The sequence below is a fragment of the Musca autumnalis genome, unplaced genomic scaffold (assembly GCF_047663935.1).
Source record: "Musca autumnalis isolate F117 unplaced genomic scaffold, ASM4766393v1 scaffold_4, whole genome shotgun sequence".
NCBI classification, from domain to species: domain Eukaryota; kingdom Metazoa; phylum Arthropoda; class Insecta; order Diptera; family Muscidae; genus Musca; species Musca autumnalis.
This window is the reverse complement of record NW_027411977.1, coordinates 80,632,250-80,776,428: the sequence shown is the minus strand read 5'-3', so window position 1 is coordinate 80,776,428 and position 144,179 is coordinate 80,632,250. Positions and strand designations below refer to the sequence as shown.

Below are 144,179 nucleotides of genomic sequence, written 5' to 3'. Positions count from 1 at the left end.
TACATATTTTAAGAATTTTAAAATACACTATTTTGTTCTTAGAATATGATTGTTCTAACAATATTTTTTCTCTGCGTGTATGACACCTATATTTTCACTTGACTATAGCCGTAGACCTCTAATGTATTTTCACTTACAATATAAGCAACCAATGGCTTATCCAAACTACGGAATTTAAGTTGAAAGTACTAAAAATACGCAATTTGGGCTGGTCCAATGTGGGTTTTTTATATTCCAAATATATATGCACCAAAAATATTTCAAAGGCATTATGAATAGAACGCACAACATCTTCTGTATGAATTCACAACGAAAAACCATAAATATGATATTTACAGTATCCAATCACAACGACAATCTGTATGAAAATTGGGAAATATGGCCCTAAAACATATATATCAAAAACAAGTGCTGCTAAGAATGTTATATGCTATGGTTACAGATTTCTTTTATTCAGAGGCCCATAATGAAATTTCATTTGGAACATTTTTCTTTAACAATATTCCCAAAAATAGAGGATTTTGCTGGATTTTTATCCAGTATGGAATTATGTAAAACTAACAGTCCAAAATTAAAACATATAATTTCATCCTAATATATATAAACTAGCAAAATGCCCGCTACTTCGTATGCGGAAAAGGAATAATATACAAATAAACAATATTTAATATGGTGAACACTGAAAATTTTTATGTACTAATACCTATTTCAATTGATATTTAATTTCATTTAAGTACTGTTCGTACACGTTTTGTTCGAATTTCAAAAACAAGACCTCTACACCTCAACAGCGGCCTACATTTGTTGAAACGATACGTTTAATTTTTTGATTTCAGTACATTATTTAGAAACCGAATTCGTGTTAACCATTGTGCAAGAAAGAGGGTGATACAATAATACCAACTGATGTCTTCATTTTCTGTCAAAACATATTTTTAATCAAAAATAAATAACAAATACTTCTCTTCTTTAAAGAATATATGTGTAATTTAAGCTTCCCGAAGAATATTTTATCATTTTCTTCTACCTTTTGTGGAATTTCGAGCAAAAGTTTTGACAGTTAATGAATACTACGGCGTGAATTCGCATCACATTCTTATATTCGCCTTGGAGTGAACATAGAAACAATAGTACACTATTAAGTAAAATTATTATAATCCAGAACCTTAGCTCAAATTGTACAGTCTTAGCTCTACTTGTTCACTCAATGCCAAAGGTATTACATGATCCAATCTCAACAGTGATCCTTATAACAAATGTCATTTTTCGATTCACTCAATATATGCTTCAATATTTAGTATTATTTAATACTTCTAGTACACTTATTGTACGACCACCTCTAACAATGAACCTGACAAATAAATAACAAATCAGAATTCCACTTCTATTCCTTAGCCCAATACTAAATTTATTGCAATTTTGTACTTTTCACACACTAATTATATAATTCCACCTTCATAGCTACATTTCGTATTTCTCAATAAATCAGCCAGCCTCAGCCTTAATTCAGAATTTGTATGCATTTCAAAAAATCCTTATCTAAACAACAACACAAACCCTCATACAACAATTCGAAATTCCACCTATATCCCTTCATGCAACACCAAATTGGTACCAAATGTAGTACTTATTATATTTATAAGTTTCAAAAATCACTTCCTTAAATCCAAAACTATATCCCATCCGCGATTTAGTATTCTTCGTATACATAAGTACGAGTTTCCAAAACATCTCCTCTATCTCCACTCTAAAAGCCAACTGCTATACTAATACCGAATTTCACAATTTCAGCTCTATCCCTTTACACAATAACAATTTGAGCCAAATTCTGTGACAGCGGCAATACTACCAAATTTCCGAATTCCACCTCTATTCATAATAGCATTAATACTTTTAGTATGAAAGTACGAATTTCAATAACTATCTCCAACAATAATTCCGAATTTCAAGATTCCACCTCTATCAAATATAAATTGTACCAAATTTAGTACTATTAAGTACGAATTTCCAAAACTATCTCAATCCTACAATCCATAATAATCTTAATTATACATTTCAGGATTCCATTATTATTTTCCGTACCGTAACTAACTCAATCCTACATTCCAACAGCAATGTTAATTCCAAATTTCAGGATTCCAGCTCTAGTCGTTCCCCCAAATCCAAATTGTACCAAATTTATTACAATTTTGTACTTTTCGTAACCATAAGTACGAACTTCCAAGACTATCTCAGTTATAAACTTCAAGAGTAATCTAAATTCTAAATTTCATGATTCTAGCTCTCTCCTTTCACACAAAACCAAATCCAGTACCATTTAGTAATTTTCGTACCCATAAGAACAAATTTCCAAAACCACCTCAAACCTACACTCCAACAGCAATCTTAGTTTCCAATATCAGGATTCCAGCGCTATCCTTTCACCTATCTCCACATTGTACCAAATTTAGTACTTTTCGTACCCGTAAGTACGAATTTCCGAAACTACTTCAATCCTACACTCCATAAGTAATCTTAATTCTAAATTTTAGGATTCCAGCTCTATCCGTCCACCTAAATTTAAATTGTACCAAATTTAGTATCATTTAGTATCTTCCGTACCCACAAGCACCAGTTTCCAAAACTACCTCAATCATACACTGCAAAGGTAATCTTAATTCCAAATTTCACGATTCCAGCTCTATATCGACACATCCAAACAATAGTATGCTAAGTCGACTTAGCATGTTTTCAAGTTATTTACATTTTTATATGTAACGGACAATCCGAACAGAAGTTATAAACAAATATTTACTTAGCATAGCACTGAAGGTCAAAGAAATTTCCAAACTTTGAGAGCTTCTCCTGCAAAACTCACTTTTTAGACTTAGCATACTATTATTTGGAGGTGTCGATATCTTCTTCTAGTAGGGGTATTCCAACGGCAAAGCTGTCAATGGAAGACGAAAATATTAAATATTACTTTTACATTGCACGATGGGGCCGATGACAGGTTTTTGAGGCAAAAAATCACAGGGGCAAGCTAGACCTTCAAAATTTCGTGCAGATGTTTGTAATCGGCCTAGAAACTAATCTGCCAAATTTGGTTGATATCGGTTCATATATAGATATAGCTCTCATATATACATATGTTGGCCCGATTTCGAATATTTGATGGAACAAACACGAAAATTCTGTCCAATTATGATGGTATTTGGAATATGTGGCGGAATTCGGACTGGAAATAAGTTTGCCAAGTTATTTTGAAATCGGTTTAGATTTGGATATAGCTCCCTTATATATTTTCGCCCGATTTGAGGTATTTCGTGCACCAAACACGCAATTTCTGTCCAATTTCGAAGAAATTTGAAACGTGTGACAGGATTTGGTCTAGAAATATGTTTGCTAAATTATATTGAAATCGGTTCAGATTTGGATATCGCTCCCATATATATTTTCACCCGATTTTAGGTATTTGGTGCAACAAACACGCAAATTCTGACCAATTTCGATGAAATTTAAAATGTGTGACGAAATTGCGTCTAGAAAAAAAGTATGCCAAATTATATCGAAATCTGTTCAGATTTGGATATAGTTCCCATATATATTTTCACCCGATTTTAGGTATTTCGTGCAGCAATCACGCTATATATGTCCAATTGTGATGAAATTTAAAGTGTGTGACAGAATTTGGTCTAGAAAACATTATTGAGACATCATATTGAAATCGGTTCAGATTTGGATGTATCGTTCATAAATTTTCTCTGTCGAAGTTAATTGTTTTCTCAATTTAGTTGGTTGATACCGAACTTCCTCGAGAACATAGATTAAATATTTTTCTTTTGACATATTGGACGAAACAGAGGCGACATGAATCAAGGGTTTGGTATTGTTGCCGTGTTCATAGCAGTCTTCCGAAGCAAGTTTTCTTCCTTCACTATAATCCACATTAGGGCGCCCTCTCTTCTTTTTATCATTACCTTGTTCTAGCGTAAATACTGTGTCGCTAGCTAACCATAAGCTTTCAAATTGTAATACACGACTTTTTGACGTCCAATTTTTTATACATTTTTGGTTAAGGCGTGCACAAATATTATAAATTTGCTTTTTAACTTCCGTCATGAAGTTGTCTTTGACACCTCGATTAAATTTTGCAGAAATCCATTCTATAAGGTGTTTAGGTTTTCGCTGATTTTCCAACCAAAAATTAAAAATATCCAAATTTTTAAGTTTTACGAAATCTGGAAGTTGATAATTTTTTTATTCGCAAGTATACGCAAAAATTCTTTTCAAAATCTGTTAGCCGACATTGTCATCTTTCACCAGATACATATTTTTACGAGAATGCACCCTGAAGCCGAAAGTTCTACTCCAAAGAACACATGGACGATACCACAGACTACATCAAAAACCATCACTTACTGACACAACAAGTTAATGACCACATCTAATATTACATTTACACTTTTAATAATAATCTTAATTTACATACCATTACCCGTATTTTCCATTTTTTAAAAAATAGATAATATCAACAGATCAGGTTTTGACGCCAAAATACTTAAATTGTTTAATTACGACTGAAAGTCAGAAATAAACGGAATCATAATTATGACATCTTTGACATCTTGGCATGTCGCCGTGGGTCGTTGCCAGATTGTAATTTTTTGGTTTTGGAGGTTTGAAAGTATTAAGAATATAATTCCGGTATTATTTGATTTCAATCGCTGACTTGAAAAAATGACTTTTTGCCTCAAAAACCTGCCATTGGCCCCATCGTGCATTGGTGTAAAGTAGGTTAGGAAGGTGGTCATACAAGGGAGATACTACAATAGTCGGTATGCATCCAATTCTTCTATTTTTTGCAATCACGCTACAGGTCGAAATTTTGATCGGATGGTCACGAAATTTTGGTTGCTTATGAGGGTCCCAGATAGAAAGGAGCATATTATGTTTGGTGGTAGTTGGATTATATTCCCTAAAAGAAATATTTATGCACAGGGGTAGTGGTGTAGGATATCACATGGTCGGCCGATTATAGCCTTTGCTCACTTGTTTTTTATTTGAGTTATCGGCAAAAATCGGTTAAATTATAAAGTATAATTATGAATGAAATGTTTTAATTTAAGTTGACAGTACTGTTAAAATCGATAGGACTTAACGTCTTCTACACTTCGGTCGCTAACTTACCAAAAATTTTAATTAATTATGAGAATTATAAGCATTTCATTCTACTGATTTTTTTTTTGGGAAATCAAAAAATGAGTTACAGAATTCCACTACCACGCACGATGGGGCCAATGGCAGGTTTTTGAGGCAAAAATTAATTTTTTCAAGTCAGTGATTGAAATCAAATAATAACGGAATTATCTTCTTAACACTTTCAAACCTCCAAAACCAAAAAATTACAATCTGGCAACGGCCCCTGGCGACGTGCCAAGATGCCAAATATGTCATAATTTTCATTCCGTTTATTTCAGTCATTCAGTCGTAATTAAACAATTTAAGTATTTTGGCGCCAAAAGCTGATCTGTTGATATTATATTTTTCTTTTTTTTTAAATGGAAAATACAGGTAATGGTATGTAAATTAAGATTATTATAAAAAATGTAAATGTAATATTAGATGTGGTCAATAATTTGTTTTGTCAGTAGGTGATGTTTTTTGATGTAGTCTGTGGTATCGTCCATGTATTCTTTGGAGTAGAACTTTCGGTATCGGGGTGTATTCTCGTAAAAATATGTATCTGGTGAAAGGTGACAATGCCGGCTAACAGATTTTGAAAATAAATTTTGAACAGCATTTGCGTGTTTGTTGCACCAAATACCTCAAATCGGGCGAAAATATATATGGGAGCTATATCCAAATCTGAACCGATTTCAATATAATTTGGCAAACATATTTCTAGACCGAATCCTGTCACACGTTTCAAATTTCATCGAAATTGGGCAGAAATTGCGTGTTTGTTGCACCAAATACCTCAAATCGGGCGAAAATATATATGGGAGTTATATCCACATCTGAACCGATTTCAAAATAATTTAGCAAACTTATTTCCAGTCCGAATTCCGCCACATATTCCAAATATCGTCATAATTGGACAGACTTTTCGTGTTGGGTCCATCAATTACTCGAAATCGGGCGAACATATATATCAGATCTATCTCTATATATGAACCGATTATAAACATCTGCACGAAATTTTGAAGGTCTAGCTTGCCCCTGTGATTTTTTGCCTCAAAAACCTGTCGTCGGCCCCATCGTGCCACGGTGGTTTTGCTTCTAAACTGTTTACTTAGACCAGAGTAGAACTGTTAGCAAATATTCTTTTTCTTTTCTTCAAAACTGATTACGGTGCTCTTGAACCAACTTTAAATGGAGGATGCTTACACCTGGGAAGTTTTTGCGGGTTCATAGATTAGACAAATCAAAAACAAAAAAATCTCCGGATTTTTAGCGTTTTTAGGGTTTTCACGATTTTGCTGAGAAACCACAAGCCTTATCAAAATGAAATGAAAAAAATGTTGCAGCAGTGAAAATTCTCTACTCTCTCTTTATGATATTTTCGTATGTTTTACCATTTTTTAGATATAGAAGTTCAAATCCGAAACGGATCCGAATGTTTGTACATTACATTGTTACATTAACCTACGTATGTATTATCGGACCGCAGCCAATTGTCTTAAACATAAAAAATAAATGTTGTGGAAAGGTATGGTTCAGCGGTAGTGATGTGCCTAGGGTAGTGGTCGTCCGGTTAATCGATTCACAGATAATCGAGTTTTGGTCTACCTATCTACGCTCTTGCGGGCAGCAGAGTGTGTTACTACTACGATGCAGGAAGCGTGGAGTTATCTCTCACATTATACTATAATGTCTGTAATGATTATAGAATTTTGGCTATTAATAATTATAGGAACTGACAGTGCGGCCTTCTGCAACCCTTATGATAATACCAAAATATGTATATCACTCCGATCTAATATTTTATACCTTCATGAACATCTTTTATTTTTGTTTATTTTTTTTTTCAAATGTACAAGCGAATATATAATGTGTTTTATATGTATTTATGCAATAGCTTAAGGTGCGCTCGTGTAACATCACGATGACATTTACGGTTACAATGCTGTAGACATAACACCAATATCATCATCAACAAGAACAACAACAACAGCAAGTACGACTAAACTATTTGCTATGACAATGACAACCTAAACGACAATATTAACATCAGCAACATTATGCACAACAACAACAACAATGACTGAAGCAACAACAACAAACAACCAAATGCATTTGAAACTGCAACAACTGTAGCGAATTTTAATCTGGAGTAAAATGTGTTTAAGATGCAGCTGCCACTTTGTCACTTGTCTTTCGGTACTGCCAGTGATCGCACGACGTCTGGCATTGGGTGCTTCAGAGTGGTGCCATTGATGATGTTTTGAACCACCACAATAATGGTTTCTGCCGCTGCCGTGGCTGATGTATGATGACAATGCCTTTGTGTGATGGTGCATTTCTAGATGTTCAGCTAATGTCGCGCTATTGGCTATTTTGTTGTGTTCAGTTAGTTGATTTGTTGTGTTTTCTAGAAAATTGGTAGATTGGCAGAGCTATGGTAAGTGGATTTTAATGAATTATAGCCAGAAATGCGTGTTTGGAATCTCAAGTGACACTTGTTTTTCGTTGTCATTTCCAAAGCAACATTACACGATCGGACTGGAGGACTGTTTATGATGATGACGAAGACGTTGAAAGGCGGGGAGACATGAGCAATGTTACCAGGAAAAACTTAATAACAAACGGATGTTTTGAATGGAGATATAAACAGGTGGACATATGGACAGACAATTGGTAAACGACTAGCGAGAGAGAGAGGCTTGACAACATGTAAGCGATTGTAGCTAATTCCATTTACAAGTACAATACAACTTCGGACACTCCACCAATCTCCAAATTGTCGGAAAGTTTCGTTTAGTGATTGAACATAAATAATGCGTAGAATAAAAAAAACACCGCAAAACAACAACTCAAGTTTACATAATTACTTTATTTACTACTTAAATATCCGTTCTCTTTTTTACGGAGATTGTTGTTCCATTTCAAAGTGGATACAGCATGTTACCGATGATATTTGTCAAAATTATTCGTTAGTAACAAAAATTATTCAGACATTACTGAAAACTTATAGTAAACAGGAGTTTATTAAGAGGAATGAAAATAATAATAATTTCAAATTATGTGGTAGCATTACTTAGGAGGTAATCTCCAGAACGTTTGTTAAAAAAGCCTAAACTAAGATTTGATTTTCAAACGCTCCGAGTTAGTGTTTAATCCTCAAATTTAGGAAACCATGATTTGAAAAATCCCTCGTAACTTGGTCATGTCATCGAGGTCGACAAAAAGGACTTCCAGCTTTGCGTATACCACCAAGAGGATAGGGGTACGTAAAATCGATTTCAGTTAATCGATTACTAACCGTAAAATTTCCAAAAGTCGAAGTCGACTATTGACTTAGCGAAAACCGGATAATCGCTTATTCTTAGTCGACTATCGGAAGACGGCGTCAACTATTATTCGTAGTCAACCATTAGTCGTAGTCTATTATTATTCGTAGTTCGCTATTAATCGTGGTTGACTTTTAGTCGTAGTTGACTATTGGGTGTGCTAAAACCCCGTAATCGACGGTATGCATCACGGATCGCATCAAGGAAAATGGTCGGTTATATTCGATTATAATCGGTTTTCGGCGGTTAACGATTAATCGAAGGTCGACTTTGAGAACACTCTCAAACAATCGACTAACCGAAAATCGAGTTTTAAGTTTTTCACGAAAACCGAATAATCGAAAAACCGATTATTGCAAATTAACTGCGCATCCCTACAAGAGGGTTGCTCTTATACCTGGTGAGTTCGTCATTACCAACTCTCATCACATGAAGTATCCAGATTAATCTTTGCACACACAGTTGATGGATGCGATTCTATTTGATATATTGCACGTACATTGGGGCAAAAAAGACAAAGTTTTTATTTTTGAAACGGATAATTTTTTTCCAATTGATCAAAAAACCTTATATATGAAATTTTATGGCGATCGGTTAACGTTAACCCGTGCTACTAGAGGGATCTTTGTTTCCATTGTAGTTTGTGTGGGGCTAAAGGCGCATTTTCACGAAAATTCTCTAAAATCTGCATTTATGGTCCAATCGATGAAAACAGTTCATTGTTGTGGCAAAAAATTTTAAAAAATCGGATTAGATTTCGGTATCGCTATATAGGGTCCAAAATACCTAAAATCGGCCGATCCGATTTTCAAAATTTTTTGTAGGATTCTTTGTTTAGCCACAGCAATTTTCTAGTAAAATTTTTCCATCGATTGTACCATAAAAGGGGATTTTAAAGAATTTTCGTTAAAATGCGCCTCTGACCCCATACAAATTACTATGTGTACGGGTTAATGTTCACCGATTGCCACAAAATTTCATATATAAGGTTTTTGGATCGAATGGAGACAATTTAAGTGGTAGGCGTTTAAAAAAACTCAGTTTTTTGGCCCTAACTTACATATAAGAAACTTGATCTCATCGCTATTTAGTGCCAGATCAGTTTTCGCGTATTTTTTCTCGGCTTGGTTAAACTTCTTTTGTTCGTTCAGTCGATTTGGGAACCTTATCATTTCGCAGGAATACCAAACGCATGCATGGCTTGAAACAAATTTAATTTTATTAGTCTGTATAAGACAGCCTTTTAGACTAAAAATATGTGGAATGGGTCTTCTCTAGGATTTGGGGTACAGCGAAGATTTGGTTTATGGGGAACCTGCCATTGGTATGGCCGCTTGTTTTGTTTATCATAAAGTTTAGTCGTTCACGCAACACCCTCAACAGCACCGATAAGCAGGAGACTTGTGCAGCGGGCACAGCTGTTGTTCTAATCATATCGCTGATGCACACTCATACCAGGTATGTCTCCACCGGATTTCAACACTTTTAGCCGCTGAATAACTGTCATATACGCATTTAATATCTATCGGCATTTGCTAAGAGACATCTTCCTCGGTGCCTATATTTTCTACCAGAAGCTTGTTCTCTTCAGATTCTCAGTATCAGTTACCAGATTCCCTTCAGCATCATTTCAGGAGAATATCCCTTCAATATGGATACCAGCCCGGAGTTCACCCTCCTATAACTTCATTCTGACTCCTGTACATTTCGTGTTTGACCCCCTCACATTGTTCTTCTTCATTTCATACCCTCCATCGTAGTATTGATGGTACATTAAGTTTGGTTTTAGTTTGTCGCACATCGCAATACTAATTTGAGACCATATAAAGCATATATGATAAGGGTAAAATTATGAGTCGATCTAACCTTATCCGTCAGTCACTCTAGCATCCGAAATAATTGAGATAGAACGATGTATATTTGCACCCGAGTGTATATTTTTTCAATTTGCAAGTGAAGTTCAAATATGGGCTATATCATTGTGTTATATCCCCCACACGGTGAGCCTTAACTAATTTTAAATGGAAGGTGCTTACACCTCGAAAGTTTTTGCTGATTCTGAAACTACAATGCTCATAGATGAGAAATATCATGAAACAAAAAAAAAAATCGCCGGAGGGATTTTAAAATAAATCGCGATTTAAGTTCACATTTTTAGGGGTTCTTTAGGTTTTCACGATTTTGCTTGGAAACCGCGAGTCCTATGTAAATGGGCCTAAAGAAGATTTTGTAGCTGTGAAGGTTTTACCGTTTTTGAGATAAAGAAGTTCAAATTGAGACAATGCACTGACTGTATCGCCTCCTTATAAAACAACTAGCTGAACCCGGTGCGCTTCGCTACCCCGACCAAGATAAAATATAATGGAATGCTATACTTATATTGAAACTAGCTGAACCCGGTGCGCTTCGCTACCCCGACCAAGATAAAATATAATGGAATGCTATACTTATATTGAAATTATTCTTTAAAATACTTTAATACATAAATATAGCAGATTTGAAGGCTTTCTCTACACATTCAGTGACGCGTATCGAGCTTATGTTATGGTATTTTTGTATGGTGCAGGTTGTAAGACTCCTGCAAAATCCTTTCCTATTATAACTACACCTAGGTGGGTGACATTTGGAAATGTCATATCGTCACCATAAATGTCCCCTTTAAAGAAGAGAATTAAATTAGGAATAACGTTAAAATTGAGAACGTTTTTCCAAGGGCATATATCAAGCTGTTGTGACACCTTAAATTACTATTAGGGTAACTCCCACCTGCATTGACAATTTTTAATCCAATAATAATAATAATGAGCATAAGGACATGTCTTTAGTAAATATAGGTAACTGTTTCCCCTTCGCCAATCCCACCTAAGAAGCCTCTCATATACATATATGATATTTTATAATATTAGCCTTGGTTTTCTCCAACTAAAAGTACACGCATACTATAATGATGACTTCTACTGACTGCAAAGACACTTCCTTAAATAATGAATCAGAGGTTCAATATTTTATTATTATTCCTTATCTCTATTATTCCTTATATCTATTTTGTAACAAAAGGATGACCTGAAATCTGAACGGTTTTCAAAATATTTTCTCGAACATTTTTTAGTCCAAATTCTGCACACAATTTAGAAATCTCGACCGATTTAAATATAATTAATATAGTCCTAAATCCTTCACACTTAAAAACTTCGTTGAATTTGGACATTCGTAGCGTGTTGGTGCATCAAATACCTCAAATCGGTCAACATTTTATATGTGAGCTACATCCAAATCTGGACTGATTTCGATATATTTTGGCACATTTATTTGTAGGCAAAATTCTGTAACAAATTCCAAAATGTTTTGCAATCGGGCATATATTGCATGTTTGGTGCGTCAAATAGATTAAAAAATGTCATATTATATTCAATAAAATATAGATTTTTTAAGAACAAATGTTTGCCGTAATGGCGGATTGAAATAAATTACTACTTTTTTAAACGGCTATGTGGTATTTTCGATATTTGTAAAAACGATTTTATCGGTCGTTGTTTTAAAATAGACTACATAGAACAATACCATATTTTCGGTATTTTGAAGGTTCGGATATTAGATGTATACCATTATGTTGTAGAAAATTGTTGGTACAGACCCATAGTGTCCGTAAAACAATACCTACATATTTTCGATATTTTGTTGGTGTTAGGTACATTGTACAATAAAAGCGTGTGCAATTTGTATCTTGGTCTTCGGTCGAGGAACAAACATTTATCCATTTGAAAAAAAAAATTAAAAAAAATTGTTTGACGCTACATGAACGATTTTTGGTACATGGATTGAGGAAAAATGCCCATTCTCAAATCTGTTCGAGATACTAATTTGCACGCAAAAGTTATGGCGGTTACAATTCTGATTATAAGAAAAAATTTTATAAAAACGCTATTCATTATATCGAGAAACATTGTTAATTTATGGCTTCCTACATACGATATGTTTACTAAGGTCCCATAACTTTAGTGAAAAAGTTGTAAGCTTTCGCGGAAATAATTCAAAACAATTGGTAGTTTGCAACTTGTTTTAATAAAATTCAAGCTGTTTATGCATCAGAAAAATATATAAAAATATGTACGTTATCTAAACTTTACGAAGATTCAAATGAAAATGAAAACTATACAAATCCGTTAAGTGGTTTGCATATTATACCAAAAACAAAAAATATATCGTGGAAATTTATACAATTTTTGTAAGAGAATATCAACAATAAACAAAACAAACAAATATTTATTAAAATTTATTTTGTGATTTAGTTGAAGAAAATATAGTAAAAATAGGTCGGAGTTATTCTTCTATTTTAGTAAAATTTCACGCAAAAAATCAAATTTTTTTATTATATTCACGCTAACATCTAACGGAAGATCGAGTTCAAATGGATTTTGGATTCCTTTAAATGCGTTATAATCTTGAAATAAAACTCTATTGGGTAATGTTAATTTTGAAATGCGTGTGAATCGCGAAACCCTCAAAATAGCTTGATGCGCATGTGGTTTTAACACCGAATTCTTCTCTTTTAATTTGTACACATTTGCCCGGATTTACTTTGGCCGCTAAGATGTAGCATCGCCTGCAGCGTAGTGTGCAAAAAACGGTATAACGCTTATAATTTGCACAAAGTGCATACACTTTTTGTGCGCATCCGATGTCACTATCATCCAAAACCACTTACGCACATTTTTCGGTTTTTGCAGTTGCTGTTTTCGCCGTTCTAGTGGATGTATTTTCACGATTTATGATTTATATGATCCGGACCGTCAAAAAACTAAAATATCCCAGCACAATCGAACGGATATTGTAAATACTGACCCTAAAAATAGCTGTTTTCGAAAAAATGTGGCACTAAATTTTGGCCTTTGGCAGTGTATTACTCTGTCTGGGCTACATGGCCAATATACATACATATCAAATTATGCGTAAGGGGGATGCAGTGGAAATTTTGAAATGTGATACATTAGAAGTGTAATCTTCATTTTTATTCTTCTACTTTTACTTTGGACAGATATCCGTTATTTAAACGGTTTAACCGTCCATCGAATAACAACGTAAAAAAAAACTCGTTTGTTCAACGCGTTTTTACCATTTACGTGTTTTTATTCATTTACGCGGTCATAGCTTCCGCGAAAATTAACTTTTTAGCCAAATTTTTGAGCGTTGATTAAAAACACTTCGTTTGTTGCAATTATAACAGTGCAAACCTTGGCTTCATCAATGTTAAATTTTTTTGACTTTTCGTCATATACACTTTTCGCTAAAAATTTTAAATGGTGGAAATAAGCAAGTCGACAACAAAAGCCTCCAACAAAATGTGAGGAAACAATTAACTTTCTTCAAAATATATTTTTGCAAATTTTAGCGGAATTTTCGCGCTAAAGCATTGAAAAAGGTGGAAATAAGCAAGTCGGCAACAAAAGCCTGCAACGAAATATGAGGAAACAATTAACTTTCTTCAAAACATATTTTTGCAAATTTTAGCGGATTTTTCGCCCTAAAAAATTTAAAAAATGTGGAAATAAGCAATTCGACAGCAAAAGCCTCCAACGAAATGTGAGCAAACAATTAACTTTCTTCAAAATATATTTTTGCAATTTTTCACGGATTCTTCGCGATATCTCAAAAATAATAACGTCAGATCCTTCCTTGGATAAATACGAACATTTTACGACAAACCCGAAACAAATCGGTTGTAAATTGATCGAGTTTTTGATTCACGTACGAACGTCATTTGAGTTTTATATAATAGATGTCATTACTGCAATTTCCCAAAATAAATTTATATATCTCGAAAATGGTACAACCTAGGAAAAAATTAATTATCCAATCTTGTAGAGAATTTTCACAGCTTCAAAATTTTCTTTAGTCCCATTTTGATATGAGTTGCGGTTTTCAAGCAAAATCTTGAAGACTTAAGATAAAAACCGAAAAACTTTGAAGTGAACCTCTATATCTGAAAAATGGTAAAACCAACGAAAAGCCCTAAAGCTCAGTCTTGTAGAGAATTTTCGCAGCTACAACATTTTCTTTAGACTCATTTCGATACGACTTGCGGTTTCCAAGCGAAATCGTGAAAACCTAAAAAAACCCTAAAATTGAGAATTTTGATCGCGATTTATTTAAAAATCCCTCCGGCGATTTTGTCTCTGTTTTTATTTTTCTCATCTATGAACATTGCTGTTTCAGAATCCGCAAAAACATCCCATGTGTAAGCCGTTTTCATTAAAAGTTAGATAAGGGACACTGTGCATGATATTGTTTTATAAGGGGGCGATACAGTCAGTGCATTGTCCCAATTTGAACTTCCATATCTTAAAAACGGTAAAATATACGAACATATCATAAAGGCCAATCTTGTAGAGAATTTTCTCTGCAACAACAGTTGCTTTAGTGCCATTTACATAGAACTCACGGTTTCCAAGCAAAATCGTGAAAACCTAAAGAACCCCTTAAAATGTGAACTTAAATCGCGATTTATTTTAAAATCCCTCCGGCGATTTCTCATCTATGATATTTCTCATCTATGAGCATTGTAGTTTCAGAATCAGCAAAAACTTCCGAGGTGTAAGCACCTTCCATTTAAAATTAGTTAAGGCTCACCGTGCCCATATAACGGTACATCTCGATTTTCAGTATTTTGAAGATTTTAGCTATAATTGTTGACCAAACTAACTGTAATGTGATATTTTAGCTTCTTAGTGGTTACAACATTTATGCACCAAAACGTGTCAATATAGGTCCATATTTAGGTATATGTCCCATATAGGTACCGTTATATGGGACGTATACCTAAATATGGACCTATATTGACACGTTTTGGTGGATATATGTTGAGATTTTCGGTATTTTGAGGATTTGCCTACATGTTTCGACAGAACTACCTGTTAGTTGACATTTGAGGTTCGCAGTGGTCACAAAACTTCTTCATAAAAAAATGTCACTATATGCCTATGTTTTTCGGTATGTCCCTATATAACGGAACCTCCCGAATTGTAATTGTAAGAAAACTCGCTTTAATTTGAAAGTTGGTCACAAAACTTTCCATGGTTTAGTATAGCCCCCGTGTAACGGTACCTCCTGCTTTTAGGTATTTTGAGGATTTTAGCAATATTTTTAACCGAAATAGCTGTAATTTGACATTTTAGATTCTCAATGGTCACGAACCTTCTTCACCAAAATTGTTATACGCCCCACAATAATATGGAGGTTAATATATAATATAATTAATAGTTATAATTAGGTATAAAACTTTCCACATGAAATTTTGTCGGTAGAGGTCCATGTCTTCATATAGCCCCAATAGATCGGTACCTCCCGATTTTCGGTATTTTGTGGGTTGTGGCCCCAATATCCCGCCAAAATGGCTGAAATTTTGTATTAAGTCTTCCTTGGGGGTAAACAACTTTGTACCTATATATATAGTATATAGTCTTCGTTGGGGGTGTAAAGATGTCCGCCTGAAATTTGTTGGTATAGGTCCACGTCTTCATATAGGCCCCATTGAACGGTACTTCCCGATTTTCGGTATTTTAAATGATTTAGCTAAAATTTGGTAATTAGTCTTCGTTGGGGAATAAAAATTTGCACCTGAAATTTGTCGGTATCATTGTGTGTTGCCAGAGGATACAAAAGCTCGATTCAGAAACTTGTAGATATTGGTAAATGGTTTAAAAAGAACAAACGTTGGGCTCTTTTAAAGGGAGTATAAGCATTTAAGATATTCTGCTTCTGCAAGGAGCAGGGTCAGGCAAACTTAACGCCATTCTTACTTGTTCCATTTTAGTTCAGAATATGGGTGGAAAAGTTTGGCACGGCTGAACTTAAAGAATTTCTTAAATTCTCTTTCGAGTTAAACAGTTATGCCCTAAGAGGCATATTGAACATGTACGAATGTATCAGTCAGTTGTGCTGCCTCAGCCACTGACAAAAAAAAATAACAAACAACCAAACAAAAGACAATAATTATGCCATATACATACATACATATCTAAATCTGTACGTTCCCTGCAATCAAAAACTATTGCGGAAGTGACTTAGGCGTGTCGCAAAGGGCGATGCAAACAGTCGCGTCGATAGTCGCGGAAGTCACCCTGAAGTGATCTCCGTTGTGTAGAAAGTCACTCCAGCGACACATCGCCATAGTTCTTGGAATTAAAAAAATATATATTTTTATCCCCTCAGCATTTATGCTAACGAGGGTATATACACATTAGCCTGGGGCGATTTGAAAACCTTCCCAGCAAAATGTTCGATGACAAATCATGTGTTTAATCACGGGTGACATGTCATAGGTGAATCACCAATGACATTTACAAGGGAGTGACACACACTTTCACCAATTCATTGTCATAGCATTTTGCACCAGTTCATTGCCATAGCATCTTGCACCAGTTCATCATCATAGCATCTTGCACCAGTTCATTGTCATGGCTTCTTGCACCAATGCTTTGGATCCGGATTTTCGCCAATCAAAAATAAAATTTGCAATAAAATTATGTAATTTGTTGAATTAATAAGAATACAATGCACAGATGATTTGTATCGCCAGATTTTTTTTTCTTTATTTTTCATGTAATTTTCAAAATTATATATTATATTAATCTGCAATATCATATTTATATCTTCCGATGGCTGCAAGATATTTCTTTCAACTTGGGGGGCTCCGTTTTTCCAATATTCGATAAATTATGTGCCAATCTCTGAACCAAGCTCATCATTTGGGAAATCTAGTATAAATTTTTATTCTGTTATGTTATTTCAAAAGAAAAAACTTATCCTGTAATATGGTCTCTTTTATACTTATTTTACCGATCTTGTACTTTGCTTCTCTAACTTTGGATGCCATGTTTTGTGATATCATATTGAACTTGATCTTTCCATTGGAGTTTTGTTCTTCCCTCGGGTGGCGTAACGTCAAATGGCTCGTATTAATATACCGGTGGCATCTTTATCCATCCTGTTGATATGGCCCAGCCAACCCAATAATTGCAGCTCGATATGTTTTACCATATCGGTGTTGGTCAACTGGTGGAGCTCGTGGTTTACAGACCGGGACTTTTGCATACTTCTTTTTAATATCCACAAAACGAATAGGTTTCCAAACACAAAATATATTATTCTTTCGTTTTATATCAATTTACATTGTATTTTTAATTAAAGTATATAAATTTTGCCACTATCGATCACTTTCATCTGACTTTTATTTTCATTTTAACAATTTCTGTTGCAAGTATACAATTATTCGGGTACATGAATATTTGATAATTTATTGTGCGGGTACTTATCAATTTATTTAAACTCATGATAATATTATGACAAAGATTGGATCTTTCACCACTTGAATTTCGCTCATGAAAATTCGATGAAAAAGATCGGATCTTTCACGACTTCAATTGCACTCATGAAAATTCGATGAAAAAAATCGGATCTTTCACGACTTCAATTGCACTCATGAAAATTCGATGAAAAAGATCGGATCTTTCACGACTCCTTTCGCACTCATGCAAAAGAACCAGTGAAATCATGATTTCACATGGAATCACTTCCATTTAATTTTGCTGGGTTAATGGGCCCTTCGCGTTTCTTATTCCTGGGATTGAACTGAGCAAAAAAGTCCACTAGACCATAGGTCTACGGTGAAAATCGAGTCTCCCGATTTTGACTTCAAGTTTTTTATCCACGTTTTTTGGACATTTTGGCATATAACAGCCAAACCATTGATATTTTCGATCGAACACAAGGACAACAATTGTAGCAAAGACAGTAATTAAAAACTCTCTAATACATTGCAAAAGCATTAAAACGCTCCTTCAGGCAGTTTTGGCATTGAGAAGGTGCAAACTTTTCGAAAAATGTCGATAAATGGCACTGTGCTACAAAAGTTGACCTGAAAAATATTCAAGCGTTCTGATGCAAAATTATATCGTGCTGGGCACAAAAAAACTATAACTGAATTTCTCATAATTTTCAAAAATATAATGTTTTTTGTTTTGTTTAATATTTATTTTGAAAATCGTGAGAAATTCAGTTTTAGTTTTTTTGTGGGGGTTTTCAGACTTAAACTACTATAAAGTAGCCATTTCTTAACCGATTAAAAAAAATTATAACTTGTTCGAAAGATATTATTCACCCCTTTAAAGGGAAGAAGGATTAATAGAAATCCGTTGTGAAAAAAGAATATATCACCAATATTTTTGAAAATTTAACATAGCTGAAGCCAAGGTTTACCCTTTTAGAACACGCGACTTGTGATTGTATATTATACAAATTAAATGTTTATGGATAAAATGAAATGTTTTTGGACGTGGCAAAAAATATTGGCCTCAAAAGTTAATTTGCGTGGAAGCTGTGGCTATATTTATGTTAGAAAATGGGTTGAAGCCAACGTGTCTTTTTTTGTTTTCTCTCGATTTGTGAGTAAACCACACTTCTCACGATTTTCCTGTCAAAGTAAAAGTAGAAGCCAACTAAATAAGGATAATCTCACTAATGTATAACTTTTCAAAATTTCATCAGCGTCTACCAATAAATGACGCTGACATTTTGAAGCCAAATTTACAGTGTTTTTTGACATTTTCTTCTAGTCGCGTTCCGCAAACAGATTTTTCAAAAAGGCTTTAATAGGATTATAGTACTTGCGATTCTGAGCTTTTTGATACGTATATCGTGAATGTAGCCTCCACAGCTTCACAGAAATATGTATCGAAATGACGAAATTTTGTGTGAATATTTTTCTAAAAATCATATTATTCGGGCCTAATTTTTACAATTGTCATTCGATTTCATCGTACTTGATTGCACATTTTAGTTTTTTACGTTCCGGATCTAATAAATCATTCTCCGTGAAAATCCATCCACTAAAACGCGAGTTACAAGAAAATCCAAAGTAGAAAAATCAACTAAAATTGTTTTTGGAAATATCGCGTATTTTATCGCGTTTTCTGCGGTTCGTTTCCACTGCAATGAAACAACTAATACAGCATCTTTGTTTTAGCGGAAACAGAGATTTGAAAACTTCACTGATAAGGGAGCTACATTCATTTTATCCCAATAAATAGTGTGTGATGCTACATCCACGGTTCTTCGTTGACCGCCTTGAAATAGATATATATCGATGTAGATTTTTATGGTGGACACTGAAATCGGATGCGGACAAAAAGCATACGCACTCCGCGCAATTTAGCGACGTTATATAGGTTTTTAGGCACTAATATGCAGCCGATGCTACATCTTAGCCACCAAATTAAATTTCGAAAACTATATTCAAATTAAAAGATACGGTATTACTGTACATGAAAATCACATGCGGACAAACTGATTTTGATAATTACACGATTTACACGTATTTAAAAATGCATATAAATAAAAATGGGTTATTTGACCTCTATTTCCATTTCAGAAGCTTTGACATATATCCCCATCAACCCAATTAGCTTCCCTAATGGGAAAGCTTTAATATGAATGTAAATAAAGCAAAATCCGTCTATTTTGTTGGGAGATTTAAGCAAAATGAAGGAAGTATTCCTATAAATTTTTACAATATTTTCTACTACATAAAGCATGTGAAAAATATTTTTTTAAACAAAAAATTATTTTTTTGACCGAAATATGTGCTTATTTTGGCTGTAACATCCAAACTATAACACCAATCTGTATGATTGTAGTCTAATTTGATTTGCCGTGAAGTTTGGATCCACAACAATTTTTTTGTAATTTTATGACCACTAAATGGGCCTTAATTTTGAAAAAAGTAAACTTATATTCAATAATTTATCAATCTTTTGTACATTCCGCGAATTCTGTGTAACATTTTGCAGGTATTATGCAATCTACTCGCTGAAGTAACTTCGAGAGAACTTTTTTGTAACAATTGTGCTCATGAAAATAATTAGCGTTTTTATAATATTTTCTTTCTTAAAAAGCGAAATAAAAGCGCCATAACTTTTGTCCGCAACAACCAAAAATTGGCTCGCGACCAGATTCGTACTCGGAATTTTTTTCTTAACCTACATATCAAAAATCGTTGATGTAGCGCGAAAAAAATTTATCCTTTTTTTCTGAAATGGAATATGAAATAATTGACAATATTCCTGATATATCCGTTTAAATTTGAAAATGTAAGAAACCCAGATTTTCAAATATGGACTATTAGTCCGGTCAAAATAGACATGCGTATAAGGGGGAAATAGCAAAAATTCCCACAAAGCTGAATTTTGGTGGAGAGCTAGGGTTGGCCATTAGAAGCAACGTCCTAAAAGTCCCCATCCATCCCATGTGTGCAAACCAAGTTATTCGGGGTCAAAGGTCATTTTTGGAGGCATTATTCAGTTTTTTTAATTTTTCTCAAAAACGGTAATACTTAGCAAAAGCCCGCTAAAGTAAAAGTTGTAGATTCAATAATTGTCTACAAGATTGGTCCTTATGATTCTTAAAAAAGACTTACCATTTTCGAGATATCTCGATCTAAAGGTCAAATAAAAAATTAGCCGCGTAAGTACATTATGAGGCGAACCGGTTAAAGTAACGACACTATGTGTTAGATACTTCCGTAAGCTTTCAAACGATATCCACTTTGCAGTAATCGGTTCAGTAGAACCGGGTCTAACCCGGTTTTTAAATTTGGCCTTTCGGGTCTAATAACCGGCGAACCGGATCCGCGACCGTTGAAAATTATACATTTCCGTAATCAGCGCAACAAACCCTACCTTCGGACAAAACTTGAAAAAAATCGGAGAGTTTTCGTTGGGGTCGTTCCCGTTGGGCTTCGATTATACATGTGGGTTAAATGGGCTATTTTTGCATAAAATGACTCTAACATTGAATAACTCTACTAAACAGACTCCGATTTTGTTGGAATTTTTTTCAGAAGGTAGCTATAATTTCGCTCTTCAAGAAAATATATATATTTTTGGGGGACAGACCCGATTACTTCGCTTATTTTAGCCGGTTCGTCTGGATATGTGCATATTTCCCTTATAAGTGCATAAAAATCATGTGTTTTTTAGAACAGCTATATCTCAAGAATGGTTCCTTCTAAGAAAAAAATTGTAAGGGTCAAACTTGTAGATAATTTTTCTGTCTACAATATTTACTTTAGTCACTTCTTGATTAGATCAACCGTTTTCAAAAAATAAATCCGAAAACATAAAAACCCTTAAATTTTGACCTTTGACCCCGAATAATTTTTTTTGCACACATGGTATCGATGGGGACTTTTAGGACGTTGCTTCTAATGGCAAACCCTAGCTCTCCACCAAAATTCAGCTTTGTGGGAATTTTTGCTATTTCAATGTCTATTTTGACTGGACTATATATTTGTCCACTCCTACGGGTACCTTCCACACAAAATTTTGGATAAATTCACTTTAAGACCTGCTCTCGACTCACTTTAATTTCCCTGAAGCAACTTGCATTCGCTGCCTCAATTACGGCAGTAAAATTATTTTTCAGGGGCAAGTCTTCTTGAGAAAACAGTCCGAAAATTGTAAAAAACCAGTATGGCAACATATGTAGTGGCTGGAGGGGTCGAACCGAATAATGCGTTCGTCCATACTTTGGATATTGTAATATTTCTTCGAATATTAGATGAAATTCGAAGGTGATGTACGCTCTTTATAAGAAATTATTCTTTGGAAATTCCGCCTACATTAATTTTGTCATTTTAAAAATGTGATGTTTTGTTGCCTGACTTGGGAAGCGAACCCGGACCTTCAGAGTGCAAAGCGAGTATGCTTGCCACTGAACCACCGTCTCATATAATCATCAGATAGCAAAATGTTCTAAATTTGTTCAAATGTGTTGAATCATTAAATAAATGTAAACAATTGCCTTGGAAGTCACTCCGAAGTGTCGTCATAAGCGATACAACGTAATCACAATAAGTCTATTGAAATTGTTTGTGGAATTCACCAACGATATTCCTTGGCGTGTCTCCGGAGTTACTTCCTAGGCGAGGGAGTGAGAAACTCACTTCCAAATGTTGGCATGGTACCGTAATGTGGGGCTATACCAAACATTTTTAGTAACCAAACTTCTTCATAAAGAACGCGAAATATTAAATTACGTTAAACTAAGTTTGGAAGAAATTGTTTAATATATTTTAGAGTTATTTTGCCCAATAGCCATTTTAGCATGTGCCGGAAAAAATTTTAACATTGTAAGTGAATCCGCTAGAACAACCTACAAAAAGAAGAATCAAAACAGTGTAGCCCATATTCCAACCTGGTACATGACTGGAAGAAATAATACGATGTGAAAAGGCTGCAACAATTAGAAACTCCCTACGAGAATTATCTTGCGGATTTTCCATGCTCTATCCGGCTATGTGGTGGTATTTTTGATATTTGCAAAAAATGCAGAAAAGTTTTTAATTTCTTCTGAAAATATTCTTCTCCATTTCTCCCGATATTTTTCCTCTGTACTTTGTGTAGCTACTGTCTTCAGGGATCCTCTGTACGTTCATCTCTTCATCTTCTGAATAGTTTTAGAATGCGATTTTTGGTACCCAAATATAGATTTTGTGACAGTTGAAGGGAGTGGGCCGCTGTCTCCCAGTAAGTGGTAAGTTGAGCGGAGAGCGTGTGGTAAATTAGTTCTTGGTGTGCTGTGGAATTCCTCTACGGAAGGTATTTACTTTGGAACATCGAGAAAAGTACGAAGGGAGGCTTGAGTGCTCGATATTTCTGGAATAATAATTCATTGGCTACGCAGCAGTTTTTACTGTTAGGAGCTGCAGAAAGCGACAGTAAATGTTCTGCGGAATATTCAGTTTAATAGGCCTAGACGCTCAGGGAGCTACATATGTGGCGATGTGGGCATGCAAGCATTTTGCAACGTATAAGTGACTGTAGCCAGTTTCACAGACTCTGAACTGTGATAAAGCGGACATGATAAACTGGATATCGTTCCCTAACGGAATGAATAGATGGAAGGCAGAGTACTGTGGGCTCTGTGAAGACGAAGGTACATGCTGTTTGGTGCCAATTGATTTCAAATCTCCCTTTTTTTGTAACCCCCCCAAAAGTTAAAAATAATTAACTTTAATTCCGCTTATGGGCTGCTTACTACGTAGCTGACTAACCTATTACATCGGTACATTTATTTTTATGTCTTAAAATTTTGAAAGGTCCTCATAAACGCAACTACCTATGAAATATAGCAACTAAACAATTATATTCCTATTATTTTACTCCGCTGCTGACAACATTCCACTATGACTAACAATGACAATCGATCGTGCCGTAACATCCAAACAAAAATCTCCAATGATTGTCGGATTGCATGTAACAATCAGTTCTGAGGAGCAGTGACTGTTACCATAATGAAATAAACAATTCAAAGACATTCGATTTGATTGATTGTCTACAATTTGGACAGCCATTGCGGCATTTAATATGCACAGTCACCGACTCATATTAAAACCTCTCGCTGGGAGTAAGTGTGGACAAAGACATTTAGCTATTGCACAGTATCATTGATGGTGAAATGAGGAAAATAGTTATCAATTTCTGTTAAGGTAAATGTAGCCTAGTTTTGGGTCTCTTACTGTGAAATTGTTATGTTCAAACGATCAGAAGGTACATTTGATAGCTTCGAATTAGGTACCTTTGATATCCTAATTACAAGATGACGGATACTTAAGGACAATATTATATCCGGAAGAGAATCAATTGATGACAATATTAATTATTTATGTCAATTAAATTGAAGAGTTTAGCTGAATTTTTTGACCGAACTGGCGGAATTTGACTTTTAAAGTTCCATGTGGTTACAACACTTCTCCACCAAAAATTGTATATATAAATCCATGTTTTGTTATACGCCTAATATAACCGTATCTAGGAACAAAAATCCTTACTAAATAATGAATTTTTATAGAACTGTTTGGTAGTACTTACAAAACCCCCTACTAACCCATTATTTTAACAAGGGCATGTCGCACTGAATTACTAGTTATTCTTTGACCTCTGGAAGTTGAAAAATAAGTTATTAGCCAAGGCCTATAGAAGGTAGGCCATAACAACTTTTGACAACAAACATAATAGATTTTATATTATTGTGATTTGCGTTTCTTTGTATTTTAAATCACAATAATGTTTTTGACAACAAACATAACAATCAGGTGGGCTTAGTGTGTCCAACTGTATAAACTGTGCCATTAGCCAAAAAAATATTTTTATTTTTAGAACAGTTGAGGTGAAATATGTTTTTAGTTTTCAATTTCAACACACTTCATATTTTTGTTTCCCTCCTTGTTGGATTTGAACACTCAAACTTCTGCTTTGTAGCCGGACACAATACACAATATGCCACGCGTACGATGATTAAGGATTGTTTAAACGCTTACATGTGCTTACATGTACACCAACTATTCTTTGTGTTGTTTACAAAAAGTTCCCGGCCGACGATGAGCGTTGAACACACAATCCTAATAATTGTAGTCGGAAACACACGCTCTGTACCACCGTAATCATAACCTAATCATAAGGGGTAATATAATTAGTTATTTTTATTTAGATTACTTTGTAATGGGTAACATAATGACTAACGGATCCGAATTTTTGTTGGTGGGTAATTTTTGCAACATTGATCGAACTAGATGAAATTTGACATTTGAGATTCCCAATGGTGACAAAACTACTCCGCCAAAAAATTTCAATATAGGTGAATGCTTTAAGGTAGCGCCCATATAAAGGTACCGCTCTATTGAAGACATTTCCAGAATCACTTTTCTGACCTAATTTAGCTATTTGAGGTATTCGTAGTCGAAAAACTTGTTCACCTAAAGTTGTTCAGAAATGAATCCTTAAAGCTGAAATCGAGAGTAATCCTAAAGTCATTGTATGGGACGATGATGTACTTGTTCTGGAATATATGTTTAAACATTTTGTGGACCTAGAATATGTTTCCTATATAACGGTTCCGTCCCATTTCAGGCGTTTATCTAAATTTTCTAGTGGTCAGGACAGTTCCTCACCACAAATTATCAATCCCGCGATGACCGGTTTTATGTACCGGATTGACTCGAGGAAATACCAACTCAGCCGGAGGCTGTTACCACAGTAACTATATGCTCGTGCTCGTCTTTATTTTTATTTTGATAGCAGTATGTCCATAGACCAATAAAAGTGTAGACAGAGAAATTTTAGTGTTCTTGTTTTTTGTAGGTGTCGCCCAAACGGAAACTACGCAGACATCTCACTCAATTGCACAATGTTTTGGGGTAAATTGCCAAAATTTGTTGAATATTTTTATATGAGAATGTAGATCTGACCAAATAATACCCAAATATTGTCTTTTACCATATAAAATAGTTTAAAAATTTATAGTTATTGCCATTTTAAAAATTGAGTGCATAGCTGACTGACTCAATTCACACTCAGTAAGAGAATTGAGGTAAGAAGATTTCTCTGTCTATACTTTTATTAGTCTATGGTATGTCCCGCAATGTCTGCCCCGGATTGGTACGTGCCGGAATTAAAGTACCCCCAGACCATATTTTTGCTACGTTTGTCACCTTCTCTTCGACGATAGGTCGGTGAGATCCAACGTGTTCCGTGAATGGGTACATTTCACGAACTGTCCAGGCCTGACCTTCCTGACGGTGTATAGCGATAGGGATTATGTTGCTTCGTGCTGCGCCAACTTGATCCCCAGTGAGTGTTCGTCGATGTCATCGGATTATGAAACTCCCCCGCAATATCCCCAACAGCAGTACCAGACGTAGTCTTTAACACCGTGTATTGCTGTTCCAGTTCCTGACAATGTGACGTTTCTTCAGTTTACCTACATTTTATGAGCCAACGAAGTATATTGAGCAGGAGACGAAGCGGAACAACACATGCAGTCTTAAGAGCTGTGTTGGATACAACGTTTTTCGCTTGAAAGGTACGAGAAGTGGGGTGGTGGACTCGCAATTCTAATGCACCAGTCTATTCAGTACAGATTTATCTCGCTTAAGCTCGACTATCGTGAGTATATTGGGATAGCGGTAAAGTGTGAAACCGCCGAGATAGAACAGCTAAATGTGTCTATCCCGCTTCCTAACATCTGCCCACTGTTGGAAGGTGATAACCGGCTGGTCCAGGAGATTTCAATGCACATCATGAGTTATGGCATTCAACGCGGACGCACCCACCAGGTTTAGAGGAGACTGCCGTAGTTCGTCTGACATGTCCATCATGTCACCTCGTCCGACGAATGACGTGACTTGGTAAACCGTCTTATCACTTGAGTCGGACCATCTCCCTATCATCATCTACATTAATAGACCTGCCGTCTTCATAATCTCTGAGCGGCGTACTTTCCTTAACCATGGGAAAGCCAATTGGCAAGGATTCAGAAAATTCACCTAGCAACGCTTCAGAGAACTGCCAAATCCTTCTTATGTTTGGGTAGCTGAGAGGAATTTCAGAGACATCATCAGCGCTGGTGGAATACCTGAAATAAGACATAATTTCTCAGCAGAGGCGACGAGAATAGGGAATGAGCGTGATGAACTTCACAGTAAGAATCCTAGCCCCACCAGAGTCAGAGACTTGATAATGGAAGTCTATAGGTTAGTCGGTGAACGCAAAAAAATTGGCGTTATCGATCCCTGGTATAAAGGATGATCGGACATCTGTCATATTTAACGGCCTGGTTATGACAGATACGAAGAGGTGTGCGGGTTACATTTGCCGGAAATTTATCGATCACCCCAATAACAACCGGGCGAAGAGAAGTGTTTAACGTCGTTTTCGATCTCTTCCAGCCGAGAAGGAACCACCGCACTTTACAATAGGTGATGTTGTAGATATTATCCGAGGCGCAAAATCATCCAAAATGCTTGAACCTGACGGATTTTTAATAGTGATTCTAAAACAGGTGGATGACGCAGGAATCAAGTATTTGAGCAAGGTCCTGAACCTATAGTTAGCCATCCTAATAGTTCCCGAAGCCTGTCAAATGGGCAGGGTGGTCCCGTTACTGAAACCTGACAATGTGAATCGTACAGGCCGATCTCACCTCTGTCACCAATAGGAAAGATACGTGAGGTGTTACTCCTCCCCAGAACGTGTTATCCAGTTGCGGATCATCAAAACGGATTCCGGAAGCAGCGTAGTAGCACACAACAGCACTGCATGCCACTTCCACATATATTAGCCGAGGTTTCAACCAGAACAGACGGTGCCATATAACAGTGATGGTATTTTATTGGATTTGACAATAACTTTTGATACGATCAGCCATGCTAAGCTGTTTGAGGATGTCGAGAATATTACCCTCCGCCTTATTATTTTTATACCCTCCACCATAGTATGGAGGGTATATTAAGTTTGTTTTTTCGTTTGTAACGCATTGAAATAATCATTTGCGACCCTATAAAGTATATATATATATTCTTGATCAGCGTAAACTTCTGAGTCGATCTATGCGTATCCGTCCGTCCGTCCGTCTGTGGTAATCACTCTAGCATCCACAAAAATGGAGATAGGACGCTGAAATTTTGGAAAGATGCGTCTTTTGTTTGCAGGCAGGTCAAGTTCGATGATGCGCTATATCGGTCCACGTTTTGGTATAGCCCCAATATAACGGTACCTCTCGATTATCTGTATTTTTTATCTACAATTTTTAACCGAACTAGCTGTAATTTGACATTTACGGTTCTCAGTGGTCATGAAACTTTTCCAACAAAAGTCGTCGACATACATAGGTCCATGTTTTGGTACAGCCCCCATATAACGGTACCTACAGATTTTGAGTATTTCGAGAATTTTAGCTACAATTTTTAACCAAACTAGCTGTAATTTAACATTTAAGGTTCTCAGTGGTCATGAAACTTCTGCACCAAAAATCGTCAACATAGGTCTATGTTTTGTTATAGCCCCCATATAACGGTACCTCCCGATTTTCGATATTTTGAGAATTTTAGCTAAAATTTTTAACCTATCTAGCTGTAATTTGACAGTGGTCACAAAACATCTCCTGGAACAATTATCAACATAGGTCCACACTTTGATTTATCCCGATATAAGGTTGCCAGCCGAGTGAAGGCATTTCTATATGCATTTTTACTTTATTTATTTATCAGTGGTCACAGAATATTTAAGCTTCAAATTGTGGACAGGATAGAAAATAATTATTCCATTTTAGTCCAGAATGTTTTATGGTGGAGGGTATAAAAAGTTCGGCCCGGCCGAACTTAACACTTTTTTACTTGTTGTGTGGTCGCCAGTCATATGTAGTTTTCAAAAACAAGGAACTGTTTAGCCTCTACCTTTCTGAAATTCCACATACAACACGAGAGGTCAATTTGCATCGCCATTATGGTTTTCAAACGTAAGTGATACTCAATGGAAAAATTGCAAACCTGCCAGAATGTAGTCCTGAGATCAGCAACAGGGTGTCTCCTCATGTCTTCAGTGGATCATTCATATGAGGAGTCTTAGATCTTGCCACTGCTTCGGAACAACAGAATGTTGTTGATGCCTTATTTCAGTGGTATTTATACCGTACACCAATATATGGAGAGGGTATTATAAGTTGGATTTGGTCAAAAAGTTTGTAACACATCGAAATAACCAATTATATATACCAAACTAAATGTCTTGACAAGCTGAGTGGGTCTGGCTATGTGTATGTACCACTCCGTCTGTCCATTAAAACTTTGTAATCACACTAAATGTCGATGGGATCGTTTGTTGGGGGCCTGATGGGGAGGAAGCCTATTGATTTTGGTGATGGTCGGATTATATTTATGGGTCGGAATAGGCAAAGAACTTCTGTGGGGAAAAAGTTAAGGTTTTATTCTAATGCGAATGAATAACTTCTATTAAGTGTATTCCAAATGCAAAATGAAAGTGCAAAACTTCACAGTAGGTGGTTAAAAAACGGATATATCACAGCTTTGGCTGGTGGCCTTCCAAAACCAAAGCCTGACAATAAAAGTATTAAATCTCACCTCTACAATGATGCAATGTAGGTTGGCGTAGGGGGTCAAGCAACGTAGATATTGCAATAGTCCTTAAAATCGATGTTTTTCATACTAACAAAAGTCTTTTTATTATCTCATTTGAGATCATATTTTATTAAAAAACATAAAAAGATTTCATTCTAAAAATATATATTTTATATATATTTATATACCATCCACCATAATATGGAGGGTATAATTAAATTTGTCATTTCGTTTGTAACACATCGAAATATTCATCGGAGAACCTATAAAGTATATATGTTCTTGATCAGGGTAATACTCTAAGTCGATATCCGTCAGTCCGCCCGTCTGTTGAAATCAAGATACAGTTCGCAAGTTTTAAGATAGAACTTTGTAATTTGGTATAGAAGTTTCTATTACTCCTAGGATGTTTGGTATTAGTTATGTTCCTTTAATAGCCTGAGGTTGCCATTTTTACCATCTCTTACCATTTTTAACCTGCAAAACGTTCCTTAAATCCAAAAAATGGTAAAACTGCAAGATATTTTAAAGAGAGAAAGAGAGAGAGTGGAACTAAAATGGCGTTCTCTTCTAGCACAGGCTATAAGAAAAATTTCCCTGGGTAAAAAATGGTAGAACTGATTTCGACATTTGTTCGACGATTATGTGGCATTGATGAAAAACCAATTAACAAAAACAAAATTAAAAACTATGAAATTAAAAAGAAATTTGATTTTTTTGTTTCTTTTTGAAATTTTTACCAGATCTACAATTTTTCCGCTCCTTTACTTTTGTGTTAAAACTGGTCCTGAGTGAGCAATTTTGACAGTTCTATCTTTTACCAATTTTACTATTTAAAAATTAAAGGAACAAAGCTATTGCAAATGGGCTATAACTGTCCACGTTTTGATATAGCCTCCATAGAACGGTACCACCCGATTTTTGGCATTTTGAAGGTTTTAGCCTCATTATCACAGCGAAATGGTTGAAATTTGGTATTTAGTCTCCGTTGGGGGCACAAAACTGTGACGTCAATATCCCACCGAAATTACAGAAATTTGTTATTTAATCTTCCATGGGGTTATAGAATATTCCAGAAGAGAATATTCTAGTGTCCGGATTACCGCGTTGTCCTGATTAACGAGTGTCCGGATTATCGAGACTATACTGTATAATAATATTCAAAGTAGTGTATATAAGACTGGGTAACCAACGGATAGAAATAACAAGTTTAAATAAGATATAAATAGGAATAACAAGTAAGGTATGTATATCACCAATATTTTTGAAAATTTAACATAGCTGAAGCCAAGGTTTACCCTCTTAGAATACGCGACTTGTGGTTCTATATTATACAAATTAAATATTTTTGGATAAAATGAAATGTTGTTGGACGTGGCAAAAAATATTGGCCTTAAAAGATAATTTGCGTATATTTATGTTAAAAAATGGGTTGAAGCCAACATGTCTTTTTTTGTTTTCTCTCGATTTGTGAGTAAACCACACTTCTCTCCAATTTCCTGTCACAGTAAAAGTAGAAGCAAACTAAATAAGGATCATCTCACTAATGTATTACTTTTCAAAATTTGAACTGCTTCTACCATTAAATGATGCTGACATTTTGAAGCCAGATTTACAGTGTTTTTTGAAATTTTCTTCTAATTTCATTCCGCAAACAGGTGTTTAAAAAAATCATATATAGGATTGTAGTACTTGCGATTCTGAGTTATTTGATACGTATATTGTGAATGTAGACTGCACAGCTTCATAGAAATCTACATCCAAATGCGGAAATTTTGTGCGAACATTTTTCTAAAAATCATATTTTTCGGGCCTACTTTTTACAATTGTCATTCGATTTCCTCGTACTTGATTGTACATTTTAGTTTTTTACGTTCCGGATCTAATAAATCATTTCCCGTGAAAATCCATCCACTAAAACGCTAGTTACAAGAAAGTTCAAAGTAGAAAAATCACCTAAAATTGTTTTTGGAAATATCGCGTATTTTATCGCGTTTTCTGCGGTTCGTTTCCACTGCAATGAAACAACTAATACAGCATCTTCGTTTTAGCGGAAACAGAGATTTGAAAACTTCACTGATAAGGGAGCTACATTCATTTTATCCCAAAAAATAGTGTGTGATGCTACATCCACGGTTCTTAATTGATCGCCTTGAAATAGCTATATATGGATGTAGATTTTCATGGTGGACATTGAAATCGGATGCGGACAAAAATTGTATGCACTTTGCGCAAATTAGCGATATTTTATAGGTATTTTAATGCTAAGATGCAGCTGATGCTACATCTTAGCCTCCAAATTAAATTTCGAAAAATATATACAAATGAACAGATATGGTCTTGCTGTACATGAAAATCACATGCGGACAAAATAATTTTGATAATTACGCGATTTACACGTATTTTAAAATGCATATAAATAAAAATGGGTTATTTGACCTCTATTTCCATTTCAGAAGCTTTGACATATATCCTCATCAACCCAATTAGCTTCCCTAATGGGAAAGCTTTAGTATGAATGTCAATAAAGCGAAATCCGTCTATTTTGTTGGGAGATTTAAGCAAACTTTAAGGAAGTATTCCTATAAATTTTTACAATATTTTGTACTACATAATGCATGTGAAAAAAATATTTTTTCAAAAAAAAAAAATAATTTTTTGTCCAAAATATGTGCTTATTTTGGCTGTAACATCCAAACTATAACACCAATCTGTATGATTGCAGTCTCATTTGATTCGCCGTAAAGTTTTGATCCACAAAAAATTTTTATGTAATTTTATGGCCACTAAATGGGCATTAATTTGAAAAAAAGTAGACTTATATTCTATAATTTATCAATTTTATGTACATTCCGCGACTTCTGTGTAACATTTTGCAGGTATTATGCAATCTACTCGCTGAAATCACTTCGAGAGAACTTTTTTGTAACAATTGTGCTCATTAAAATAATTAGCGTTTTTATAATATTTTCTTTCTTAAAAAGCGAAGTAAAAGCGCCATAACTTTGGTCCGCAACAACCAAAAATTGGCTCGCGACCAGATTCGTACTGGGAATCTTTTTCTTAACCTACATATAAACAAGTAAAAAAGTATCAGTCGGCTTTGCCGACAGAGATATACCCTCAGCCTGAATATATTGAAACTTTTTTTCCAAAAAACGTATGTATTTAGGTGGTTTTAAAAATTTTGGGCGTTTGAACCGACAAAAATGTTGATTATGATTAAAGATCAAACGTTTTGCGGAGGGGATACAAAAAGGAATGGATCGACATTGACCATTATGGAAGTGGATCTCCAGCCACTACATATGGTGCCATAGGGGGTTTTTACACCCTTCGGGCTGTTTGCTCAAGAAGTATGGACTTGCCCCTGAAACAACTTTTACCATCGCAATTGAGGCAGCGAATGCAAGTTGCTTCAACAAAAATTAAAGTGAGTCGAAAGCAGGTCCTAAAGTGAACATGTATCCGACATTTTGTGTGGGAGGTACCGGATGGAGTGGACAAATATAGTCCATGTTTGAACCTGCTCTATATCTGGTAGATATATTAGAATGTGTAAAGTATGGTCCAATTCGGCCACTCTCTTCAAGAGTTATCGTACGCACAATTTTTCCGAACATTTTTGAACTTTTGTGGGGGAGGTACCTGAAGGAGTGGACCGATATGGCTTATCTTCGAACTTAAACTATGTTTGGACAAAATATTACTAAGGCCAAACTTTATACCGAAGCGGCAGACCCGTTCGAGAGTTATTTTGCCCTCCAACCTCCTCACACGGTGTCATAGGGGTTTTTTGCAACTTTCAGGCTATTTTCTCAGGAAGTATGGACTTGCCCCTGATGAAACTTATACCGTCGTATGGAGGGCAGTGAATACAAGTAGCTAAAGCAAAAATCAAAGCGATTCGAGAGATGGTCCTAAACTGAACTTTTCCAAATTTTTGTGTGGGAGGTACCCGACGGAGTGGACTGATTGAGTCCATATTAAAACCTGATCTAAGTCTGATACACGCTCCACGATGGGCAAAGTAAAGACCAAATCGGTTACTCCCTTCAAGAGTTATCGTGCGCACAAATTTTCCGAACATTTCCGAACTTTTGTGGGGGAGGTACCGGAAGGAGTGGACCGATATAGCTCATCTTCGAACTTAAACTAAGTTTGGGCAAAATATTACGAAAGCCAAAATTTGAACCGAATCGGTTCATCCGTTCGAGAGTTATCGTGCGCTCCAGCCAGCCAGACAGACAGACGGACGGACATTGCTCAATCGACTCCAAATTGTCTGAAACACATTTCGTCCAAACATACTTGGGGTCTAAAACCATTATTTCGATGAGGCACATTTTGCCCGTATGAAAGTGTATATACCCTCGTTAGCATAAATGCTGAGGGTATAAAAATCGTTGATGTAGCGCGAAAAAAATTTATCCTTTTTTTCTGAAATGAAATATGAAATAATTGGCAATATTCCTGATATATTGCACAAACTACTACACCTCCCTTTTCTCTACTGGGATGTTTGTGGAACATTATATAAATTATATATTTTTAAACAATATTCGACAATTGGAAAATTCACATTGATTAGCCCCTCCTGCTACATCTTCAAATTGTCTTTGAATATCAGGTTCCTTTTTGGAATAACCTAAAATAAATAAATAAACAAATATATATACAATTCAATTTGCTATATCTCTGATATTTGATATTTCGGAAAATTGTGAGTTTATTAAAGATCTATCGTCCAAAAATTGTACATTTGTACCTCACATATGCTTGATAATGCACGTAGTTTTGTGCTTTTCAGGGGATTTCGAAAATAGTTCATTGTGGATACATATTGTCATATCAAAAATATATTTTATACCGGAAGAAATAACTAATAATGAATAGAAATTCAAATAATTTGCATGCAAACAAATTTATAAATCCCAAAATTATTCATATTCAATTACACACCAAAGAAGACAGTATAAGTCAGCTGCGCTAATGGTGATATACCCCCCAACCAAAAAAAGAAACAAACACAATAATTATGCCGTATAAAAATATATTGATTTTGTAGCACGAGTTTGCTTCAAAATACGTGGAATCTGTAGGTATCGTAATGTGGGGCTATACCAAATCAATTTTAGCAAGCTAACTTCTGACTTTTGAAAAAGTTTAACAATTATTTTTCAGATTTGTAATTTTATTTGGAGCCGGCAGGAACTTTTGGACCATTATCTCAGGAAGTACGGACCTACCCCGGAAAAATTGTACCGTTGCAATAGGGACCGTGAAAAGAACCTTCTTCAAAAAAAAAAACAAGTAAGCAAAGGCTATAGTCGGACGGGGTCGACCATGTGATACCCTACACCACAACCTCTAGGAATTAGCTATGTGCAACCACTTTGCGCGCTGAATGTGTCGGGTTCGATTACCAAGCCTGGCCACATCAATTTTTCAACAATGGCCCTTAGTAATGTTGGCGATATTTCCTGAGTATTTCAGCCATGAAAAACTTCTCTACAAGTGGCAACTTAGGACACGCCTTTCGGATTCGGCGATAAAAACTACGTTACATATCAATGACATAACATGAATCCATTGATATAAGATAAGCCTCACTTTGTGGAACAATTATATAAATTATAGATATTATACAGTAGTTATTTTTCCATATGTAGGCTACCTTGCCGGTATATGCCATGTAGGAATTAAAATATGGACCAACAAGTAAAAAAGTATCAGTCGGCTTTGCCGACAGAGATAAACCCTCAGCCTGTGTTATTTTATGTTTTTTTTCCAAAAAACAAACTTATGTATTTAGAAGGGTTTTCAAAATGTTGGGCGTATGAATCGACAAAAATATGGATAGGATTAAAGCTCAAAAATTTGCGGGGATAGCGATAGATATGTTTTTTACCATACTAGCCTACGAAAAATATAATATCGCTGTAACCGGGCCACAAGGAAAGCCTTCGGTAATAATGTCCAAAGGATCCTCGAACAGACCCTTAACCACACAAAATGTGGACAGATAGGGCCCAAATTTGAACATAAACTAATTTTCGACAACATTTAGAGATCCAAAGTGTGGACCAAATCGGTTGCTACGTATATGAAATATCGCGCGTACCATTTAGCGAATATTTTCGAACTTCTGTGGGTGAGGTACCGGAAGGAGTGAACCTATAAGCACCATCTTCGAACTTCATCTAATATTCGAAAAAATATTACGAAATCCAAAGTGTGGACGAGTTCTCCAGCCATTACATACGGTGCCATAGGGTTTTTTACAACTTTCGGGCTGTTTTCTCAAGAAGTATGGACTTGCCCCTGAAAAACGTTTACTGTCGTAATTGATGCAGCGAATGCAGATTGCTTCAACAAAAATCAAAGTGATTCGAGAGCAGGTCTTAAAGTGAATTTATCCAAAATTTTGTGTGGGAGGTACCCGAAGGAGTGGATCGATAGAGTCCATATTGATACCTGACCTATACCTGGTAGATACAATAGGATGTGTAAATTATGGACCAAATCGGTCACTCCCATCAAGAGTTATCGTGCGCACAATTTTTCCGAACATTTTTGAACGTTTGTGGGGGAGGTACCTGAAGAAGTGGACCGATATGGCTTATCATCGAACTTACACTAAGGTTGCAAAAAATATTACGAAGGCGTAATTTTGGACCGAACCGGCAGATTCGTTCTAGAGTTATATTGCGCTCCAACCACTACACACGGTGTTATAGGCGTTGTTTGCACCTTTCAGGCTATTTTCTTAGGAAGTTTGGACTTGCCCCTGATGAAACATGTACCGTCGTATGGGGGGCAGTGCATACAAGTTGCTACAACAAAACTCAAAGCGATTCTGAACTTTTCCGAAATTTTGTGTGGGAGGTACCCGAAGAAGTGGACCGATTGAGTCCACTTTTGGAACCTCATCTAAGTCTGTTAGAAATTTCACGATGTGCTAATTAGGGACCAAATCGGTTACTCCCTTCAAGAGTTATCATGCGCACAAATTTTCCGAACATTTTCGAACTTTTGTGGGGGAAGTACCTGGAGGAGTGGACCGATATGGCTCATCTTTGAACTTAAACTAAGTTTAGACAAAATATTATGAAAGTCAAATTTTGGACAAAATCGGCTCATCCGTTCGACAGTTATCGTGCGCACCAGCCAGCCAGACAGACGGACAGACAGACGGACGGACATTGCTAAATCGACTCCAAATTGTCTGAAACACATTTCGTCCGAACATACTTGGGGTCTAAAACCATTATTTCGATGAGGCACATTTTGCCCGTATGAAAGTGTATGTACCCTCGTAAGCATAAATGCTGAGGGTATAAAAAACTGTTCTTCGTTATAGAGAAGTTCGACTGTATTCCATTTATGGGCCACTAGAGTAAAACTTTAAGGACATAAGTCTGTTCTAAACAGATGGGTGTACCATGTCTGTCCAGTCCAGTTGATGCTTTTTTAAATTTTATTTCTATTTTAACACTGTGCAACTCCGTGCGGAATGTTTCATGTCAAAACATAGTTGTTTGAATAGAATTTGAAAAATTATTTAAGCAATGTTGTGAATTTTATCATTGTTTCGGCCAATCGTTCGTTGTGCCTTTTATTGTCGGTGTCATTTGTAACTGTGGCTGGCCTATATGGCCGCAGACCACAGGTACGACGACGGCCTGTTGACTGTTGCATTATCACCGCCTCGATTCACAACTAAATGTGTGACGACATTTTGAGTTGTTTGTGCTGTTGTTATTTTGACACAATATTTCTTTTATGGTACTATCCGTGCATATTAAGTCCACTTGGCTTTGTGCCAAGATGGAGATTAAAAGTCGTTATCTCTAAGTTTGTATTGTTGCGTGACTTTTTGCGGACTGAAATTACGTTTATGTATTGTTGCCAAAAGCATTTAAGTCTCTTTTATGTATGATGACTCTTTTTTGCTGAGGACAAAATTCACTTTTTGCATTAGATGTGTGATAAATGTTTTAGCTCAAAATTAAATATATGAATACTATGTAGGTAAGTTATTTGTTATTTATTTGTTCAGATGTTATTGATAAATCTTTGTAACATTTTGCGGAAGATTTTTTGAATAGTTTTTTGTTAATATGGCGAGAAATTGTAGTAAAAACTTAGTATGAGTCATGAACTATATCACGAGCACTATAAACACGAGGGTTATGACTTTTTTACAACCTCGTATCCTTACATCATATTTGATGGGTTTTACCTAAGATTAGATAACATCTTAATTATAAGGTGATTTGATAAAAAAAGCCCACGCACAAAGCATTTGAAAATTTTTCTATATGAGCTTTTTGGGAACTGAGCTTTGGAGCCACACGACATTACCAAAATGGCATACCCCTTCGTTTCTCAGTAAATTTATCATAATATCATTACGAATACATGTATCATTTTATATAATATATAAGTTTATTTCATATATCATATCAGTACCCCTCGTATCACAATCTCTCAGGAATGGTGACTCCTATTGAAAAGTCATACTGATCATTCTTGTAGACAATTTTTAAGTCTACAACATTTACTTTATTCGATTTCTTATAAGTCTTACCGTTTTTGAGAAAAATTCAAAAAATTTCCTTTAACCTGAAAAACTTCGTTTGCACACACGGGATTAATGGGAAGTTTTAGGACGTTATTTCTAGTGGCAAACTCTTGCTTGGCCTACCTTGTAATGATTGTACCATGCCTTACACCTATGTCTATTTTTGACTGGACTACTTGTGAAGGGTATAGAAACTTACACCAAAAATTGCATCTTTAAATAAAGTTTATTAATCTCTAAATAAGATTTGAACATTATGTTTTCATTCACTTATGCACTTAAGCTCGTCGTATTATATCTCCTCCAAAAGTAAAATATGCCAACAGATCCTTTTTCTCAAAAAATGTTACGTTAACGTCGAACGTAGATGATGGCATATAAGTGGGAAAATTTGTATCGGATAACATTATATTGGTCACATTATACATAAAATTCTACAGAAGAAAAAAACGAAGAAAATACAAATTAAACTATCATTAATAATAAAACATTAAAATAGAATCTACTCACCCCTTTTATGGGACATTTCAAAGGAAGATTACTTCTTTCCATCATGCTATCCACAAACTTCATAACCATTGGTACTCTTCTCACTTGTCCCAAAATTTGACACACTTTAAACTTAACATCAACAAGTTTAATATTTTTAACACCTCTGGTGGGCTTGAATTCCATTTGTATAAAAACATCTGTGTTATTGGACATTGCTCGACTTAACTCAAACATAATTCTAAGGTTATATAGACTGTCATTTAATTTATGCGTACTGCAATTGTAACGTTTGACAAGAGGTGGCAGGAAATTACAGGTTAGATTACGCATTTCCAATTTAAAAGGACGACGATCACCACCAGCCTGTGTGAGAAAAAAATAATTTAACCAACGATTTGTTTGTTTTATTTTAGACATACCATTAGTAACTTAAATGAATTTAAGGTAATTAGAAAGAAAATAATGTTATTAAACAACATTTCTAGAGCGTGTATTTTTAGTAAGTGATTGCGTGAAGCCCTCAACATTTATTATAATGGCTAAATATTAATAGCCATTATTACGAATATTGGTATTTCAGGTAATTAAAATTGTTTATATTAATTGATATTTTATACGCAACAGTTGTTTTCAACCATGAAAAAATGAGACATTGATCGATCATGGAAATCGTTTTTATTTACAATTAATGTCCCAGTCAAATAGACATTGAAATAGCAAAAAATCCCACAAAGGTGGAGAGTCAGGCTTGGGTATTTATGTTTTTATACCATCCACCATAGTATGGAGCATGATACAATAAGAAGGTAGCATTTTCAGCCCAGTTGATGGTAACATAATGTGTCAATTGCATTGAATTTATGTCAAATTTTGACATCTTATGTTACCAAAAACGGCAGTTGCTGCTACCTTCTTATTGTATCATGGTATGGAGGGTATATTAAGTTTGTTTTCGTTTGTAACTCATTTGTGACCCTATAAAGTATATATAATTCTCATCAGGGAATAAAATTCTGAGTTAATCTATGCATGTCCGTCCGTCCGAGCGTCTGCGGTAATCCGTCCTTCTGTGGTAATCTGTCCGTCTGTGGTAATCCGTCCGTATGTGGTAATCACTCTAGCATTCATAAACATGGAAATAGGAAACTGAAATTTTGGGAAGATGCGTCTTTTGCTTGCATATAGGTGAAGTTCGATGATGGGCTATATCGGTATAGGTTTTGGTATAGCCCCATATAACGGTACCGCCCGATTTCAGGTATTTTGACGTTTTTAGTCACAATTTAAAACCAAACTAGCTATAATTTGACATTTAGGATTCCTAGTGATCAAGAAACTTACATTCCAAAAATTATGGGCATAGATCCATGTTTTGGTATAGCCCCCATACAACGGTACCTCCCGATTTTCAGTACTTTGAGGATTTTAGCTACAATTTTTAACCGAACTGACCACAAAACTTTTCCACCAAAAATAGTGAACATAGGTAAATGTTTTGGTGCCTCCCAGTTTTCGTTATTTTGAGAATTTTAGCTACAAGTTTTAACTGAATTAGCTGTAATTTACATTTGGGGTTCTCAGTGGTCGCGAAACTTCTCCACTAAAAATCGTCAACACAGGTCCTTGTTTTGATATACCCCATATAACGGTACCTACCGATTTTCGGTAGTTTAAGGATTTTGGCTACAATTTTTAACCGAACTAGCTGTAATATGACATTTGAGGGTCTGAGTGGCCTCGAAACTTTTTCTCCAAAAATAGTGAACAAAGGTAAATGTTTTGGTATAGCCCCCGATATTCGGTAGTGTGAGGATTTTAGCTAACATTCGAGGTTCTCTGTGGTCACAAAATATCTCCACCAAAAATCGAACTCGCAGTAATTTGATATTTGAAGTTTTCAGTGGTAACGAAACTTCTTCACTAACAAGTAAAAAAGTATCAGTCGGCTTTGCCGACAGAGATATACCCTTAGCCTATATGAATCGAAACTTTCGTCTACGTACAGAATTTTGTGGCTTTTATTTTGGACATTTGAAATTTCCGACAAAAATGTGGATTAGGATTAAAGTTCAAAATGTTGCGGAGGAGGTACTTGAAGGAATGGACCGACGTAGTCCATTATGGAAGTTGATCTTATTTTGGGGGTCATATCTTTTCGATTGATACAGCGTCACTATGGGTGCCACAGTGGTGCAATGGTATGCACACCCGCCTTGCATGCTGAAGGTCGTGGGTTCGATTCCCCGGACAGTCAATATCAAAATTTTCAACGGTGGCAAAATACCCCTGAGTAATGTTGGCGACATTTCCCGGGTATTTCAGCCATGTAAAACTTTTCTACAAAGTGGTGTCTTAAGATACGCCGTTCGGACTCGGCTATCTGCAGTAGGTACCATATCATTGAGCTAATATGAATCGGGGTGCACTCATTGATATGAGATAAGTCTCCCTTGTTCCGTATGGGATGTTTGTAGAACAATTATAGTCACTTTAGTGGGTCATAGTATAACTTTTGGATCAGTATGCCAGGAAGCATGGACTTGTCCACGGAAAACATAATCTCGCTCGGGACCACAACGAACAGCATTTCCCAAGGATCTTCGAACAAACCCTAATATGCACTTAGACATTAATGTTGAACTTTTGTGGGGGAGGTACCCTAAGGAGAGGACCGATATGGACCATTTTAAAAGTTGAACTAAATTTTGACAAAATATAAAGCGACCAAAAGTTTGGACCAAATTGGTTGCCCCGTTAAAGATATATCGTGCATACCATTTTAGTGACATTTCTTAAATATTGAAGGAAATACCGTTATTGTCCATTTTCGAACTGAAACTAATAACGAAGACCAAATTTTGGACTAAATCGGTTGATCAGTTCGAGAGTTATCTTGCGCTCCAACCACTAGACACGGTGTCATAGGATGTTTTGCTCCTTTTAAGCTATTTTCTCAAGAAGTATGGGTTTGCCTCTGAAGAATCTCTTGCCGACGTAAAGTTGCTTCAACAGAAATCAAAGTGATTCGAGAGCAGGCCTTAAAGTGAATTTATCCGAAATTTTGTGTGGGAGGTAGCCGAAGGAGTGGACAAATATAGTTCATATTCAAACCTGCTATTAGGATATGTAAAGTATGGACCAAGAGTTATCATGCGCACAAATTTTCCGAACATTTTCGAACTTTTGTCCAAGCCTTCATATAGCTCCCATTGAACAATAGCTCCTTATATTCGGTATTTCCAAAGTTGTGGCCTCAATGTTCTTCCGAAATGGCTGAAATTTGCTACTTAGTCTTCGTTTGGAGTATAGAACTTTATTTCAGAATTTTGTTGGTATAGGTCCCCATTCCGGTAGTACGCGTCACTTTAAGATATTTTGAATGTATTAGTCCCATTTGACCACAGAATTGGTTGTTACTTTGTATTTTGTGTTTCCAGAGGCTACGAAACATTTCTACTATAAAATATTTATATAGGTCCACGTTTTGATATAGCCCCCATAGAACAGTAGCACCCGATTTTCGGTATTTTCAAGGTTTTAGCTTCATTATCACACCGAATTGGCTGAAATTTGATACTTAGTCTTCGTTGGGGGTATACAACTTTCCGCCAGAAATTTGTCGGTATAGGTCCCCACCTTCATATAGCCCTCATAGAACGATACCTCCCAATTTTCGGTATTTTGAATTTTGTGGCATCAATAATCCACCGAAATTGTTGAAATTTGGCATTTGGGGTATACAATTTTCTATCCGATATTTGTAGGTATAGGTCCACTCCTTCATATAGCCCCCATAGCACAATACCTCCCGGTTTTCGGTATTTTGAAGGTTGTGGCCTCAATATTCCTCTGAAATGGCTGAAATTTGGGACTTAGTCTTCGTTGGTGGTATAAAACTTCCCCCATAATTTTGTTGTTATAGGTCCACGCCTTCGTATAGCCCCCAAAGAATTGATTCTTCCGATTTTCGGTCTTATTGGGGATATAAAACCTTCCATATGAAACTTGTCTGTATAAGTCCTCGCCTTCATACAGCCCCCATAGAACGGTACATCCGGATTTCCGGTATTTTGAAGTTTGTAGCATCATTATTCCACCGAAATTGTTGAAATTTGGTATTTTGTCTTCATTTGGGGTATAAAACTTTTTATACGATATTTGTCGGTATAGGTTCACGCCTTCATATAGCCCCCATAGCACAATTCCTCCCGATTTTCGGTATTTTGGAGATTGTGGTCTCAATATTTCTCCGAAATGGCTGAAATTTGGTACTTCGTCTTCGTTGCGGGTATTCAACTTTACCCTCTAAATTTGTCGGTTTATAGCCCCATACGAAACTTTCCACTTGTTAGGTATAGGTCCACGCCTTCATATTGCCCTTATAGAACGGTACATCCCGATTTTCGGTATTTTCAAGGTTTGTGACAATAACCTTCAAAATACCGAAAAATCAGTCACTGAAATTCGTCGGTATAGGTCCACGTTTCGATATTGGCTCTATAGAACGGTACCTTACGATTTTCGTAATTCTGAGGGTTATAACGTAAATATCCCACCGAAATGACTGAAAATTGTTATTTAATCGTCCATGGGGTTTTAAATATTCCAGAAGAGAATTATCAGTAAAGGTCCACGTCTTCCTACATCTATACTTATAAAAGGGTTCAGTAATGATGACTCACTGAATGACTGACTGACTTGGGTGATGGTCACTCTTGGTCCTGAAATTTGGAATTACTATTACTGTTGGAGTGTAGGTTTGAGATATGGAGGTAGTTTTCGAAATTCGTACATATGGGTACGAAAGATACTAAATAGTACCAAATAAAGTACAACTTGGATTTGGGGGAACGGATGGAGCTGGAATCCTGAAATTTAGAACTAGGATTACTGTAGGAGTGGACATTCGTAATTTTGGGCACGAAAAGTACTAAATGGTACCAAATTTGGTACAATATGAATTTAAGTCATCGGATAGAGCTGGAATAGTGAAATTTGTAATTAAGATTACTCTTGGAGTGTGGGATTAGGATACTTTTGGAAATTCGTACTTATGGCAACGAAAAGAACTTAATTCGTACTTGTGGGTACAAAAAGTACTGAGTGATACTAAATTTGGTACAATAGGGATTTGGGTGAACGGATCGAGCTGGAAACCTGAAATTTGGAATTTAGATTACAGTTGGAGTGTAGAATTGGGGAAGTTTCGGAAATTCGTGCTTATGTGTATGAAAACTACTAAATGGTACTAAATTTGGTACAATGGGGATTTGGGTGAACGAAAAGAGCTGGAATCTTCAATTTTGGAGTTAAGATAACTGTTGGAGTGTAAGATTGCGATAAGTTTGGAAATTCGTACTTATGGGTGGTAAAAGTACGAACAGGAAGAGTTGGAATTCTGAAATTTGGAACTAAGATTACTGTTGGAGAGTAGAATTGAGGTGGGTTTGGAAATTCGTGTTTATGTGTACGAAACGTACTAAATGGTACTAAATTTGGTACAATTCTGATTTCGGAAAATGGATGAAATTTGGAATAAAGATTGGAGTTGTAGGATTGAGGTAGTTTTGGAAATTCATACTTATGGGTGCTAAAAGTACTAAACGGTACTAAATTTGGTACAGTTGAGATTTGGGTTAACATATAGAGCTGGAATCCTGAAATTTGATATTACAATTACTGTTGGAGAATAGGCATGAAGAATGGTAGTTTTGGAAATTCGTGCTTATGGGAACAAAGATTAGAAAATGGTACTAAATTTGGTACAATTTGGATTTGGAAGAACGGATTGAGCTGGAATCCTGAAATTTGGTATTAAGATTACTATTGGAATGGAGGATTGAGGTAGGTTTCGGAATTTGTACTTATGTGTACGAGCAGGTATTGCATTTAGTACAATTTGGGTTTGGGTGAACGGATAAAGCTTGATTCCTCAAATTTGGACTGAGGGTGAGGTAAGGGTTTTTATAAACTATGAGTGTACGAAAAGTACTAAATGGTACCAAATTTAGTACAATTTGGATTTGGGTGAACGGATAGATCTGGAATCCTTAAATTTGGAATTGATATTACTATGACTAAAGTAGTTTAGGAAATTCGTAATTAGAGTATTGGTGCAATAGAGATTTAGGTAAACGGATAGAGCTGGTATCCTGAGATTTCTGTTGGAGTGTAGGATTGAGGTAGTTTTGGAAATTCGTACTTATGGGAACGAAAAGTTCTAAATGTTACTAAATTTGGTACAATGGGGATTTGGGTGAACGGATATATGTAGCTGGAATCCTGAAATTTGGAATTAAGATTACTTTTGAAGTGTAGGATTGAGGTAGTGTGGGAAATTCGTACTTATTGATACGGAAAGCACTAAATGGTATTAAATTTGGCACAACTTGGATATGGGTGTATGAATCGAGTGGAATCCTGAAGTTTTGAATTAAGATTACTGTATGGTTGTAGGCTTGAGGTAGTTTTGGAAATTCGTACTTATGGGTACGAAAATTACTAAATAGTACTAAATTTGTTACAATTTGGATTTGGATGAACGGATAGAGCTGGAATCCTGAAATTTGGAATTAAGAATATTGTTGGACTGTAGAATTGATGTAGTTTTGGAAATTCGTACTTATGGGTACGGAAAACACTAAATGGTACTAAATTGTGTACAACTAGGATTTGGGTGAACGAATAGAGTTGGAATACTGAAGTTTTGAATTATGGTTACTGTTGGAGTGTGGGATTGCGGACGTTTTGTAAATTCGTACTTATGGGTATGAACAGTACTGAATTTGGTACAATTTGGATTTGAGTGAAAAGATAGAGCTGGGCTCCTGAAATTCGGAATTAAGTTTACTGTTGAAGTGTATGACTGAGGGAGTTGTGGAAATGCATACTTTGGTACAATTTGGATTTTGGTAAACGGATAGAGTTGGAATTAAGATTACCGTTGGAGTGTAGGATTGAGGAAGTTTTGGAAATTCGTACTTATAGGTAAGAGAAGTTCTAAATGGTAGTAATATGGTACAATATGGATTTAGGTGAACCGATAGCGGTAGAATCCTGAAATTTGAAATTATGATTATTGTAGGCCTGTTGAATGGAGGAAAGTTCTAAATTGTTCTAAATTTTATACAATTTGGATTTGGTTTAACGGATAGGGCTGGAGTCCTGAAATTCGGAAATAAGATTACAGTTAAAGTGAAGGATTGAGGTAGTTTTCGAAAATCTTACATATGGGTACGAAGAATACGAAATGGTACTAAGTTTGGTACAATTTGGAATTTAGGGTGAGTATTGGTGTGCAACGTTGGTCTCGCTGTTAATTTGTAAGGGTGATATACGACTGATGTTTTTGAAAATCGAACTAAACGGGTACAAACAGTACTAAAATAAAAATAAATATTGATTGAAACTGGTATTAGTGCAACAAAATTTTCAGTGTTCGCCATTTCCATATTATATATTGTTTATTTGTGTTTTATATCCTTTTCGCATACGAAGTAGCGGGCACTTTGCTAGTTCCCCATAGAAGCATACCTCTTGATTTTTGATAAGTTTTACTAACATTATCTTACCGAAATATCAGAAGATTGGTATTTGGTCTTCTTTGAGTCTAAAAACTTTCCGTCAGAACTTTGTTGGTATAGATCGAAGTTTTGATATAGGCCCATAATAACGGTACCTCCGGAATATCTTACTTAACTTAGCGGCTTTCTTACTTGTTTTCATTTGAGTTGTACTGACGAGCATCTCAGCTTTGGTTGGATGCGTTGCAACAATTAAGATATTGTGAACTCTAAAATGTTCCCAATTGCGTTACTAGAATTGGTGAAATGCTTGTGATGTTGAAAAATACGCTGGGATATCCCAATTTTAAATTTATAAAATTTTATTTCTCTATATTTATATATTCCGCGGGGAAAGCTTGATAATGAAATTAAACCATCTGAGCTTTTACATTAATGACAAATACCTCTGCATCTATTTGGTGTATTACAGACATGTAAAATGCTAATCAAGAAGGCCAGCAAAGCTTTCAATCAGTACCAAGTAGATGTCGAGAGTAGTCAAATATAAAAGTCATTTAATATAGGTGAAATAGGAGTATAGGTGAAAACTTTAGTATCTCCCTAAAATAAATGTTTACGAGGGGAGAGCTTATGCAAAGATGTGTGGTTTAGAGTATCACAATGCGGCACGTCCGGTCTATAGCAATTGCTCACTTGTTTTTTGTAAAAATTTGTTTGTGTGCTGTTGGGGGGGAAGTTGAAGGAGGTGATGTTGGGTGTTGGTATAATACTATAGTATTTCGGATTCTCAGTAGATAGAAAACATCGATGTGTCGTTTATATTATTGTTTAACAGGAATTGATATTTTTCAGTAAGCCATGATGAGACGGAGGGGCTTTGTACTTTCGTTGCCAATAGGAATCTAATTTTCGATTGTACTTCAATACAACTCATGGTGAAGGGTCGAACTTAACCCCCTTCTTACTTATTATTTATGCTTTGTAGAACAGTTTTGAATGTATGTTTACTGTTAAGAAACTATTGTCTTTTGTAAACGTTAAAATTGTCTTTTGTAAACGTTGGTTTAAAACAAAAAATCAAATAAACAATACTTATTGCCAACATTTACCTTAAGCCGGTAGCTTGTATTCCCCTGATACCAATCGAAATTATTGTTATTGTCATAGTTGGCAGCAGGAAGTTCCTGTTACAAATGTACTCGTTGGACCACGATCATTTGCCATTTACGTACAGATCTCATTGTTATGCCTTCATAGCAACATTTCTGTTAATAATGGCACTTAAAAACAGATGCACATTTGATATCCGCCTGTTTGTACGTGACATTTGTACTATTTGTTAAGGTAATGTACCATACATTACAGTAACATATTCCCTAGCTTTTTTGAAGACGTCACATTCACATCACTGTTTTTAGATCAAGAAACGTGAAGTGTATACTAGATGTTGATCAGTAAGATTTTTTTTAAGACGTATTTTGAGCGATTTAATCTTATGTGACATTTTTTCATGTTTGCACAAAAACAAAAAAAAAAATCTGATATTATTATGATCAGCGATTTTTATTAATTTGATTTCGATCACGCGCTTCAAGTGAGGTACCACATGAGTATTTCCCTGAAGAAATTTTCATCCACGGAAAGTTCATGCGATTCATGGTATGACATGGTTGGCCCTTGAGGACTATAGCCTTTTCTTAAAAACCCCTAAGGATATAGGAATGTAAGAGGCTGTCTCGAAACATTGAAAAGACAGTATAAAATGAGGAAATTTCTGGAAATGTATTCCAATTCCGGCTTATAAAACAAATGTTCCACTTCGGACCTAATCCAATGAATATGTATAAATTATCATTTACAGTTACTCTTTGAACCTACATACATACATAGATTCGTCCTAATACCCTACACATTCATTGCAATGATTTCGTATAAAATAAAAATGACTCCCGGTTACACTGCTGCTTTGGTGAAAGAAGAGTGAATGGCAATTTTGCTGCTACACTTTGGCATCTACAAAATTGTATTTGTCTGCATTTTAAAATGAAAATATGTACGTTGAGTTTTAGCCGACACTAAAATCATTGGCAATCAAAATTGATTGGCATGAAGTTACTGAGCTTACGTTTGAATTTGCGTTGGTAAAGAACATATGACGGTAATGATGCTACGTCTACGACATTATTGAATGCAAGGAAACCGATGAATGCACAGAAATCAAGAAGCAAAGCAAGCACATCAATTGAATGGCATGGATGTAATTGATGTTATATAGCCCACGGTCGTATAACTACACATTGAAGATTTACCATACACTGCCGTGGTTGCTGCTGCTGCTGCTTAAAAACATCCAACTAACCATTCACCGGTGGCGTCGGTGAATTCACATTTGAGTCCATGCGTCCGCTTGTCCCGTCATCAATCAATACACATTTGTAGTTGTTATTGTAAAATAAAAGTGTTGTTACTTGAATACAGATAGGTTTTGGCTCAATTCGTCAGGCTACTGTTTAGTATTTGCCACAAACATGTGTGTCGACTAAAGTGAAAATCATCTCTTCATCATAGCATTAACGTCCGACAGACATCCCAAGCCATTATTATCATAGTGATCGTCCTCATCTTTGTAATATGTAATGACTTCTGATTTACTCATTTCATAATAATACCTTTCGGTCGACTGCCAGGTTTGTTGAGAAACATATACAGTACATACATATGTACGTACATACATATGAATGTATATATGTGGGCATAGGTAGTACCTTAATGTAAATCGATGTTACTGTTGGTGCATATTCAGCACATTTGAACCCAGCAACAAATTGGGAGCCGCGGGCGTCTAATAACCCTTTAAAAGATAATGTTAAAAGCTACCTTATGCATTAACAATATTAGAACAAGTGAACAAAGGCTATAGTCGGGACAGGGCCGACTATGTGATACCCTACACCACTACCCATGCGAATAAGATTTTCACTGGTAAACATTTCTTTTAGGGAATATTTCCTGACTACCACCATACTCAATATGTCCATTCCTCTCGGGTAGCCCCATTAGCCCCGATCAAAATTGCGACCAAATTTTTCATTCTTTCTAATCACACTACAGATTACAAGAAATGGAAAAATTGGATACCATTGTGATATCTCCCATGATATCTCAAAATTTCGTGACGGTCCGATCAAAATTGCGACCTGTAGCGTGATTACAAAAAAAAAGAAGGAAAAATGGGATGTTGTACCGACTATTGCGATATCTCCGTTAGGCGGCCATCAGACCATCTGCTTTTTCACATGCATGTGAAAAAGCAGATGGTCTGATGGCGGCCTACACCAACATACTTTGCATCGTTGTAAAGGTGTGATTTTCTACTTTCATAGCCAGGCTTTGCATTTGGAAGGTCCCCAAACAAAGCTGAGATATTCGTCATAATAATTGAAATCGAAGAAATGAAAACTTGTGTGGGATTAGCGACTATTGCGATATCTCCATTGTTTGACCTTCTACGACAACCTACGTTACATCGTTGCAAAGGAGATATTTTTTACTTGCATTAGAATGTTTTGCTTTTTATATACCCCATATAGAAGCGGAGATATTCGCTTTGAAATAAAACGTTGACTTTTTCTCCAAATAAGTTTTTTGCCCATTCCGACCCCTGAATATTATCTGGCCATCACCAAAATCAGTAGTCTTCTTTCCCTCCCGGACCCCCATTTCGTTTCGATCCGATCAAAATTACGACCTGTAGCTTGATTTTCTAAAAAGTGGACAAATGGGATGTATTACCGACTATTGCGATATCTCCGTTACTTGGCCACCTACGCCAACCTACTTTGCACCATTGTAAAGGTGGGACTTTTTACTTTCATAGCCATACTTTGCTTTTCGAAAGTCTCAACCAAAGCTGTGATATTCGTCATTATAACTAAAATTGCAAAAACAAAAAGTTGGCATAGAACCTCCATTATGCCTCAGGGTCATCGAAAATTTGGACCATCGGATGGAGGTGTGCCGCCGTGGTCGCGGCGCCCATTTGGACGATATTTGAGTAATACCAATATATCATAATAAAATAAAATTACAATAATTTCCTAAATAGTTTGTGTTTTATTCAAAATCAACATCGGCCCTTACAATTTAACCACCCTTTACAACCATAAGAACATCTCTTTTTTTGTAATTTCGTGCGTGAGTGTGCGTGTTCGTGCCTTCTTGAAAAACGCCGTGTTTGCGCGTGAATGTGCATAAAAATGTTGTTCCGTGTTCGTGCTTAATTCTTTAGGCACGCGCCCATCTCTAAAAAAGAGTCTACCAAAGTGGGTTTGCCAGTCAACGGCGATAAGACGAAATCTGTGGTATTAACACGCAAGATGTCCAGTAGACTCGGACCAACTGTGGATGTTCAGATCTACAATTTTGAGGTAGTAAATGAATTTATTTACCTCGGCACTGTCACAAATAAAATGAACAACATTACATTCAAATCAAGAGAAGAGGAATATTGGCCAACATATGCTATTTTGGAATAAGTAAACAGTTCAAAACAAAACCACCTCTCGTCAAACCTAACTTACACTCTACCGTACTTATGTAGGGATCTGAAGCATGGGTACTTTCAAAAGCAGTTGAGGCAGAACTTGGTATGTTCGAGAGAAAAATTCTTTGAAAGATTTATGGACCAATATGCGTTGACGATGAATACTGTTGTCTTATGAACCACGAACTGATATAGTACAACATATTGAGCTACAACGATTGCGTTGGCTGGGCCATGTCAGCAGGATGGATGAAGATGCCCCCGCCAGAACGGCATTTGAATGCGAGCCACTCGACGGTATACGCCCCAAAGGAAGGCCAAAACTCCGATGGAAAGACCAAGTTAAAGAAGATACCGCAAAACATGGCATACTAAATTGGAGAAGTAAAGCAAAAGATCGGTGCGTTTGGTGAATATATTCTTATTTCGGTTTGTTTAGTATAAACACCATCTAAGTATGTTGGGTTTCCCAACAGGATTTTGGAGTTTTCCCTATCTACTCATTATTCCAAAGGGATGTATGGACATTTTATTGCACATGACTTTAACGCTAGATGCACCGCTATTACAGGCTTACCATACACGCAGGGAAAAAATATGAGTGATCCAACAATATTTGAAGAGCAAAATATGTATTGTAAAGATATTTTTGGTTTCCGTATGTAGTATTTTGACTCCAACAATAAAACGATTACAACAATTATTTTTGTCATATCCAAAAACAGTTTTCAGTATTTTGAAGATTTTAGCTACAATTTTTTACCGAACTACCTGTAATTTCACGTTTGGGGTTCCCAGTGGTTACAAAATATCTCCAATAAAACCGTCAACATAGGTCCATCTTTTGGTATAGCCCCCATATAACGGTACCTCGCGATTTTCGGTATTTTGAGGATTTTAGCTACAATTTTTGACCGAACTACCTCTAATTTGGGAGTGGAGGTTCCTAGTAATCACAAAACATATCCACCTAAAACTGTCAACATAGGTCCATGTTTTGGTACAGCCCCCATATAACGGTACCTCCAGATTTTTGGTATTCTGAGGATTTTAGCTAAAATTTTTCACCGAACTACCTGTAATTTGACAGTTGAGGTTCCTAGTAATAACAAAATATCACTATCAAAAACTGTGAACAGAGGTCTACATTTTGGAATATCCCCCATATAACGTTACCTCCCGATTTTCGGTATTTTGAAGATTTTAGCTACAAATTTCGGCCGAACTTTTTGTAAGTCGACATTTGAGGTTCCCAGTGGTCACACAACATCTCCACCAAAAACTGTCAGCATAGGTCCATGTTTTTGTATAGCCACCCCCTTTTTAAATTGTCAACGTAGGTCCATGTTTTGGTATAGCCCACATATAACGGTGCCTCCCCATTTTCGGTATTCTTGACCCAACTATCTGTAATTCAAAAAACTGTCCACATAGATACATGTGTTGGTAGAGCCCTCATATAACGGTATCTCCCTATTTTCGGTTTTTTGAATTTTAGCTACAATTTTTGATCCAAGTATCTGCAATTCGACATTAGAGTTTCCCAGTGGTCACAAAACTTCTCCATCAATAACATAGTTCCTTACTTTAATTTAGCCCAATATAAGGTTCCCGACCGATTGAATACATTTTTTATGATTTTGTCCACATAGATACATGTGTTGGTAGAGCCCCCATATAACCCCCATGACCAAAATTTTGAAAGTTCATGTTAGCGAAAATGTCTTATGAAAGATATAAACCTTATTTTAGACTTATTTTACTGATGAAATAATCTTCATTACTATTTTTTAATACAAATCGCCTAAGACTTCTTGGCAAATTTATCTTGCTTTAGAACTTTTTTGACAATATGTCAGAGTTAATATATGGTCAAAACAATGAATATGTTAATAATCCCATATATTTTTTGGCGTATCAATTATCAAATAATTTACAACTACAGGGAATGTTATGAAATTCAGTGATATCACTTCGGTAAGATTAAAAGAAAGAGAATACAATAGGAAACCCTTAGAAATATTATAACATTGAATTTTCAAATATCTTAACATTATAATTTTCAAAAATATGCAAAAATCCGATGTCTACTTATCACAACGAATTTCTGAAGATCGAGAACTAATGCTAGTTAGTCTATCCATCAAGAAATTCTAGCACCTAATCGCGGTTATGTAAATTACAAATTCTGTCGCATCTGTCAATAGACAGCCTTTAGCCAAAATGTGACTTATCGAAATAATGGCTTTAGGGCCAAAGCGTGTTTGGAAGAAATCTGTTTCAGAAAACTTGGAGTCGACTTAGCTATGTCCGTTCGTCTGGGAAGCTACCTGTAGAGCACGATAATTCATTCTCAAACAGATCTACCGATTCGGTCCAAAATTTGGCTTTCGTGATATTTTGTCCAAATTTTGATCAACTTCGAAGATGGAACATATCTTTCGGCAAGCTACTGCAGAGTATTTCAAAAATTTTCAGCGAAGTGCAGTTTAAGACATCTCTGGATAAGCTGTGTAAGCTTAAGATCTCAATGGTCATGGCTTCACTTCTCCAACATTTGGATGTGTGACGGAAAATGATTTAGAAATAAGTATGCCAAATTATATTCAAATCCGTTCAGATTTGGATATAGCTCCCATATATATTTTTGGTTGATTTCATATATTTAATGCATCAAACACGCTATGTACATATGTCCAATTTCATTGAAATTTGGAATGTGTGACGGAGTTTGGTCTACAAATAAATTTGCTAAATTTTGTTGAAATCGGTTAATGTTTGGTCATTGCTGTCATATATACTTTCAGTCGATTTCATATATTTGATGCACCAAACACGTTATGTATGTCCAATTTCATTGAAATTTGAAATGTCTGACGGAATTTGGTCTAGAAATAAATATGCCAATTTATATTGAAATCGATTCAGATTTGGTTACAGCCGAACATATTTTCGTCCGATTCATTTTTTTAATGCATCAAACACGTCATGTATGTCCAATTAATTTTGAAAAATTGTATTGAAATCTGTCTGTTTGGAAAATGTGTGCAGAATTGTGAAATCGGTTCAGATTTCAGGTTGTTCTTTTATTAAAAAATAAAAAAGGGGAGATCTACATCCAATCTGTCGAAATTGTGTAGCAGTATATGAAATTTGTAAATGTGGCCTACGTAGGAGTACCTATAGTCGGAAAGGATTTTGAAGGAGCTGTATGGAGCAAGAGGTAACGCTCTTCTTAAAGCATACACAGCACTGAACGGGTAGAAAATGCCTCCATCCTATATTTATGCATTGCAATATTTTTTATTTTTTTATGTCAGAAATGAAGCAGGAAAGCAAGGCAAGCAGGCGAGGCCAGGCCTTTATTCGGGTTGGCGAAGCGCACCGGGTTCAGCTAGTTAATAAATAAAAAGAACTCTCTGGAAACGCTTTGCTGTTTTGCAATAAGTATTTTCGGGGCCCCTATCACTACAGTACAAGTTTTTCGAGGGCAAGTCTATACTTCCAGAGAAAATGGCCCGAAAGCTGAAAAGATCATGTATATAAGGTATATTTGAGGATCTTTAAAATTTTTTACTGAAGGTATTCCTTGTGTTTAGAGCGGTATTATGCTTTTCGTGTGCAAGTCCATATTTCCTGACATAAGGGTCCAAAGGGTAAAAATTATACTGTGGCGTACTGAAATGACTGGTGGGCGCAATATCTTTTAAAAGGAATGACTCCCATAATAAGATCTACTCCCAAAATTAACTATGTCGGTCCGGTCCATTTCTCCATACCTCCTCCGCAACATTTGTGATCAATGATACAAATCCATATTTTGTTTGCAAGTTCATACGTCCGAAAATGGCAATAAATTTCTGAAAATCTCCTAATACCTAGTTTTTGGGTTAAAGGATTTTGGCTGTGTAGTCGCTATTCGATCTGTCCATAGATGAAAGTTTCAATTCACACAGGGTCTTCATGTTCGCAAAGCCGAGTGGTACTTGCTGAGATTTTGACGAAGAAGAACCTTTTTTCGATCAGTTTTTAGATTTCGTTTGTCGTAACAAAGTCCTTTACTGAAGGAGGAAAAATTAACATTTCTAGAAATGTGCATCCATTTAAAGTAATAACCAAAGTATAATTGCTGTGGGTTTCTATGACGTTTTCTTCTGGTTGTATTTAAATGGTAATCGAGAGAATAAATCCCTGAAGATGAAATTCATTGTAATTTTGAAATATTGGAAATAATATGTGATAAATAAAATATAAACATTGATCTCAAGCTCAATAATCTTGATTTTATTAACATTCGAAAGGTCGAACAAAACATAAAAATTCGACAGAAAAGTCCTTTTGTACAATAGACATTTACTAATTTATGGCAAGAGACCAGTTTCAAATAATCTCAACGAACGACACTTCGATGGAACAGAAATTATATGATAAAAAATGGTTGATATAGTTTTTTATTGCAAATTTTAAACATAATAAAGAATATGTAATTGTTGTGAGTTTCAAAATAGTTCATTACAAAAACGTTTTAGAGGAAATATACAAACACTTTAAACCACAAAGATTAAGCAACGATTTTATCTTTTATTGTTGAATTGCTCTTATAAAAAAATTCAAAAACAAAATATCACAAAAATGTTTTTTTCTGGATGTTGTTTATAAGCCAAAGTATTGGACGCAATATGTCACAAACGTTCAATAAATGCAAATAAACGTATTGTTCTGAACTCAGTAACACTTACAGTCAGCCTTCTAATAAACGCTTAAACAACTCCTTAAAACTTAACAACAACTATGTATAAAATTGCTCAAACAGCCTAACTTGTTAATTATTTTTATATTTTTAAAATAAAATAAAATAAAAATATACCAATGTAGTTAAATAATTCTCTGTAATACTTCCAACTACTTTACATATTTCTTGAACAATTTAAAGCAGTTTAAAATTTTACTCAAAAATTAAAAAATGTGTAACATAAGCTAATATCTTATGGGAATTGAATTCATTTTCCCTGGCTACGTCGGTGCTCGACGAGATAAAGCAGTTTTGAGATATGTGTCCGTCCGCTTATTAAACATTGTAACTAAACTCCAGGCCGCAATTTTGGACCAATCGTCACGAAATTTTGTTAAGGGTCGGTCCCACCACAATAGACACGATAACCTTTTGGCTGTGATCGTGGGTTATTAAGGGGGTGAAATGGCCAAAAAACTAAATTTTTATCCGATTTTGTAGCGTGTCTGTAGGTCGTCTGACGGGAAAATAAGGTTTGGAGTTACAACAAAGAAGAAGCTTGCAATTGGTTAACTTTTTAGTAAATTGACTATGTCTTTATCCCTGGAAAATATGGTCAACCCTCGTAAGTTATATTTGGAAGAGGAACTCTTGAGCTTTCCATTGATGCCAATTATGCTGATGTACGTGGTCAGATAACATAGCTATAGCCTAGTAAAACAATACAGCCTAGTGTAACAATAATCACGCTAGAGCTGGCAGTTATATTTTACTACTGACACATCTTTGCCAATAATTTTAACAAATGATCGGATAATAATTATTGAGTGAAATTGACCATTGGCTATTGTGGGCATATTCCGACAAATTACGAACGCGAAATTTAATAATTAATAAGTAAGAACGATGTTATGTTCGTTCTATGGGGCTATATGAAGCCGTGGACCTATACCGACATATTTATAGGAGAAAGTTGAATACCCCCGACTAAATACTAAATTTCAGCCATTTCGATGGATTATTGTGGCCATAACCTTCAAAATACCGAAAATCGGGAGGTACCGTTCTATAGGGGCTATATTAACCTGGAACTGTACCGACACATTTCTAGGGGAAAGTTTTACAACACCAACGAAGAGTAATTACCAATTTTACGCCATTTCGGTGGAATATTGGAGACATAACCTTCAAAATACCGAAAACTGGGATGTACCGTTTATGGGGGCTATGTTAACGCGTAGACCTATACCGACAAATTTAGAGGGGAAGGTTGAATACCCCTACTAAAGACTTAATACCAAATTTCAGCCATTTCGGTGGAATATTGAATTCATAACCTTTAAATACCGAAAATCGGGAGGTACACTTCTATGGGGGCAATACGAAAATACTGAAAATCGGGAGGTTCCGTTCTTTGGAGGCTATACGAAATCGTTGGCTTTACCGACAAATTTCATATGGTAAGTTGTATAGCCTAAGTGAAGACCAAGTACCAAATTTCAACCATTTCGGTGAAATATTGAAGGCCCCAACCTTCAAAATACCGAGAATCGTGTGGTATCGTTCTATGGGAGCTATATCAAAACGTGCACGCAGAGAAAAAAATATGTTTGATCCAACAATATTCCAAGAGCAAAATATGTATTGTTAACATATTGTTGGATTCCTCATGTAGTATTGTAAATCCAAAAATAGTTTGTGTCAACTGAACAATATTTCTCTCTTTTCTTCGAAAATTTGTTTCTCTTCTCTCGCTATTCGATGCCGTGTTGAAAAAACAATTTTGGTGAGTTGTGGTGTGTTTGTATGACATGCTGCCTTTACATTTGTTTTTGTGTGTATGTACATGTGAGACTCTTGTTTTTATTTGTTTCATTCTTCTTTCCTTTTCATGTTTGTTATGGTGTTTAATTATTCCTTATGTTGTGGTGGGTTCTTGTGGCTTTTTGTTTGTCTTTGTTGTCAGCCAATGCAGCAAACCATGTATTGTGTTCATCAATGATTGCAATATTATACGCGACATTTATATCCAAGTTATGCGAAAAGTGTATATGAGAAGTATATGCACTCAAATCAAAAATTTCTGGGCTGGTTTTCTGTATTGACAATACTTTTTGTAAACAAAATTAGATTATGATAGTTCCTACAATCGGTATTGTTAACGATTTTAACAATATTGCGGAAATTCGAAAGTTGTTTTTGTTTTCTATGTTTGGAACAAAAGATGGTATTTTTGGATTTGGATTACAATGTTTGAACAAAACAAATACATTTTTGGAACCAAAACATATATTTTTGTTCCAACAAAAGCGAAAAATATTTTTTCTCTGCGTGTGGACCGATATAGCCCATTTGCAATACAAACATACAATAACCCTTATACCCTCCATATTATGGTAAAGATTATAAAAACCAACTGGTGACCTCCCCTTTGATGCAAATTTTATAATAAATGATGGAAAATATTAAAAACATAACGTGTCACAAGCATATAAAATACATTTCGTGGAAAACTGTGCCCAGAGGAAGTTGTGTAGAGTATCACATGGTCGGTCCGGTCCGACTATAGCCCTTTTGTTTTTGTAAAAAAATGTATTGTATTTTTACTCGCTTAAGAGCAAATGCGAAGCGCTGATTTTTAAATGAGAAATTCTTAACGATATATGGAACGGATATACAAACAATTGGGTATGTATGTCTTCTTGGGGCTGAGCTATGGATGCCTAAATTATTACGTATATAGACGAACGAACAAAAAATAGTTACAACAACAGGGGGTTAGGGACTGAGACTTTATAACGAAGAACCGAAAACAAAAATCTACCTCCCACTGCCGGATTATAACGAGATTATTCAGACGATAGTCTTAGCGATCACGGAGTGAAATAAAGGTCATAATAAACAACTCCTTTGTTCCATCGACTCATATGTTTCTGTCCAGTATTGATGTTTCACATAAGGTATATTTGCTTCGCGTATCCGGTCTGATACAATACGATCTATTGTATTATCCGTTGTAACCCTTAATATGTTTGGTGGTCTCTTTCGATCCACTCAACACCCTTTCCACATTGTAGTGTAGAGTATTGAAATACAATTTAATTTGCGAATTTATTTTAAAAATCTGTTGATCATTTAGTAGGCCAATTAATAGGATTACATCTATTTCATTTCAATGATAAAGTCAAAGCTATCCCCCATAAAACTTTCACTTTGAAACCACTAACATCTGTCAACTGGACACTTTAAATAATTGCACAAATTTTCGTAACAATTCCATAGTATATCTATGTGTCGGTTCACATAAAAGATCCACCAAAATCAATTTTAAATACATCCCTCAATGCAATGCAATTATTCTTTTCTAATTTGACACAGCATCTTTTTAGCCGATGACGATAAAGCGTAAAAAGGTCAATAATTTTTCTATTAACCTCATGTTTTATTCACTAATAGCCCCGATAAATGCCGTCCCATGGTATGGGTCAAACATGAACTGTCAAAATGTTAACAGATTTTCTTGATGATTCTCTTCCTTGGCTTACGGTTGGTGCATTTTCCATTGTTTTGTTGTTGCAAGATGTGAAGAGATATGAAGCTGCATAATAAATCGCATCATTCGCCGAAAACAAATTTCCCATTGTTTTAACCAAATCGAATGGACAGACAGACACACGGACATACCGACAGGCCGGCAAGTAAGTAGGCTGAATGAACCAGCTAAAACCATTCAGGTTGGTTTGTTAAAGCAATGTCTATGGTCCACCGTTATTGTTATGGGATGACTACCACCAAACCACACACTAGTAGAGCAGTGCATACCATGCGCAAGCGAATATCTAACAATAGACACCAAATATGGCTGCAGGATCTGCCCATTATCGTCTAACGATGATCAGTGAAATACGAAATAAACATACAAGAATTTCAGCGTCGCGCCATAACAAAGTAAGTGGAGATCATCACTTTAAGTAGATTTGATATGGATGGAATAGAAGAAATAAAGACGAAGGAGAAAAAAAAACAACTGAAAACAGTTAAGTCCACACTGGACGTTGTGATGTCCGATACACAAAGGTAATGTGGCAAGTGGAAAACGGCTGCTAACAACAAGGTAATGATGCTCAAAATTATTCTACCAAAGGCATGTAAAAGTACTACAAGTAGAGTGACCAAATCGTTCAACATCATGATTAAAATAGAATTAAAAAAATTGAAAATCGCACTTCTAGTAAAAAGATCATTAGCTATAAGCATAATAGAGCCGCCCATGTGCTACTATACATCACTACTCCTGTGCGTTTGCATATCATAAATCAAAATTCTTTCAAAATAAAAGGAATTATTTTGAGAATATTTTTTATACCATCTACCCTGCCAACATTTTTTCAATTTTTGGAAGATTGTTCGCTTAGATTAATCTTCTGTGATTCCCCACGGCGATCATTGGGTGATTGTTTAAATTTTTTTCTTACATTTTTCAAATGATCGCCGTTGGGAATCACAGAAGACTCTTCTGGAAGAGCAACAGATGATTGTTACTAACATTTTTGATTTTGTTGCATATAATTCTCATATACACTTTCTACAGAACTTTGATATAAATGGCACGTATAATATTATGAGTATTGACAAACCACACATGTCCAGGTTTTGCCAAGTTTAACCAAAAGACAACATAGTGACTGAGGAAACTGTACTGAGTACAGTGCCTATAACAAATAACCACAACATAAAGGAATAATTAAAAACCATAACAAAGCAGAAAAGAAAACAAAAGAAGAAAACTAAACAACAAATAAAAGAAACAAAAACAATTGTTCTATTCTTTTTTTAATTTTTCTTTACATGTTGATCTTCTGAAGATCTTCCAGATGATTAATCTGCGATTCTTCCTCGCGATTCGCTTCCCGGACACAGTTACTTTATGTCGGCGATTCGCAGGTTATCATTAGGCGCGCTCTTCCGCGATTGAATTGATCTTCCCCGCGAATCGCAGATTATCTTTAAGCGATTAAAAATTTGAAAAAATGTTTGCAGGGTATTATAGTATGCATGTTAAGATTCTTAACTGATAACAAATACTCATTTAACAGAGTCATCATGAGGCGTCATCGTTGTACTTTCCAAAACGTGGACCAATATTTACAATTTTCCAAACTGAGCTCTGGTATCATCTGACAAGAACAATTGGGCAATACCGGCTAGACTTAAAACGGAATATATGTATGTATGTACAGCTTTCGTAAAATATTAAAATTTGTATATGCAGAAATAATTATTCACAGTTTTCCCTTCAGTTTTTAAGGTCTTCATTTTATCAGTTTCTTGAAATCCGATGCCTCTGTTCTTCTTTTCATTTGATTAAACATGGACAACCTTCATATCTGCTGTCTTTTTTCCAGTTTTTCTCGTCTTCCAGATGCTCTCAGAAATATTTTCTAGAAATCCTTTTTTAACGACGGAATTGTTAGATTGTGGAACTCGTTGCTTCCTAATATAAAAACCTTTTCAGTTTCTCAGCAGACTTTAAAAACAGATTTTTCGCTTTTCGTCCAAAATATGTTCGCTAGGGACTTCATTATTTTTAGGCGTTATTTTAAGTCCCCTTTGTAACTGTTTATTGTATATCAAGAAACATATAGCTTACACAGTCTCAGTTTCAAAATAAAGAAAATGAAAGGTAGGAGAAAATAATGAAGAACAAGTAAAAAAGCTTTAAGTTCGGTCGGGTCGAACTTTTTATAGCCCCCACCATAAAATATTCTGAACTAAAACGGAATCATTATTTTCTTTCCTGTCCAATATTTTAGGCGGAGATATTTTGAGACCTTAATAAAGTAAAAAAGCATAAAAAACGTATTCAATCGGCCGGGAACCTTATATGGGCCTATATCAAAGTGTGGACTTTTATTTTTGAAGGAGAAGTTTTGTGACCACTTGGAACCTTAAATGTCGAAATGCAGATATTTGGGTCAAAAATTTTAGCTAAAATAAAAAAGGGAAAATCGGGAGGTACTGTTATATATGGGCCCCCCCAAATCATGGACCTATGTGGACAGTTTTTCGAACTACAGATAGTTCGATCAAAAATACCGAAAATGGGGAGGCACCGGTATAAGGGGGCTATACCAAAACATGGACCTGTGCTGACAGTTTTTAGTGGAGATGTTTTGCGATTACTAGGAACTTTAACAGTCAAATTACAGGTAGTTCGGTCAAAAATTGTACCTAAAATCCCCGAAATACCAAAAATCGGGAGGTATCGTTATATGGGGTCTATTCCAAAACATGAACCTATGTTGACGGTTTTTGTTGGAAATGTTTTGTGACCACTGGTAACCTCAAGTGTTGAAAATACCCAAAATCGAGAGGTACCGTTATATGGAGGCTATACCAAAACAGGGACCTATGTTGACAGTTCTTGTTGGAGATGGTTTGTGATTACTAGGAGCCTCAACTGTGAAATTACAGGTAGTTCGGTCAAAAATTTTGTCTAAAATCCTCAAAATACCGAAAATCGGGAAGTACCGTTATATGGGGGCTATAACCTATGTCGACAGTTTTTAGTGGAGATAGTTTGTGAACACTGGGAACCCCAAACGTGAAATTACAGGTAGTTTGGTAAAAAAAACTTAGCTAAAATCCCCAAAACACCGAAATCGGGGGCTATGCCAAAAAGTGGTCCGATATAGCCATCTTCGAACTATTATGGCGACATACAGAGCAGCTACAAAATCTAATAAAATTATGTTTTTGGTCCATTTCACCGACTTCCATACCATTTTTCGTGACGATCGGTCCATAAATCTCAAAATCGCTTTATCTCGCCGAGATATGAAGATTGGTATACCACATTGGGGGTCTCCGACGAATATTTCGCGTTGTTACATGAACTTTTACAAAAACAAACTTATAATTAGATTAGCATCTTTATCAGTTGTGTTTATTAAGATTCGCATATTGGTAAATCGGACAATATGTTTTGAATTGTCTTTACATTAACAGAAATAGTTCAAATAGTTCATAGTTCAAACTGTTATCGACTGTTCCCGATTATATTTTTTTCTCCCATTCCTCATTGTGAAGACTTAAAATGAAAAAACTTAAAATTACTTTTTATTTCACTCCTAAATAAAAATGTCCTAGCAAAATTTAAAGGAAGGGGTTCTGTGCGATGACGTGATTTCATGTCATCTTTTGCATTAATTAAAACGAAGACGTGAAAGATCCGATCTTTTCATTAGCATTTGAACCCATGCAAAGGAAGTCGTGAAAGATCCGATCTTTTCATTAGCATTTGAAACCATGCAAAATGATTAAATCTATGCAAGGTTTATTATTTACAACAGGCTTGATGTTGTCGGAGAGTCGAAACCACGACCAAAGTTGTTAAAATTCTCGTCGTAATGTTGTCGTCATACAAGTGGTGCAAACGATGCGATAGTTGCTATGAAGGAGCTATATGGACAAGACTTTAATCTTAATCTAAAATACAACGTAGTTAAAAACTCATTAAATTTAAAAAACTAAAAGTGATACACAATGAAATAGAATTAGAAAGTAATATTTTTTGTGAAAAAACTTTGAAAATTTGGTCATATAATGTACATTAGGGTTAGTCATTTTTCATTTTTTTTCGAATATCAAAAATCTGTGGAAATGGCATGTAGGGCAGGCAAAATAATAAGACTTGCGTTTTTACTTTTTCGAAATTGTAAAAAAACCTTCCGCACAAAATGCAATTACTTTAGCTAAAAACAAACTTTTTTAGTTTACTTTTTTTTTAAATTTTTAAATTTGAGAACTTTTTTCCTGCAATAGTTGTTCTTGGAAATAATTTTTTTAGTTGGTTTTAGTACATCGATTTCAAATATGCAATTTGATCAAAAATCTGTCATATAGTTTTTAAGCTACATCGATTTTAAAATTTGCAACTCGGTTTCATTTCCCAGTTTTAAAAATTTTAAACGATTTGCTCTAATAAAAGTTTGACAATACAGAAGTAATGTCATAATACATAATTTATATCGTTTTGAGTTTTAAATTATTTTTTCATAGTTTGTGTTCACATCGCCATGTCGTTTAAAAAAAGTTGCAAAAATGTCCAAAAAAACAGTGATAACTGGGATAACCGCTATACCATTTATACGAATTTCCGAAAGAAATCAATATAATTGAAAGATATAGAGGATTAGTGCTTGAGAAATCTAAAAAAAAATTATCAAATTTTAAAAATCACAAAAAATTCAAATAAAATAGTTGTGTTTGAGCTAAAGTAATTGCATTTTATGCGGAACGTTTTTTCACAATTTCGAAAAAGTAAAAACGCAATTCTGCTTGTTTTTGCCTGCCCTATATGCTATTTCCACAGATTTTGAATCTAAAAAAATGACTAACCCTAATGTACATGGTCTGAAGAGCAAATATCTATATCCGGCATTTTTTGAATATATTAGAGGGTTTGAAATATTTGCTTTGATTGAAACTCACGTAGAAGGGCATGAAACAGAGGGATGATCAAAGTACTTCAGCGACTTTAATTTGCACTGGCAGAACGCGGAACATAACCATATTTATGGAAGAGCTATTGGTGGTATGCTGTGTGGTGTGAAGAGAAGTATAAAAGATGTTAATATTATACAAATTAAATCGCCAGAAACGAACATTGTTTTCTTACCGGTGTATTTGAGAGGTGAAAATTGGTCGAATTCAATGCCGTAAAAAATACCTATAAATCCATAGTAGAAAATAATATAATTATGACTGGCGATATGAATATTCGAATAGGAACCCTACAACAAAACCTAGAAAAGTGTCTACATAAAGAATTTATGGCCGGTAAAGAAATCAGAGTTTCGAAGGACTTAGTTGTTATAACAAAAGGCAGACAATTTATAGACTTTTGTGAAGATAGTGGTCTACTGATTTTAAACGGCAGAACAACAGGTGATGTGGAGGGAAACTATAAATTTTTAAGCAACATAGGTCAGTCTGTTAACGATATTGCGGCAGTGAATTACGAAGGATTAAAAATTATAAAGCATTTCGAAGATGAAGAAATGATATGGTCGGACCATTTGCCATTAACAATTGATATTGAAATCCGACAAGTAACATATAATGCAAAACCCTTAAATCTGCTACCAAAATTACATTGGAGACAACAGAACGATAGATATCAAGAAACTCTAAATATAAATCTCTTTATAGCGAAAAATAATGGAGAATTGAATAGCCTAAAAGATCTTACTAATATCATTCACAAATCAGCTATAAAACCAAATCACGCTAATAAACCAAAAACATATAAATCCAAATGGTTTAACAATAACAGTGAAAAGGCACGTAAAAAGTCCTTCAAATTGCTGAATATATTTAGAAAAACAAACTTACAATGACAAAAGAAACTACATGGAAGCCGTTAATATATATAGGAAAATGTGCAAAGATCGAAAGAAGGAGTATATGAAGCAGTTAGAGTTACAACTCGCAAACACGGCCGATGCAAAACAGTGGTGGAAAATCGCTACAGAAATAATGGGTCAGAGTTTGAAAATAGGTGCAAACTTATAAGCTGAAGATTTCAGAGTCTATTTTAACACACTACTAAACCAGCATCAATTTGCGGATGATGTTCACTATGCAGTTTTTTACCAAACAGATACAATGCTAGATAAGGAAATTGATAGCACAGAAATACAAAGTATTTTACAAAACACCAAAGACCAAAAAGCTCCGGGAATGGACAGAGTGCCATATGAATTTTACAAGAATAAATAAATACAGAATTTTCCGAACAAGACATGAAAATGTCATGCCAAAGCATTGTTGAAAATGACATGTCAAAGCATTGATGAAAACGACATGTCAATGCATTGGATAAAATGACATGTCAAAGCATTGGTGAAAATTACATGTCAACGCATTGGTTAAAATGACATGCTTAGGATCCAAAAAAGAACGTCATCTTTTGGGGGTCGCGCTCATATAAAATTCATGAGTGAAAATAACAAAAAGATGACATGCCAGATCACTTGCACCCAAGATTCAACTCATGATTTGTCATCGAAGATTTTGCTGGGGTTATATTTGTTTTTATACCCTCCGACATAGGGAGGGTATAATTAAATTTGTCATTCCGTTTGTAACACATCGAAATATTCGTCGGAGACCCTATAAAGTATATATATTATTGATCAGCAAAAAATGCTATGTCGATTTAACCATGTCTGTCTGTCCGTCCCTCTGTCCGTCTGTCTGTCTGTCTATTGAAATTAATATACAGATCGCAATTTTAAAGATAGAGAGTCAATATTTGGTACAGAAGTTTTTATTACTTGCAGGATGGTTGGTATTAAAAATGGGATATATTGGTCCACGTTTTGATATAGCCCATAGAACGGTACCTCCCGATTTTCGGTATTTTCTAAAACCTTGAAAACCTTCATTATCCTACTAAAGTGGCTGAAATTTAGTACGTAGTCTTAGGGGTATAAAACTTCCCCCAGAATTTTGTCGGTATCGGTCCACGCCTTCGTATAGCCCCCATATAACGGTAACCCCCCCCCCCCCCCCAATTTTCGGTATTTTGAAGGTTTTAGCTTAATTATCACACCGAAATGGCTGACATTTGGTATTTAGTCTTCAATGTGATATAAAACTGTTCGCAAGAAATTTGTCTGTACAGGTCCACACTTTCATATTGCCCCATTAGCGACTAAAATTCGTCGGTATAGGTCCACGTTTCGATATAGCCCCCTTAGAACGGTACCTCCCGATTTTCGTAATACTGAAGATTGTGACGTCAATATCCCACCGAAATGGCTGAAATTCGTTGTTTAGTCTTCCAAGAGTTATAAAATATTCCAAAAAAGTATTATCAGTATAGGTCCACGTCTTCCTATATCCCCATAGAAGCGTACTTCGGTATTTTTTAGGTTTTAGCCACATTCTCTTACCGAAATATAGGAAATTTGGTATTTAGTCTTCTTTGCGTCTAAAAACTTTCCATCAGAAATTTGTCGGTATAGATCGACGTTTTGAAATAGCCCCCATAGAACGGTGCCGCACATTGTTTTTCCGAAATTGCTGAAATTTAGTATTAAGTCTTCTTCATACACGAAAGGAAACTAATTATGTATTCCATTTTACATCAATACAACTTGTGGTGGAGGGTATAATAAGTTCAGCACGGCCGAACTTAACTCCGTTCTTACTTGTTTCGTATACACACGTTTGTTTTCTATTACTCATGTACGTAGGTCAAATTAACCTTGGTTTCTCTATAACGAATTTTCCCTATAACGTAGTAATTCTTCGGTCCCCAAGTGCTACGTTATAGAGAAGTTCGACTGTATGTTGTTGAAAAATGTTCTTTATTCTGAACTTCATAATCTTCAAATTTCAAGAAAATATTTAAGCAACATCAAAGTTATTATTATAAAATGATTAAACAACTTTCAAAATACGTGGAATACTGCTAAGCTCTTCAATTATAAATTGTAACATGGTCACCCTTGCAAATTCAGTGCTTTTTGTTTTTTTTTTTTTCTTACAATACTTTTGACAGCAAAATACCATCTCCGTCCGACAATCACTCCGACAAACAAGCGATATCTCTCCGCCCCATTTTCGTTAATCTTTGACATTAGTTGAAAGGCTTTGATTTGAAAATTGTTACTTAACCGAAAAGATGAAGTATTTATGACTCTGATGGTGGGACATTAAGAAATGATCTTTGTCGTGTGATATAACCCAAAGAAATTCATCATTGTTAAACCGTTGAGGAAAGAAAGAAAAACAAAAAAACATTATCTCTAACAAGAAGAAATCTTAATGAAAATCTTGAATGGTCAAATAAAGTATCCTTGAAAAATTTATTAGAGATAAATAAATAAACCTAACGGCATACAATAAATCGTATTTCTATAACAAAGTTGTAAATTTCAACCAATGATTATAAGTATGTTTGTAGGATACACAATTTTAGTTTTTTTCCTGAGCTGTATAAAAAGCCCTTGATCGCCAATCAATTTAATTGTTATTTACTTTTTCTTTAACCCTCCGTCATGCACATGTATCTGGTCAGATATTTTACGAATTCAACTATGATTTAAATATATTTCTAATTTAGCTAGGGGCTTGAGTCTCCAGGTACCCTCTACAATTATTGTAAGGTATCGTTTTATGAAAAAACACATTTAAAAAAAAAAAATACATGTGCTACGTACGTGACTATCGGAACATGTGCATGACGGAGGGTTAATGATAAAAATTTCTGTTTTATCCAAAGAATATGCATTGCATGTTGGTAAAAAAAAACAACTTTTAATACCCTCCACCATAGTATGGAGGTTAAGTTTGTTTGTTTTTATACCCTCAGCATTTATGCTAACGAGAGTATATACACTAGGTTTTTGACTTTTTTACAACCTCATATCCCTGTATCATAGCGTGATGACTTTCTACATAAGATTACATAACATCTTAGTTATAAGGTAATTCGGTGAAAAAAAACTCACGTACAAAATTATGTTAAAATTAGAATTTATCAGAATTATGATAGTGTAGAGAGTGTAAGGCGATATATTTTGAAAGGCGATAATTTTGAAAAAACAGAATTGAAAATGAACTTTAGATCCACACGAGATAACTAAATTGACATACAATTTGTTTCTCACTAATTTTCCTTAATTCTGGGAATCATAAAAATGTCGTAAAGGTTTTGTTCAGATATATAATTTAAAATAATGAAAAAAATCAGACATTTTTCAAAGTGGTTTGTGCACGACCTTTTTATACCCTCCACCATAATATTCATCGGAGACCCTATAAAGTGTATATATTTTTGATCAGGGTAAAATTCTAAGTCGATATAGCCATGTCCGTCTGTCCGTCTGGTATTGCAAATGGGCTAAATCGGTCCACGTGTTGATACAGCCCCCATATAACGGTACCACCCGATGTTCGGTATTTTGGTGGTTTTAGCCTCATTACCACCGATATGGCTGGACTTTGTTACTTAGTCTTCGTTTGGTATATAAAACTTTCCCCCAGAAACTTGTCGTTATAGCTCTGCCCCTTTATATAGCCCCCATAGAACGGTACCTCCCGATTTTCGGTATTTTGATGATTGTGGCTTCAATATTCCTTCGAATTGGCTGAAATTTTGTACTTAGTCTTCGGTTGTGGTACAAACTTTCCACCAAAAATTTGTTGGTACAGGTCCACGCCTTAATATAGCTCCATAGAACGGTACCTCCCAATTTTCTGTATTTTGATGGTTGTGGCGACAATAATCCATCTAAATGGCTGGTACTAAGTCTTCGTTGGGGGTATAAAACTGTCCCCTAGAAATTTGTGGGTACAGGTCCCCTCCTTCATATAGCCCCCATAGAACAATACCTCCCGATTTTCGGTATTTTGATGATTGTGGCTTCAATATTCCTCCGAACTAGCTGAAATTTGTTATTTGGTATTCGTTTGGGGTATTCAAACTTGTTCGGTATAGGTCCCCGCCTTCATATAGCATAGAACGCTATCTCCCGATTTCCGGTATTTTGAAGGTTGTGGCTTCAATATTCGACCGAAATTTGGTATTTAGTCTTTCCTCCAGCAATTTGTCGGTACAGGTTCATGCATTCATTGCCCAATAGAACGGTACCTTTTTTCGTAATTCTGAAGTTTTGACATCAATATCCCTCCGAAATTACTCAAATTTGTTATTTAGTCTTCCATGGGATTATATAATATTCCAGAAGTGAATTATCAGTGTAGGTCTACGACTTCCTATATCCGCCATAGAAGCGTACCTCTTTATTTTCGGTATTTTTGAAGATTTTACCCACATTATCATACCGAATTATCCGAAATTTGGTATTTAGTCTTCTACGATTCTACAAACTTTCCGTCAGAAATTTGTCGGTAAAGATCGACGTTTTGGTTTAGCCCCCATAGAACGGTACCTCCCGAATTTCACTATTTTGAAGGTTAGCCACAATGTTTTACCGAAATTGCTGAAATTTGGTATTTAGGACTTTAAGTTTATTCATTCATGCAACAGGAAATAATTTTTGAGAAATTTTTTTTTTCATAAATTTTTTAATTATACCCTCCATATTATGGTGGAGGGTATAAAAACACTGATACTACCCGTGCTAATGTATAGGTCCGAAGCCTGTGTACTTCCTCTAGCAGTTAAGGCAGTGCTTAGTGTTTGAGAGAAAAATTATTCGAAAGATCTACGGACCAATATGCATTGATGGGGAATATTGACATCGTATGAAACACAAGCTGTATCTGCTATACAACGACATCACTATAGTTAAACGTATCAATGTCATAAGATTGAGCATGAACCCGCTAAAAAGGATATAAATACGAGCCGCATGGCGGCACATGCAGAACTGAAAGGCCAAGTCTATGATGGAGTAAATAAATGGAAGCCGAAATCGAAAAACGCGGTATTCCAAATTGGAGAATTAAAGCAAAAAATAGATAGTTCGGCTAATAGGACAAATGTTCCGTAGAGCGCCAATTAAGTAAGTAAGTGGTAGAAAAACTTGTGCACCTAAAATTATGGACATTTGTGCATTCGTAATCATTCCATATAGGTTCAGAACATTTCATGGTGGTGGGTATACTCGCTCAAATTCATTTTAGAAATTAAACAAAAACTTGTTGGGAAGTCTGAAAATTTGACTAAACGCTGTAAGTCCACCAACAAAACATTCATAGAGTTTTCAGTATTGCATTTTAGCCTTTTATTGAAATACAATTGTATTAGTTTTTATGTGGCAGTATAGAGTACCAACAATTTTTTTACTACATTAAAAATTTGCCCATGTCTTACTTTGAAATAGCATGCAAAAAATCTCATTTCATAGTCTGTCCAACACAAATGTCTGATGGACAAAATCGAATATTTTTGATAAAGATATGAACATTTAATAAATTGATTTTATGCTGCCATTTGTTAAGCTATCCATTTTGTTGTCCATCGAATGTTCAGATAAGACGTATTTTGTTAAAAATTCCTTGAGGCTATTTTAAATTGTTTAAGCGTTGCAAAATGTTTCATAAAATCTAGCTGTCGTCCGCCAGCAATTGTCTGTGTGTTGAGGTTAAACTTGTGTCTAAGTTTTGCTATTAAACGAATGGCTAAAACTAATTCGATTTTTTTATGAATTTGTGTCACAAAAGCACTAGACGAAGTAGCAAAAATGATTAGATTCAAACAAATTTTTCATTAAATGAAAACTAACATTTTAATATGTGCGAAATTTAATTGTAATTTAATTAAAGATATCCTCAAGATATTTTTTGTGGCTGTGTTCTTAATTATTTTATTCGTTAATGTTTGGTCACAAGACTAAATAAGGTTGGAGTAATTTGGCCGTTTAAGTGTGATGCAATGAACTGTCCTCAGAAATGTCCTGCGTACGTCTCTGTTACTGGGTATTATGACATAGTGATATAATCAGGAACGAATAAGCAGATTATTTCCGGGAAATAAACAAGTAAAAAAGCATTAAGTTCGGCCGGGCCGAACTTTTCATACCCTCCACCATAAAATATTCTGAACTAAAATGGAATAATTACTTTTCATTCCTGTCCCCAACTTTAAGTGGGTACGTTAAAATGTCAGATAATGTTTATGTACATTTATGCTTCATTCGGGAGGCCCTTTTTTATGGTGCCTATATCTAACTATGTATGTTGACAATTTTTGGTGGGCTAGAATTTGGGAGGTACTGTTATATAGGGGTTATAATAAAACATGGGCCTATGTTGACAGTTTTTGATGGGAGCCTTTAATGTCAAATAACTCCTAATTCGGTTAAAAAAATTAGCTAGAATCTTCAAAATATCGAAAATCGGTACATAACGTGGGAACTTCAAATGCCATTAACAGCTAGTTCGGAGGTATCTGGACTATACGAAAATATGAACTTAAATGAACCGTTATATGGGGGCTATACCAAAACGTGGACCTATGTCCACAAGTTTTGTCATATAAGTTTATTGACATTTAAGAACTTTAAATGTCAAATTATAGCTACATCGGTCTGAAAATGTAGCTACAAACGTCAAAACACCGCAAATCGGGGGTACCGTTATATGGGGGCTATACCAAAACGTGGACCTATGTCCACAAGTTTTGTTATATAAGTTTATTGACACTTAAGAACCCTAAGTGTCAAAATATAGCTAAATCGGTCTGAATATGTAGCTAAAACTGTCAAAATACCGTAAATCGGGGGGTACCGTTATATGGGGGCTATACCGAAACGTGGAACTATGTCCACAACTTTTGTTATATATGTTTATTGACACTTAATAACCCTAAATGTCAAATTATAGCCAAATCTGTCTGAAAATGTAGCTGAAAACGTCAAAATACCGTAAATCGGGGGGTACCGTTATATGGGGGCTATACCAAAACGGGGACCTATGTCCACAACCTTTGTTATATAAGTTTATTGACACTTAAGAACCCTAAATGTCAAATTATAGCTATATCGGTCTGAAAATGTAGCTAAAAACATCAAAACACCATAAATCGAGGGGCACCGTTATATGGGGGCTATACCAAAACGTGGACCTATGTCCACAAGTTTTGTTATGTATGTTTATTGACACTTAATAACCCTAAATGTCAAATTATAGCCAAATCGGTCTGAAAATGTAGCTGAAAACGTCAAAATACCGTAAATCGGGGGGTACCGTTATATGGGGGCTATACCAAAACATGGACCGATATATCCCATCTTCGAACTTGATCTTCCGACGGCTAAAAAAATGGTATTCCCCAATTTTCAGCGAAATCGGTCAACAAATGCGACCTGTATGTTGCGAACGGACGGACGGACGGACGGACATGCATAAATCGACTCAGAAAGTGATTCTATGTATATCCCTAGAAGGAACTATGGGTCTATCTCGCTTCCTTTTGTATGTTACATACAAATGCACTAACACATAATACCCCTTACCACATAGTGGTGTAGGGTATAAAAATGGCGTAGATTTTTGACATCAATGGGTCCTACTAACCCTAAAAAATGGTATCGGGACAAATGGGTTAATGTGGCAAAAAACCTTGAAAATACTGAAAATCGAGTGGTACCGTTCAATGACGGTTTTATAAAAAAGTGGATCCATATTGGCACATTTCTTGGGAAAGTTTTGTAGCTACAAAGGTGGCTAAATACTAAATTGCCGTCATACCGAAAATTTGGAGGTACCGATCTATGGGGCTATATCAAAACGTGGACCTATATAAACCACTTTTGTTAGAAATGTTTCATAGCCTCTGGAAACACAAAATACCAAATTACAACCTATTTGGTGGTCAAAGGGGACTTGCTTACATAGTTGGCCTTCTACAGAACCTTTGTTCCATGAGCCCTACTAAGAAGAGATCCCTATTTGTTGCTTTATTTGGCCAATTCGCGATATCGTGTTTTCTGATTTCGTCCTCAATTCTTAGCCTTGGCTTCTTCTACGTGTACCGCCATGGGGCCCGTATTGTTACGCCTTTTTAGTAGTCCCTCATTCTCAAGACGTGACTTAGCCAACGCCATCGTTGAAACTCGATACGTTTAACTATACTGATGCCGTTATATAGGCGATACAACTCGAGGTTCATAAGGCCTATATTCACCGTCAACGCTGATTGAGCCATAGATCTTTAAAAGAATTTTCCTCTCGAACACACCAAGCACTGCCTTATCTGCTTACGCGAGTACTTATGTTTCGGAACCATACCATTTGTAAATCGTTTATTTAACGAGATGTGGCTTTATTACAGTGTTTTTTTTTAACTGCTTACGTAACCATCCCAAAGTAACATACCGACATCTTGGCTAGGCGGGATACACTCAATACCATCTTCTGGGATTTGATCTGTGGTATCTTCGTCGTCTTCGCTAGTATTGGATACCTACAATTTGGAAAAATAGCGTTTTCAATACCAGTTAATATACCCTCCATAGTATGAGGCAGGGTATAAAAACGCTGCAATATTATGCCAGCGGCAGGTTAAAAAATTTACTGTGAAAATAAAAACAAACGCCAACAAATGTGACAAAATATCGACCGAATCGATAACTTACAATGACTACTTCTGCCCGCTGTTAAATTCTCTGAATACAAAAATGCAATTGATTATATCTCTAAAATTGAATAGCACAACAAAAGTAAAATGATCCAATCCAAGTACAATTACTGACACCAACACCAAAAGCTTCAGCTATAGAGGAAGACAAAAAGCAACAAATGTCAGCAAATAGCATTTGATTTAAATCTTGCTTCGCCGCCCTTTGCATTGTAATTACGCCATTCTGCTGTTAACTTTGTCGTTTATTATTGGAGGAGTGATCTGTTCATCAATCAAACACTGTCGTCTTGGCAAAATATCTCACCCTACCCATTTATCTGGTTATCTATCTGCAGCTTAAGTTGTGTAATTAAACCCATTAGAGCGCGAATAGGCAACCATACACCGCCAACGATAAAGTCGTACAACACAAATGTGAACAAAGATCACATAAGCTTTAGTTATTGAACATTCTTCTCACCTAAAGTTTATGATCTTAGATTAATATCTGTCGTTTGGGCTAGCTAAGCTACTGCAAATGGAGTTAAATTCTTAGCCCAACCAACAGCATTTGCATGTGGTAGCTGATTTCTGTTGATCAATAATTATTTTGTGCATTGTACTCGGTATATGGTATTATATATGTATGTACATTAGGCCAGGGCGATTTGAAAACCTTAATGGGCCCTCCGAGTTTCTGATTCCTGGGATTGAACTGCGCAAAAAAGTCCACTAGACCATAGGTCTACGGTCGAGCCTCCCGATTTTGACTTTAATTTTTTTATCCACGTTTTGTGGACATTTTGGCATATAACGGCCAAATCACTGAGATTTTCGATCCAACACACAGACGCAAATTGTAGCCAAGACAGTAATTAAGAACTCTCTAATACATCGCAAAAGAATTGGAACGCTATTTCAGGCAGTTTTGGCCTTGGGAAGGTGAAAACTTTTCGAAAAATGTCACGGCGCTACAAAAGTTGACCAGAAAATTATTCAAAAGTTCTGATGCAAAACTCAAATATATCTGCTTACATTGACTTCAAGAAATTGCCCAAAAATAAAAACTTTAAAAGCATTTTTTGAGGAGTCTTTTTATTTATCGAATCACCTTATAATTACGATTTTATTTAATCTTTGGTAAAAGCTCTTCAAAATATGATACTGGGATATGCGGTTGTAAGAAAGTCAAAACCCTAATGTACATATGTATGTGTAACTGAATTTGTTTCCTGTCTGCTGTCGTGATAAACTCCAGAGTAGAGAGTGACAGTTGCATAATTGGGTTGCACGGGATTCCCCGAACAAAAAAGGCTGTCTATGATAAGGCGAGCGAGATTGGGGAACTCTGTAGCGTGAATACTATGAGCAAATCTGACGTTTCACGTAAAGTGATGGGAAGAAAATCACCAATTTATCTTGCTACCGGATCGCGTTAAAGATCTTTCTCTATATTCAGGTAAATCTATTAGCACTAAACGATATATTGCAAATGGCAGGGTACGGTCAACAATGCTAGTCTCGTCCTAAAGAGAAGTCTTTACTGGCATTATGGCATTAGTGAATGGAAAAGCAGTTGGCATCGATGATATACCTGCGAAATATACATACGAATTCTTTATAAATCTCAGTGTTGAAATTTGTCTTCCTCTTATATCTAAAACCTGGGTGAAAAATAGATTCTTGCTTAAACAAGTAAGAAAGTATCAGTCAGCTGTGCTGACGAAGATATACCCTCTGCCTCTAAACAATAACCATTGCAAAGGGAGCCGTTATGACAAACTACTGTAAAAATTCAAAACGATTCGAGAGGAGCTTTAAAACTTGACTTTTTCCGAATTTTGTGTGGGAGGTATCCAAAGGAGTGGCCCGACATGGTCCACATTCGTCCCCATCTATATGTGCAAGGAATAATACGATGTACAAAATTTGGATCAAATCGATTGCTTGCTTCGAGAGTTATCGATCACGTCATTTTACAACAAAAATGTTGAACTTTTGTGGGGGAGGTACCAGAAATTAAACTAAAGTTGGGCAAAATATTAAGAAGTGCAAAATTTGGTTCGAATCGGTTGATCCGTACGATAGTTATCATGAGCACCTGCCAGCAAGACAGACTGATGGACGGACATGGATAAATCGACTCCCAATTTGTTTGAAACGAATTTCCCCCAAACATACTTGGAATCTAAAACTATTATTTCGATGATGCACATTTTGCCCGTATGAAAATAAATATACCCTCGTTAGCATAAATGCTGAGGGTATAAATAGGAACACTGAAAGAATTAGTTGGGCACTTGTGTGCTATGGACAACAGCGAAACTGATTACCAAAATTGTTCTCTGGATAACTCTGTTAAAGACGATTTCCGAAGTTGACTCTCTTTTGTAGTTAATATAATAATGAACTATGCAACATAATAATCGATTTCAATATCAAATCTGGTATACCAAAATTCATATCTCGACGAGATAAAGCGATTTTGCGATGTGTGTCCGTCCGTCCGTTTGTCCATCCATTAACTATTGTGATCAAACTGCAAGCCGCAATTATGGACCAATTTTTTATGGAGGTCGGGTTCTGACCAGAATAGAAACGATTAGTTTTTGGTGATGATCGTAAAATATTTAGGGGTTAAAATGTACCAAAAATAAAACGTTTGTTCGATTTTAAAGCGGCTCTATAGGTCGCAATGATGGTCTGATCAACCCGGAATTTAAGTTAAGGTTTGGGTTTACGACAAAGAAGAAGGTAGCAATTTAACATGATGATCAGATATTATTTAGCGGGTTAAATTAACCAAAACTATTGTGTGAAAATTGATAAAAGTTTTAGAATAAAGACTATATCATTATTAATGGATGATATGTTCCATCCCCGTATGTTATATTTAAAAGAGGAACTCCTGTCCTTTCCATTGGGGCCAAATGTGTATATTTTAATACTCATAAATTTTTGCACGAAGTTAGAGGTTTGGTCAAGGATAATGATCGGATAGTATTTAGGGGATGAAATTGACCAATATTCAAATTTAGTTTTTGGTCCAAATTTTAAATTCCGAAAAATTACGAACACGGAACTTGAAAACCAATTCTTTGACGGCCCCGACCGTCTATAGCCCTCTCTTACTTGTTTTATTCCATAAAAACGTCAGTTTTTAATCGCAAAAAAAATTGCCAAAATGAAGATAAATCGTCAAATTTGACATCACCGACGACATTTCCGGCAATCAAATGCACAGTCTTATCGACATAGAATGAGGGTTGAATGTGAGAACTGTTGATACTGTACACAACTTTTTTGCTTGTGGGGTAAGGGGTTGTAGTACACAATTAACAAAACTCAATACTTCGCATGAAGATGGTGCGAACCAATAACGAAAAACTGCATTTGTTTTTTTATACCCTCCACCACAGTATGGAGGGTATATTAAGTTTGTTTTTCTGTTTGTAACGCATTGCAATATACATTTCCAACCCTATGAAGCAGGGACGTAGCCAGGATTTCATTTCGGGGGGCCCACCTGACCAAAATTTTGAAAGTTCATGTTAGCGAAAATTTCTTATTTAGCAATGATGTAAACCTTATTTTAGACTTATATTACTGATGAACCTTAAGACTTCTTGGCTTGTTTTCAGAACTTTGTTCACAATATACCAGAGTTAATATATGTTCAAAACAATGTATATATTCCCAGCAAAATTTGAAGGAAGGGGTTCCATGCGATGACGTGATTTCATGGCATGTTTTGCATTGGTTCAAACGAAGTCGTGAAAGATCCGATCTTTTCATTAGCATTTGAACCAATGCGAAGGAAGTCGTGAAAAATTCGATCTTTTCATCAGCATTTGAACCCATTCCATCGATCCAATAGAGGTGAATTTTGTGTTTTTATTTATACAATTTTTTCTTAATATATAAGATTAATTATTTACAATAGGCTTGATGTTCTCGGATTAAAACTCTCGTCTTAATGATAATGTCATTGCAAAGGGTTGGTGAAAATGACATGCCAAAGCATTGGTGGAAATGACATGCCAAAGCATTGGTGAAAATAACATATCAAAGCATTGGTGTAAATGACATGCTTTGGATCCAAAAGTGAATAGCATCTTTTGGGGTCCACGCTCATATAAAATTCATAGATGAAGACGCTAAAAAGATGAGATGCCAGCTTACATGCACCCATGATTGAATGGCATCTTTGGCATCGAACATTTTGCTGGGTTAAGAATCTCATATATATTTTGGGTGTATCATTTATCAAATAACTCACAACTACGGTAAATTTTATGTAATTCAGTGATATCACTTCGGTAAGACCAAAAGAAAGAGTATACAATCGGAAAACCTTAGAAATATCTTAACATTTAATTTTTTTTGTTTACATGGAATGTTGAGGACCTTTCCTTTGTTTCCTACTTCACAAAAGTTCAAAATCACGGCTTCAATTTTCCACACCAATTTTATTGAGTAATTTATGGAAGGAAAATGGGATTAGTAGAGAATTGATTTATGCAGAGTGAATGTTTGGATATCATGGCGTTATCCATTAGTGTTTTTTATATTTACAGGTAGAATTTAGGAGTTATATAAATAAAGGGGAAAAAAACGTAGAGACACGTGTCTTCTTTTTTTGGTATTTTATCAAGCTGCGGTGTCAGAATATGGTAAATTTTTCAATTTTGGAAATTCAGGTGTTCAATCGTTGTTATTGTCATAAAGAACCTAATTGTAGTTATTTCCGTAAAGATATTTTGGTGTGCAATCGTAGATCTTATCACAAAGAATTTCTGAAGGCCGATAGTGGTTTTCTTGATAGAGAACTAGGGCTGAGCAATATTGAAGATGTCCATCATGAAATTCTAGCACCCAATCGCGGGTATGTAAATGACAATTTCTGTCGCCCAATCGTGCATCTGTTAATAGACTAATTTTGGAGTCCAAACGTTTGACTTCTCTTATAGAAATTCTGGTTTCCTATCGTGGTTCTTCTCATAAATGAATCAGGATAAAGGAAAACTTTGGCAACCTGTCTTGAATTCTTTTAAAATAAAATTCTGGCGCCCAATCCAGGGTCTATTCACGTATACATTCTTTTATACTCTCAGTCTTTAGTCAAAATGAGTCTCTTCGAAATAAAGGTGTTAGGGCCAAAGTGTGTTTGGAAGAAATCTGTTTCAGAAAACTTGGAGTCGACGTAGCTATATTCGTCCGTCTGGGTGGCTGCCTGGAGAACACGATAATTCGAACAGATCAACCGATTCGGTCTAAAATTTGGCCTTCGTGATATTTTGTCCAAATTTTGATCAACTTCGAAGATGGACCATATCGATCCACACTTTCAGTAACCTTCCACAGAGTATTTCAAAATTTTTTAAATAAGTGCAGTTTAAGACCACTCTGGATAAATAGTAAATATACCTGAGTAAGCTTAAGACCTCAGTAGTCATGGCTTCACTCTCTTTATGCTAATAAATACGTTATAAGTAAAAATATGAAATAAATAAATTAATAAATAACAAGTGAACCAAGGCTATAGTCGGGTCGGGACCGACTACAACAATACTCCCGTGCATAACCTTTCCACTGGTAAAATTCAAAATATTAAAATTGGGATAGCTTAGTGCCTTTGGTCTGAATGTCTTCATTAATACAGGTCAATTTTGTTGAAACGCATTTAAGTACATCGTCACCTACCACCTACTTCACATCGTTGTAAATGTGATATTTTCTACTTTTCTTGCCAGAATAGAGATATTCGCTTTGAAATAAAACGTTGGCATTTTCTCCAAATAAGTTTTTTTTCAAATTCCCAACCCTGAATAATATCGGACCATTACCAAAATCAATAGGTTTTTTTCTCTGTGGGACCCCCATTAACACCCAAAACTTCGTGACGATCCAATCAAAATTGCGACGTGTAGCGTGATTACAAAACAGTTAAAAAATGGGATGTATTACCAACCTGCTTTACATCATTGTAAAGGTGGGATCTTCTACTTTCATAGTCAGACTTTGCTTTTGGAAGGTCCTCAACCAAAGCTGTGATATTCGTCATTATTAAAATCGCAAAAATTAAAATTTGTGTTCTATTAGCGGCTATTGCGATATCTTCCTTATTTGACCACCTACGACAACATACGTTACATCATTGCAAATGTGATATTTCTACTTTCGTTAGCAGGTTTTGTTTTTGATATACCCCTTATAGAAGCGGAGATATTCGCTTTGAAATAAAACGTTGACTTTTTTCAAATTTTTTCGCTCATTCCGACCCCTGAATATGATCTGACCATCACCAAAATCAATAGACTTCTTCTTTTGTAGGACCCCCAATAACCACCAAAATTTCGTAACGATCCGATCAAAATTGCGACCTGTAGCGTGATTACAAAAAAAAATGGAAAAATGGGATGTATTACCGACTATTGCGATATATCCGTTATTTGGCCACATACGCCAACCTACTTTGCATCATTGTAAAGATGGGATTTTCTACTTTCATAGCCAGGCTTTGCTTTTAGAAGGTCCCCAACCAAAGGTGTGATATCCGTCATTATTATTAAAATCGCAAAAATGAAAAGTTGGATTCTATTAGCGACTATTGCGATATCTTCGTTGTGTGACCACCTACGACAACCTACGTTACATTGTTGTAAAGGTGATATTTTATACTTTCATTGCCAGGTTTTGCTTTTTGTAGACCCCTTATAGACGCTGAGATATTTGCTTTGGAATAGAATGTAGACTTTTTCTCCAAATGACTTTTTTGATCATTCCGACCCCTTTATATTATCCGACCATCACCATTATCAATAGGCTTCTTCCCCTCCGGGACCCCATCAACACCCAAAATTTCGTGACGATCCGGTCAAAATTGCGACCTGTAGCGTGATTTCCAAAAAAAAAGGAAAAATGGGATGTATTACCGACTATATCTCCGTTATTTGGTCACCTACGCCGACCTAGTTTGCATCATTGTAAAGATGAGAACTTCTACTTTCATAGTCAGGCTTTGCTTTTGAAAAGTCCCCAACCAAAGCTGTTATATTCGTCATTATAATGAAAATAGCAAGAATGAAAATTTGGGTTTTATTTGCGACTATTGTAATATCTTAGTTGTTTGATAACCTACGAGAACTTACTTTACATCATTGGAAAGGTGATATTTTCTACTTTCATTGTCATTGGTCTTGCTTTTGGCATACCCCATATAGAAGCTGAGATATTCGCTTTGGAAAAAACGTTGTCTTTTCATCCACATAAGTTATTTGCCCATTCCGACCCCTGAATATTATCCGACCATCACCAAAATTAATAGGCTTCTTCCCCTCGGGGACCCTCATCAACACGCAAAATTTCGTGACGATCCGATCAAAATTGCGACCTGTAGCGTGATTACAAGGTTTAGATGGACAGACGGACGGACTGACGGACGGACACACATAGCCAGATCGACTCAGCTCGTCGAGACATTCATTTTGGTATATATAAGTATGGGTCTACGACCATTATTTCGGTGCGTTACAAACTTTTTGGGCAAAACCAACTTATAATACCCTCCCCACATAGTGGTGTAGGGTATAAAAACATAATTATTTAGTGCACTTTATATTAAAACCCACTATGTGTAGAAACGCACGAGGCTAAGTTTTTTTGAGGGGAAGAGGTGTATTAGCATTAACAACGCAAATTCATGCTTTCTGACATAATATCCCAAAAGCTCCAGAAAAATTATAGAGCGACTAACTAAAATGCCTGGTATGAGAAAAGAGTGACTGGAAAAACTGGAAAAACTTTAAGTTTGCCGGGCCGAACTTTTTAAAGTCTTAATTAAAATGGAAATCCTTTAACCATTTTAGGTGGAAACATTTTTCGACCCTGGATACCCCAAATGCCTAAATTATCTAATCTAAAAATGTGTTCAGCCAGATGAAAGGTACCGCCTATGGGGGCTATATCAAAGTGTCTACCTATTTTTAAAATTTTTTGTGGAAAAGTTTTATTACGGGTAGTTCAGTCAAACACTGTAGCTAAGACACTCAAAATACCGAAAATCGGGTGGAACCGTTATATGGGGGCCACCGACGTAGCGTTCTCATAGGATATTAGTTAATGTTAATTTTTTTTTTAATTTTTGAGTAAAATTTTAAACTGTTTTAAATTTTTCAAAAAATATGTAAAATATTTGGAGGAAGTATTACAGAGAATTATTTTACTACATTGGTATACTTATTGTCCAACATATTTGAAAATATAAAAATAATGAAGAAGTTAGACTTTTTTAGCAATTTTCTGCATAGTTGTTGTTAAGATTTAAGTTCTTTTTAAGCGTTTAATCGTAATTTTTGGCTGACTGTAAGTGTTACTGAGTTACGTTTGTAGCATATGCTACATGCTAATATATATTACGTCCAATACTTTGGCTTATAAACGACATATAGAAAAACATTCTTGCGATCTTTTGTTTTTGAGATTTATTATAAGAGCTATTCAACAATAAAAGATAAAGTCGTTGCTTAATCTTTGTGGTTTCAACTTTTTTGTATATTTTCTATAACACGTTTTTGTAATGAACTATTTTGAACATCATAACAATTACAAATTCTTTATTATGCTTGACATTTGCAAAAAAACTATTTCAACCATTTATATGATATAATTTCTGTTCCAGCAGTGTCGTCCGTTGGGATTATTTGAGACTGATCTCCTGCTACAAATTAGGGACAAAAATGGGACCAAAAATATTCTTCTTCTAAATGGGAAAATTTACATTTTATTTATTACATATTATTTCCAATATTTCGAAATTACATTGAACTTCATCTTCAGGCATTTCTCTATCGATTACTCTTTGAATAAAACCAGAAAAAACGTCATAGAAACCAACAATAATTGTATTTTGGGAAGTGCTTTTAATGGATGCACATTTCTAGGAGTATTCCGTTTTCCTTCTTCGGCAAAGGTCTTTGTGGCGACAAACGAAATCAAAAAACTGGTCGGAACCAGATTCTTCTTGGTCAAAATCTCAACAATTTTAATCCTTTAAACCAGAAACTGTTTATTGTGAGTTTTTCAGAATTTTTTCGGACGCATGAACTTGCCAACCACATATGGTGGATTTGTATCATTGATCACAAGTGTTGCGGAGGAGGTGTCTGAAGAAATGGACCGGTCCTTATTTTGGGAGTCATTCCTTTTAAAAGATGTTTCAGTTCGTCACAGTATAATTCTAAGATTTTGGATCTTTTTGTCAGGAAATATGGACTTTCAAAGTTTGGGCCAAATCTGCTGCTCCGTTCAAGTAAAATCGACAATACCACTTTAGATAAAATTCTTGAAATTTAGGGGAAAAATAGCAGAAGGAGCAAACCGAAAATCACCATCTTCAAACTTTATATAAGGCTCGCCGATATATTGCGATAAACAAAGTTTGGACCAACGCAGTACCCATTTCGAAAGTTGTCGTGCGCAACAGCCACTACACATGATGGCCGTACGTGTTCTTTACAACTTTCGGACCATTTTCTCTGGAAGTATGGACTTGCCCCTGAAAAAACTTGTACTGTAGTAATTGGAGCCCGGAGAACACTTTTTGCAAAAAAGCAAAGCGTTTCCATATAGGCCTTTTTATACCCTACACCACTATGTGGGGAGGGTATTATAAGTTGGTTTTGCCCAAAAAGTTTGTAACACACCGAAATAATGGTCGTAGACCCATACTTATATATACCAAAATGAATGTCTCGACGAGCTGAGTCGATCTGGCTATGTGTGTCCGTCCGTCAGTCCGTCAGTCCGTCCGTCCGTCCGTCTGTGCGTCTGTCCATCTAAACCTTGTAATCACGCTACAGGTCGCAATTTTGATCGGATCGTGTTGATGAGAGTCCCGGAGGGGAAGAAGCCTATTAATTTTGGTGACGGTCGGATAATATTCAGGGGTCGGAATGGGCAAATAACTTATGTGGATGAAAAGACAACGTTTTTTTCCAAAGCGAATATCTCATATATGGGGTATGCCAAAAGCAAGACCTGACAATGAAAGTAGAAAATATCACCTTTCCAATGATGTAAAGTAAGTTCTCGTAGGTTATCAAACAACTAAGATATTACAATAGTCGCAAATAAAACCCAAATTTTCATTCTTGCTATTTTCATTATAATGACGAATATAACAGCTTTGGTTGGGGACTTTTCAAAAGCAAAGCCTGACTATGAAAGTAGAAGTTCTCATCTTTACAATGATGCAAACTAGGTCGGCGTAGGTGACCAAATAACGGAGATATAGTCGGTAATACATCCCATTTTTCCTTTTTTTTTTTGGAAATCACGCTAAAGGTCGCAATTTTGACCGGATCGTCACGAAATTTTGGGTGTTGATGGGGGTCCCGGAGGGGAAGAAGCCTATTGATAATGGTGATGGTCGGATAATATTAAGGGGTCGGAATGATCAAAAAAGTCATTTGGAGAAAAAGTCTACATTCTATTCCAAAGCAAATATCTCAGCGTCTATAAGGGGTCTACAAAAAGCAAAACCTGGCAATGAAAGTATAAAATATCACCTTTACAACAATGTAACGTAGGTTGTCGTAGGTGGTCACACAACGAAGATATCGCAATAGTCGCTAATAGAATCCAACTTTTCATTTTTGCGATTTTAATAATAATGACGGATATCACACCTTTGGTTGGGGACCTTCTAAAAGCAAAGCCTGGCTATGAAAGTAGAAAATCCCATCTTTACAATGATGCAAAGTAGGTTGGCGTATGTGGCCAAATAACGGATATATCGCAATAGTCGGTAATACATCCCATTTTTCCATTTTTTTTTTGTAATCACGCTACAGGTCGCAATTTTGATCGGATCGTTACGAAATTTTGGTGGTTATTGGGGGTCCTACAAAAGAAGAAGTCTATTGATTTTGGTGATGGTCAGATCATATTCAGGGGTCGGAATGAGCGAAAAAATTTGAAAAAAGTCAACGTTTTATTTCAAAGCGAATATCTCCGCTTCTATAAGGGGTATATCAAAACCAAAACCTGCTAACGAAAGTAGAAATATCACATTTGCAATGATGTAACGTATGTTGTCGTAGGTGGTCAAATAAGGAAGATATCGCAATAGCCGCTAATAGAACACAAATTTTAATTTTTGCGATTTTAATAATGACGAATATCACAGCTTTGGTTGAGGACCTTCCAAAAGCAAAGTCTGACTATGAAAGTAGAAGATCCCACCTTTACAATGATGTAAAGCAGGTTGGTAATACATCCCATTTTTTAACTGTTTTGTAATCACGCTACACGTCGCAATTTTGATTGGATCATCACGAAGTTTTGGGTGTTAATGGGGGTCCCACAGAGGAAAAAACCTATTGATTTTGGTAATGGTCCGATATTATTCAGGGTTGGGAATTTGAAAAAAAAACTTATTTGGAGAAAATGCCAACGTTTTATTTCAAAGCGAATATCTCTATTCTGGCAAGAAAAGTAGAAAATATCACATTTACAACGATGTGAAGTAGGTGGTCATAAGTGGTCAAAAAACGGATATATCGCAATAGTCGGTAATGCATCCCTTGTTTTAATTTTTTGTGCAATCACAATACAGGACGGAATTTTGATCGGAACCTCGAGAAATTTTAGGGGTTAATGGGGGTCTCACAGAGAAAGAAGCCTATTGATGGTTGGCGTACATCCCACTTTTGCATTTTTTATTTAAGTTGTACTGACGATGTACTTAAATGCGTTTCAACAAAATTGACCTGTATTAATGAAGACATTCAGACCAAAGGCACTAAGCTATCCCAATTTTAATATTTTGAATTTTACCAGTGGAAAGGTTATGCACGGGAGTAGTGGTGTAGGGTATCACATAGTCGGTCCCGACCCGACTATAGCCTTGGTTCACTTGTTTTTAATTAAAATATACAATAGTTTTGATTTTTCGTTTTAGTGCAAATTTGATTTTTCTGTCAAAAAACAAACAATTGTATGTGCGTCGTTTTCTATGCAAAGATAAGATTAAGGTCGAAACGTTTTTGGGGGATGTATCCGAATTAGTGGACATCTCCGGACATGATCAAAGTTTGGAACTAATATTACGATGCATAAATTTGGGCAAAATCGATAACTCCCTTCGACATTAGTCGTGTTAACCAGCCAGTCAGGCTTCACCACGTTGTTTGAAACGGATGTGGTTTAAACATATGCGGTTACATTTGTGATCGCTAAACAAATATACAGTCTGTCGCAAAAGTTAGTATACACCGTTGAAACCAAAATGTATTAGGGATAAATATCACTATAACTTATTGAACAAGAAGGTTGTCTTCCTTCATAACAAATAAAAGTGCGCAATATTTGCATACATTAGCAAATGTACGGTTCGAATCCCATAAAGACCAAAATTTATGTCGCAAAAGTTAGTATACAACGGAGAATCCTCGTGGAACTGTGTAAAAAATTCTTGATTTTTTTGAACAACATGAAACTAAATCTATACTTAAGATCATAAAGAGTATACTAATAGGTTTTATTGGCAGTTATAGTACTTATAGTGACAAGTCCAACGTACTCTGGATCGTAAAATCCAGAAAAATTGGTCATCTACAAATACAACAAATGTAGCGACAAAATTCCGGGTGTTATGTCCTGTTTAAGAATCATAAAGCCATGAAATGCTCAAAAAAGCTCTAAAGTTTCAATATGGGTTGATCTTGATCGAGTTTCGACTTGTCCTTTTTCAAAAAACGGGCATTTCTTGAAGGAAACCCATACTTTTGAGGCCGTTGTCCTTTTGAAACATGTAATAATCCTTAATCCTTACACATAAGGACTTTTCTTTTCAGTTAATTTTCTCAAAAATTATGTCCCGTTTCACATCCCCACCAAAAATAAATAGTAGGAGAACCTCAAGTTCTGGTGTAAGCCCTACAGTGATACTCCACCACCACAGAAGGATATGATAGCTAATTTAAAATTTTAATACAGAGTTTTCTCTACTGTTATAACGCTTGGATTGTGCAAAAACGTTCTGAGAAGCTGTGTTCGCTTCACTTAGGACAAAAAAACAACTAAATGGATCAGTTAGAAATAGTTCATTAGACATTAGTAGTACATTAGACACTAGGGACACGAGAAGAATGTCCGATACTGCTAAAATGCCGGTAGGACAGTTTAACTGTAGGGCTTACAACGGAACTTGAGGTTCTCCTACTATTTACTTTTGGTGAGAATATGAAAAGGAGCAACATTTGTGAGAAAATTAACTGAAAAGAAAAGTCCTTGTGTGTAAGGATTAAGAATAATTACATGTTTTAAAAGGACAATGGCATTAAAAGTATGGGTTTCCTTCAAGAAATTCCCGTTTTTTTTCAAAAAAGACAAGTCGAAACTCGATCTAGATCACCCCATATTGAAACTTTAGAGCTTTTTTGGGTATTTCATGGCTTTAGGAATCATAAACAGGACATAACACTCGGAATTTTGTCGCTACAGTTGTTGTATTTGTAGATGACCAATTTTTGGGGGTTTTACGATCCAGTGTATGTTGGAGTTACCTCAATAAGTACTAGAACTGCCATTAAAACCAATTAATATACTTTTAATGATCTTAAGTACAGATTTAGTTTCATTTTGTTCAAAAATATCAAGAATTTTTTACACAGATCCACGAGGATTCTCCGTTGTATACTAACTTTTGCGACATAAATTTTGGTCTTTTTGGGATTCGAACCGTACATTTGCTAATGTATGCAAATATTGCGCACTTTTTATTGTTATTACGGAAGACAACCTTCTTGTCTATCAAATAAAACTAATTGTTTGTTGTTTTCAATAACTTGTAGTTATATTTATCCCTAATACATTTTGGTTTCAACGGTGTATACTAACTTTTGCGACAGACTGTATATACCCTCTGTAGTTGCAATGATTTCTTGATTTTCTGAAAACAAATATTTCTAGGGATTTTTTTGGGGCCATAATTTTTAACAAGGAACAGAACAATAAAAGTAAAAGTTTTTTTTTTAACTTTTGATGTGTTGTTACTGCTATTAGGTATGTTCGTTCAAGTCCAGTATCTTCTTATAAACGACTAAGCTCTTTTGCGTTGTACTGTAGAGTATATCCGGAAACAACATACAGTAATAATGTGTACTAATTTTGAGATAACAAACATGCATATTCCCGCAAAATACTGCAGACTGTTTTATCGACATTTACCAAGGGTTGGTTACAAGGGTAGCACGTACTGTACACTCTTTACTGTTTTAATGATTGTAATGTATAACATAAAAACGAGAAACAAAATGCAGTATTTCACATGGAGATGTCGCTGAAGCTTTATGATTCCTTCCCAATGTGTTTGCTTGGAGAAATTAGAAATCTTGAAGAAGAAAACATGAAAATCATCATTGCTTCATTAACCTTAATAAAATAACCTTAAAAAATATGAAAAAATATCAAAATACCCTTAGAAATAGACCAAATGGACCAATGAAAAACCTACCATTATTTTCAGATATTACATTTCTGTTGATCAAAGGTAGCACGAAAACTTCAAGACCCCGTATACTTTGTAATTTGCATTAATATAAAAACTGGGAATTTCTCTATCATGATTCTTTACAAATAAACACAAAAACTAGACAATAGTTCTGTTATCTTACCTCTACATTGGTGTAATTTGCATCAAAGAAGAGATCAAGATTTGGTTTTCAAGTTTGGTTCGTAATTTTCCGGAACATATCGCTCAAAAATTTTAATACGGACCAAAAATGTAATTTGAAAAATTTTCCCATAAAAGTTATGGCCAATTTCAGCCGCTTAACACTATCCGATCATTTTCCAACAATATTGGCATCTTCCTTGACCATAATCTTACCTCGTGGAAAGTTTTGTAAGTATTGAACTATAACTGCGAACTCTAGCGTGGTTACGGTTACACTAAACACGATTAAAACTGTGGGATCCCCGTATATACTAGGCTGTAACGCTTTTTTCTGACCACTTACTTCAACATATTTGGCATCTATGGAAAGGGCAAGAGACCGTCTTCCAAAATATGTTTTTCGGGAATAAAGATAAAGTCATTATACTAAAGTTTTTACCAATTTTCACACAAAAGTTTTGGGTCCATTTAACCACCTAAATGCTATCTGATCATCATGTTGAATTGCAAGCTTCGTCTCCGTCATAAACTCAAACTTTACTTAAAATTTCGCGTCGATCATACTACCATTGCGACCTACAGAGCGGCTACAAGATTGGACAAAAATTTTGTTTTTGGTCCATTTCACCCCCTAAATATTTCACGATCATCGCCAAAAATTATAGGGGTCTATTCTGGTCTGAACCCGACCTCCATACAAAATTTCGAAGATTGGTCCATAATTGCGGCCTGTAGCGTGCGTACAATTTTTAATGGACGGACGGACACACATCTCAAAATCGCATTTATCGTCGAGATATGAATTTTGGTATACCACATGAGGGGTCTACAACGATTACTTCGCGGCGTTACATGAATTTTCGAAAAAAAAAAACAAGTAAAAAGTCGTTAAGTTCGGCCGGGCCGAACTTTTTGTACCCTCCACCATAAAATAGTCTTAAATAAAATGGAATAATTAGGGTCCTTTCACAATTTAAGGTGGAACAACTTTTCGACAATGGATAGAATTCTACTGCCTCCCACTATTGCTTAAATTACACTGTAAACACAAATGTTGGGGCAGAGATAATTCCTTTGGAGATGAAAGACCTTGGTGACAGAAAAACCCCGAAGGACAGATGCGCCGTGAGTCGAACTTTCGCGTTATGGCGTGATGAAGTTTTTGCAAGAGACCCTGTAAGCAATCATGAATTAGCATTATATCTTTGTTTGTTGTTTTTGTAGAACACTTAAGCAACAGTAAAGAAAGATATAACGCTAATTCCTGATGGCCCACAGGGTCTCTAACAAAAATTTCATCACGCCATAATGCGGAAGTTCGACTCACGGCGGATCTGTCCTTCGGGATTCATAATATACTCACCAAGGTCTTTTTTCCCCAAGAGGAATTTTCCGTGTCCAAGCTTTCACCTCCATTTTGTTGCACAGTGTTATCTAATCTAATCTAAAAAAATGTGTTCAGCTAGGTGAAAGGTACCACCAACGGGGCTATATCAAAGAGTCAACCTATCTTTAAATTTTTTGGCGGAAAAGTTTTATAGCTGCAGGGAACTTCAAGAGTCAAATTGAGGGTAGTTTCATCAAAACAATGTAGACTCTCAAAAATGGACCCATGTTGACGAATTTTAGTGAAGAAATTTCGTGACCACTGAAAATTCCCGAAAATCGGGAGGCACTGTTATATGGGGGATATACCAAAACATGGCTCTATATTGACGATTATTTTTGAATAGACAAAATTGTAGCTAAAATTCTCAAAATACCGATCATTACAGCTAGTACGGTTAAAAATTGCAGCTAAAATTCTCAAAATACCGAAAATCGGGAGATACCGTTGTATGGGGGCTATACCAAAACATGGACCTATCTGGACGATGTTCCTTTTGAGATGTTTTATGACCACTGAGAACTTTAAATGTCAAATTACAGCTAATTCGGTTAAAAATTGCAGCTAAACTTCTCAAAATACCGAAAATCGGGAGGTACTGTTATATGGGGGATATTCCAAAACATGGATCTATATTGACGATTATTTTTGAACAGACCAAATTGTAGCTAAAATTCTCAAAATACCGATCATTACAGCTAGTTCGGTTAAAAATTGCAGCTAAAATTCTCAAAATACCGAACATCGGGAGATACCGTTATATGGGGGCTATACCAAAACATGGACCTATCTGGACGATGTTCCTTTTGAGATGTTTTATGACCACTGAGAACTTTAAATGTCAAATTACAGCTAATTCGGTTAAAAATTGCAGCTAAACTTCTCAAAATACCGAAAATCGGGAGGTACTGTTATATGGGGGATATTCCAAAACATGGATCTATATTGACGATTATTTTTGAACAGACCAAATTGTAGCTAAAATTCTCAAAATACCGATCATTACAGCTAGTTCGGTTAAAAATTGCAGCTAAAATTCTCAAAATACCGAACATCGGGAGATACCGTTATATGGGGGCTATACCAAAACGTGGACCTATGTGGACGATGTTCTTTTTGAGATGTTTTATGACCACTGAGAACTTCAAATGTCAAATTACAGCTAGTTCGGTTAAAAATTGCAGCTAAAATTCTCAAAATACCGAAAATCGGGATTTACGGTTATATGGGGACTATACCAAAACATGGACCTATGTTGACGATGTTTGGTGGAGATGTTTCATGACCACTGAGAACCTCAAATGGCAAATTACAGCTAGTTCGGGTAAAAATTGTAGCTAAAATTATCAAAATACCGAAAATCGGGAGGTACCGATATATGGGGGCTATACCAAAACATGGACCTATGTTGACGATGTTTCGTAGAGATGTTTCATGACCACTGAGAACCTCAAATGGCAAATTACAGCTAGTTCGGTTAAAAATTGTAGCTAAAATTCTCAAAATACCGAAAATCGGGGGGTACCGATATATGGGGGCTATACCAAAACATGGACCTATGCCCATATCCTTTGGGATATAAGTTTGCTGATCACTAGGAACCCTAAGTGCCAAATTATAGCTAATTCGGTCTGCAAATGTGGCGAAGAACGTCAAAATCAATGAACGGAAACAAACAAAACGATTCCCGTACCAATCACACAAAGCCACAAACTTTTCAGCTTCTCTGAATCGTTTCATTCTCACAACCAAAACAAAAACACAAACTTTTCAATGTAAAAAGATGGAAACCGTACGATTGCGGAAATGTAACTTCGGTTATGCTTTGCCGAGTTGTTTCATTCACCACCGAAACAAGAAGTATTTTTGGGAAACGTTTGCCGTGCGTATTGTCAATGACACACTCAGACACACACACACATGTGATTGCTTAACAACCCTATAAGATAGCATCAGCATACCACAGTGAATTTTATCAACCACCAATCAGCATACCACAGTGAATTTTATCAATCGCCAAACGTTTTTGATTAATTCACATGTGTTTAGTACTATTCCGTTTTCTATCTGCTCTTGTGGAGTTGAGTACTTTTCGCTTTTCGTTTTGTTCGCACTCACGAATATAAACAAAACAAAACTAAACAGCGAGCTCGGCCAACGAGGGTTATGTTTCGTTTTGTATTGTTCCTATGGAAAATACGAAACGAAACGATTGGAAATGTTATTTAAAGTATTTTTACGTACTCTGGTCAAAATACCTCAAATCCGGAGGTACCGTTATATGGGGGCTATACCAAAGAGTGGACCGATATAGCCCATCTTCGAACTTGACCTGCCTATGGAAAAAAGACCCTCGGGTGCAAAATTTCAGCACTCTATCTCAATTATTGCGGACGATAGAGTGATTACAACAGACGGACAGACGGACATGGCTAGATCGTCTTAGAATTTTATCCTGATCAAGAATATATATACTTTATAGGGTCGCAAATGATTAGTTCGATGTGTTACAAACGGAATGACAAACTTAATATACCCTCCATACTATGGTGGAGGGTATAAAAACAAACTTATAATACCCTTTCCACATTGTGGTGTATGGTATAATAATAAAGGAACCCACTTATATGTTGAACACTAGTTCAGTTATATAACCGCTTCATTGATGTAATTTTCATAAAGGGAGAAGGTTCGTTTTCGTAATTTGCCGGGATATGTTCCCTAGAAATAAACTATAGAGCAAAAATTAAATTTGGATATTTTTCCCACAAAAGGTAGGGTCAAATTCACCCGCTAAATACATTCCGATCATTATCCAAAATTTTTGGCATCTTCCTTGACCAAAATTCTTTCCTCTTGCAAAAATGTATATCGTGGTAATGGTTACACTACACCAGTGTTCACCAACAAATACATAGCCGACGGTCTTGATTGTGTCTGTGACACAGACACAGAGTGTGGTGAAATAATTTCGCTCTTGTTATAAACTGTGAGAAATTGTTTGTGCGTTCCAGTTTAGTTAAAACAGAGATATATTTTTTTGTTTTTTGTAATGTAGCGTTGTGTTTGAGATTACTAGAACTTAGAAAATGGAAAAGACTTTCAAAAATAGGCTTGGCGATGAAGATCTTAATAAGAAATACTTTTATTTTTTAAAGTAATAAAAAAAACAATATTATATTCTTAAATTATTTAATTTTTTATGCGTTATAAGGTACAAGTTTGTTAATGAATATCTGCCCAATGGAAATAAAATTAGTTTTGTTCATTTTAAGTTAATTAAAATATAAATAAAAATTAATTACATTTGTACATTATGCGTAATGCCTTTTTTAATTGCATTAATGTTAAAAATCTTAGAAAATGTATTTCAAAACGGAGGAAAATTAAATAAATAAAGCAATTTACTGATAAAATGATGATAAAAAGATAATTTTTTTTACTAAATTAATGAAATGTGAAAAGTTTAAAAAATTTGATTTATACATAATGCAATTGAAAAAGCTCTGTCCATTTTTAGTTGTGTCTGATTCTAAAAATCTTAGAAATTAAATTTCAAAAAGGAAGAGAAATAAATATTTGAATATTATTAAATAATTTTTTTTTTTTTTGCGTAAAAAACTTAAAATTTTTTATGAAAATTATATTTTTGAGACTTTTTAAGCATTTTTTAATAAATAACTTTTTCCTGAAAAACCTATAGTTTTCCTGCAATCGGGCTTTCTTAGAAAAAAGAAAAATCGACTTTTTGTAATTTTCGACTTTTGATGAAAAAATGTAATTGTGTATACATTCAGGGATTTGTAAGGCACGATTGCAGGAAAATTATACGTTTTAGAGAAAAGAGTTATTTATTACAAAATGCTTAAAAAGTCTCAAAAATATAATTATCCTACAAAATTTTTATATTCGGTTAGGTGCGTTTGCATAAACTTGTGATTGATCTATTATTTCTTCTACGTTGATTTCATATGGGCAGCATTTGATTCTTAGTAAATTCTCTGTGTGCATATCTGTGAGCAAGTTTCTAAGTTTACTTTTAATAATTTTTAAGTATGAGAATGACGACTCACAGAGGTAGGTAGATCCAAACATTGAATACAACTTTGCAATTTCCTTCTTCATTTTTGGATACTTTTCGGAATCCACATTTTTCCAAAAATCTGAACCACAGCTTAATGGCAGCGTGGGATCTAATCGTAATCTAATCAACTCTTCGTGAATTTCTGAATCTTGTTTTAAAATTTCACAAGTAAAAGAATCGTTGTGAAGACTAATTAAGTTATCTATTTTTAAAAAATCACCGAAACGCTCGTGGCAGTTGTTTAGCAAAAATCTGATTACATTGGCGTAATCACAAAGTTTTGCACCCATTTCTGCCTTGAAATCTTCTCTCGTTCTCACGAAACTGCTTAAATCTTTGTTCTCCAGTTGACGTAAAAGCAATTCTAGTGTTCGTAAAAAATTATTTATATGCTGTACTAAGTGAAAAATTAATTTATTTTTTCCCTGTAGTTGAAGGTTCAAATTGTTTAAACATTCCGTTAAATCTGTCATAAACGCAAAGTCTAAATTAAATGTGGAGTCCTTTAAGTAACTCAACTCCAACTGGTTTTCCTTACGATCCAATTCTAAGAAGGACACAATATGCTCACGCAAACTAAAAAGCCTTTGTAGACATCGTCCTTTACTAAGCCACCTTATTTCCGTATGCATTAGTAAGTCGCCATATTCTGCATTCACCTCATCTAATAAGACTTTTAATTTTCTGTGGTTCAAAGCATTATGTCCTCCACGAATTTTATTGACGATTTTTACAACTATATCCATAGTGTTTGAAACATTAATATTTTTGGCAAACAATGCTTGTTGGTGAATGATGCAATGGAAGTTGAGAACATTATATCCATTTTTTAGCAATTGTCCCATAAAACCCTCTGTTCGGCCAATCATGACGTTTGCTCCGTCTGTACATATTGAAACAAACTTGTCTTTTTCCACCAAATCTAATATCTCAAATTTTACTGCTTCAAAAATTGTTAAACCCTTGACATGACCATACATGGGAACCAGTTTCAAAATTTCTTCATCGCACTGAAGATCTTCGCCAACGCATCTAACACATATTAATAATTGAGCTATGTCGCATATGTCAGTCGTCTCATCTAGACAGATGGAGAAGTACATACATTTTCTTATTCTCTCTATTAAATTAAAATAAATAAAATTGCTTATAGTTTCAGTTCTCCTAGTTATAGACGAGGCTGACAGTGGAACTGAAGCTATTAACTTGCTTGATTCTGCAGCTTTTTCTCCAAAAGTGTTCAAAACTTCTAAACATAGTTTTTTGAAAAAAGCACCATCAGCTAATGGACGGCATTGTTTGGCCAATGCTACAGCCACTATATATGATGCTTTTCTCTGCAGAATGAAATTGCGACCATTTAATATATTTTGCGTTAATTTGTTTTCTTCATCATCTTTAATATACCTTTCATAGAAAGATTTTTTTAATTGTACGATTAATTTTATTCTTTCATCGTCACATAGATTTGCATAATCTTTATGACATGTAAGAAAATGCCTTTTCATATTAAATAGTTTTGAGCGTGATATCGTATGCTGGCATACCAAACATTCGTAATTACCGAAATAATTTTCGTCAAACAAAAATTTATCTTGGTATTGTTCAGCCATTTCGTTGAGTGTACGCACATGAACATTTAACAAAAAAGCGTAACACAACCCTCCCCTTCGACTGGTCTGACGAGACTAAATTTCTTGTTTGCTTCAACAAAACAGCCAAGTAGCATGGTGGTGGAAATCTAGTGGTGAACACACACAGAATTGTGATTGTGTCTGTTCACACAGACACGGCTCGCGAGCCCAGTGGTGGTTAACATTGCACTACACACAATTTAAACTTTAGGATCCCTGTATATACTAGGCAGTAAATCTGTTATCTGACCACATATGTACATCAACATGCTTGGCATCTACGGAAAGGCCGAGAGATCGTCTTCTAAAAATAACTCATGTGGGTGGAACATGCCAACTAGGAATAAAGATATAAGATATATATTACAAATTTTACCAATTTCCATTTTACTTTCTAAATACTATCTGATCATCCTGCTAAATTGCAAGCTTCTTCTTTGTCTTAAACTCAAAGATTATTTAAAATTTCGCGCTGATCGCACTATTATTGCGACCTACGGAGCAGCTACAAAATCGGATACAATTTTATTTTTGGTCCATTTCAACCACTAAATATTTCATGATCATCACCAATAACAATAGGTGTCTATTCTGGTCTGAAGCTGACCTCCATACAATATTTCGTGACGATCGGTCCATAATTGCGGGCTGGAGTTTGATTACTATTTATAATGGACAGACGGACGGACACACATCGCTATATCGCTTTATCTCATCGAGATATGAAAAACGTTATACCACATGGGGGTCTACGACTAATATTTCGCGGTGTTACATGAATTTTTAACAAAACAAACTTATAATACCCTTCCCACATGGTGGAATAGGGTATTATGGTGGCGTTATAAAAATAATTAAATTAGTTTGAGCCTGGCTGGGGTCTGAACCCACGTTCTCGAAAACATATGAAACATGTTATCATGATGTTTAGCGTTCAACATCCGAAGGCTAAAAACTGTTGAAAAATCAAAGCTCGATGACAAAGCTTAGTCCTTAATTAAGCGGAGTGCACACGATCAGTTTTGACTGTAGATTTTTCGGAAATATCGATAAACGTCAAACTGTCCAGCAACCACAAAATAGTTTGTGGTTGCCTGATGACTGACAAAAATGAACGGCCACACTGGCAAGCAACCGATTATTTGAGCAAAGCTGACAGTCAAAACTGATCGTGTGTACCCCGCTTTACAATATTACAGTTACAGTATTATAATAACGTCAATATAAGTGTGACTTTCGAAGTATTGCCAGAGAAACCACTCCACAGCCGATATGTCTGAAGAGCAGCCTAAACCAACAGCGAAACCAGGGCCCTATTCCACGAAACCAATTATCAACTTTTCATTTTGCACTTAGCAATATTTTTGATAATTCGCAAATTTTTGCGTTCCACAGAACCTTTACTTTTGATAAGTAGACAGCGGAATTTTATGCAACCCCTATTTTTGGTCCGATTTATGTCAAATTTTGTGACTGGGCATATTTTTGGCTTCTGAATACATTGCAATCGAAACATATGACTTATGCAAAATTATGCAAAATACACAAATTTTTGCATATGCAAAATTTATGCATTTTACATATTTTCTTATGCAACAAATATTTCAATAATAGGTACAAAAATGTTTGTGTGTACAATTTTTCTGTTTAAAATTCTCTTCAGACAAGCCAATAAAATATAGAAATGTATAACCACAGCCACAACCTTCAAAAAAGCGAAAATCGGGAGGTATCGCCTATGGGGGCTATATGAAGGCCTGAACCCAAACCGACAAATTTTAGGTGGAAAGTTTTTTACCCCCAAGGAAGACTTAATACCAAATTTCAGCCATTTCGGTGGGATATTGAGGCCACAACCTTTAAAATACCAGATATCCGGAGGTACCGTCCTATGGGGGCTACATGAAGACGTGGACCTATACCGACAAATTCCAGGTGGAAATTTTTGTACCCACATCGAAGACAAAATGCCTAATTTCAGTCATTTCTGTGGGATATTGAGGCCACAAATTTTAAAATACCGAAAATCGGGAGGTCCCATTCTATGGGGGCTATATGAAGATGTGGACCTATGCCGACAAATTTCAAGTGGAGTGTTCTATACCCCCAACGAAGACTAAATACCAATTTTCAGTCATTTCGGTGGGATATTGAGGCTACAACTTTCAAAATACCGAATATCGGTAGGTACCGTTCTATGGAGGCTATTTGAAGACGTGGACCCATGCGGACAGATTTCAGTTGTAAAGTTGCATACCCCTATCCTTGCATACCCAAATCCTTGAATATATTTTTGCATATTGTTTTGCATATGCTCATTTTATGCAGATATGTACAAATATGTCAAAATATGCACGATATGCAGAATATGCAAAAATTTCTGGGCCTAATTTGTTTTATTTTGTAATGAAATGAGTTTCTCTCTAATCAGATTTTCTCTACGACCATCCTAACCATATATGCATTTGCATAGGATTCCGCTGTCTATTGATAAGTGATAAGTTGCTATAGCAAGCATAGCATTATGACAAGTTGACTTTGCTAAGTTTTCAAAAAATGTTGCTCTCTTTTTGATTTCTGTTCCACAAACGTTCCCTTCCGCTAAAAGAAAAGTTGTAATTGCAAAGTGTATTTTGCTAAGATTTTGCAAAAAAAAATGGGCTCTTTCGTTCCACAGAAAACTTTGCATTTTTGTTTTGTAGACCAAATATAGGGAAAATAAGGTAATGACAAGAAATTATAAGGATCGAATACCTTTTTTCCCAACTTTCGCCTTCCGAACCACCCACTTCGAATTCACACACTCCGAATTCGAATTCCGAACAACCCCATTCCGAACTTCAAAACTCCGACATATCCAACAAATCTATGTTTCTCGATTTTACATTTAGACTAAACTATTTGAGAGTATTTTTATTTTATTTTACTTCATTTTATTTGGTTTGTTTTATTTTACTTTATTTTATTTTGTTTTACTTTTTTAATTTAATTTTATTTCACTTTATTTTATTTCATTTTATTTTGTTTTGTTTTACTTTATTTTATTTCATTTAATTTTATTTTATTTTATTTTATTTCATTTTATTTTATTTTATTTTATTTTATTTTATTTTATTTTATTTTATTTTATTTTATTTTATTTTATTTTATTTTATTTTATTTTATTTTATTTTATTTTATTTTATTTTATTTTATTTTATTTTATTTTATTTTATTTTATTTTATTTTATTTTATTTTATTTTATTTTATTTTATTTTATTTTATTTTATTTTATTTTATTTTATTTTATTTTATTTTATTTTATTTTATTTTATTTTATTTTATTTTATTTTATTTTATTTTATTTTATTTTATTTTATTTATACTTTATTTTATTTCATTTAATTTTATTTCATTTCATTTTATTCTTTTTATTTTATTTTATTTTATTTTATTTTATTTTATTTTATTTTATTTTATTTTATTTTATTTAATTTTATTTTATTTTATTTTATTTTATTTTATTTTATTTTATTTTATTTAATTTAATTTTATTTTATTTTATTTTATTTTATTTTATTTTATTTCATTTTATTTTATTTTATTTAATTTCATTTTATTTTATTTTATTATATTTCATTTTATTTCATTTCATTTAATTTTATTTAATTTTTTTATTTTATTTTATTTCATTTTATTTTATTTTATTTTATTTTATTTTATTTTATATATATTTATTGCATTTCTCTTCATTTTATTTTAATTTTTTTCACTTTATTTTATTTTATCTGTTTTACTTTATTTTATTATTTATTTTATTTCATTTCACTTCATTTTATTTTATTTTTTCATTTTATTTTATCTGTTTTAATTTATTTTACTTTATTTTATTTTATTTATTTTTTTTTTTTGTTTTTTTTCACTTTTAATAATACCAGTTTCTTTTCATTTTTGTTCTCGCATCCCAATTGTACATGCCAATTTATCATTGCTAAGTAGAAAATACTGCAAAGATAATAAAATGTTCTGTGGAACAAATAGCATCCACACTTTGCAAGAGAACTGAGAGACTTAGCAAGATGGCGTAAAAATTAAGCAAGAGAGCACAACAACTTTGCTAAAGAGAAAGGTTTAAAAAAAATTGCTAAGTGCAAAGAAAAATTGAAAAGATATTTTGTGGAACAAAAAAAATTATCACTTTTCAAAATAAATACTTTTTGATAAGTGCAAAGTGAAAAGCGATAAGTTGTTTCACATTCTGCTTTCATTTTTCACTTGCAACAATCTTCAATCATAAAGCTCATCACCAACGAGAAATTAATTAAAATTCGTTTTATTTTTTTTTATTTAATTCAGTATAGATTTTCTGTATTTGATATATATTATTTCAATTAAAAATACAAATATTGAGACCATCACACCAAAACAATAGAAACCCAATGGGGAATAAAAATATTCCAATGTCAGGAGACGTTCACTTTCTGGTTCATCTCGAAAATAACGAATTTCACCACTCAAAATTCCATACCACTCCATGGACAAGTAAGTTTTCCCTAATATTCCAGATGCCCAAAGATTTCGTAAATAACGATTAAATAATTCCACATACGGTAAATAATGACGTATGGAAAAGTATATGGGGCAAGTATATATAACCGAGTTTATTAGATGTAAACGAGGTACCTTTAAATATTTTTGCTGGAATAAATAGAATTGAAGTTTATCCTCAATGGCTCCGTGCAACATATCGGTACTTAAATTCCGTCGCAAATCGTCCAAAACTATGCCATCCTCCAAAACAAAGAGCTTATCAACAATGGGATCTATCTCTGGTAATTCATAGTAATAATCCATATCAGACTGTGTCACTTTAAAACGCAGTTTGGTAGTTGCCAAATCGTCAATTGTATTAATCTGAGGCTCGTAGAGTGTGATGACCAATAAACTGGAGAGCATGCAAAGATAGTAGTTGATCATAATAAAGTTGTAGACAATCAGCAGTATGTACAGCAGATTAAAACGCCGTGAACGTACCGGAATTGCCAACTGATATTGGTATAAGGCCATACTGCAAATGTACATAAACGCTTTGGAGAAATCCCAAATTGAATACTTAGACAGAGTTAAAAAAGCCACTGCTGATGTAGCTCCCAATATCACCAAACAATACAAAATCCACACAACAAGATCGAATGGCCTGTAAAAATATTTGTATTTTGCAATGGGTTGTGATTTGGGCGCCAAAATGTAAATATTTCCATTCCACATAACATCACTGGCGTCAACAGTTTTATTTGGATAGACGGGAAATGATGTAAAATCCATGTGTCCGGTTTGTAATGCTTCCATCAGAGGTTCCTTGTCATCGTCATCATAGTCATGAGGATATTCTTGGAATGTGAAATTGAATCTCTCAATGAAAATCATGAGAATTTTATACATATAACCAATATAAGTTATTTTGCCATTTCTGTCGGTAAATCGATAGCATCTGGGTGGACTCGATGTTATGGGGAATGTCAAAGGATACTGATGAAAATTACGAATTTCCTGTCTTTCATAGTAACTGTTTAGTGTAAGTAGTTTTTCCACCTCTAGAAAGGGAAATCTGTTGTACACATACAATGAATTGTTGCAGTAAAATAGAACCTTCGTGAATCCATATTCCCAACATAGCGCAGAAAAATCATGTAACTCCCTTACATTTGCTTTTGTCACTATCCACAGAATATTGACATTGTGTAATTTTCTCAAGTAGCATTTTGTCATGTTGGCCATATACATGAAATCCGAATTATCCACATTAACAATTGCCAACAAATTATTCGAAAATCTTTCATATAAAAATTCTGTGTCGAATAGTATTTTTTCCAGCGCTTTTCCAGTTTTGTTTTGCTGCCACATTGTGTCCATGGGCTTTGTAAATACCATCACAGGTTTTAATGTTTCTTTAACAAGAATTGAAAAGTTTGCACAACATGAAGTCTCGGTTATAAATAAATTCCACTCTATGTCAAGGTGTTCATTTAAATTATTGATTATTTGAATTAATTTTTCTTCCGAATGCGTAAGGGAAATTGTCGTTAACAAAATGAGTAACAACTTCATTTCTTCGGGTTTTTGTCCACTCTCTTCAATGCGTTGTTACTAACTGTTTATTGTTAAACTATTGTCAGTTGCATTTGCAATTGCTATGTAATAATTGTGTTTTAACCCTTTATGGTCATGGAATTTCTACTCAGCTCATTGTCTATTTAGTTTGTTCAACTTTTATGACGGATGGAATAGACAAACTTGCAATTAGTATCTATTTCTTATTATCTCTTAGTAAAATCTAATTAACGCTGGTCAATTTAATTCATAGGGATTTGAGTGGATTAAATTACCCTGTTGAATTAAATTCTCTAAACAAGTTTTATTGAATTAATTTCTTAAGAATAACATATCCAAACACGTCAAGTTCAGATAAAAATGTAAGTGCAAAACCCTACTTTTGTGTATTAACTATCACGGTACTCTTGAAGCAACTTTAAATGGAAGGTGCTTATACCTAGGATGTTTTTGCGGATTCTGAAACTACAACGTTCATACATGAGAAAAATAAAAAAAACAAACAAAATCGTAGGAGCGCTTTTTTAATAAATCGCGATTCAAGTTGACATTTTTAGGGTTTTTTAGGTTTTCACGATTTTGCATGAAAACCGCAAGTCCCATCGGAATAGGACCAAAGAAAATGTTGTAGCTATGAAAATTCTCTACTATATTGACCTTAATAGTATTTTCGTAGGTTTTACTGTTTTTGTGATATAGAAGTTCAAATTGGGACAATGCACTGACTGTATCCTCACCTTATAAAACAGTGTCATGACTACAATTTCCCAACATAAACTCACATACATACATATATCTCAAACATGGTACAACGTAGGAAAAAGATGCGAAAGCCAATCTTGTAGAGAATTTTCACAGCTACAACATTTAGGACCATTCTCATTCCGATAGGGCTTGCGGTTTTCAAGCAAAATCCTGAAGACCTGAGAAAAAAATCTGAATGATTGATCTCAAAAACGGTAAAACCTACGAAAATAGTATGCAGGTCAATCTTGTACAGAATTTTCACTGCTACAACGTTTTCTTTAGTCCCATTTCGATTGGACTTTCGGTTTCAAAGCATAATCGTGAAAACCTAAAAATGTGAACTTTGACCGCGGTTTATTTAAAAATCATTCCAGCAATTCTTTCTTGTTTTTCGATTTTTCTCACCTATAAACATTACTTACCTGGCCCATTGCAGAACATTTGTTCCATAGACCGAACTAAAAAAATGCTCTCTGTTTCGTGCTTCGCTTTTTGGAATACCGCGCCTTATCATCTCATCATCCACTTGTTTGCGCCATCTATTCCTTGGCCTGCCAATTCTGCGTGCACCGCCATGTGGCTCGAAGTTATACGCCTTTTTAGCGGGTTCATCATCGCTCATTCTTATTATATGGCCTAGCCAACGCAATCGCTCCATCTCGATACGTTTAACTATATTGATGTCGTTGTATAGCAGATACAGCTCGTGGTTCATGCGACGTCGATATTCACCGTCAACGCAGATCGGTCCGTAGATCATTCGAAGAATTTTTCTCTCAAACACGCCAAGCACTGCCTTATCTGCTTGCGCAAGTACCCAGGCTTCGGAACCATACATCAGCACGGGTGGTATCAATGTTTTGTAAAGCGTTATTGTTGTTTGACGAGTTGTGGCTTTGTTTTTAAAGTACTTACTTAAGCCAAAGTAGCATCTGTTGGCCAATACAATTCTTCCTTTTATTTCACAACTGATGTCGTTTGTTGTGCATACGGCGCACAATGGTTCAGGAATCGATTTTCCTGGCCAAAAATCAAAATTTTGTTTCATCAAAGATATTTAATTTCTATATGGGATTCGATAGTAAACATATTGAAACTAAGGAAACCAAAAAATTAGGCCCAAATATTGGAAGGTGTGGGCGTGGCGTGCACCTAAAGACGAGCATTTTCCCCATTTTTGGGAAATACGTAATTTTTGCAAATTTCTGGAGAAAGACGAAGCTATTTCTCTGAAACTATAACAGCTATTGTGTTCATTGTTTTATTGTAAGGTAGGAAGGATAGTGGCCTTTAAAAATCGTTTTAGTAAATTACCGTAGCGTTTACACAACATGATCTATTTTATTTTTCCTCGGGTACTAAATTTTACGAAATTCCAAATTTAGTGGACTAGAACTTTTGTGGAACAACATGGAACAAAGTTCTGTTTTCACAGAAAGATGCCAGAAAGTCTCCTCTTCCAGCCTATATATACTTTTGTACCCGTCCCGTTCCGTCCGTTTAACACTTTTTTCAATTTATTGAAATTACATGGGTAAAAATGTGTGTTTTTCTATACTGTTTCCATATGAATTACATTTTTTTGACACAAATTACAACTTTTTTGAGTATATGAGTTTTTATACGAGTTATATAAGTTTTATTAAAACCCAAGGAGAATTTTTTTAATTTTTGAAAAAATTTAAATTTTTTTTTTTAAATTTTTTTTTACAAATTTTTGAAAAAAAAAATTTTCGACATTTTTTCGAATTTTTCTTTTTAGTTTTTTTGGTAATTATTTTGTTTATTTGTTGGTGTTTGACCATCTTTAATACATAGGAAGATATAAAAACCACAAAAACACTCATATTTTGATGAAAAATAGTTAAAAAACTCAAAAGTTTAACTTTGACCTTGAATTTCTCTGCAACTACCGGAACGAACTTTACCGCTTATAATTCGTCGGAAAGCTGATTGTGTTATCTGTCTAACAAAAAAAGAATTATGAATATATCTCTATCCGTTCAAAAGTTACAGAATTTTGACCAGGAAAAAACGATTCTGAACCACTGTGCGGCGGTGACGAGGTATACGAAGTCCTTTACTACCTCAAAATTATAGGAACCAAATTCAACAGTTTATCCGATCTCAATGGACGAATTGCGCGTCGACACCATCAACTTGGCCTTCTCGCCGTTTACCGCTAGACCCACCTTAGCAGATTCCCCTTCGACTTTCATAAAGGTACCGGTTACTTCTTTTGCTGATCGTCCCATGATGTCTATATCATCAGCATAAGCAAGTAACATGTGGCTATTGGTGTGAATTGTGCCACTTCTTTTGACGTTTGCCTTTCATATAACCTTTTCTAGCAGGATGTTAAAAAGATCACACGAAAGGCTGTCTTCTTGCCTGAAACCTCTTTTGGTACAAAACTCTTCGGAGAGGTTCTTTCCTATTGTAACTGAAGATCTTGTGTCAGTTAGAGTCATTTTACAAAGCGAAGCGGACTGCTTTATAATCGACAAAAACGTGGTAGGTGTAGATCTGAATCTTTTGGGTCTTCTCCAGGATTTGCCGCAGGGTAAATATCTGGTCAATGGTGGACTTGCCAGGTCTAAAGCCGCATTGGTATGGTCCAATTATTTCGTTGGCCATGGGCTATAGTAGTTCGCACAATATCCCTGACACTATCTTGTAGGCGATAGGGAAAAGACTTATGCCCCTATAGTTGGAGCATACAGTCTTATCTCCTTTCTTATGGACGGGACACAGGAAACTCAGGTTCCAATCGTCGGGTACGCGTTCTTCCTGCCAGATGGAGCTAACTAGCTGATGTATACACCTTATCAGCGTGTCGCCTCCGGTTTGATACAGCTCGGCTGGTAGGCCATCAGCTCCTGCTACTTTATTATTCTTCAGCCGGTTTATTGCTGTCTTTACCTCATCTTGGTCGGGTGGTATACATTCAATACCATCTTCTGGGATTGGATCTGTGGTATCTTCGTCGACTTCGCTACTATTGGATACCAAGAGTTTGGAAAAATGCTCTTTGCATATCCTTAGCACACTATCTGTATCAGTTACCAGATAACCTTGCTGGTCTCTACAGGGGGATTTTCGGACTTCATTCTGTCTCCTGTACATCTCGATTTGTTGACACTCCTGCTTTTCTATCTCTCACTTTTTCCTGCGGAAAAGACGTTTCTCCTCTCTCCTTTTCTCCCGATACCTCTCTCGTGCGCTACGCATGGATTCCTTGGTGGAGGTCTCTGGTATCCAAGTACTGATTTTGCGGCTGTTTGCATGGAGTGGGCAATGGTTTGCCATTGTCCTGATATGTGATCGGGACGAGGAGTGCTTTGATTAAGCAGTTGGGCCAGTTGAGTGGAATATGCTGTGGCTATCTGTTGTGATTGCAGCTTACCGATGTCCAACTTCCGTGTTGTGTCTGTTCGCACTTTGTTTGCTAGTTTAATCTGGTACGTACCTTTGCTGCAACAAGGTAGTGGTCCGAGTCTATGTTTGCACCTCGGAACGATCGTACATCCAACGCGCTTGATGCATGTCTTCCATCTATCACAACGTGATCAATTTGATTTCTTGTTCTTTGATCTGGCGACAGCAAGGTGCCCTTATGAATATCGAGATGCTTAAATCTGGTACTGCTAACTACCATGTTTCTTGCAGCTGCAAAGTCTATCAGCCTCATACCATTGTCAGATGTTTCACTGTGGAGACTGAATTTCCCGACTGTTGGGCCAAAGATATTCTCCTTTCCAACTTTGGCATTGCAGCGAGTCTTTCATTCACTGGGGTGAAGCTGGAGACCAGATGTTTTAACCTCCGACCAACTAAAAATCCGCAACCAATCTTATGCCTTTAGGTGTTGTTGTGACACCATTCCCGTTCCATCGTATTTCCTGTATGGCAGTAATGTCGGCCTTGTACTTTTCAAGTACATCTGCCAATGCGTAAACTGCACCTTCTCTATAAAGAGTGCGAACATTCCAAGTGCAGATTCGCAGAGCGTGGTCCTTAAAACATTTGCGGGGGTCGTCAACTTTTGAGGGATTTGTTTTTCTTTTCTTTCCTTTTTTCATAGTAGGCTGCTTTTCTTGGGGAGGGTTACTAACCCGACGCCCAAACCCAAGTTTTTAACCTTCTTATGGGTGAACGCGTGGCACATGTTAGCTCACTACCTTTAACGGGTCTTAAAGGCAGTTCCCCAGGTGACACCACGGGGAGGTCAGTGTCTACTTGAGACGAAAGAGGGACCAAGATAAATCCTGGGCTTTGCCATGTTAAAGCCGGTCAGGACCGTTGCTTGGTATCTTCCATCCCCTACGTCACCCCACCTATAAACATTTCTGTTTCAAAATCCACAAAAACTTCCCAGCTGTAAGCGGTTTGTACTTAAAGTTGCTTAAAGGGCATCGTGCATGACATTGTTTTATAAGGAGGCGATACAGTCTGTACATTGTCCCAATTTGAACTTCTATATCTCAATAACGGTAAAACCAACGAAATTATCATAAAATTCAATTTTGTACAGAATTTTCATAGCTACAAAATTTCCTTTAGTCCCGTTTCGATAGGACTTGAGGTTTCCAAGCAAAACCATGAAAACTCTGCTTAAAAAGTGCTACGACAATTTTTTTTTTGTTTTTTGATTTTTTTCATCTATGAACATTGTAGTTTCAGAATCCGCAAAAATTTCCCAGGTGTAAGCTCCTTCCATTTAAATTTGCATAAGCACCATGATATCAGTGCATAAAAATAATGTTTGTAAAAATGTTGGTCCGCCTTGCTGGCCCGCCGTAATCAGCTTTAATGACAACTTTTTATGGACTTTATGCTTGACAATTCGAAAAAATTGTATTTCTACCTCATTTCTTCTGTTCATTGTCAAACCGAGGAGGATTTTAAATGTATCTACAGATTTTGTATGTAACCACCTCCGAAATTCATAAAATATACATAACAACGGCAAACCTTGAGCTTTTGCTGCAAATTTCATGGAAATTGGTTCAGTAGTTTGAAGATATAACATGACACTGTACAACATAAAAAATAATTATAAGATAACTCGGCCAGATTATGAAAGTGGACCGAAAAAAGAAGACACGTGTAACGGCATTTTAAAAGTTTACGTCGGAAAGTAACCTAAACAGGCATGGCAAGTTCCGCCCATTTCTACAGGTTTTGAAATATTCGATTCCTTGGAATCCTTGCTTTTGAGGTATAAAGTGTCTTTGGCAATATTTCTGACAACAATGCGGGGTAGCTTTTTATGAAAAAGTTAACCCTTGTTCGAGTCAATAAAGGGGTCTTATTGGTCCCTTTTTTCAAAAACTCTTTTAAAATGTGATCGTATCAGATCAAAATATTCTACAAAATTATTTGTCATATGATTTTACTATAGAACCCCAAATACACCAAAACTCTAAATCGTACCTAAACGCCAGGAATCTGTCAAAAGTAAAATCACGTTTTAGGGTTAATGTTGTACTTTATCTGAATTTATTAAGTTTTGTCCCACAAAACTTCATTCTAGATAGAAGACGTCAAAGACAAAAATAATCTCCATCAAATTTCAATATATGTCACCGAATAAACGAAACATGTATTTGCAATATATATCAAGAAAATATATAAATCAAGTTTGCCAACAAAATACCCAAATATGTTTTGAATAAATTTGTTTTGTCCTTTTTTCGAGTTGATGCATGAAAGTAACATGAAATTTAGTTTTAGACGAAAGGCGTTAAAAGAAGAAATATTCTACACAAAATTTCACTGTTAGTCCCAGAACAAACTAGATAACTAAGTAAAATACTTTGTTGAGAAAATAACGTTACAAGAGTTTTGGTGTATTTTGATCTGATACGATCACATTTTAAAGGAGTTTCTAAACGATTGCTTAACCTGGAGTATATTTCAAAACTTTTTTGAATAAAGGGACCAAAAAGACCCGTATAGTGACTCGCATGGGGGTTAATTTTTATCATAAAAACATACCCCGCAGTGCTGTCGTTAATATTGCCAAAGACAGTTTATGTCTAAAATGCAAGGATTCCAAGGAATCTTATCTCAAATATTTCAAAAACTGTAGAAATGGGAGGAATTTGCCACGCCTAATTAGGTTACTTCCCGACGTAAACATTCAAAACGCCGGTACATGTGTCTTCTATTTTTCGGTCCTCTTTAATAATCTGTGCGGGGTTTCTTGATATTTTAAAAAATTTCAATTTTGTTGTACAGTGTTATATATTAGACAGTAGGTTCGTTATCAAACCGACACATTATTGTAATACGAATCAGGAGAAAGTCCGCAGTTATTTTTTCGCACGCAAGCTAATTTACCCTTCTGAAATTAAAACACCCGCTAAATAATAGAAGATCATCATTCGAAATTGTATGCATCTTCCTCGACCCAAACTCTTATCTCGTGCAAAATTTCGTGGCTACTGACCTAAAATTGCGACATATAGCGTGATTATGATTACATTACAAGCAAATAACTGAATATATTAGGCTGTAACTCTGTTATCTGATCACGTAGATCAGTATAAATGGCATAAATATAATGGTCAAGAAATCCTTGTTACATGCCCAGGATGTGTCTTTAATTAATAAAGATATAATCTGGATATTAATTTTTTTTTTCAATTTTCACACAACATTTTCGGTCCATTTAACCCGCTAAATATTATCTAACAACCATTGGGGGTCTACGACGAATATTTCGCGGTGTTACATGAATTTTTAGCAAAACAAACTTATAACAGCCTTCCCACATTGTGGAGTAGGGTGTTATGGAGGAGGTTATAAAAATAAATAAATTAGTTTGAGCCTGGCTGGGGTTTGAACCCACGTCCTTGAAAACATATGAAACATATTATTATGACGTTTAGCGTTCAACGTCCGAAGGCTAAAAACCGTTTAAAAATCAAAGCTCGATGACAAAGCTTAGTCTCCTTATTACAATATTGCAGTTACAGTATTACAAAAACGTCAGTATAAGTATGAGTTTCAAAGTATTGCCAGAGATATGTCTGTCTGAAGAGCAGCCTAAACCAGCAGCGAAACCAGGTCACATTCTGCTTTCATTTTTCACTTGCAACAATCTTCGATCATAAAGCTCATCTCCAACGAGAAATTAATTAAAATTCTTTTTTTTTTGTGGAATTTGTTTTTATTCGACCTATGATTATTTATTTGTATGTTTAAGACTTTGTCTTAATGGGCTGTAAGGTCATCTCGTTTATCAATGAAAATAAAGATTATTTATTTCATTTTTGTATCCTACGTTTCGTTGGTATTTTCCAACATCTTCAGGGATAAGTATTTTATTGAATCTGGCAACGACAACATATAAGATTTAAACATTACTTTATGTTTTACATTAGGTCTGTACAAGTGAAAAGTACTTGCAAGTTCTCAGTAACCTCTCTCCACTAATTTTACTCTCTCGGAGCTAAAAATTTGCAGATTTTTATCGAACAGCAATTTGCCAACACTTGCAAGAAGTCAGCTGATTTGATAAACAAGAAGAAGAAGTTGGGGGAAATGATTTCATAATTTATTTAATATTTTTTTCCCTTTTTTATTTATATTTATTTTAAAAACCAAACATTTGTTTATGTTTTTGCCAAGAAGTCCGCCACAAAGCATTCGAATTTAAACCAGCTGATCAAACTTACAAATTCTTACAAGAAAAATTTTCCTTGCAAAAACTTGTAAACAAATCTCTCCAAAATTCTCTCACAATTGTCTCCAAATTCGCTCTCTTTTACTTTACAAGTTTGTTATCGAACAGCATTTTGTAAAAGTTTGTGCAAATTTGTACAAACTTTTGGGTTATCGTACAGACCTATTGTTTGTTTTTTCTTCAGCACTATGGACCGTTATACTTACATATAATCTTTCGTCAAATTTTACATTTATATTGTCAAGTTAAGGTTAATTAATTACACTATAAAAAATTAATAAATAATCCGAATAAAAATATGTAAATATCACAATTTTCCTTAACACTAGTGATCTTAGAGAATAGAGTACGACTTCTTTTCTATTTATTGCACATTCGAGTTAGGGATACGCAAGTCGATTTTCAAGTAATCGATTCCACGATTCTTTGATTTGAAGAATTTAAAAATCGGAATCGAGTTTTGACTTCATAGAGAATCGAAAGATCGATTTTCTATTATTGGTCTGTTCCAGTACTGCACATTTCTACACATTTTTACTATTTTTTTCGATAACATAAAGGAAAAATCGGTTATCGGAGTAAAAATGTGTAGTACTGGAACAGACCCTTTGATTCTTCTATTCTTGCAGTGGGAATCGAAAGATCACTTCTGTTTTGACTTTTTTATGGTAAGAGCAAGACCACAATATTATATTATTTGTTGTACTGATGAACAAAGTCAATCTAACGGTACAGCAGTGTTAAACGCGAAGCATTGTACACTAAAACGTTTACATTTTCAACTAAGGGGTAGTTTACACTATATGTAAATATCATATGACATGAAATTTTCCATAGTTTTATATTCGCTAATATGCGAGATTTGGAGATTTTCCTTACGCCATTTACTCTGTGCGTCCACACCAGCAAAAATGTAAAAAACTACGTCTTCACATTGCCTCCGTGGGTAAATATTGAATGTTTTTATGACATATGACATTGATAGATAGTGTAAACTACCTCTAAGGAGTCATCTCGATCGAACGATTATTTTATCCAAATGAGTTCTAAGTCATGCTTGGTTTTCATTTACGAAATCCACTCGATTTCAAATGTCAATTCCTTTGAGTATACGTCAAATGAAAACTCATCTGAAATCCATTGGATTTCATTTGACGTTTAAGCAATGGAATTGACAGTTAAAATCGAGTGGATTTCGTAAATGTAAACCAAGCATAAGAATCAAAGGATCAAATATCGATTTTTGATTCCTACGTAAGAATCGAAAAATCGATTTTTGAGTTCTAAGTAAGAATCAAAAGATCGAAAGATCGATTTTTGCTTGGTAATACCTATCCCTAATTCGAATTGTTGTTGTATACGTACAGTGAGTGTAAAAAATATTCGGTTTTCAATTTTACCAATAATAACACCTAAATGACTTACAGAAGATAGAAAATATGCACTTACATTACAAAAAATCGTAAGGATAAAGCCTTTCATGGCCTTGTAACACATTACAAACCATCGGCTTATTTACGTAATCAAAAATCTAGTTCAAGTTTCGCCTTGATGTACCTTCAAAACTTGACGTGCATCAGAAACTTGGTGAAATGGAGTTAGTTTTGAATGCCTAAGCAGGAAAATCAGTATACCACCAGCTTCTAGGAGACATGTATTTATCAATGACTTATGATGTGTTACAAGGCCATGAAAGGCTTTATCCTTAGATTTTTTTGTAATGTAAGTGCATATTTTCTATCCCTGAAAGTCATTTCAAGAAAATTAAGGGAGGTTTAGCCGTATTTTTTCAGGAGATTCCTCTATCTTCCCTCCCAGTTCTTGGTTTTGGCTGGCTTATGTGTTTCACGAAATCGATTATTTCTATATTTTCGTGACTTTTGCACATGATTTCAACTATATTCGACAAGATATTCAAAAATAAGCAAAATTTCCTTTTATTTCTCCTGTTTTTATAATGAAATATGACCAGTTTTCTCTTTTCTGGGATAGCGTTTTTCCTTAGCGCTAAATTTTAATAATTTTCTATAAAATAGAATATTTTTGCACACAGAAACAAAGATTTTGTTCGCAATTATTAAAATGTATACTAATATTGCAGAAAAAGTTCGATAATGACCTGTTTTTGGCATAGAAAACAGGGTTAGCAACATGTTCATTGTTATTCTCGATTATAGGGTTGCCATGGATCCATGTTACATACATTTTTTAATTGCCACAGGACCAACATATTTTTAAGTATTTGGTTTTTGGATATTGGGCATGGGCTTCTAAAATACTGAGATGTTATTATTGGTGAAATTTAAAACCGAATATTTTTGACACTCATTGTATGCTTTCTAACGTATATCTCATATTTTCTATTTTCTCTGTATCTAAAATGTTGACGTTTCCTAAATAAGCTGTATGGTTGGTTTCAAAGCAGTGTTGCGCCAACGCTGTTGTTTGTTTTCCTTTTTGTATGTCTGTGCTGTGTTCAGTTATCCCTTTTTGTGATTCTATGCCATATGGCATAACCAGTTTTTGAAGCCCGTTTTAAGGCAAAATACTTTTGGGCACTCTTTATACCCTACACCACTAAGTGGAAAGGGTATTATAAGTTTGTTTTGGTAAAAATTCATGTAACACCGCGAAATATTCGTCTGAGACCCCCAATATGGTATACCAATCTTCATATCTCGGCGAGATAAAGCGATTTTGAGATGTGTGTCCGTCCGTCCGTCCGTGTGTCCGTCTGTCCATTATAAATTGTAATAAAACTACAGGCCGCAATTATGGACCGATCGTCACGAAATTTGGTATGGAGGTCGGTTTCACATCAGAATAGATCGCTATTTTATTTGGTGATGATCGTGAAATATTAAGCGGGTAAAATGGACCAAAAACATAATTTTTATCCGATTTTGTAGCTTCTCTGTAGGTCGCAATAATAGTCCGATCGCCTCGAAATTTTAAATAAGGTAAGAGTATATGGCAAAGAAGAAGTTTGCAATTTGAGATGGCGATCAGATAATATTTAGAGGGTTAAATGGACCACAACTTTTGTGTGAAAATTGTGATAATTTTTAATATACAGCTTATATCTTTGTTTCTGAAAGACACATTCCTCCCTCGTGAAATATATTTGGAAGACGATCTCCTGACCTTTCCATTGGTGTCAATTATGTTGATGTACGTGACCAGATAACAGAGTTACAGCCTTATACATCTAGTTTTTTGTTGGTAGTGTAATCATAAACACGCTAGAGGTAGCAATTATAAGAGTTTAGGTTGAAGAAAATGCCTATAATTTTGCATGATGATCTGATATTATTTAGCGGGTAACATAGACCATTACTTTTGTATGAAAAATTTACAAATTTTATTTTTGGTCCATATTTTAATTCCTGGAGGACATATACCGGCAAAGTAGCGTACGTACGGAAAAAGAACTACTGACCTTTCCCTTGATCCAAATTGCATTAATGTGGGCCTACACGGGCCTACTGCCTAATATGTAATGGGGTTTCTGTAGAGAACCACAATTTCCTCCTACGACCAAAGATGTGTCTCACCGAAATAATTTCTTACTGTCTACCTGGCTGGTGGGCACTAAAATTTTATACTTCGAAATATTTTGCCCAAACTTAGTTTAAGTTCAAATATTGGCTATATAGGTCCACACCTCCCCCACAAAAGTTCAAAAAAAAATTTTTTTCGAAAAATTGTGTGAACGATAACTGGCGAACTGAGGAATCGATTGATAGATTGGGTAAGACTATATACAAAATTCGGAAAAGTAAAATTTAAGAGTCCTCTCGAATCGTTTTGATTTTTTTAGCAGATTGTCCTTGCGGTCCCCTCTTTGATGGAACAATTGCAATAGCAAGTCCATATTTCCTGAGATTATGGTCGAAAAGCTCCAAGAAACCCTGAAAAACTGGCAAGAAACCTGAGGCAGAGGGTATATCACCGTTAGCGCAGCTGACTTATACTATCTTCATTGGTGTGTAATTGAATATGAATAATTTTGGGATTTATAAATTTGTTTGCATGCAAATTATTTGAATTTCTATTCATTAGTAGTTATTTCTACCAATATAAAATATATTTATTTTGATATCACAATATATACCCACAATGATCTATTTTCGAAATACCCTGAAAAGCACAAAACTACGTGAGGACGATAGATCTTCAATAAACTCACAATTTTCCGAAATATCAAATATCAGAGATGTAGCAAATTGCATCGTATATATGTATATTTATTTATTTTAGGTTATTCCAAAAAGGAACCTGATATTCAAAGACAATTTGAAGATTTAGCAGGAGGGGCTAATCAATGTGAATTTTCCAATTTTTGAATATTTTTTCCACAAACATCCCAGTAGGGAAAAGGGAGGCTTCTCTTATATCAATGGATTCATATTATGTCATTGATATGTAACCAAGTTTTTATCGCTGAGTCCGAACGGCGTGTCCTAAGTTGCCACTTGTAGAGACGTTTTTCATGGCTGAAATACTCAGGAAATATCGCCAACATTATTAAGGGTTATTTAGCCACCGTTGAAAATTTGATTCAGCGTGCATGACGGTTGCACATAGCTGATTCCTAGAGGTTGTGGTGTAGGGTATCACATTGTCGGCCCCGTCCGACTATAGCCTTTGCTTACTTGTTTTTTAATAATTTTGTATTTTTCCCTGAAGTGTTATCTAAAAATAATTCGACAAAAAATGTTGATTGGTGGACCCTATACATTGTTATGTCTCAAAGAGCAAGCGCTCCTCGTTCGATTTAAAATTTGCATGAAAATACCATCTTATAATTTTATATATTTTATTAACAAAAATATTTTTTGTTAACTTTTTGTATTTAATTTAGTAGATAATCATTGCCTTAATAATTAAAACGAAAAAAAGATCCGAAATATAGTTCAATGGAGCTGCCAGATTTTTTATATTTCATACTATGCCATATGACATAGATTTTTCCCAACGGAAATGTTTCACTTTGTTTGACTCCCAGATCTTCTATTGTAAAACCCCTAGATCTTCTATAAGAAGACCTCCAGATCTTGTATAAATATACCTCCAGGTCTTGTATAAGTAGACCTCCAGGTGTTCTATACGAAGACTTCCAGGTTTTCTATAAGGAAACGTCCAGATCCACCATAGGAAAACCTCCAGATGATGTATAACAATTCTTGCAGATTTTCTAAAATAACTCCTCCAGATATTATATAAGATGGCCCCCACGTCTTCTACAAGCTGACCTCCAGCCCTTCTATAGGATGACATTCAGGTGTTCTATAAGAAGTCCTTCAGATCTGCTATATGAAGACATTCAGGTTCTCTATAAGAAGTCCTCCAGTTTTTCTAAAAGAAGGCCTCAAATCTTCCATAAGAAGACCCTAGGTTTTCTATAAGAAGACCCTAGCTTTTCTATAAGAAGACCCTAGGATTTCTACAAAAAAGACCCTAGATCTTCTATAAGAGGCTTTAAATGTTCTAAAAGAAGACCTCCAGATATTCTATAAGAAGACCTTCTATGTGAAGACCCCCAAATCTTCTAATAGTAGACCTCCAGATATTCTATGAAAAACCTTCATGTCTTCTATAAGTAGACCTCCTGGTCTTCAATGAGAAGATCTTATGCTTTTCTTAAGAAGGGCCTCTGCTCTTCTATGAGAAGACCTCCTGCTCTTATATAAGAAGACCTCCTTCTCTTCTATAATAATATCTCCTGCCCTTCTATATGCAAACGTCCTTCTCTTCTACGAGAAGACGTCCTGCTCTTCTATGAGCAGACCTCCTGCTCTTGTATAAGAAGACCTCCTTCTCTTCTATAAGAATACCTCCCGCCTTCTATATGCAAACGTCCTGCTCCTCTATGAAAAGACGTCCTGCTCTTCTATGAGCAGACCTCCTGCTCTTATATAAGAAGACCTCCTTCTCTTCTATAAGAATACCTCCTGCCTTTCTATATGCAAACGTCCTTCTCTTCTACGAGAAGACGCCCTGATCTTCTATGAGCAGACCTCCTGCTCTTGTATAAGAAGTCCTCCTTCTCTTCTATAAGAAGACCTCCTGCCCTTCTATATGCAAACGTCCTTCTCTTCTACGAGAAGACGTCCTGCTCTTCTATGAGCAGACCTCCTGCTCTTGTATAAGAAGACCTCCTTCTCTTCTATAAGGCCTCCTAGTCTTCTGAAAGATGAAATTTAATTAAAAACTTGAATATTTTAGTTTTTTTTTTTCCTTTAAATACATTCTATGCCATATGGCATAGTGTCCAAAAACCACTTTTCCAAACAAAATGTTAAAAAATTAGTTTTGATTATTCATATAGTGGGCTTAAGTATATATAAAATTGAAAAAATATATTTTTCAGATCAAAAACAAAAAAGAAGCAGCGAAAGGGTTATTCTAGTGTTTAGACTTCTCTTTCTTGTTCCAACATAAGTTTTGCCGCATATGTCTCCTTCATTTCCTTTGCATGTGATTTCGTTAACATTACTTTGATCGGACTTTTCTATCTTTTCTTTGGTTTTTGTGTAAAGCGATGATATTGTTGTGTATGCTTTATGTGCTACCGTGACTCCTTCTTCGCTGAGTATCTGCTTTATTAGTTTCGTTTCTGTTAATCATGGTATATATTGAATGCTGTAATATTTTGTGTTGCCAGATGTGCATTTGTTTAAGAGGGTATTAATAATTTTTGCAGGATAACTATTTTGTTTTAATATTTCTTTAATCTTGTATATGTTTTTGTGGTGAAATTGTTCATGGCTAAGTCTCAATACTTTGTTGATGAAGCTGGTGGCAGTGTTGATTTTTGGTTGGAATGGTTGTGTTGAATGGAAATTCATAATTCTTCCCGACGAAGTTGGTTTCATGTACCAATCTGTTTGTAATTTATTGCCAACTTTAAGAATTTTTATATCTAGGAATGGTATACTGTTGTTGTTTTCCATTTCTATCGTGAATTGCATTTTTTTTCATCCCCTCGTTTTATGATAGCGAACATATCATCTACATACTTCGTTAGGAATTTAAAGTGAATGTTCTCTTCGTTAAGATCTTCAATGATTTGTGTTAGGAGTGTATCTAGTACTATGTCGGTAATATTTGGAGAAAGGGGATTGCCCATCGGCATGCCATATACTTGTGAATAGTAATGCCCGTCGTATTTAAAATAGTTATTGTCGTTTAGACAAAATTGTAGAATTTTGAGAAATGTTGATTTAGGTATTTCAGTGTTGTTTTCGATTGTATTCCACTGACACATTATGTTTTTTTTATAGCTAGATGAATCGGTATGTTTGTAAATAACGATACCACGTCGAAAGATACTAATATGTCATTATCGCCCAAAGTTATATTCTCTAGTTGTTTTTTCAATTCAAATGAATTTTTGATGTTGTAGTTGTCTTTTATAATATTTTTTATTATAATGCCAATGTGTTTTGAGAGTTTGTAGCACGGGACTTCTACTGATGACGATATAGGTCTTAGCCGCATTTTATATTTATTTCAGTATAGATTTTCTGTATTTGAAATATATTATTTCAATTAAAAATACAAATACTGATATCATCATACCAAAACAATAGAAACCCAATGGGGAATAAAAATATTCCAATGTCAGGAGATGTTCACTTTCTGGTTCATCTCGAAAATAACGAATTTCACCACTCAAAATTCCATACCACTCCATGGACAAATAAGTTTGCTCTAATATTCCAGAGGCCCAAAGATTTCGCAAATAACGATTAAATAATTCCACATACGGTAAATAATGACGTATGGAAAAGTATATGGGGCAACTATATATAACCGAGTTTATTAGATGTAAGCGAGGTACCTTTAAATATTTTTGCTGGAATAAATAGAATTGAAGTTTATCCTCAATGGCTCCGTGCAACATATCGGTACTTAAATTTCGTCCCAAATCATCCAAAACTATGCCATCCTCCACAACAAAGAGTTTCTCAACAATGGGATTTATGTCGGGTAATTCATTGTAATAATCCATATCAGATTGTGTCATTTTGAAACGCAGTTTGGTAGTTGCCAAATCGTCAATTGTATTAATCTGAGGCTCGTAGAGTGTGATGACCAATAAACTGGAGAGCATGCAAAGATAGTAGTTGATCATAATAAAGTTGTAGACAATCAGCAGTATGTACAGCAGATTAAAACGCCGTGAACGTACCGGAATTGCCAACTGATACTGGTATAAGGCCATACTGCAAATGTACATAAACGCTTTGGAGAAATCCCAAATGGAATATTTATACAGAGTTAAAAAAGCCACTGCTGATGTAGCTCCCAAAATCACCAAACAATACAAAATCCACACAGCAAGATCGAATGGCCTGTAAAAATATTTGTATTTTGCAATGGGTTGTGATTTGGGCGCCAAAATGTAAATATGTCCATTCCACATTACATCACTGGCGTCAATGGTTTTATTTGGATAGACGGGAAATGATGTAAAATCCAAGTGTCCGGTTTGTAATGCTTCCATCAGAGGTTCCTTGTCATCGTCATCATAGTCATGAGGATATTCTTTGAATGTGAAATTGAATCTCTCAATGAAAATCATGAGAATTTTACACATATAACCAATATAAGTTATTTGGCCATTTCTGTCGGTAAATCGATAGCATCTGGGTGGACTCGATGTTATGGGGAATGTCAAAGGATACTGATGAAAATTACGAATTTCCTGCCTTTCATAGTAACTGTTTAGTGTAAGTAGTTTTTTCACCTCCAGAAAGGGGAATCTGTTGTACACATACAATGAATTGTTGCAGTAAAATAGAACCTTCGTGAATCCATATTCCCAACATAGCGTAGAAAAATCATGTAACTCCTTTACATTTGCTTTTGTCACTATCCACAGAATATTGACATTGTGTAATTTTCTCAAGTAGCATTTTGTCATCTTGGCCATATACATGAAATCCGAATTATCCACATTAACAATTACCAACAAATTATTCGAAAATCTTTCATATAAAAATTCGGTGGCGAATAGTATTTTTTCTAGCGCCTTTCCGGTTTTGTTTTGCTGCCACATTATGTCCATTGGCTTTGTAAATACCATCACAGGTTTTATCGTTTCTTTAACAAGAATTGAAAAGTTTGCAGAAAATGAAGGCTCAGTTATAAATAAATTCCACTCTATGTCAAGGTGTTCATTTAAATTATTGATTATTTGGATTAATTTTTGTTCGGAATGCGTAAAGGAAATTGCCGTCAACAAAATGAGTAGTAACTTCATTTCTTCGGTTATTTTGTCCACTCTCTTCAATGCGTGGCTAATAACTGTTTGTTGTTAAACTATTGTCAGTTGCATTTGCAATTGCTAAGTAATAATTGTGTTTTAACCCTTTATGGTCATGTAATTTCTACTCAGCTCATTGTTTATTTAGTTTGTTCAACTTTTATGACAGTTGGAATAGACAATATTGTATTTAGTATTTATTTCTTGTGATCTGTTAGTAAAATTTAATTTACACTGGTCAATTTAATTCATAGAGATTTGAATGGATTAAATTACCCTGTTGAATTCGATTCTCTATACAAGTTTTATTTAACTAATTTTTTAAGATTAACATATCCAAACACGTCAAGTTCAGATAAAAATGTAAGTGTAAGACACTACTATTGCGTATTAACTATCAGTGCATAAAAATAATGTTTGTAAAAATGTTGCTCCTTCTAGTTACTTCGGAAGTACGTTGCAAAAAATCGTACATCCTCAAACAGGTGAAGACAATAACCATCTACTAAATATTTTTAATTTCGTTATAAAAAGCCTCATTACATATAAATATATTATTTTATATTATATACGGTACGTTTTTATTTTACCGATTTTTGTCGGTAACTCAAAATATAAGTTTGAGAATCTAAAAAATTTAAAAACTAAGCTATTAATTCCAACGGGGAGATAAGGGAAGAGTGCAGCGAATATACAGCATAGCCTCTTCAAATGGCAACCTCACCCACTGTCCCCCCGGACTTGGTGCTCCCTGTTTTCGCCAACGAGGCTCTGTCGACCGAGAAAAGGCGGTATAACCTACCCATCAGCACAGCGAAAATACTGTTGCAACAGCGGGCGGGATGGCGCTCCTAAAGTGGCAGTCCCACTACCATCCTAGGATACGGTGGACCGATAATCCGCCTATCCGAAACCAAAACGATTTATGAAACTTCAACAAGAGAAAATACAAATCCAGCCCAAACAACGATGACGACCCTTGGCTCACGAAAACGGATACGATTAGCTCAATGGAATGTAAGGACGCTAAGAGAAACATCAAGAGTTGCGCAACTAGAGGCACAGTTTGCAAAATACAAGTTGGATATATTAGGAATAAGTGAAATGAGATGGTGCGATAAGGGCGAACACTTATCATCAAATGGCAACATAATATTGTTCAGCGGAAATAAAGGCCGATGTGAGAGGGGTGTAGGAATCATGATTTCAAAACAAACTAAAAAGGCGTTAAGAAACTGGGAACCCATTATTGAACGGATCATAACCGCACGATTCTACAGTTCTATAAAGAAATCCATAACGATCGTTCAATGTTATGCGCCTACTGAAGATGCGGATGATACCACGAAAGACACTTTTTATAATGAACTAACAGCGGTAATGAATAAAGTATCACAAAGTGACGTCCTGATCCTGTCAGTTGATTTTAATGCAAAAATTGGTGCAAATAATGGCGACGCAAAAAATATAATGGGCAAACATGGCATGGGAAGTAGAAACGACAACGGTGAGCGTTTTGTTGGATTCTGTCAGGAATTTAACCTAGTTATCGGAGGCTCACTATTTCCCCACAAAGATATACACAAATATACGTGGACATCGCCAAATGGCTACACCAAAAACCAAATAGACCACATTTGCATACGCCAACGTTGGAAATCATCCTTAATTGATGTGCGCACTAAACGCGGCGCAGACATAGACTCCGATCATGAACTAGTACTAGTTCTCATAAAACTCAAATTAAACAAATTGTATAAACAGCACAATAAACAAGCAACAACCAAACGATATGACCTAAAAATGCTTTCTAGTGAATGGAAGAAAAAAGATATTGCGGACTCAATGAGAGAAATGCTGAGTGCGGACCAACGCATAGGGTGGGAAGAAACTTGTAAATCCATAAACAATATAGCAGAAGCAAATCTAGGATACGCAAATAAAAATGAACGTAAAATTTGGATAAGCGACAATACTTGGAATCTTATTCAAAGGCGAAACATCCTCAAAATGCAGAGCAACGTAGGGCTGAATATAGAGCAATAGCCAAAGCAGTTAAACGCTCTGCTCGCGCTGACAAGAAAAAATATCTGGAATCCCTCGCAGACGAAGCAGAGAAAGCCGCAGGATCAAATAATATGCGTCAACTATTCCAAATCATAGGACGACTAGGAAAACAAAACTTTAATCAAAACAAACCTATTATGGATGTAATGGACAACTTCTGACATCAACTGAACAACAAACCCAGCGTTGGAAGGAACATTTCGAAACAACCAGCAACATAAATCCAAATGAGGAAAGTGAAGTCGCAACTGGTAATACATATCAATCACCATCGGCGACAGAAGCTATAAACATCGATCCGCCCTGTGTTGGCGAAATCGCAACAGCAATAAAAGCCATGAAACGAAACAAAGCACCCGGAGACGATGGCATACCATCCGAAATTCTCCAAGTCGACCCACTAGTTTCAGCTGAAATCCTCCTCCCATTCATAGTGGAAACCTGGCAACAGGAACAACTCCCAGAAAGTTGGAAAACGGGGATTATTATAAAATTGCCAAAAAATGGCAACATAACTGACTGCAATACCTGGAGAGGAATAACATTACTTAATACAATATACAAACTAATTGCAGTCATAATAAACACAAGGCTCCAGGAAATAGAAATAACTCTACGAGACGAACAAGCTGGGTTCCGTCCCCACCGCAGTTGCGTAGACCAAGCTAACACGCTTCGAATTATCATAGACCAGTCAATCGAATGGCGCTCTCCACTCTACCTGGTATTTATTGATTTCCAGAAGGCATTTGACTCCATCCGCCGAAGCGTAATATGGACAGCACTGGAAGCCAAAGGAGTACCCCCTAAAATTGTCAACTTAATAAAAGCAATGTACGAAGGGGCCACGCTAAGGGTTCGACATGGCACAACGTACAGCGAAACCTTTTCCACTAACGCTGGAGTGAAACAAGGCTGCCCATTACACTATGCAACACTGAAAATGCAAACAACTTCTAGTATGGATTTTTTGAAAGTACATATTTAGACTACAAAAACCCTAGTTGGGTTTTGTCCTGTCAGATCCAGTTCGTATTTTATGGCCTCATCTAAACCAGGCTAAATCTACACTTTTTTGCATTTATCAGGCCTTTATCTCAGAAACGAATAGGAATTGGGCCTTGCTGTCTTTAGCAATATTGTAGCCCTAAACTAGTAGAACTCATCTTTTGAAGAAAACACATAAGAAAAGCTCCATCTAGGGCATCAAAATCTATAAAATATAGAAAATTTTACATAATTGCTGAAATTCTGGTCTGTATGGGCTAAACTATTGGGAGTTGAATCAAGTAACCTTTTGCAAAAATCTTCCACATAAAGTTCTCAACAATTCTTTAGAACATTCTGAAACTCTAAAATGCTTACTTCATGTTGTTTCAGCGGTATTTTGCATCATATTTTTTACAACACGTATTTCAAACACAGTTCACACCAACAGTTTATTCACGCTTTTCGGATTTCACTACATTATTGACATTTTTATGAAATCGTCGTTGAAAAATGTACTGAAAACAACGGAATAGAGGTATTTTACAACAATGACATGTTCTGAAGAGTTGTGTATTACATTCCAGGGAATATTTTTCCAAAAGAAAATATTCAGAAAAAATTAACGGTTTTGGAGATACGGTGCGAAAGGTATAAAAATTGTGGTATTTTTGCATATATTTTGAAATTTTAGGCAATAAATGTAATTTTTCGAGTTCATTATTTCTCCAAATATTGTATTCTTGTCCTTATCTACAAATTTGCTTCAGAGGTCAGAAGAAGATTCGCATTGGTTTCAGAGATATAGCCCCGATTTTCTTTAAAAACTCAATATTTAACCATGTATAGATGGGGCCATAAAATCCAAGCTGGATCTAACACAACAAAACCCAACTAGGGCTTCTTGTCGTTTGGGTCTGTACTTTCAAAAAATCCACAGTTCGAATTGTTTGCACAAGATCACCTTAAAAATGTTGCACAGTGTTATCACCTCTACTCTTCGCCGTCACACTAGACAACATAATGGGTGAAGTTAGTAAAAAGAAAAGGGGGATAGTTTGGAATCTTCAAATCCACCTCGAAGATCTTGATTTCGCCGATGACATATGTCTTATGTCTCATAGACACAGTGATATGCAATCCAAACTGGACGAGATAGTGAAGTTGTCTGCACAAGCCGGTTTAACAGTCAACATCAAAAAAACTAAAGCCATGCATATCAACCACAACAATACCAATAAATTTCTTGTAAACGGACAAGGAGAAATTGAAAGGGTGACCTCCTTTTGCTATCTGGGGTGTATAATGTCGGACAATGGCGGCATATATGACGACGTCCAATACAAGTTAGGGAAAGCTCGCTCAGTCTTTGGTAGATTAAACCATATATGGCGTTCAACGCAGATATCCCTTCAAACTAAATTGCATATTTTCAATGCATGCGTCAAACCGACGCTATTATACGGAAGTGAAACGTGGCTAACAACTAATGCAATTAATCAAAAAAATCAAACCCAGATCAATTAATTTTTACGAAGAATATGCAGAATATTTTGGCCAAATACAATCTCCAACGCTGATCTATGGAGGTAAACAAACGAGACGCCAATAAATATACAAATTATGAAGAAAAAGTGGTCATGGATCGGACACACTCTAAGCAAACCGCCACAAAGTATATGCAGAGAAGCTCTTGAATGGAACCCCCAAGGCAGTAGAAGGCGAGGCAGGCCGATAACAACATGGCGACGAACAATCCTCACAGACATCAAGAAACTTAATATATCCTTTGATGAATTAAAAACATATTGTAATGATAGAAATAAGTGGAAACATCTTGTAGAAGCCCTATGCTCCCAAGAGGAGTAATAAAGGAAAAAAAAAATAATTCCAACGCTTTAAATGTTTTAAAATTTTTTAAAGAGAGAATATCATTGGATAATGTATTCCACAGTTCCAAGGAATTTTCTCACTAATCGGAGGCCTAAAGAACTAATTCCTTTAGAGGAAAGGAACACCCAACATCGTTTTGGTATTTTGTGTTTACAGAGGCTAAGAAACATTTCTACCAAATAATGTTTATATAGGTCCACGTTTTGATATAGCCCCCATAACGGTATCTCGTCGTTTTCGGTATTTTGAAAATTTTAGTTACATTATCCTACCAAAATGGCTGAAATTTGATATTTAGACCTCCTGTGAGATACAAAATTTTCTCCCAGAAATTTATTGGTATGGGTCCACGCTTTTATGTACATCCTATAGAATGGCACATGCCAATTTTCGGTATTTTGAAGGGTTTTGCCTCATTATAACACCGAAATGGCTGAAATTTGGTAGTTAGTCTTTGTTGAGGGTATAAAACTTTCCACCTGAAATTTGTCGGTATACGTCCACGACTTTATACACCCCATAAAACGGTACCTCCCGATTTTCGATATTTTGAAGGTCGTGTCCTCCATATCCCACCGAAATTTGCGAAATTTGGTATTCAGTGTTAGATGGGGTGCAAAATTTTCCACCTGAAATGTTCGTTATAGGTCCATGCCTACATATAGCCCCCATAGAATGGTACCTCTCGATTTTCGGTATGTTGAAGGTTGTGTGCTCAATATCCCATCGAAATGACTGACATTTGACAGTTAGTCTTCATTGGGGGTATAAAGCTTTCCACTTTTAATTTGTCGGTATAGGACCACGCTTTCATATAGCTCCCACAGAACAGTATCACCCAATTTTTTCTATTTGAATTTTGTAGCGTTAATTCTTAGCCAAAATAGCTGATATTTGGTATTAAGTTATTAATTGCCGGTATAGGTCCCGATTTTCGGCATTTTGAAAACTGTGGCCCCAATATACCACCGATTTAACTGAAATTTAGTATTTCAACTGGCAAAATATTACAGAAGAGAATTAACAGTATAAATAGTCCCCACAGAAGCGTACTTCCCTATTTTCGGTATTTTGAAGGCTGTGCCATCGAAACGGATGAAATTTAATATTTAGTCTCCGTTGGTGGTATAAAACTTTCCTGAAATTTTCCGGTATTTTTCCATGTTTTTATATAGCCTCCATAGAAAGGTCCTTCCCAATTTTCGATATTTAGACACTTTTAGCCACATTGGGATGCAACCGTAGTTCGCATCCTCATGGTGCATCCTGGGTAACGCTGAATGAACTACAGCGAATCGGAGGCCAAAGAATTTATGTTGACTTCAACAAAAACTCAAATTAACCTCCTGACCAATACAAAAAAAACAAATACAGAGAAAGAAAGTGAAACTGAAATAAAGCCCCTCCTAATCTACAAACTAACATAAAGGAAATCGCAAATTATCATACCAACACAAAAAATCTCTATATATATACACTCGTCTCCGATTCCCAGGAGAAAATATTGATAAACTGAAAACGTGATTCGAGGAAAATAAAAGAAAGCAACGTAAGCATAATCCTGGCAAAGACACAAATAAGTTAAAATGGCAAAGTCAACAAAAGAAATAGGACCACTGATTCGTGTATGCCAACTCAATATCGACGGAATAAGCAAATTGAAGTGTGACTATCTGTCCAGATTATTGACGGATGAAAAAGTTGACTTCGTCCTCATCCAGGAAACTCATACAGGTGCACACCAAACATTACACAACAGAGACAATATATCTGGCTATAAACTTCTAGCAGTTATTAATCACAGCAAATACGGCATCGCTAGGTATGTACACAATGATATATTTTCTGCTGAGGTGATCTTACTTTCAGATACATGAGACGTATCAATAATCACAACTCTGATACAAGGCCTGCACATTGTAAACATCTATAAACCTCCAACAGTCTCCTGGCAGGAAGACGTTTTGCCCGTCTATCCCCACCGTGCTGTCTACTGCGGCAACTTCAACAGCCACCACAGCCTCTGGAGATATGCCAACGAAGATGAAAACGGCGATCGACTATACCAATGGTCGGAAAATCATGGTTTCAACCTACTGTTTGATGCCAAGGACCCCGGCAACTTTCGATCTGCCAGATGGCACCGTGATTACAATCCCGATCTATGCTTTGTTTCTGGTTCCAACGACTACCCCCGCACAGCCTCAAGACGCGATCTGTCGGCTGCCTATGACTCAGTATGGAAAAAAGGACTCCTGCTGAAACTAAATAAGATCATACCGTGCAGTAGAATTTGTAACATTATATCAAATCTCCTCAGCGACCGCCACTTCACTGTTTATCTAAACAACAGTCATAGCAGAACGAGAAAACTCAACAACGGCTTGCCACATGGCTCAGTTCTAGCTCCCACACTCTTCAATCTGTACACCCACGACCTTCCTGAGACTGTTTCCCGCAAGTTCATCTACGCGGACGATATGGCGTTCGCAGTACAAAACTCTAAGTTTCATATTTTGGAAAAGGCTTTAGAGCATGATCTATCAATAATCTCATCCTATTGCCGAAAGCCCAGCCCTAAAGCCCAGTCTATCGAAAACCGAAGTATGTTGCTTCCACCTCACGCATATTGATGCAGGAAAAAACTTAGAGTTCGCCTCAATGGGTCTGTTCTCTTCCACAACTTCAATCTAAAATACCTGGGAATAACCCTTGACAGAACCCTTTCGTTTAAACAACACCTTAATAAAACAGCCCAAAAAATCAAATCTAGAAACAACATCATCCAGAAACTCGCAGGAACGAATTGGCGTGCCTCGGGCAACTGTCTTCGAACATCTGCCTTGTCTCTGGTATACTCAACAGCCGAATACGGAGCACCAGTGTGGCTAAACAGTCACCACGTAAAACGAATTGACGCCCAACTAAATTCCACCAAGAGATTGATAACAGGGACACTAAAAACAACACCGATAGAATGGCTCCCAATGCTATCGAACATTCAACCTCCAAACTTAAGAAGAAAACACGCTCTTCTCCAGTAGTATAATAAAATCACCAAAAATACCAGCATCCCCCTCAATCGAGATTTATCAATAGCATATGAATCCAGGCTGAAATCCAGGAAACCTCCATTAATACTAGCCAAACAGCTACACAGCGAAGATTTTAATACACATACTGCTTGGCTATCGCAGTGGAACTCTATGGGTCGCAGCAGTCCTCTTTTCAACCCACCAAAACAGAACAGCTGAATTCGATCTACCACGCAAACCTTGGTGTAATTTAAATCGACTCCGCTCTTCCACAGGCCGAACAGTGGAAAACCTACATAGATGGGGTCTCGCCGACGACCCTAGCTGCGTGTGCGGAGCCCAAACCCAGTCGATCGACCACATAATTTAGAACTGTCCTATGCTATCTTTTCCAGGAAATATTGAGGAAGTACAGTCCCTTTCAACAGATGTAATATCCTGGATAAATACATTGAATCTGTAGATACATAAAATCAAAACTAACTCTGTAATGTTTTTATAAAAAAGAATAGGTCCATGTAAATATAGGTCCATGCCTTGGAAAGAACATATGAGCTGTTTTGAAGGGAGCATTATCAGTTGGGATATATGTACTACTCCTGCAATAAAAGGAAGAGTTTAGTACTTTCATAAACGAAATTAAACTAATTGTTCCTATTCACTTCAGTACAGTTCATGGTGGAGGGTATAAAAAGTTCGGCCCTGCCGAACTTAACGCCCTTCTTACTTGTTAATATTTGGAATCATCTCAACCAAATCTTGGTTGGATATACCGCATTAAAATTCAGATTCAAAAACAGGAGAAATGGAATGGATTAGCGACAATTGATATATTATATATTCGTTGGTTGACCACCTACTTTAACCTACTTTACATCGATGTAAATGTGAGATTTCCTACTTTTATGTCCAAAACGGTTTTTTGCATTTACGTTCCCAAAATCCACGATCAAATACACGCAATTACAAATTTCTAAAATATTATATTTCCCAAGTACGCTATTGGATTGACAACTAACGTGAATACTCATATGAAGTGACCGCTACAAACACTCCAAGGAAACCGCTGCCTTTTTATGACAATCTCGATGCACAATATTAAATTGATCGTAATATACAATAATTATTAAATTGATTTTATCGTTTTATTGCGATAAATATGAGCCATTATAAATTTGTATTTTATTCAATACTAATTGGAATTTATTTCTTTCGGTACATATGTAAATAAATTGTAATTGCTTTTTAATGGAAATATTTTTGATTTTTATCGTTTATTCTATTAAAAACTTGTTTGCAAATAGTGTATACGCAAAATCAAGTTGACAGAGTTAAGAACGTGTGTACCAAGGAACAAATAAATTTGTTATTGCAAAAACAATAAAAAGCAAGTCAATAGTTACCGAGTCTGCAAGAATCTACTATTTCAACATTTTCACTAATTCGTCCTTTATAAATTTTAAAATTTTTACAAGATTTTTAGTGTATGGAAACACAACCACAATTATATGTACGACGACTATATGTAACACCTGTCATGTTTTCATACACACAATTTCGTCCCTTCTTAAATAGCATTCTTAGTTTTTTTTGAAGAACTGAGACCCATTCGACGATCATCTGCTCTTCCGCCCATTAAACAATGTATTTAAAATTTTTGTTACCATCAGCTACAAATCCTTTAAGAATAACAATAAAATTCCTGCTATTATTTGGGAATATTGTTTATTTTTCGTTAAAATTTATACAACATTCGACATGTAGAACTTTTGTTACTATTCTTATATTTCATATATGTAAGCGGTTTTCTTCTCTTCTCTGCTTTATCAGCAACCATATGGGATGGATATGTCGTTGTTCATGGCTATACCTTATTCAGCAAACGCGCCATATTTTGAAGTGGTTTTACTAACACATCAAGTATCCTTCAAACAAGAAAAATATACACAAGTACACATCCTTGAAAAGCATTTTAGTAAAGTACTTTATACATACTTTCATTGTTTCGAGTGGTTGGCTGTTGGAAAGCGGCATGAACAAAACCCCACACGCACACACACACACTTAGATACAAGAAGAAATGCAAAAACCACTCCATGTGAATTTCTTAAAGGAAGTTCTTCCGGTACATGTTTCCGAGACTTGTACCAGCGAATGAATGCTTCGTCGTCCTGGGATAACAATAAACGCAAATTTTGCAAATGATGGATAGCTTTTAGATTTCACGTGACAAACGCCTAATACCAAGAAGTCAAACCCTATTCTAATATAAAGCGAGTGGCTGAGCTGTGTATGCGCCCTTGTGACTCTTTTGTCTTTTAACAAAAGTAAAACGAAAAAGAAAAAAAAAACACAGAGTATTCCTCCAGTGAATCTGATGATATGACAGCTATTATTATCAACCTGTCCGTGGCGATGAAGGTGGTACGTGCGAGCATTTTGAGATAGCATCAATTGTTCGCCATGCACTTGCAACGGTGTTTGTGGCTCCAAGTTCATTACAAATGGTATAATATCATAGCTAAATGAGTGTTCTAACACTCTTTTGTACAAATTCTCCAAGTACGTGGCTTTCTACCTCTTCTACAATGAAACGGGTCAAGAGGATGAGGAATATTCACCAATGTGGTAGCAATTTGCCAAGTTTATTATATAGCAAACAGTTTGATGAAAAAAATCAAATTTTTATATTGTTCAAATTTTACGGATAAATTATGTACTTTAAGGAATCGTGCCACACAACCATTTTAGTAGATCACAATAATGTTAAGAATAGTGAACTGGCCAAGAAAATATATATTGGAACCAGTTGGGTGCCACCGTGGTGCAATTGTACGCAGGCCCGCCTTGCACGCAGAAGGTCGTGGGTTCGATTCCCCGGCCAGGCAACATCAAAAATTGTCAACGGTGAAAAAATACCCCTCAGTAATGTTGGCGACATTTCCTGAGTATTTTCAGCCTTGAAAAACTTCTCCACAAGTGGTGTCTTAAGACACGCCGTTCGGACTCGTCCCATATCATTGAGCTAAATATGAATCGGGGTGCACTCATTGATATGAGTATGAGATGTTGTGAAAAATTGAAATTTCACAACAATCCTCGAAAAGTCTTAAATTTCACTTAATATGGAACCTTTGTGAGGCAGGTACCCAATATATGTTGTTCGATACAGACTTTCTTTGAATTTAAGTGATTTTGGAAGAAATTTTACTATGTGTACAGTAAGTTATCATACTCATCAGTCTTTTTAGTTGGTACCTGCATGATTTTAAGCTTTTTAGACTTATGATACATTTTCAAACGTGATCTCAGTTTGTACAAACATACTTGAGGTCTAAAACATTTTTTCGATGAGCCACACTCTAAATTATTTGTTGAAAATTGTAATGAAAATCACTGCGATTTTTTTTTGATTTTTAGGAGGTGCGTAGATATTAACAAATTACACTGTGCAACAAAATGGAGCTCAAAGTATGGGGGGTGGAAAATTCCTATTGGAGATGAAAGCCCTTGGTGAGTATATCACGAATATTGTCAATTATTTCATATTCCATTTCAGAAAAAAAGGATAAATTTTTTTCGCGCTACATCAACGATTTTTGATATGTAGGTTAAGAAAAAAATTCCCAGTACGAATCTGGTCTCGAGCCAATTATTGGTTATTGCGGACAAAAGATATATCGCTTTTATTTCGCTTTTTAAGAAAGAAAATATTATAAAAACGTTAATTATTTTAATGAGCACAATTGTTACAAAAAAGTTCTCTCGAAGTAACTTAACCCAGTAGATTACATAATACCTGCAAAATGTTACACAGAATTCGCGGAATGTACATAAAATTGATAAATTTTTGAATATAAGTAAATTTTTTTCAAAATTAAGGCCCATTTGGTGGTCATAAAATTACATAAACATTTGTTGTGGATCAAAACTTCACGGCGAATCAAATGAGACTACAATCATACAGATTGGTGTTATAGTTTGGATGTTACAGCCAAAATAAACACATGTTTTGGTCAAAAAAATAATTTTTTGTTTGAAAAAATATTTTTTCACATGCATTATGTAGTAGAAAATATTGTAAAAATCTATAGGAATACTTCCTTCATTTTGCTTAAATCTCCCAATAAAATAGAAGGATTTTGCTTTATTGACATTCATATTAAAGCTTTCCCATTAGGGAAGGTAATTGGGTTGATGACGATATATCTCAAAGTTCCTGAAATGGAAATAGAGGTCAAATAACCCATTTTAATTTATATGCATTTTAAAATGCGTGTAAGTCGCGTAATTATCAAAATCATTTTGTCCACATGTGATTTTCATGTACAGCAAGACCATATCTATTAAGTTGTATATATTTTTCGAAATATAATTTGGACTCTAAGATGTAGCATCGGCTGCATCTTAACATTAAAAAACCTATAAAATATCGTTAATTTGCACAATGTGCATACAATTTTTGTCCGCATCCGATTTCAGTGTCCACCATGAAAATCTACATCGATATATATCTATTTGAAGGCGATCAATCAAGAACCGTGGATGTAGCATCACCCACTATTTTTTGGGATAAAATGAATGTAGCTCCCTTATCAGTGAAGTTTTCAAATCTCTGTTTCCGCTAATACGAAGATGCTGCACTAGTTTTTCCTTTGCAGTGGAAATAATTCGCAGAAAACGCGATAAAATACGCGATATTTTCAAAATCAATTTTAGGTGCTTTTTCTACTTTGGAATTTCTCGTAACTCGCGTTTTAGTAGATGGATTTTCACGAGGAATCATTTATTGGATCCGGAACGTAAAAAACTAAAATGTGCAATAGAGTACGAGGAAATCGAATGACAATTGTAAAAATTAGGCCCGAAAAATATGATTTTTTGAAAAATGTTCGCACAAAATTTCTGCATTTGGATGCAGATTTCAATGAAGCTGTGCAGACTACATTCACAATATACGTATCAAATAACTCAGAATCGCAAGTACTACAATCCTATATATGATTTTTTGAAAATCCTGTTTGCGGAATGAAATTAGAAGAACATTTCAAAAAACACTGTAAATCTGACTTCAAAATGTCAGCATCATTTAATGGTAGAAGCAGTTCAAATTTTGAAAAGTAATACATTAGTGAGATGATCCTTATTTAGTTTGCTTCTACTTTTACTTTGACAGGAAAATCGAGAGAAGTGTGGTTTACTCACAAATCGAGAGAAAACAAAAAAAGACATGTTGGCTTCAACCCATTTTTATACCCTCAGCCTTTAGGCTATGAAGGGTATATGAAGAAAAGACAAAATTTTTTAGTTTTCCATAAAAAAAAATTAAAAAATTTTTTTTAAGCTACATGAAAGATTTTTGGTACATAGATTGGGAAAAAAAAATCCCATTCTTAAATCTGTTCGAGATACTAATTTTGGTTGTTGCGCGCAAAAGTTATGGCGGTTTCAATTCTGATAAAAAGAAAAAAATCTTTAAAAGACTCTAATCATTATATTGAGAAATTCTCTTAATTAGGGGCTCCCTACATACTATATGTTCACTGAGGTCCCATAACTTTAGTGAAAAAGTTGTAAATTTTCGCGGAAATTAGGAACGCATTCAAAACAATTGGTAGTTCACATCTTGTTCTAATAAAATTCAAGCTGTTTATGCATCTGAAAAATATATAAAAAATATGTACGTAATCTAAACATCGCGAAGATTCAAATGAAAACAAAACTATACAAATCCGTTTAGCGGTTTGCATATTATAGCAAAAAACAAAAAATATTTTGAGGAAATTTATAAAATTTTTGTAAGAGAAAATATTTATTAAAATTTATTTTGTGAGTTAGTTGAACAAAATGTAAGAAAAATAGGTCTGAGTTTTTCTTCTATTTTAGTTAAATTTCACGCAATAAATCACATTTTTTATTCTAATCACTTCTCGAAAACACGCTAACATCTAGCAGAAGATATGGATATCTTTCAAATAAATGTTGGGTTCCTTTAAATGGGGTATAATCTTGAAATAAAATTGTATCGGGTAATGTTCATTTTGAAATGCGTGTAAATCGCGAAATCCTCAAAATCAGTTGATGCGCATGCGGTTTACCAATACAGCGAATTCTTCTCTTTTAATTTGTACACATTTGCCAGGATTTACTTTGGCCGCTAAGATGTAGCATCGTCTGCAGTTTAGTGTGCAACAAACTGTATAACGCTTATATTTTGCACAAAGTGCATACACTTTTTATGCGCATCCGATTTCACTATAAACCGTGAAAAAATACATCGATCTAAACATATTTCAATAAAATCCATCAAGAACCGTGGATGTAGCATCACACAGTATTTTTTGGATAAATCGGATACAGCTCCCACGCCACTAAATTTTTCAAACCGCTGTTTTCGCACAAACGCGAGTGATGATTCATTCACTTTCTTCATTGAAATGGAAACGATCCACATAAAACGCGAATTAGTCAGCGATATTTTGAAAAACATTTTTCGCAAATTTTTCAATTTTTGCAGTAGCCATTTCCGCCGTTCTAGTAGATGGATTTTTATGATCTGTGATTCATATGATCCGGATCGTCGAAAAACTAAAATATCGCGGGGTACCAGCACACTCAAAACGATATTTTAAATACTGTCCCCAAAAAATAGGTTTTTTAGAAAAAATATCGCACTAAATTTTGGCCTTTGGCAGTAGATTACTCTGCTGCTGTGTGGGCTACATACTCAATATACATATCAGGTTATGCGAAATCGCGAGTTCTTTAATCCTATAATTGGTTTTTTGAAATATCCGAATGCGCGTCCCAGTTACATAAAAAATACAAAAAACACCTGAAATCCGGCTTCAAAATGTCAGCATCCATAAAAGGTGGATGCAGTGGAAATTTTGGAAAGTGATACATTAGAAGTGTAATCTTCATTTTGCATTCTCCAACTTTTACTTTGGACAGATGTCCGTCATTTGAATGGTTTAATCAGAAATCGAATAGCAATGTAAAAAACCTGTTTAGATTCAACGTGTTTTTACCTATGGCTTTTCCTTTACGCGGTCGTAACTACCACGTAAATTAAATTTTTTTGCTAAATTTTTGAGCTTTGTACAAAAACATCTAAATTAATCCAGCAATAGTCATAGTTACTGGCAAACTACAATAGTTCTCGTATTATAATAGTGCAAACCTTGGCTTCATGGAAACTAAAAAATTTTGACTTTTCCTCATATATCCCCATTTGAAAGGCTGAAATTTGATTTTTATTATTGGTTGGGGTTATAAAACTTTCCACCAGAAACTTGTATACAAAACTTTTCTCCAAAAATTGCTCGGTAAAAGTCCATTTTTGATACAGCATGCATAGATCGGTACCCCCGGTTTTCCTAATGTTGATATTTTTAGCCACATTATTTGAAAACTTAGACAGTCCAGTCCAAGTTTCGGTATAGCCCAATATAAGGGTAGCCCCCATTTAATCCCCCCATTTCATCTGAACTTTCGAGTCAAACAATTAACCCTGGATTTGGACAGTGGAGGATATGAAAAGTTCGGCCCGGCCGAACTTAACGCTGTTCTTGCTTGGTTTCTATAAATCATTAAATTACTGAAAAAAATTTAACTGAAAGTTTATTTTATTTTGAAATACTATTTTGACGATTTACGGACCCAAAAAGTGGACGATTTTCGACCAAACTTATCTGGCATCACTGGTGGGGGCAAAAATGTTGGCATTGTACTTTTCAGCTTAAAGGTTTTGTACATGGTGGGGAAGATTCCCAGATCATGGTCCTCAAAATGTGCATTTCTTCATTTTGTGATCATAGTAAGAAAATAGGTGTGTTCGTTTACTCAATAATTTGTACAAATTAGTACAATTCCAGTAACTTCTTGCAATCGACTAAGCTCTTTTGCATTGTACTGTAGAGTAAACGAACAACATCCAGTAACAATTTGTACAAATTTTGAGTAAACGAACACACATAATATTATAGCAAAAATCAGTCTCTTTTTATACCCTCAGCCTTTAGGCTATGAAGTGTATATACACTTTCATACGGGCAAAATGTGCCTCATCGAAATAATGGTTTTAGACCCCAAGTATGTTTGGACGAAATGTGTTTCAGACAATTTGGAGTCGATTGAGCAATGTCCGTCCGTCTGTCTGTCTGTCTGTCTGGCTGGCTGGAGCGCACGATAACTCTCGAAGGGATGAAACGATTCGGTTCAAATTTTGGCTTTCGTAATATTTTGTCCAAACTTAGTTTAAGTTCGAAGATGAGCTATATCGGTCCACTCCTTCCGGTACCTCCCCCACAAAAGTTCGAAAATGTTCAGAAAATTTGTACGCACGATAACTCTTGAAGGGTGTAACCGATTTGGTCCATACTTTGCCCATCATGGAGCGTGTACCAGACTTAGATCAGGTTTTAATATGGACTCAATCGGTCCACTCCGTCGAGTACCTCCCATACAAAATTGTGGAAAAGTTCAGTTTAGGAACATCTCTCGAATCGCTTTGATTTTTGCTTTAACAACTTGTATTCACTGCCCTCCATACGACGGTATAAGTTTCATCAGGGGCAAGTCCATACTTCCTGAGAAAATAGCCTGAAAGTTGCAAAAAACCCCTATGACACCGTGTGAGGAGGTTGGAGGGCAAAATAACTCTCGAACAGGTCTGCCGATTCGGTCCAAAGTTTGGCCTTAGTAATATTTTGTCCAAACATAGTTTAAGTTCGAAGATAAGCCATATCGGTCTACTCCTTCAGGTACCTCCCCCACAAAAGTTCAAAAATGTTCGGAAAAATTGTGCGTACGATAACTCTTGTAGAGAGTGGCCGAATTGGTCCATACTTTACACATCCTAATATATCTACCAGATATAGATCAGGTTCAAATATGGACTATATTTGTCCACTCCATCCGGTACCTCCCACTCAAAATTTCGGATACATGTTCACTTTAAGACCTGCTTTCGAATAACTTTGATTTTTGTTGAAGCAACTTGCATTGCTGCCTCAATTGCGATGGCAAAAGTTGTTTCAGGGGCAAGTTCATACTTCTTGAGCAAACATCCCTGAAGTTCTAAAAAACCCCTATGGTACCATATGTAGTGGCTGGAGATCCATTCTTTTTAGTATCTCCTCCGCAAAACTTTTGATATTAAATCCTAATCAACATTTTTGTCAGTTCAAACGCCCAAAATTTTTAAAACTACATGCGTTTTTTGGAAAAAAATTGTTTCAATATACACAGGCTGAGGGTATATCTCTGTCGGCAAAGCCGACTGATACTTTTTTACTTGTTTAACATAAACATAGCCACAGCTTCCAAGCAAATTATATTTTAAGGCCAATATTTTTTGCCGCGTCCAAAAACATTTCATTGTATCCACAAATATTTAATTTGTATAATATACAATCACAAGTCGCGTGTTCTAAAAGGGTAAACTTTGGCTTCAGCTATGTTAAATTTTCAAAAATATTGGTGATATACAGAACTCCGAAGGACAGATTCGCCGTGAGTCGAACTTTCTCGATATGGCGTGATGAATATTTTGCTGGAGACCCTAAAGGCCATCTGGAATCAACGTTATATCTTTGTTCGCTGTTGTTTAAGATTATATTTAAGATGACATGTCTTCAGTCAAATCAAATGAGGATTTTTTTCGTAGAACATTTTAACCTTCTAACTCGCTTCCTTCAATGTCCTTTTCGTCCTTTATTTCAAGAACCGCAATAAAAGTGGCACAAGATGACATTTTTCAGCTTCGGAATATTCTAAAAAAATGTCGCTCGAAAGATTTTAGGTATGGTTCCCAAAGACATAAAATCGATATAATCTTGTTTAAGCAGTCTTTTTTCACTTTTACCCGAATCTTGCTCAGACAGCCCTATATCTATTTATTTCAATATATTATTTTTAACCTGTTGATGACCTAGAATTCTCGGAGTCATTAAAACAGTTGTATCTCGTTTTGCTAAGCACGTTAATTTTATTATATTTTGAATAAAGGTCCGGATATCCGAATTATGGAAACGGTTATTCTGATATTAAAACCGATTTTTTATTCGCTTTTCATGGACCAGACCGAATTCAGTCACACATTCCAAATATCATTGAAATCGGACTTATATACCGTGTTTGGAGCAGCAAATACGCGAAATCGGCCAAAAATATATATGGGTGCTATATCCAAATCTGAACCGATTTCGATATAATTTGGCACATTTATTTCTAGACTGAATTCAGTCACACATTCCAAATTTCATCGAAATCGGAAATATATAGCGTGTTTGGTACAGAAAATACGTGAAATCGACGGAAAATATATATGGGAGCTATATCCAAATCTGAACCGATTTCTTTATCAAAAACTGAATACCAAATATCAGTTATTTTAGTGGAGAACGAGGTATATGTAGAAAAACGGGAGTTGCCGTTCTATGGGAGCTATGTGAAGACGTTGACCTATACCGACTGATTTCAGGTGGAAAGTTTTATACCCACAACGAAGACTATGTACCAAATTTTAGCCATTTCGGTGTTATAATGAGACTAAACCCTTCAAAACTGGTAGTATAGTATAGCTTAAACCTTAAAAAATACCGAAAATTGGGAGATATCTTCCTATGGGGACTATATGAGGGCGTGTGACCTATATATACATTTCATATGGAATGTTTTATACCCCAAGCGAAGACTAACCACCAAATTTCAGCCATTTCTGTGGAATATTAAGGCTACAACCTTCAAAATACCGAAAATCGGGAGGTAGCGTCCTATGGAAGCTATATGAAGTCGTGGACCTATACCTACAAATTTCCGGGGGAAAGTTTTATACACCCAACGAAGACTTAATACCAAATTTCAGCCATTTCGCTGCTATAATGAGGCTAAAACGTTCAAAATACCGAAAATAGGGAGATATCGTCCTATGAGGTCTATATCAAAACCTTGACCTATATAAACATTGTATGGTAGAAATATTTCTTAGCCTGTGGAAACACAAAATTCAAACTTACAACCGATTCTGTGGTCAAATGGGACTAGTACATTCCAAATATCTTAAAGTGACGCGTACTATATATGGGGCGTTATATGGGGGCACTACCAAAACGTGGACCTGTATAGACAAACTTTGGTAGAAATGTTTTTTAGCCTCTGGAGACACAAAATACCAAATTACCACCATGACTATTTATTTATTTATTATTAACAATGTAGTAAATGCAGAGTTAGTAGAAGACAAGATATAGCATTGGCTCCTGTGGCCATCAGCTAACCACCATGACTAATACATTCAAAATATCTTAAAATGACGCGTACTATATATGGGAGTTATTGGGTGGTATACCAAAACGTGAGCCTATGTAAACATTTTATTGTAGATACGTTTCTTAGCCTCTTGAAACGCAAAATGCAAAGTTACAATCGACTCTGTGGTCAAGTGGGACTAATACATTCAAAATATCTTGAAATGACGCGTACTATATATGGCGCCTCGTATGGAGGCTATACCAAAACATGGAATATACGAAGGCGGTTCGGAAGAGAATAGTTAGTTTTTCAAAAATATTTTTATAATCTCGTGAAACTTCAATACACTTAGTCCAACGATTTTCTAGCAATTCTATCCCTTGATTAAAATAGTTTTCCTCAAGGTCTTCAAAATAGTGGTTTACAACTGTAATTGCATCTTCATTTGAGGTAAAACGCTTGCCAGCAAGGAATTTTTTTAGATTTGGGAACAAGTAAAAGTCACTGGGAGCTAAATCAAGAGAATAAGGTGGGTGGTTAAGCAACTCGTACTTTAATTCGTTGATTTTAGCCATTGTTAAAACACTCTTGTGCGCTGGTGCGTTGTCTTGAATTTGAACATTTAATTGATCCAAAAGGTTGCAATAGTACTCTGAATTTATTGTTTTACCCTTTTGCAGATAGTCAATCAATAAAATACTTTTTCCCAAAAAACCGTTGCAATAACCTTATCAGCCGATTTAATTTTTCCATTGTAAAAAATTGCGAATGCGTCTTTTTTGAACACCTGTTTCTATATGAAGGAGTTGCCAGATCGAAACAAAATTTAACATGTGTTCATAACAGAGATGGAAGTTTCCAAAACACTTAACTTTTTTCTGTTTATACCGCGCTTTTTGTGCTAGGCTAAGAAGTTTCCGAACTGCCCTCGTAGTGGTCTAGGGTATAATTAAAGAATATTCCTATGAAAGACAGTGAAATAGATAAGTCAACAGAGTTATAGGAAAACGGTAAGATAACGGTTAAAATCGTTATACCCTCCACCATATGGAGGGTATAATTAAATTTGTCATCCCGTTTGTAACACATCGAAATATTCGTCGGAGACCCTATAAAGTATATATATTATTGATCAGCATAAAATTCTATGTCGATTTAACCATGTCCGTCTGTCCGTCCGTCCGTCTGTCTGTTGAAATCAAGATACAGCTCGCAATTTCAAAGATAGAGAGTCAATATTTGGTACAGATGTTTTACTTACTTGGAGGATGGTTGGTATTGAAAATGGGATATATCGATCCACGTTTTGATATAGCCCCCATAGAACGGTACCTCCCGATTTTCGGTATTTTTAAGGTTTTAGCTTCATTATCCTACCAAAATGGCTGACATTTGGTACGTAGTCTTCTTTAGGGGTATAAAACTTTCCCCCAGAATTTTGTCGGTATCGGTCCACGCCTTCATATAGCCCTCATAGAATGGTACCTCCCGATTTTCGGTATTTTGAAGGTTTTACCTTCATTATCACACAGAAATGGCTGAAATTTGGTACTTAGTCTACGTTGGTGGTATAAAACTTTCCCCCAGAACTTTGTCGGTATCGGCCCATGCCTTGATATAGCCCCCATAGAAGGGTACCTCCCGATTTTCGGTATTTTGAAGGTTGTGGCCTCAATATTCCACCGAAATGGCTGAAATTTGGTATTTAGACCTCGTTGGGGGTACTCAAACTTCCCCTTTAAATTTGTCGGTATAGATCCACGCCTTCATTTTCCGTATTTTGAATGTTGTGGCTTCAATATTCCACCAAAATTTTCGTAATACTGAAGATTGTGACGTCAATATTCACTGAAATTCGTTATTTAGTCTTCCAAGAGTTATAAAATATTCCAGAAGAGTATTATCAGTATAGGTCCACGTCTTCCTATATCCCCATAGAAGCGTACATCTAGATTTTCGGTATTTTTAAGTTATAGCCACATTCTCTTACCGAAATATAGGAAATTTGGTATTTAGTCTTCTTTGAGTCTACAAACTTTCCGTCAGAAATTTTTTAGTATAGATCGACGTTTTGAAATAGCCCCCATAGAACGATGCCTCATATTGTTTTACCAAAATTGCTGAAATTTAGTATTAAGTCTTCTTCATACACGAAAGGAAACTATTTATTCCATTTTACTTCAATACAACATGTGGTGGAGGGTATAACAAGTTCGGCCCGGCCGAACTTTACGCCGTTCTTACTTGTTTTAACTTGGATAATATATGAGAGAAACGACATGTGTACAAATGTGGTACCAAAAGTATATATTTTTCCAAGAGGAAATTCGGAAAGTTTCCTTTTCAGATGAAAGTAAAATCTGTGAGGAATAACTCAATTGCAGAACAAAATAACGTCTTCAAGTGGCCTTGTAGCCTAGAAAATGTGGAGGATACAGTACTTATTTGTATATACATTGAAGTTGTATAACTGTATATGTTATCAATTACTATTTTTGTTGCATACTAACAAAAAAACATAACAGTGAAAGAAAGTTTTTGGGGAATTATTTCATTTTCAAAATTGGGGAGTTATTTCATAATGAAATAAGTCCCCAAATTTGGGGAGTAATTTCATTTCATTTTGGGGAGTTATTTCACTCCCTTGGGGAGAAATTTCATTTCAGTTTTTTGGGACTTATTTCATTTTGAAATAAAGCCCCAAATTTGGGGACTTATTTCATTTTCAGTTTGGGGACTTATTTTGCAACTCCAATTTGTTACCGCCCATAGAACGATGCCTCACATTGTTTTACCAAAATTGCTGAAATTTAGTATTAAGTCTTCTTCATACACGAAAGGAAACTATTTATTCCATTTTACTTCAATACAACTTGTGGTGGAGGGTATAACAAGTTCGGGGACTTATTTTGCAACTCCAATTTGTTACCCTAAAGGATAAACTAATAGGTAAAATAACTTCGGCGTTATGGCGTATAAAATCTTGGTAGGCAAAATACTAGGTTGAACTTAGAGCTACGAAAAATGTTCCCAATTAACTAAAAAAAGTTTTGCTGGGTTACGTCATAGGTGTTGAAATGAATATTTCGTCAAAATCAAAATTGTCTTAAAAATGATTCGTAGCAATGCACTTGAGACATTCAACGGAGCCCAACTGTAAAAACATGCTCATATTCTTTAGACAACTTTGCATTTCTAACAGCCAAACAGTCCAACACAAAAAAGGGACGCATCTTTGAAAACTTCAGTTCAGTGTTTTGGGACATGTTTATATTATAATATTTGGCTTGTTGTCACGTTTCACAATAAAACAAGAACAAAAAAGTGAATCGCATAGGTTGCAATCTCGTTAATTAACAAGGTGCAAATTGTTAAGCGCGTCATAAGTGCTCACGTTGACAATGTAATGAATGTCATGTGCAATGAACAGCTATAAAGGGAGTGGGAGTACTTTGCAAAAAACAAGTAAAAAAGTATCAGTCGGCTTTGCCGACAGAGATATACCCTCAGCCTGGGCAAATTGAAACACTTTTTCACAAAAAACTTATGTATTTAGGGGGTTTCAAAATTTTGGTCGTATGAACCGACAAAAATGTTGATTAGGATTAAAGATCAAAATTTTTGAGGAAAAGGTACCTAAAGGAATGGACCGACATAGACCATGGGGGTGCCATAGGGGGTTTTTACACCCTTCGGGCTGTTTTCTCAAGAAGTATGGACTTGCCCCTGAAATAACTTTTACCATCGTAATTGAGGCAGCGAATGTAACTTGCTTCAACAAAAATCAAAGTGATTCAATAGCTGGTCTTAAAGTGAACTTATCCAAAATTTTGTGTGGGAGGTACGGGATGAAGTGGACAAATATTGTCCATATTCGAACCTGATCTATATCTGGTAGATATTATGAGAATGTGAAAGTATGGACCAAATCGGTCACACCCATCAAGAGTTATCGTGCGCACAATTTTTCCGAATATTTTTGAACTTTTGTGGGGTAGGTACCTGAAGGAGTGGACCGGTAGGGCTTATTTTCAAACTTAAACTAAGTTTGCACAAAATATTACGAAGGTCACATTTTGGACTGAATCGGCAGATTCGGTCGAGAGTTATCTTGCGCTCCAACCACTACACACGGTTTCATAGGGCTTTTTTGTACCTTTCAGGCTATTTTCTCAGGAAGTATGGACTTGCCCCTGAGGAAGCTTGTACCTTCGTATAGGGGACAGTGAATACAAGATGTTACAACAAAAACCAAGGCGATTCGAGAGCAGGTCCTAAACTGAACTTTTCCGAAATTTTGTGTGGGAGGTACTCGAAGGAGTTTACCGATTGAGTCCATATTGGAACCTTATATACCTGGTAGAAATTTCATAATGTGCAAAGTATGGACCAAATCGGTTGCTCCCTTCAAGAGTTATCGTACGCACAAATTTTCCGAACATTTTCGAACTTTTGTGGGTGAGGTACCGGAAGGAGTGGACCGATATAAACCATCTTTGAACCTGAACTAAGTTTGGACAAAATATTACGAAAGCCAAATTTTGGAACGCAAGATAACTCTCGAACGGATCAGCCGGTTCGAGAGTTATCTTGCGTTCCAACCACTACACACGGTGTCATAGGTTTTTTGTGACTTTCAGGCTATTTTCTCAGGAAGTATGGACTTGCCCCTAATGAAACTTACAGCGTCGTATAGAGGACAGCGAACACAACTTGCGTAAACAAAAAATAGAGCGATTCGAGACCAGGTCCTAAACTGAACTTTTCCGAAATTTTGTGTGGGAGATACCCGAAGGAGTAGACCGATTGAGTCCATATTGGAACCTCATCTAAGTTTGGTAGAAATTACACGATGTGCAAAGTATGGACCAAATCGGTTATTCCCTTCGAGAGTTATCGTGCGCACAAATTTTCCGAACATTTTCGAACTTTTGTGGGGGAGGTACCTGAAGGAGTGGACCTATATGGCCCATCTTCGAACTTAAATCGAATCTGGACAAAATATTTCGATACCCAAAATTTGAACCGAATCGATTAATCCGTTCGAGAGTTATCGTGCGCACCAGCCTGCCAGACAGACAGACAGACAGACGGACGGACATTGCTAGATCTACTCAAAATTGTCTGAAACGGATATCGTACAAACATACTTGGGGTCTAAAACCATTATTTCGATGAGGCACATTTTTGGTCGTATCAAAGTGTAAATACCCTCTTTAGCCTAAAGGCTGAGGGTATAAAAAATGTATATTCATAGTACCAACCAACCAGTCATAAAATATGCATCAGTGGAAGATGTTTTTGGTGATAGATTAATTTCATGCTATAGGCCAACATGTCCCAGTGAAAAATAACTAAATTTTCTTTTTATAAGGTATGAACGTATGGTGCCACCGTGGTGCAATGGTATGCACGCCCGCCTTGCACGCAGAAGGTCGGTGGTTCGATTCCCCGGCCAGGCAACATCAAACATTTTTCAACGGTGGCAAAATACCCCTCAGTAATGTTGGCGACATTTCCTGAGTATTTCAGCCTTGTAAAACTTCTCTACAAGTGGTGTCTTTAGACACGCCGTTCGGACTCGGCGATAAACAGTAGGTCCCATATCATTGAGCTAATATGAATCGGGGTGCACTCATTGATATGAGAGAAGTCTCCCTTGTCCCGTATGGGATGTTGTGGAACAATGTTTTTTTTTTTTGTTTTTGTTATGAATGTATAGTGACCAACTTTCTATGAAACTGCATCGGAAATATCGGGACTCATTATAGAAAATTTTTAATATATTAACGAACTTAATAACGATGCGACATTTTAAATTTGCGAGAAATTTCTTTAAACCAATCAAAATACAATTTCAATTTGTAAACATTTTTTTGTTCAATAAGGTAACCGTTAACCCAACCAATCA

General features: G+C 35.5%; 1 protein-coding gene across 3 annotated transcripts; it reads right to left on the bottom strand.

Annotated features, from left to right (window-relative positions):
* Positions 1 to 38,258: 38,258 nt before the first annotated feature.
* On the bottom strand, positions 38,259 to 73,832 carry LOC141400910 (uncharacterized). Of its 3 annotated transcripts, XM_073980608.1 has the most exons (4): positions 73,457 to 73,510; positions 73,197 to 73,284; positions 38,555 to 38,899; positions 38,259 to 38,478 (listed from the first exon to the last, which is right to left on the bottom strand). In XM_073980608.1, the coding sequence occupies exons 2-4, from the start codon at positions 73,230 to 73,232 to the stop codon at positions 38,323 to 38,325; spliced, it is 537 nt and encodes a 178-aa protein (XP_073836709.1). In that variant the 5' UTR covers positions 73,233 to 73,284; positions 73,457 to 73,510; the 3' UTR covers positions 38,259 to 38,322. The 3 variants fall into 3 exon arrangements, with proteins under 3 accessions (XP_073836709.1, XP_073836710.1, XP_073836708.1); XM_073980609.1 differs by lacking the exons at positions 73,197 to 73,284; positions 73,457 to 73,510 and adding an exon at positions 73,771 to 73,832; XM_073980607.1 differs by lacking the exons at positions 73,197 to 73,284; positions 73,457 to 73,510 and adding an exon at positions 38,956 to 39,021.
* Positions 73,833 to 144,179: the final 70,347 nt, after the last annotated feature.

What these genes read in the sequence shown, in the direction of transcription:
- LOC141400910 (XM_073980607.1), bottom strand. Translation starts at nt 39,015, where the DNA reads ATGTTGTTTAATAACATTATTTTCTTTCTAATTACCTTAAATTCATTT. An exon ending in ATTCATTTAAGTTACTAATG is followed by an intron (nt 38,900 to 38,955) that starts GTATGTCTAAAA and finishes TTTCTCACACAG; the next exon opens with GCTGGTGGTGATCGTCGTCC. An exon ending in TGAAATGTCCCATAAAAGGG is followed by an intron (nt 38,479 to 38,554) that starts GTGAGTAGATTC and finishes TTTCTTCTGTAG; the next exon opens with AATTTTATGTATAATGTGAC.